The following is a 144,179-nucleotide window of genomic DNA, read 5'->3' on the forward strand; positions in this document are numbered from 1 at the left end:
CGTTTACATCCCTATAAATGACTAATGAATCAATCAAGAAGATTGGAACCCTTTAATATTATTCATTGATACGGACGGATGTAACTTTTTGACTTTTTTTTAACATTCCCGAGCATTGGATTTGTGACTTTTGATCGTCGGTTCAATGGTTTTAAGAATTGGGAATCGGATCAGTGAATCAGTCGATTTGGATCGAAATTGTTTGACACTCATCCCAATTTCAACTGTTCCTGATCGTTGTTTCCTGAATCAAAATTGGATTGAAATCCTCTCTGATTGATTCCATTCTCGATTTCAAATTTTAAAACTGTTGTCAGTCTGTATCAATGCACATCTACAAGTATTTGCCTTCTTTGTATAGCCATTGATGAAGCTAATCCACTTGCACAACACCGCCACAAGAAGCTTCTAATCATAGGCAGTGTTTTGCACCCCCATATCACCTTCCATACTTACATTTGGTACCATTTGCCATCTATGAGCAGATGCCGTAGATTGCTTTGCAAGCTCTCTTGCTAACCATTGGTTACACAAGATGTTGTGTTTGTTTGTGAAGACAATGAATTTGAAAAAAACAAATAAAAAACAAGATTTAGTTGCCTTTTTTTCATAAGCTGGCTCAAGACTTTAATCATGGGGTCATTTCACTGTTGAAGAAGGAATTTTTCCTTCAATGTAAAAGAAGAAAAACGATTGCAAAAAAACGAAAAATGAAAAAAAATATTATGGGAATTTGATTGTCAGAAATTGAAAAGATGGGGAAGATTGACGAGGGAGGGATGGAGGGTGAGATTTTAAAGATAAGAGAGAGATCGGAGACGAAGTCACCAACCTCCTTCTACGACAAGATGTTGGCAACACCATCTGCTCTCCTCCACCCACTTCCCCCTTCTACAACAAGATTTTGGCAACACCATCGGTTCTCCTCTGCTCACTGTCCCAAATCTCGATCATGTACATCTCTCTCTCTCTCTCTCTCTCTCTTTTTGGATTTATGTGTCCATCAAACCAGATTTATTTTAAATTGAACTGTTTATGTGTTTTGGTTCAATTTTATCACATGTGATATAAACTTTTGAATAGTATGTATCTTTAACTATATACATTAAACTGGAGTCACAACTAGGGTTTGGGTTGAACACCCTTATCATATAATCATCACATCGGATATGCCTAGACATGTTGATGTCAGAGTACGAATGCAAGTACACATATGGACTTGTATTCACAAAGAATCTATTTGTGTCGATTCCCTCATGTGTTATTGTCAGATGTAAGTTTGGGATAGACTTATGTCATTGAAACCTAATACTTGAGAGGATCTTATCACTATAAAATGCGAACATGTACTTTGATTCATCAATGACTAAGGTTCTAAAGAACCAAACCTAATGTGTTGGGAACATGTGAACATTCTATGAGTGCAAGAATCACTCAACAAGATCTCCATTGCCAGATTGGAAAACATCATGAAAGAGATTGTCTATGCATAATTGAATGAGAATCAGGATCCTGTGCCATTTTAAAAATTGTTTGCAAAACTTATTTTCATATAAAATAAAAGATTATATGTATGTTTTGATTAAAAATGTTTGATCGTGTTTAACGGATTCCAATCACATACACATACACAGACACTCTGATATGGACATGTATATAAAATGGGGTTTGACAGTATTTAAATACATGTCCTAGATTTCATAACAATGTTGATTAGTGGAGGGTTGTTACGTAATAAAGTGTTATTATGTAAAGGTATATTTAGGATTTGCTAATTAAATAATTTATTTATTTAATGTAATGGATTTAGTGTAATTATTTTATTGTCCATTAAAATTAAATTAAATAATTATTTATTTTTTCTTTTAGATTCTACTTCTTCCCTAATTAGAAACACACTAGGATTGGATGTTGAGATTCAAATCAAATTTCGAGAGAGAGAGAGAGAGAAGAGAAGGACTAAAGAGGCAGCCCCACTTGTGGCATTATATAAACACAAGGGGGGAGGGAGCCGCCTAAATTTCTTGGTGCGAATTTTGGCTCCCCTCCCTCTGGCCGAACTCTCTTGTCTCTCCTCTCTCTCTCTCTCTTGTCATTCTTCTTGTTCTCTTGGTTTCCATCCTAGAACCCTAAGAACTTAGAGTTTGGTGAAGCCCTTGTTTTAAATTGTTGAAGAGATTGTTGTTTTGACTTGAAGAATCTTGGCTGCACAAAGAAAGATTCATGAACATCTTTCTTTGTGTGCTAATTGGAGAAAGAACCACTATCTGGAAGAGGAGCTAACACTTGAGGCTCTTCAGGTTAACAAATCTAACTAACTCTTTTGTGGTTGGTTAATCTTATATGATTTGATAATTTTGGGATGCGAAAGAATTTCAATCGATTATTCCGTTGCACATTCAGGTATATGATGGTTTCCTATTTTTCAGGAGACGAAAGACAGAGATCGATTTGATAATTTTTATAGAACCAGAATTTTTTTATTATTGATCCCAATTCAACATCTCTGTTTCTCTCTCTCTCTCTCTCTCTCCATCTCTTAACCTTCACACGCTTGCCGCCTATGGCACTCTTGCGATCCTCCACATCACTATTCCCTATTCTCTGCCATCAAATTGCCTCATCCCATGGTCACACATCGTCCTCGAGCTAGGTGCTTCTTGCCAATGAGAGCATCACCTGTGTCTGGCTCGATAGCATTGAGATTTTCTGGACCAATAGAGATTTGTATTGAAGGCGACGGAAGAAATTTTTGTCATCCCAAGTTGAATTCAAATAGCCCAGCAAAATTGGGAGACAAAAACCGTTCATAATCTTCCCAATTTCCTTTTCTTTTCATCCTATTCCATGACAAACAAAAACACCCTTAGCATCTTTTTTTATGGTTTTCGTATTTTTCATGCTTCCATTGTAAATGGCACTTGTAAGGGGATCCAGCCAATCGCCCAATTATATATTATGGCAAGCTAAATGTGAAATCAGACAGGGCTCTGCACTTAGAATACACAAGCATCAAGGATTTACTATCTGATCCAACTTCAATCGTCTTGAGCTTCATCTTCAATTATCTCTTTCTTCCCCCGACTCATTGAAATGAACCCCCGCCCCTCCTATATGGTGTCTGGTCTTGTGTCCCCATTAGTACCTCCTGTTACTTTATCGCACACGGACGGTGTGTCTATCCCTCTTTCGAAAAAGGGAAAAAAAAAAACATACTCGTTAATCTTCATTATCTAAGATCAAGTAAATTTCGTAGAAGTATCATCACTATCTATCGCACTTTATAACCACGAACGGTACTAATGAAGACCAGGAGATGGCTAGTCTACCACCTACAAGAATTTTCGTTGGTTCCAATATTTCAGCCACTTTACCTTGAAACATAAATGGACAAAATTTTCCTCCTCCCAAGGAGGACAGTTCTCCCACCATCCTTGGGTTCACAAACCCCTCCTAGGCTTTTAGAATGTTGCAAAATACCCTCCCAATACCCCCATTCCCACCCTCCAACCCCCCTTCAGTGAATGGCACCACGGCTGGAGGGAAACTCAGTCTAACATAAATTGTAGAGATTGCATTCAAGTCATGGTGACAGGAGGAATTCCTTCACCAATGGCTTTTATTGCGGTGGGATAAGTGCCAAGGAATAGTAAGGGGTATTTTGGACCTCCAACAAATAAGGAGAGGAGTATTAATGATCCTAAATTCTTGGATGTTTCCTTAGTCGTGTGGATAAAAAAGACTCTTTTTTACATCAAATTAAAGGAGAATGTTCTCTGGGCCGCAACGCAGGCTGTGCCTAGACACATGGGCTTGCTACTCAGGGGGGCAGGGTGGTCATTGCACCCACCCCAATGTGTCTGGGCCCCTTAAATTACAGGGTTATTTTCAAATGCCCCCCTGAAAATGGCTAAACTTACAGTTGCCCCCCTAAACTTTCACTAATTCCACGTGCACCCTTACTTTCCAAACTAAGCACCACTATAGTCCCTACCGTTAGACAGAGACATTATGTTATAACGGATCCCAGTTTTTGAACTTTGATGGACCATTCTGCCCTTGAATAGGGTAAAATGACTAAAATGACCCAACCTAGAAAAAAAAAAAACAAAAAAACCTGCAACTCATCTTCCCCAAATCGTTTAGGGTTTGGGGAGGATGAGTTCTTGAAGTAACATGAAAGGAATGGAGGGACCAATTGGGTAAATGGGTATTGGAAGTATTCCCCTGAAGGCCATAGAAGGAAGAAAAGAGAATAAATTGTGCTTTGCTTTTTACCCAAGAGAAGGATTCGTTGACGCTGTCTACACCAAGATGGAAGCTCCATTTGATCACCTTCTTGATGGGCTTGAACCATCTGCAACTTGTATTATAGCTGACACTTTATTGTCATGGGTAGTAGCTATTGGGGACAGGAGGAATATTCCGGTGGCTGTGCTCTGGCCGATGGCACCGTCCTTGTTTTCATTGCGCTATCATTCTCACCTCCTTTATGCTCATGGCCATCTACCTCTTACACTGGAAAATTTCTCAGGTGTGTTACTAGACTTCTAATTATTAATTCTACAATGATTCAAGTAGGTCGAATCAGCCTCAACCAAATCACATCCCTAGCTAGCTAGGGTTTAATTAGTTACAATTGATCCAATAAACATTTACCATTGGAATGGTTGATAATTCAAACATATTTTGTTAAACTATGGGTTTTCTTTTGATTCACAGAAAGGAAAGATGAGATCATAACCTACATCCCAGGAATCCCTGCAATACGCCTACGAGATCTGCCACTCCTTCACATTGGCCAGAATCAACTTTCACAGAGAATAGAAGAAGCCTTCTCTTGGGTAAAAACCGAAGCACAATTTATTCTCTTTTCTTCCTTTTATGGCCTTCAAGAACTCATCTTCCCCAAACCCTAATTGATTTGAGGAAAATGAGTTGCAGTTTTTTTTTTTCCCAGGTAAGGCCACTTTGGTCATTTTACCCTATCTAGGGGAAAAATGGTTCATCGATGTTCAAAAACTGAGATCCATTATGTTATAACATCTCTGTCTAACGTCAGGGACTATAGTGGTACTTAGTTTGGAAAGCAGAGGTGCACGTGAAATTGGAAATAACCCTTTTTTAGTAGGAAAAGATCCTACAACATTTCCTACATCTTGTCACAAAGTAATTTTCTACGGGAAGGTATTTAAGAAACACCTTTAGACTCAAAAGAACCTTTTTCCGTCAAAGAATAAATGAAAACAAACTTTAGCAAACATAAATTTTGTTCATCCTTGCCACCCACAAAATATGGATTACACCCCACCTAATGCAAGAATGAAATCTTTGGTGATGGTATAATACAAGAATGAAATCTTTGGTGATGGAATTTAAAGACCAAACACCCATTTGACCAAGAGAATCAAATAGAAATCTCCCAAAAACATTTAAGTAAAACCAATCCTGCGGCAATAAAATGATTGGAAATCCATTCCAAATACACATTTAGATAATCAGAGTTATCTATATCTTATTCTATTTCTACATTCAGTTATTAATCCACCATAATAGTTGATTTGATTAATAAAGGTATGGTTAAACAATATGATCACCCACAGCATTGCCCTCACGGGCCTCACCCAAAAAACAAAATAACTTTCTCAAAAAATCTAACCATTTAAAATGTGTACTGTCCATTTTCATATCTGTATGCATACTAGTCATTTACCCAAGAGAGTTTATTTCTCAGAGCTGTCTCCAGCGATAGGGGAAAAGAACCATGATCAACTTAAGAAACTTTAACTACTCTCACTAATCATAGTAGGTTATCAGAACAAACTGATCAGACCCGTTTAAATACAGAAGTTCCAAAGTTACATGAGAACTGCCAAGTTTGTTGGTCGCAAGAATTTCAAATGGAAATTCCACATGACCAACATACCACAAGATGATTAACCAGTTCTCCAATGTAATAAATAAGATTTCAAGACAAACAAGTAAATAACTGGGTTTCCACCTTTTGCGGCATATGATCACAACATTTCTTGCGACCGTCTCACACAACGGCTTACTTTCCTCTTGAATTCGTCCCTCTTCTCCCTCCAATCTTTCTGCATATAAAAGCAAAGAAACAGACGTTTGAGCATCCTGCATATTCAGAAGGATATATAGATAACTGGGTTTTAAAACCATGAAAATGTGCTAAGCAAACAAAACAAGAACCTAGACTAAAAATAAGATCAAGAGGTGGCTGCGTACGCATCTCAGATCTAGTAAATGGCACTCCTAATGACAAAACTATGAATCTACCGGAAAGAGATGTCAAATCTGAAATCTGACTATAACAGAAAGGAATTACAACAATCTCCAAACCCCCAGTGTGATCATCTTCGATTGCAAACTTGCTGCGAGGGAAGTCTAGTTTGAGATCTGGATAAAGAGTATACAGGGAACCAGCAAGATGACGAACACTCTTGAGATGGCAGCTGTAGATACATAAAAATATTGGGCACATTTTCCTATGGCATGTCGGGAATCACTACAGCCTTTTGGTTCCATGAAGCCAAATTTACACATAAAAAATAATAATACCAATTCCCAAGGAAATTGCATTCAATGTCCCACAATGTTTGTCCATTGTGGTAACCAGGAAATAGACATGGAATACTATAGTACCACTGTTTAATCATTATGATAATCTAGGTATGGAGGGAAGTAGTTGAGGTTAATTCATTTAAAGAGACCCACCACCTTAACATGCATGTCTTTATTCAAACAAGGCAGTAAAATCACTTTTCCTCCAAAATGCGAGTGGAAGCCAATCCAACAACATTCTGACCTTATCACATGACTTAAGATCACCTCTTCTCCAGAACACAGGGAGAGTGGAAGGGTGCCTCCTGTAAACCACCATGAGAAGGCCGATGCAGAAAACAATGACAAGGATTAAAAAAATGCTTCCAGTGGAGTGCAGAACCTAAATAGAGAGTCTAACAACCCTGACCATCCGCAGAAATGTAAAACTACCTTCCATATGCCAAGTATAGACCATAAGAAGCTGAGGACCACACTAATGTGCTTATCTTTATTTTTTTGGGTGAATAGAATGGCTTCTCTTCTCTACTAGACAGTGAAGAAGAGAAACATATGCCCGCCAAAAACAAATTCCAGCACACAATCCCTACATCTGTGTTGGAAGGAGGGGAAAATTTTTCAGCTGGTAGCATTTAGAAGACATTAAAGCAAAACCAATGGAAATGCTATCGAATATATAGCTAATAGAGAAACCCAACCATTGTCCACAGAGCGGAAGGGCAGGAACCTTTGAATAGTTTCTCAGAGCAAAGCATATGCCTGATCAACATAAACCTTTAGTATATCTAGGCCAAAATTCTATTGAACATGAAACGCATCGCATCCAAGGACTTGTGCAGGAGTACATAAAAGGTGGCTCCTTATGTGCCTCCACGTGAGCAAGGACTAATCCAGTCATCAATAGTGACCCTTAAGACTTTACAGCAAAAGAAGCACAGATTGAAACATTTAATTACTGACTAGAATTTTCTAATGATTTTGTTAGTAGAATCTCGGGTGGGTTCAAGTGTCAGGTGTAAGTGGTCTTTCTTAAAGGCCTCTCAATTGTTTTCAGACAAAACATAGGGAGGTCTTACGAGAGCTAGTATTGAGCTAGCTATCAAAAGGTGGAAAAAACTGGTTTTGAGTCTTTTAAGTCATATGTTAAAACAGATTATTCAGTTTTGTTTAGTCTTTCACAACTCACTAATGCCAGGAGGATACAGGTCAGTGATGTAGTTGCATAGCTGGACCAACCTGAGCCAGACTGTAAACCCAGGCTGCTGAGAAGAATCAGGTACAAAGCTAGGTGGTGGTCCAGTATGGGTAGTTAGGAGTTATTTAATTTTTGGTGTTATTTTTGTACTTCCATTTCACTATTATTTTATTCCTATTGTTACCTATCGTTGGTAGAAGTTCAATTAGTTTCGAAGTCTGTACTATATTTTAGATTACGGTTAGGAATTCTTAAATTTAAATCAATATCAACATATGTAATGTAATCCATCGATATAAGGTATATTTGAATGAATAGAATTGTTTTTCTAGTTGCTGCTGTGGCTTAAGTATTGATTAACTGAGCTCCTTCCTCTCTTTCATTCTCAGTCGAATCGTTATCCTGTCCTGTTACAGCACAGTGCTGTACTGCATCGTGCGGCGCTGCAGAGGCCATGTGGTACAGCAGGCCCCACATGGTGCACATGGCCTCTTCAGCCGCCGCACGATGCATTACAGCACCGTGCTGTAACAGGAGAGGATAAAAATTCGTCAAATCAGAACCTCTTATCTCTTTCATTATCTTGCCGTGACCAACTGCAACAAACAGGACCAGATATCCCAACCAAAAATCCATCTCCGAGGTTAGTTATACTCGCCTGTGGATATCCTATTTTTGGTCTTATTCCCAGCCTGCAAATTATCCTCATAATTTCATAAACCATCCTCTGTTTGTCTTCACACTTCACTTATTATCATTTGATACTAGTCCCTACTGGCTACACGCATTAAACCCTATCTACAGTTCTGGTTTTATCCCCAACTTAACACCCTGCTCTGTTCTGACCACAGCCTACTGCAGGCTGGCCGTGCCCAGGGTTTTAAAAAAAGGAGTCAGGTCCGGTCTGATTCTGTTCAAGATCGTCCGGAATCGGCCGGGAATTGGACAGATTCTGCCTAAACCCTAAGACACCCAGTGTTGATAGGCCGCTCAGGAAATGCAGAAATCAGGATCCGGCTCGGCCAATTCCGATTCACCCAATCCGATTCTGATTTTTGAAACAGTGGTTGCACAAGCATATATTAGGTATCTTTCCATGAGATTTCATCCATAGTTAGTACCCACCAGCAAGATTTAAAATCCTGTTTCGTTTCAGTGTTTCGGTTTGACCGAAATTTCATTGAAATATGGTATTTTTTCTATGAGTTTTGCTTGGCCATTTGTGGGTGTAAAATGCCGAAATAACCGAAATTTCCGAAATGAGATGACCGAAATTTCCAAATTTTTTTGAAAGATTGCATTTTCTCAATTCAAACTTGCGTTTCATTTCAACTCGACCGAAATACTCAAAATAATCGAGATTTCAACAGAGACGAAACGAGTTTTTGAACTATGCCCACCAGGTACCCTACTCGATTGGAGTTTCAACTTCAGCCAAGCCTGGTTTAAGAATTACATATGTTCTCCTAACCAAGTCCTAAACTGTTCTTGTTCCTTTCTATTTTGAGTTATTTTTCATCATGGAGCCGAAGATTGTTCTAATTCTCAAACTAGGACAGATTCTTCTGATATTACCCAACAGGGCCTCCTTCCTAAATTCGGATATAATTTATTCCTGCTTTGGTTTAATATTTCAGAAATGCCCCATCTTAAAAAATTTGTTCCTAGCTTTATCCCATTTCGAGTTTTAAATCCCAGTTTAGTCCTATCTTTCAATTTTATTTTCCATTTGGTCCTTATCGCTGTTTTAAAAATCAGAATCGGATTGGGAGAATCAGCTGAGCCCAATCCTAATTCCTGCCGTTCCAGAGAGGCTGATCCACACTGGGTTTCTAGGGTTCAAGCGGATTCTGGCCGATTCCCAACCAATTCCAGGACTGAATCGGATCAGAATTGGCTGGACCGGATTCAGATACCATTTCCTTGTTTTAAAACACTGGTTCCTATTCCTATTCAAAATACCAAAAAGGGGTCAAACTATTCTGAATAATTATGAATTTGAAACTGATCCTTTGTATTTGGATTTTATCACTTTGGTGGGCCCATAATGACCTAAATCAGAGTTTGTAACCCTAGGTTGCATTAGTTAGCTACCAAACCAACACCTTACCGTGATTTCTCCACTCCACTTTACTGTTTGGATAAGGATCACATATTTAGCGTGATACCCAACAAGAACAGAAAAGAAAGAAGAAAAATCCAAGTTTTACTATTCAATTCAGTGTCCAGCCACTAGAGTCCTCTAAATTTTTCATCAATATTTCAGTTGTAGGGTGTAATGCAGATATTAAGGTTTTCAAATTGAATCGACCGTTGAGTCTGGGAGCTTCAGTTATCTTCTCTTGGCTTTGGCCTTAGCTTTTGCATCTTATCTCAATTGTTGTTAGTGTTACTACTCAAGCTGTGCATGTAATGCAACCTGCGGTTACAGAACCCTAAATTTGGATCACTACGGGTGGGCCTTTGTGCAACGGAATGGTTGCTCCATTGTGACAAAGTGCGGTCACGAGTTCGAGTCTGTAAACAGCATCTCTGCGAAAGCAGTTAGAAACTAAACTAAACTTCTAAATCCCCACACACAGAGACAAAATTGACCCTTCTAAAGAGTCTTCACATGATCTGGTCTTGGACCCCACAGGATCTTCTAATAATATTCCACCAAAGCAAAATAAGGGGATTTGGCACTGTTCACGTGAACAGTGTTTTGGCCTCTTTTTTCATGTTTTGTCCTACAACATAAGGCTGCATACATTATGACCCTCCCCAGACCCCATAGTGGGGAGAGCCTCGTGCACTGGGTATACCCTTTTTTAAAGGGCCCACAAGTGACAAATAACTCATATTGAATGGATAATGGCAGTTTCATAAATATTCAGAACAGTTCAAGACCCTTTTGGAAGAGACAAACTGAATATGGGATGCAAAGTACTTAATTTAAAGAGGGAGGACCTATCTGTAATTTTAAAGAGAATGGGGACAAAATAGAACAAAACTCAACAAACCAAGGGTTTTAGTAAATATGGGATGCAAAGTACTTAATTTAAAGAGGGAGGACCTATCTGTAATTTTAAAGAGAATAGGGACAAAATAGAACAAAACTCAACAAAGCAAGGGTTTTAGTAAATATCCCGAGACTTGTCCTTATTTGTAATCGCAAAGTTGGTCATCCACAAGCTCCCGACCAACGGTAATGGCAGTACACAAAATTCAGTTCAATTAAGAGAATTCTTTTCTCACACCTCCAAATCCCATGACCCATGAAACCCTACTGATTGCAAACCACGTCAATCCAAGGAATATTCCGTAAAAAAAATGGAATTGGACCTGGCACAAGTAGAAGAACCAGCCCTGGTTGCTGGTTTCGATCTCACAGTAGGAAATGATTTGGGAGGTGAAACCCTAGGGTTTGGGTCACCTGTGGGAGTACTGTCTTCAACCAAAATCTCAGGCCTAATGGATTGACTGCTAGAGAGTTCAACAAGATATCTCAGAGTCTAGTAGGGAAGACAGAACCAACGAAAAGAAAATAAAACAGAACAATAATAGGAACGAAAGAAGAATAAGAAACAAATATGAAGAGCAAGGAAAAGATTAAGGGGCCAAAGCTCAGAAGGAAGATTAACCGGAAGTAGAAGAGGGAAGAAAAGAAGATCTTGGCTGGTCTATTACCTGTCTCTCGAGCTAGCACCAATGTGGCTTGAAAAATCTCATTCTATTCAAGCAACTCTATGAAACGATGGGGATACATGGCTATTTAAAGACTTGTGAAACAAAAACTAAAAACCTATTCATACCCTATGACCAAGGGTGAGTTTGAATCAAACTCAACTCCATGACTCAAACTCAACAACCACTAAACAGAATTTAAAAAAAGAGTAAATTACACTTGGGGTACATAACGCTTAAAAAAATATGCATGGGGCAACCGCTAAACAGAATTTTAAAACAGAGTAAATTACACTTGGGGTACATAACGCTTAAAAAAATATGCATGGGGCACCTCACATTCAAAAACTATGATTGTGGTACCCTTTTTTAGTATTTTCCAACTTTTCCCATACCACCACCTCCAAAAGACCTCACTTGTAGCTGCCCTGCCTACCCTGCACCATTGCCAGCTGCAGCCCCTGCCACCTGCGCACCCACCACCATGTGCTGCTCCGCCTCCTGCCACTGGGTGCTGCTGGACTTCCATGATCTCTCTCTCACCACAACCTTTTGGCCACGAACCCTGCACCCCCATCCTCCGCTCCCTCCACCACCCTCACCTGCTGCTCCCTCCTGCACCCCCGACCTCTCCTCCCTCACACATACTCTTTACATCCCTCCCCCTCCCTCTATTAAGTCTTCAGTCTCTATTTTCCAAGAGTTTGAATAAGCACAGCCCCCGGTGGCCCGGCCTTATAGAGGCAATGTCAATTCATCAAAATCCCCCTTTTTAAATAATTGTTTTTTGGGATCGTGCAAACATGGTGCATTTGCAGTATTTTTCATAGGCTTCTTCGGGAGGAAAGGGTTATTGTACTTTATTCGAAGATGGGTAATTGAATACTTTGGAGATTAGGTAGCTAGCTCGAGGGTTGACTGGAAAGTTTGGATCGTGGCCTCAAGCAATTCATTCTTACAAGCTTGGCCTGGACCTTGGAAGCTTTCCACACTATGGCAATGATTTTTGCGGATTGTACAGATCTAGCAAGGTCAAGTTGTAATCCCTCAATGCAGCACATTTGTGGATTGGAGCCTGAGACGTAGGAATGGGTTGGTTTGTCTGGGAGCTACACTCTGCTTCTCCCCCTCCTCATGCCGCTGCACTCCACCAGCCATAGTTGTCAAGCCCTCACCTTGCGTCTAGCGCCCCCACCCCCCCTCCAACACCTTGGGTTGCCTAGATGACAACTATGCCACCAGCCCCCGTAGATGCATCACCCCCAAGCCCCCCCACTCTACTTTTCTCTGCATCTCTCCCTTGCTCTGTTTCTCTCTCCTTATGCTCTGTCTCCCTCGGCTCTCTCTGAATGGGAGATCCGATAGATCAGCCAAAGAAGAGAAGCAAGAATATGAAGAGTGAAAAAGACTGTTAACAAACATAACATCTATGGGCAAAGTTGGAAATAAGAAAAGAGAAGGTCACATCAAACACAACATTCATAAAGCGTGAGGTACCCCAAACTAAGGTAGCTGAAGCATAGTTTTTGAAATGTAAGGTATCTCAAGTGTAGTTTCTCTAATTCAGGTATCCCCAGATGGAATTTACCCTAAAAAATGATAAATATCAAAGGACTTGCAACAAATGAACAAACCCCTCTACACCCTTATGGTGCCAAAAGCCAAGTTTGGACATGGTTCTTCTCGGCCTAGCTTTCCAGACTAAGCCAAGTCGATACAGCCATGGAAGTGCAACGGCATCAGCATGGTATCCTTTATTCATTCGTAAGGTGATTGTGATACGTGCAAGATAATCTAGAAAAATAAAATAAGAAAAAAAAAGAGAAGTAATAGAGAGAGAAAGAGAGATAAAATAGGACAGGAGTTTGGGGGCTTTACGGACGAAGCCGCCAGACGTCTTAGCGCAATTGGGAGGCCGCCAATCCTCTTCTCAAGATAACTCTTAAGAGATAATTTAGGGATAATAATCTGGTAACCTTTTCATTTACAATCACTATTAAATAGGGCTGCCAAGGCTAGCCGTTACAAAACTGGACACAAGTAACCCACTACCGTGTGGTTATAACCCCACTCTTACACCAATTCTACTAGATAACTTACTCCACATCATCTCCACTCTACATAACTACTAATAACTGATAAACACTATCCCATCTTACATAACCCACCCAAACCCGATAACAAAAACCGATATTAATATTCTATACTTGACGCACGTAACAATTCGTCCCTCCTAAAATACGGCCATGTCCTCGAGGCCGAAATAAAGTACAAATAAAATTAAAATAATTCCTCCTGGATCCTAAATATTGGTGGAGTCTTCTCTACCTTTAAACCTCATTTGAAATTTTGCAAGGCTCGTCCTCACGACCACTTTACAGAAATTGATGAATTGGATTTTGCGCCACCAACTCGGAGGTTTGAGACACAACGTATCATAGACAAGTTTAAGCCATTAAGCAAAGGAGGACATACCCGTATAGACCTGGGCCGGTCGATTTCCTCCGTCGTGGCTGGCTCTGATGCCAATTGATATATGCACAATGAGATGAAGAGATAAAATATAGGAGATAGTCAAGAGATAAAAGTGAAATAAAATATTATAATAAATAGGATAATTCGGCTTTACTGAGGAAGCCTGACCTCTTGGCTTTACGAGGAAACCTGGCCTCGTTTCTCCAAAGAGAAAATGTAGGGAATCAAAGTCCTCTTTCTCTTCCCAATTATGCCTATTTTATAGGCTTACAAGTAGTTACCTTCCCACGTACAATATCTCCCCAAATAAAACTCCCCATTTACCATAGCTACAAATAACCAATAAATAAATAACTCCTCTAAATAACTACCTACACTAATAATTATTCCCCCTCATATATGCACGTAACATTCCCTTCCTCTTGAATTTTGGTCATGTCCTCAAGACCGGATGTTCGAAATTGATGCGGGATGGTTCAAGATTCTCTCAAGTTCCTTCTGCATGCGGATTTGTGGCTGATGTTTGTGAACCCGACAATCTACATCAACTTGAGGTTGCAAATACAATGTATCATATTCCAACAGAAGTCTTCAAACCTGCTCTGATGCCCTTCGACACTTGCAAGATAATCTAGAAAAATAAAATAAGGACAGGGGGTTGGGGGCTCTACGGACAAAGCCGCCAGACGTCCTGGCAGAATTGGGAGGCTGCCAATCCTCTTCTCAATATAACTCCTAAGAGATAATTTAGGGATAATAATCTGGTAACCTTTTCATTCACAATCCCTATAATGTAGTCCTAGGTAGGAGTAATCCCACTAGGAACCAGGGTAATAGGATCTCTTAACAAGGCTGGCCGATTGGGACAGCTTAGGCTAATTAGGGCAGAATTAGGGTTATGGTTAGGGTTTCGACTTAGGGTTTTATTTGGTAATGATGTGCAGAATTTTATGAGTCTAATGGTATAAGTTGGATCAAATTTGGTTGAGGTTGGAATTCTAGGGTTTTGGGTAGGATGCCTTATGAAAATGGACTGTTTGTAAGATCTAGGGTTTAGGGGCAGATTTTAGGAAAGAGGTTTATAGGGTATTAATGGGCAGGTCTAGGGGGTTATTTTGGTATAAAGAAGTTAGGGTTTGGATGAGTTACAAAATTCTGCAATTTAGGGCAGAATTGGATTTAGGGTTTTAGGGTTCTAATGGATCTATGGATTAATGGAAGGGGTGATAATAGGAGTAGATGGAGCTTAAGTTAGAGAATTAGAAGAAGAAGGTTAAATGCTGAATTAATAAACTACTTACTTGAAAGATTAAATCTTCAATGGTAGCAGCTTTGAAGAACTAGAAGAAGGACCTCCCGATCTACAAGATGCAAGGAGTCGATCAGAGTCCACCAATCCCTTCACCTTGATATTACCCACAAGGTAGCCTTGATATTACTCACAAGGTTCACTCAACAGAGCAGAGCAGCAGCTATGGCAGCAAACAAATGCTTTTTCATTAATCAAATTCGTGTTCAATGCTGGCCTCCCTTACAAACTTATATAGAAGACTCAAAAATAGACTTAGACACTAAAAAGGAATGGCCTAACCTTATCCCTAACCTATTAGGCAACTTAAACCGACTAGGAAACTCAAATAGACTCAAAATGGAGCCCTACTGACTTAAAACAACTTAAACTACTTAAAATAAAGAAGATTCCCTAGTAGCTAATAGGATATAAGAACCTCTTAGCCAATAGGATCACTTCACTTAAATTAGACCAATTGAACCAATTGGATGCAACCAATTTAAACCGGTTCAATTAAAAACACAAAATAAAACTAAGTATTGGGCTAATCCCGTATGCAACCTATATACCCCTATTTCAGGCCCACTAAAGTGGCCTAATACATAGAAAACCCTTGGGAACAAAGGCCCAACATGTATATAACCCAACCCAAGGCCTATTTCTAAAGAAATAAGCCCTATTTGGTGATGAATCTGCATCACCCTATTAAATAGGGCTGCCAAGGCTAGCAGTTACATAACTGGACACAAGTAACACACTACCGTGTGGTTATAACTCCTCTCTTACACCAATTCTACTAGATAACTACTCCACATCAGCTCCATTCTACATAACTACTAATAACTAATAAACACTATCCCATGTTACATAACCCACCCATACCCGATAACAAAAACCAATATTAATATCCAATACTTGACATAAAAGTGATCTTGAGAAAGGATGGCGGCCTCCCAATTGCAACAGGACGTCCGGTGGCTTCGTCTGTAAAGGCCCCAAACCCCTGTCCTATTTTCTCTCTCTCTCTCCCTATTATTTATCTTCTTTTTCTTATTTTATTTTTCTAAATTACCTTGCACGTATCATATGGCATCAGAGCAGGTTTGAAGACTTTCGCTGGAATATGAAAAATTGTATCTACAACCTCAAGTTGGTGTAGATCACCGGGTTCACAAGCATCGGCCACAAATCCGCATGCACAAGGAACTTAAGAGAATCTTGAAACCACGCCACATTAATTTCGAACATCCGGTCTGGAGGACAAGACCAGAATTCAAGGGGAAGGGAATGTTATGTGACTATATGAGGGAGAATAATTATTAGTGTAGGTAGTAATTTAGAGGAGTTGTTTATTTATTGGTTATTTGTAGCTATAGTAAATGTGGAGTTTTATTTGGAGAGACATTGTCCGTAGGAAGGTAACTACTTGTAAGCCTATAAAATAGACATAATTGGAAGAGAAAGAAGACTTTGATAAACTTTGGTTCCCTACATTTTCTCTTTGGAGAAACGAGGTCAAACTTCCTCCATAAAGCCAAGAGGTCAGGCTTCCTCAGTAAAACCGATTATCCTATTTATTATAATATTTTATTTCACTTTTATCTCTTGATTATCTCCTCTATTTCTTTCCCTATTTTATCTCTTCGTCCCACTGCACGGATCAAATTGCCTATTTCATTGCCTTCGGATCAACTTCTCATATCTAGTAAGGAAAACCAATACACCAATGAAAAGTATTGATTTTAAATTAGCCCCAGGTCCAAAAGATCCAGATTTATATTAGAATATAGATATGGTCTTTAGACCGTGTTGAAAGCCAGCATGAGCCCCAAAAAAAGGGAGAAATTATCTATAAAAGAATAAGTAAGTTCAAGATCCTCCTTATTGGTCAAAGAAGATAAGTGTAGAAGCATTTCTGGAATAAAGAGCCAGATGTGTGGTCCCATGGAATCCATTAATTAGCAGTCAGTTGAGTCTATGACTTGTCAATTAGGAGTACTTATAAGAGTCAACAAAGAGGGTGGGCCTCAGCGCAATGGTAAGATTGCTCCATTGTGACCTAGTGGTTACGGGTTCGAGTCAGGAAACAGCCTTTCTGCGAAGCGGGGGTAAGGTTGTGTACATGATGACCATCCCCAACCCCACAATAGCAGGAGCCTCGTAATGTAGCTCTAGATAGGCAAAGGACCTACTAGAAGCCAAATATCCAGGATCTAATGATAAAGGAGCCAAGGGGCTGCTGGTTCTGCAGTTGAAGTAGGGCAGAATTGAAGTTTAGGTCAATTTCTAGGGTTTAGGCTAGAATAATAGGTGAGTGTGATAGATGATAAAGCTAGGCAGGTCTAGGGGAAGCTAATGGTATAGGTTTGATGTTGTTTGAGTGAGAAAACAAAAATCAGAAAATTAGGGTTAGGGTTTCGGGTTTTGGGAATTAGGAAAAGAGTTGGATTTAGGGTTTGGAGTGGGGGTTTGGACTAAGGCTTCTAGCCGAGTTTTGGAGGCAACAAGAGGAGGGTTCGGCTGTGATATGGTGTAATTTTAATGGCTGGTTAGGTCTAGGAAGCTTTTGGGGTTTTTAGGGTTTTACTAGAAGAGAGGGGAATTAGGGTTTCAATGATAATTTGGGACAGCAACTAGGATCGAGTGGAGGGGATTCTAAGGGGAAGCTGTGATCCAAATACGAGGGAGTTCTGATGAATGGTTGATGCTGGATAGAGTTAAGGGTGTGTAAGTTATGGAATTCAAATAAAAATAAAGAGGAATCGATTGGAGAAGGGATTAGAGGATTAGAAACAGAAGTTGGATGTCAATTTGCAGCAAACTCCTCTGGCAGCAAGCTTGAGCAATGGAGAAGGATAGAAACACCTTCAATGGAGATCCTCCCGATCGTCTCGATGCAAGGAGTCGTAGGAGATCCACCTACCCTTTCCACCTTGATAGAACCACAAGGATGCAGCACTCTCAAGGAGCAGCAGCAGCAAAAATGGCGGTGGCACAAATTCTGTTTTTTTTTTTTGTTTAATTAATCAACTGTGGGGGAGCCTCCCACAAAATTTAACATTTATAATAAAAGGCCAATGACCAAAATCCTAGTCTAAGCAAAACACTCCCTCACTAAATCGTGGAGGGGTGGGGACTTAATAAAACAAGTTAAAACTTAAAATAAAAAGACCTAATTGTCCCTAACAACTTAAAATAAAAAACTTAATTAAATAACTTAAATTGAACCATGGTTTGAACTGGTCCAATTTAAGTTTACAAATAAGCTGAAATAAAAACTATGGAAAATACTAAAATGCAAACTTAAGCTACGGCTCCCAAACTAAGCCCTAATTTCAGCGCTGCTCCTCAAATAAATTGAATTCCCCGGATCAGATGGATTTTCAAAATGTATTAGGCGGATACATAATAAACACAGCTAAGGTAGATTCCGATCCAATAACTTATCTTCTTTTTTTGTTCTTTTCTACCACCCTAGTTGAGTTCCTTCATCGAACATAAGTCAAAACTTTATTTTATGTTCAGGTTCTCTAACTCAGTCATTCTGCACCATATTTCCAAAGTGTCCAGCAGAAAGGAGTAATTCAGCACGTCTGGCGTCTGGCAGAAAATAGTAATTAGTTTCTTTAATTGGTGTGGGATTTTAATTCTCCTCTTTAGTTTCTCCTTTCACAATGTTAATTCATCCTAATCTTGATGCAGTTAAGATTGTTTGATTGGGCCAAGAAAGACTTTATTTGGCCCATGGAAGGGTTCAATGGGCCTTGGGCTTCTTATTTTTGGGTTTATTGCTATAATGGACCTCTTTTAATTCTATATATGGGATTAAGTATATGGATAAGATTGTGGGATTCACTAGCTATTACTTAGGAAGTTATTTTATTTTAAAACGGCTTTAGATAGCTGTAATTAGGTGTGGGGCCCAATTCTAGCCACAAGTTGGGGAATATTTTAACAATTTTAAGAGTTGTTTTATTATTTCTACTTGTTTAAAAAATTTTACATTGGTTAGAATTCTACCTTATTTTTTTATTTGAAGGTTGTAAACTCCCTTCCCCATCAATTATTGAATGGATTAAGAATTGTTTGTCAGAAAATAGAGTTGGACTCTCTCTTGTCTCTCCTCCCTCTCCCCCACAGTACTATTCACGTACTGTTCATCTCCTTTTCTCTCTCCTGCAATCTCCTTTCTCTCTCACATCTTCCCTCCTGTTCTTCCACCCGGTGGCTCTAGGGGCTGATAGATCGTCTCCCTTATTTCTTTCTTCTCTCCTGCAGAACTCTGTTATCTTTTTCTGTTCAGGTTGGTGATGATCAAAGACACAACAGGAGATTCTCTGCTTCAGATCTGATTAACAAATCTGCAGGGCAGCACAAAAGCTCTTCCTCTCTGCACAGATCTGCATAACTATCATTCAGGAATCAGATTAGTTCCGGATCGGTCTTCTATCGGTCATTCTTTAATCTGTGATTTATTCTCAATATCGGTTTCTGTTATTAAGCTAGTATTTCATATCTTTCTTCTCTGTCAGTAAGTTCCGTAGACATTATTCTGGTTTACTGGTTTAGATCTGAAACTTGCTTATTCTGAATTCTGTTTTCCTTCTTCCTTCTTGTCTGAGTTCAACTTTGTATCTGTTGATTATCATCCTTTTCTGTTCTGTCATACCCAGCATATCAGACTGTTTATCTGTTTTTAAATAACATACTCTCCATTCCGTTCTATTGGGTGTGTTTCTGCTGAGCCCAAAACTTGCTTAGACAGCTCTTATTCCTTACTCATACATTTCAAAAGTTTTGAATTAGGATTTAAGGTTTAAGGACTACATTAAATCTACACTTTCAAATTCACCTTCTAGATTCAGGCTCCACTAAAACTATTTTCAGATATTACTTTTTCATATTGTGTTAGACCTCACAAAGTTCGTTTCATATGCAATTTGTATGACACTTTGGCTCTTCACATCCCATGGTGAAGTAGTGATGCAGATTCACGTTGATGCAGATTCATCAAGTAGTTTGCAAATTGTATCCATCTTACCAATTTACCCGAACTACCCAAATGGAGGGTAAGGGTAAAGATTTAGTACCCATTGTTTAAATGATAAAAAATAGTATAATGCATAATATGCAATATATATATAGTGCATATGAAAAATTGAATAAGGATACATATGTTAAGGTAAAAGGTTCTCTGAGCAAGTGGCAAAGGATATGCCAGCTCTATCTCTAACTCTCTCTCCTCCTGACACACTTTTTCCTCTCCGCCCCCTGTATACGAACTCTGTATCCTACCCCGCTTGCTCAGAAAACCCTCTCCCATATATTATATACATAAGATTGGAACTTTGGTTATTTTTTGGTTGCTTATTAGGTTTGTAATAATATAGTATTTTCTAAATACCAAGAAATACTTTATATTGCTAGATAGGAAAATAGGTGGACATTTCATAAAATATAAGTTTTTACCCATCTTACCAACTAGGTAATCGGAGGGTACAGGTATGGGCATTACCAGACCTACACTAGCCATTAACAGCCCTATGGTGAAGCCAGTAACTAAGTCCAAGGCTTAAAATCTTTTTTTATAATATATGTATAGATAAAAGTCCAAGGCTTCAAAACTTACACCAACCCTTCTCAATGTAGTGGTCACAACAGTGAGGAGGAAAAGAACCAACCCCCATGCCCAATTTCTTTCTATCATTAGAAAAGATTAGTCAAAGCAATTTTCAAATCAGTAAAAAAGGATCAGTCATCAATTCTATTAATCGTAAGATTTCAGGCGTAATCTAGAAAATTCCAACCTACATTGTATTATACATCTCAAGGGTAATTTAGCATACTTCACCCCAATTTTTCTAGCAGTCCCAACACCACCACACAATTACTGTCAATAGGACTTCCTAAAAAAATTCTGTAATTTACAGACGTTCCTTTTTTTCTCTTTTTTTTTTTTATAATTACAAATACTCCTTGTGTTGCATAAACAACATCAACTTCTGTCAAATCGCTTTGAGAACATTAATGATGCTCTTCAAGCTTGAATATGGACCAAGAACCTCATGAATAATGCGTAGTGTAGCATCCTAAACAATAGTAAGCATATAATTATTAGGTACTTAGGTTTATACTTCTATTTCCAAAATTTCTATAATTGTAGGTCAAGGAATTTTCATATCCATGAAGCCTTAGATTAGAAATCATAATATTGTCTTCCACTAATTATATTCATACAAGCTGCAGCAACCACATCAAAAGATACTCCTTTATTTCTTACTAAAGTTTGTTCTTTTCATTTACTCATAAGAAGTGTATTCCCCACCCCCCAAAACATCTTCCAAGTAGTTCAAAAAAATTGACAATACTCGTTGCCCCTTTAGTTTCCATAAAATAAGCATTTGAATATTTCATATTTCTCTAGGCTCTAGTGAGACACCGTCTCAACTCCCAAACTAAATATACTGTGCAACCCACTAAATATTCCATGTCCAAATTAGAGGATAATCATGGCAAGATCAAGAGACTGTAGCAATTGCACAAAGAAAACTATTAATGGACAGAATAGAGAGACTTTGAAGAGCGATAGATGTGAAGGAAAATAGATTTTGTTCACTTACTGCTGCTTCAATATTTGCTGGAGATTCATCATTAGGACTTGACAGCATGGAAATGATGCTCAACACAATGCTTTCAACCTGTGCAATCAAACCATAATTAGTTAACTTGGACATTACAATTCAAAAAAGACAACATAGAATGCTTTCATGGATATTATCATGGAAATTCAAAAAAAAAAAAATGCAAAATATGAATGTTGCTACAATTGATGGCAACATGATGCCCCCCCCCCCTTTGTAATAAGTATGAAAAGAGGAGTTTAAGGTAGAGAAAGAAACATCTTCAGCTACAAAGATACATTAATAAGACAGACTGAGCAAATTAGGAATTTGTTTGTTGACAGTATGAATCAAAGATCTTTTGTTAACGAAATAAATACGTTGGATATGGAGAGAGAGAGGGGTCCATCAAACTGATGGAAAGTTCAAATGGTCAAATTGGGAAGATAGAGAAGTAACGATGGTCCAAGTCTGCAGCAGATTTTATTATTTGAACCTTTTATATGAGGGCCAGCACAACACCATTAAATACGAGTCACTTTATTTTCAAGTCATATATGAATAGGGTTGTAATTTAAACTTGTAGTCAAGGCTTTCAAACATGTTGATCTCTCAAAGATGTATCCCTTATACATTAGGTGGATTCTTTAGTGTTCCTATTTTGCCCTTTTGCTTTCTGTTTACAGCAAGCACTCAACCCCCCCCCCCCCCCAAAACTGCCAGCCTATTTTTTTGCTATACTCCACTTCAGCCTACACTAAAAACTCTATCAAAACTAAAACCTGACCCAATAAACTCACCATTGTTTTTATGCTCCTCGAGTTTCTGTTCACAAAGGAAAGCTGATGGCCCATTTAAAGTCCCAGCTTTTCGCCTTTCTTATCCATTTCTCTTTTAACTATCAAACCCTAACATCAAACCAAAAATAGACCCAAAAATCTTGAAGATCCACCAATCCAAGTAGGATTATCCTTATCCTCAAAACAGCAGCCACGCAGGAAAATTCCATGCAGCGGATACTAAATTTTCTCCATGGTCCTCCATCTAAAAAACTATCTTGCCCATGGTCATAATAAATTAATAATTTGGGTCATATTTACATTTTGGAAAGTGGAAAAGGAAATTATAATTTGTTAATTATCGAAGTCAAGGAAATTAACGTAATGTTCACATTCACAGAGCCTATTTATTAAAATAAAATAAAAAATTTAAGGTGTTGTTTGGGTGATTTGTTACAAATTAGTTTCTGCTTTCTCAAAGTCTAGTCCTGGAACTACCAAATTTGAGAGAGTCACATATTAGATACTACATCATACACCATTCACATTACAGCCAGGTACTTTTGACCATCCAAGGCATTCAAAGCTTAAGTAATTCAACTTGTTTCACAACCTCTTCAGTACAATCAGCATCTGCGCTTCTATATCCTCCCTGAAAAGGGCACATCTATGCCTTGTTGCCTTTGTCATCCATGTCAGCTTCACAAATTCTGTTTTTCCATTCAACTTTATTTAAAGCCATGTTTTTGGTAAACTTATGCCATTCAATACTCTTCTCACTACTCCCAAGCGATTCTCAGTCTACCCTTGGTCCTTTGACTCCTCTAATGGTTATCACATAACACCTCCTTAACGGTGCAGCGTTAAAACAAAGAAAGTGGAAAAATCAAAGCCTACAGTTCCCTGATAGAGCTGCTATGGATGACTTCATCTCGTGTGTTAACAACTTGGAGTCAAGAATAAAAACCAAGTAAACTTGCCCGGACGAATTTGAGCCTAATTATTCGTTGACCATGAAAAAATTATAATATTTACATTTTCTTACAGTAGGAAAATCCTCACCAGAATTCATGTAATTGTTCTTAGTTTCCTAGTTAGAGAATTAGTCTCTATTTTTGGGAGTCTTTTATTTCTCTTTTTATATGATGTAATTCTCCATCGTTGAAAAGATGAATCGAGTTGTGAAGAGCCTGTGGTTGGTTTTGTGCGTTCCTTCCCCCCCCCCCTTCTTATGCATTTTCCTTCTTTCCCCTTCTTTTCCCTGCAACTCTGAAATCCTATCTCAGGATTCTCCCTTCTCCTAACGGCCCTCCACCAATTTGGTATCAGAGCCGAAGGATCCATCTCCTTCCCTTCCCATTAATTTTGTTTCTCCTCTCTCTGTAAAATCGCTTCCTTTCCCCTGTAACCCTCTTCCCATCGACTCCAACAGCAACCTAATCTTCTCCCCTGACTCTTGCAACAACACTCCACCTTTTTGTTTTCCCATTGTGAGAACAAACACATCATCCAAACAAAAAAAAGTGGAAAGGTTTTTCCAAACCCACTGCTACCGCTGAAACCCCAACCCACCCCCTTCAGCGCCCCCCCCTTCTGTTAAACCGCAACAACCCCACTGCCTCCTTTTCTTTTCCCCACAACTCCAACTGATTCCCCCCCTTCACCCTAGAATTCCATCAGCCCCTAGAGAGAGAGAGGAAGAAAACAAAATGTGCAAGAGAGAGAGAGAACTAGAAGCATAGAACCGCAGCAAAAATGAAGGAAACATACCTGAGTTCCATCGAAGTTGCCGTCCCTTGTTGAAGTCCAAGTGTGTGTCAAATTCCTTGTCGGACTCGAACACCACTGCGGGCTTCTTCGCATCGAAGCCACCTCATTCGCGTCAAGGCCTTCACTGTTTCTATTTTTTGAGTCGCAGACTCCAAGTAGGAGACACCCACGATTCCCTTTTATTTCTCTTATCTTATTTTTTTCCCCTATACGTTCCTAAACTGCCCCTTCTTTTCTTCTTATCCCCTTTTGTCCTTTTTTATCTTCAGTTTCCAAGTTTATCCTTTCCCATAAGTAATACTCCCTTGTTGGTTATCATTGAACTACCCATAATTACAATACTGGCACTTAATCTGATTTTCACTCTATTTACAATTCTGCCCTTGTTATCATAAACCCACTATATCTTGGAGGTTGATCAATACAATTTACTCCTTTAGATTAGTGATGGGTTCAACATTTTAATTTGAAGACGGGTTTTCGGGAGCTTGCCCATATTAACAACTTCTATGATAAGATTTCAAGCATGATTCAATCGTCAAAAGGCGGATCAGATGTGGAAGAAAATGTGGACAACGAAAGCAACGATCAAATTGAAGTACATGGTCCAATGAAGGTTGCGATTGAAGAATTGATCAACGGAACGATTTCAATTGTGAAACCCCACGATCAGATTCCCATCAAAGAGACGTTGTTTGCTAATGACCATCAAATGATCATGATGGTTTCATGAGATCCAGTGCCCCATCAAATTTGATATTTGTGGTTGCCGATCAAGTGGTGCTGATTCTCTCATTTTACAAAACTCGTGGGTGAGTTATTCTCAACACCGGAGGAATTGATGCAGATGCACTACCTTGGATCGACCCAAACCCAGTTGGGTATCCCGATGGAGATGAACCAGGTCCGTTTGAGTAGGATTTGAGGAATTTATGTTACGGGAAAAAGAACTTTGTCCGGAAGAGTGGCCTACGCCAGCACTCCCATGAGTCTATCTCTCTCCTTTCCATATGAAAAGACAACTTTGCCACTTTATTTTGAGCAACGTACAAAAACTCGTTATATCTCGGTCGAGATTTCGAGAATTTCGAGTATCTCGCCCTGACCGAGACAAAATGCATGTTCGAAAAGAAAAAATGCAATATCTCGACCGAAATTTCGGTCATTTCGTGAGATTTCGAGACTTTGTAACATCTCGCCGAAATATCGGCAAGATGTCACTAACCCACCTTATAAAAAGACCAAATCTCGTGACTCTTGGTAACAATTTCGACCGAGAGCTCACAAGGCTACTGTTTTGCGATTTTTTGGTCCTATTTCTTCCTCCTTCACTTCTCTTTGGTGATTTTTGAACAGGCCTTCGAATGTTCATCGCATCTACGCCGGAAGCACTTAGAGAACACAGGATTCAACCTTCTTAGCACATTTGTGAAGCCTTTCCACTATTTCAGGTAAAACCATTTTCTTCAAAAATGTTTTTTTGAAAAAAAATGATCAATACATATTTGTTTGTGATGAAATTAATATATGTCAGACACGTACCCGTACATGCACCCAGAGCCGCCATATCATAGTGGATCAATGGGTAGTTGTAGTTCTTCACACTTTGGTGACCCATATCCTAGGATACGTTACCTTTAGCATGTTGATGATGCAATTTTCATGGCAATTGTGGATGACTACACTCGTTTATTCTCTCAAACTATGACGTGGCATTCATATGTCCTATAGTCGGAGCACAATGCATGTTGGCTCCATTGGACTATGAGTGGGGTTGATCCTGGACGACGGAGTAATTATTATTAGTAGACATTTGAGTCACTTGATGACTACTTGACTTGTATTGGGAATTTGGGTTATTGATTTATTGTACTTAATATTAAGACTTATGAGTCACTGAATTTATGTTTCCAAGTGAATTTACATGTTTAAATTGCTTATTAGTTATTAAGTCCTCTAGTACTTAAAGTCTTAAACAATGTGTATGTGTAATTAACTAAGTTATACATTAGGATTCGACCATATACTACCAATCAATGGTGCAAATCCAAAACACCACTTTGGGTGACTATTTTTGCAATTTGAACATTTGCATGTGTTTATATAGCCTAAAATAGGGTTTCCATGAAGCTTCAGGCCTTAACTTGGCTTAAAACCCACCGAAATGACCTACCGAAACCTTGCAGAAAAAATACAATATTTCCACTGATTTTGAGGAGGAAAGAGATAGACCCATGGGAGTACTGGCATAGGCCACACTCCCAGACAGAAATCTACTTCCCTTATGTTATTTAAGGAAATAATGTCTTTTAGTTAATTTTATTCTGTTTATTTTAAAAGTTAGCTTCATAGGGTATTTGGTTTCCCAATTGTTCTTAGTTTCCTTATTTGAATAAGTTTCCTAGTTAGAGAGGAAGTCTTTATTTTTAGGAGTCTTTTATTTCTCTTTATATATAATGTAATTCCCCATCATTGGAGATAGATTGAAAAGATGAATTAAGTTTGTGTTTGTGAAGAGCCTGTGTGGCTGGTTTTGTGCGTTCCTTCCCCCATCCCCCTCTTCTTATGCAATTTCCTTCTTTCCCCTTCTTTACCTGCAACTCTGAAATCCTATCTCAGGATTCTCCCTTCTCCTAAGGGCCCTCCACCAGTAACAGAGAGTAATCAACAATGATAGCTACATGTACTCTATTCCGATATCATTAAAAGAAATCCAGCAGAAACATACTTTAACAATCAAATTATATACTATTCAATCCATAACAATGAGGCTTCTGAGGTATTATAAATACTACTAAATGAGACCATGATCATATATGATGATATAGTATTATAATATCAAATATAATAATAATAATAATAATATAAATATAAATATGGGAGAGGGTTCTCTGCCTAGCAGCATCACAGCGTGTCTAGGAGCATCAACAGGGGCAGGATTTTTGCATTCAAGGGGGACATGGCAGTAATTTCACCACCCTTTGTGTCTGGGCGCAAGGACCATGCTAGGCAGGGTTCTTTTCCCTATAAATATATAAGAATAGGAATCTAATTAAATTCTAGGACGGTATAATATCATTGATCAGTTTTTGGTTAATAAATATGAGCCCAAGGAGAAAAAAAAAGCAGTACATTGAAGTTTACAAGATACATCTTTGAACAATGTGCGCAAAGCAATCATATCCATTTAAAGTTTCAAAAACATACCGTATGTACTGGTGTCCAGCGCTCACTTGCGAGCTCATATCCATTGGGGTCTTCACCAGGAGCATGAAGAATTGATATGCATACTCGTCCATCTGGATAAACTGTTGTTTGAAAAAATGTAATCAAATTAGCAACCAAGCAACATAAAGCTTAAGCAAACGGGTGCTCCAATAAAAGACGCTCACCATTAGGATGCCACATCTCCGAGATAAACCTCACTGTGGGTGGGCTGTTAGGGTAATTGTGTGGAAAACTCATGATGGCATTGAAATAACCTCCATCACTGAAAGCAGACAAGAGGTGGATTAAAACTAAATCAGTAAATTTTCTAGTCATCAATAAAATAATGGTATCTCAGACAGTACAGAAAAAGCCCAACCCCTTCCTCTCCCCCCCCCCCCTTCTAAATTGCAAAGCATAAAAAATTATTTGATCAAGCCAAACCGGACAAATATTTCACAGGTCCAAAAGAAAATAGTAAATAAATGACAAATCCAGGAAGTAAAGACATGGAATGAGGAAAATAGAGATCAGAAAATTAGTATAGAATAAACTGCTACAAAGTAATACAAAAGAACCAATAATTTTAGAGAGACTGTGATGCAGATAAGTCACCTAAAGGGCTTATTTTATTGGAAATAAGCTTTGAATTGGGTTATTTTGGTGTTGGGCCTTTGATCCCATGGATTTTCTTCGTAATGGGCCTAAAATATGGGTAAAAAGTAGGAAAAAGGAATTTAATTCATTAGTTTAGTTAGAGTCATGCTTTGAGTCAATTTCTTTCATTATTTTAGTTTCCTAGTCAATTTATGTTACCTTAATAGTTAAGGATTGGGTTACGCCTTTCCTTTTTAGTGTTTGAGTGTTTTTCAGTCTTCTATATAAGTTTGTAAGGGTCTATAGCCATGTACACGAATTTGATTAATTACATAAGAAGAAGAAAAAAAACATAGCTTTGTGCTTTGCTCTATGAGAGTATGGTGAGATGCTATTGGTGAGAGACCAAAATATGGTGAAAGGTCGTGGGTGAGAGAACCAAGTCTGAGAGAGACTACCCTATCTTCTTCTTCCCTTCTTCAATTTATTGTTTTTTATTTTAGGGGATATTGCTCAGATCCATGAGATAAGAAAAGTAATTACCAGAGAAGTATGTTTAAAATTTGTTTTACTTTCATAAATATAGATTTTGAATAGATTTACTTAATCCCCAAATTAGTTATTGCTCGTCTCACCCAAGAAGGAAATAGAATTAAACTTCCTAAAATACCCCTTTGCATCACCTTTTTCCATAAATTAAGGCTAAAGTTAGGTAGAGAAGAAGAAGAAGAGAATGACTATCCAAAGTTAATAGAGAAATAGTCCAACGACAGCAACTCCAAAAATAAACCACTAACTTTAATGTAACAGACTCTCATGCCGAACACGCAATTACTACGTCCCCTCGTTCGGTCACTCAACTGGGAGATCGTCCCCTGTAACAGACTCCCATGCAGAACTCGCAATTACAACGTCCCCTCGTTGATCGTCCCCTCTAACGGACTCCCATGCAGAACTCGCAATTACTACATCCCCTCGTTCGGTCACTCAAGTGGGAAATTACTATGTCCCCTCGTTCCTCTCTCTCTCCACAAAGTTGGGCTCTGTCTTGATACAAGATAGAGGAATAGTCAACAGATGCAATAAACAAGATCTTTCAAAGTTTCAACCATTCGCAATGTTTTTGAAAGAAGTAATCATGGAAATTAACAAGTGAAAGGAGGATAAAGAGGGAGAGGGAGAGAGAGAGAGAGAGAGAAACAGCTGGCCAGCCCTCTGCTCTTCTGCTAGTCTCTGCAAATCTCCCATCAAAAAGAAAGAAGAGGGAACCCAACAAATTAGAAGAGACTCCAGCTAACAGCATTACGTCTTTTTTTGGTAAACAACTAATAGCATTACGACGGGAGTTGTGCAACTAGTATGAGTTTAACGGTTAATCTAATGAGCCTTAAATTCACCCTTAATTTAAGGAAAGAAGTGATGTAAAGGGGTATTTTAGGAAGTTTAATTCTAATTCCTTCTTGGGTGGGACGAGTAATAACTAATTTCGAATTAAGTAAATCTTTTCAAAATCTATATTTATGGATGTAAAACACATTTTAAACATACTTCTCTTGTAATTAATTTTCTTATCTCATGGATCTGAGCAATTTCCCTTTATTTTAATGTTATGAAACTTCCTAAAAATCTGAGAATCGATCGAAGTATTTACTATTGCTGGACCGGAAGTTTGCAATCTTCTTGTGGACTGGTTATCACTTGTGACTGGTCTACATTAGACAGTCGCCAAACAATAACCCTATCTTGAGCATCTCAATAGCTGAAGAGAACAGCTTAAAAATTTTATATCAATTACAAGCCCAAAATCAATGTTACCAGAGATAGGGTCAGAGTCCAAACGGCAAAACAAATCAGGCACACTGCAACCTCAAAAACGAGCAAATCCTGAATATACATCATCCTCCCATGCAATCAAACAGGAAGACAAAACATAAGAGAGAACAACAAAATTGCCAAAAAATTCAACAAGTAAACTTTGAAAACAGGATAAAAAAAATAAATAATTCTTCCATGCAGGAGAGAACTCTATATAAAACCAGCACCAGGCGGAAAACCAAAAAGTACTACCGATCACAACATCGCAATGTCTACAACCAATGAAAACAATACATGCTAGTCCAACCCCTCAACCAAGCAGAGGAAATAAATAAACCATCGAATATAATCAAACATGTGAGAAAAAAAAAAGATTAAGGAAAATCAAAACTTTGGGCAGATGAAGTGATGAACAAACAAGAGAGACAATACCATACGTATAAAACTTACTACAGAGTATCAGGGGGTCCAATAATAGTAACGCTCCATTCGAAAATGTTACTATCATCAACCAAGCCAGCCGAGAATCCATCGACAGGATTTTTGCAAAGATCTGCCAAAAGAAACAGCGACGGATCAATCACCGGAGTCGATTCGAATAATAAACCCTAGAAATGATTAAATTGAAGAGAATTAATAATAACAAATAATAAAACAAAAAGAAGACGAAGAATGCGATCAAAACCCCTAAGCTGTTTTTGAAGAAGGAGACTAGCTTGAGTTGCTTGTGCCATCAGAGAGAGAGAGAGACGCAGAGAGACAGCAAGCAAGCAAAGCAAGCGAGCGAGACACGGAGAGGGTGAGAGACTGTTCTGACTCGAGAAAACGTAATATGAGTCGAAAGCTACGCCAAGGAAATGAGAGACTTGTGACCGCCGTATTGCCTATTTGGCTATTTTGCTTTCTAAACTTTATAAGCCGACAATCTCTCTCACATTCTACTTTTATGAACAGACGTCAGAGAGATAGAGAGAGAGAGGAATTTAGATTTTAGACTTCCGTTTCGGTTTGATTTCCACTATGGTCTATGGACTATGGAGAGCAAATCCCTCTTTCTCTCTCTCTCTCTCTCTCTCTCTCTCTCTCTGTACTACAGCTTGTGTTATTCCCAATTTGCCCCCGTAGTTACCTAAGCTTTGAGATTCCCAAGCGCTTTTTATTGCGTGGGATTCTACGTGTCAATGCCTTTTAAGTACGGCACGGATCCGGATATTGGTTAAGAGTTCAAATATCCAATGTTCCAATCCAACGGTCGTGATTTAAAATGTTCTATAAAAACGCATAAACGTAGGACATATTTGATAGGTGGCCAAATGGTTGGTATGGCCAAGAAATTTGAGATGGGTAAATAATCCAATGGATGCTTTTGTCGTCCATCTCATTGTCAAAAATTAAAACAAGGGGTGTTGTTCTCTGTGCCGCAGCGCAACCTGCGCCAAAGCACATGGGGGTCTGTGCCTGGGCACAAGCTGTGTTGCGGCACAGAGAACATTCTCCGTTAAAACAATTACTTCAACCCTCGGGGCCCGATGTGTGTGGCTCAAGCTAATGGACTAACCATTTACTGTCATGTTAAACTTTTCTTTTTTGGGGTAAGGGGGGATTTTATTGAAGAGTAAAGTGTGGAAAAATTGAGGCATTTAAATTACATAATTTTTTGAGTTAAAGAGAGGAATTTGGCCAAAGTGTCTTACATGTTAAGGATATCGCCTTCCTTTCTAGAGAGTCAGGCATGTTGCTTACCTCTCTTGAAATATGAGAGAAATTACAATCAACAAAAAGAATACCATAAGTTGGATATCTGAGATGATAGGAGACCCGTAAAAGGGGGTCGGCTTAGAGGAGCTATTGATGAAGGAGATGAGCGGCTTATTGTCAAATTCCACCTGAATTTTTTCATAACAGTCTACCTATAATGCCAAACCTCACACAACTAAAGAATTATATGTACCATTATCAAAAAAAAAAGGAGTTATATGTACCAAATTTATTCACCCAAAAAAAAAAATATGTACCTTATTAGATGTATAGGTTGTCTTATACCATAATTCCCTTAATTTAGTATTCCCTTCTCTAATTGAAAGCTAATCCCCAGCGGGGAAAAATATTTACCACAAGCTAAAGCAGAGATTCGCAAAACAATAAAAATGTTATTATATGTAAAAAATAAAAGGGAAAAGCCCCCATAGAAGTGGGTCGAAATGTTGAGTTGGACCAACAAAAATTGATATGTAGCTATTCCAATGGTCATCCTATCTAAGCATGATAAAAGAGAAAATCAGAGATGTTATTGGTCCAAATCCGAAGTTGATTTTAGACTATATCAATCGTTGGATTGCCGATTTGAATTTATCCACATTCCAAAATGAGGGATTGATTACTTAACTAGACACAATGGTAATGATTCTATCCCTTGTGCACCCTTTGATTTTCCCTATCTAATGAAACCTATTGTAATCTGTGCAAGATATACTAACAAGTCTCTAAACAAGTTTGAATGGGCTTTCGGTATTTTGTATCAAAGTTCTTTTGTTTTAGTTGAATTGGATAGTATTTTAACAAACAATTTCATGGAAGTCGAAGCTCGTGGACTTCTCAAGGGTTTACAAGTTGTCGATAGTCTAAGTTGGACTAATATTAAAATGTGGAATGTATCTCAGGAATTGTAGAGCACTTTCAGATCATTAAGGTTGTGACACTCTATTTATATCTTCTCTCACTTGGATTAAGAACAGAGCATTTTTCTGCTCCATCTTTCACCTATTTTTGCACACCTTTCTTAGGCTCAAATGCCTCTGATAAACAATCTTTAATTTGGTTTTTATCTGTTTTTATTATAACTTGTTATTATATTTAGCATGTAAAGAACAATGTTAGTATGTGCGCTGCTAAGGCTGACCTCATGGTGGTCATCCGTAATATTTTAAGATGGACTTCAGATATGAATATTCATCCTCCAATAACAAATTCTTGTATGGACTTATCCTAAAGCACACACTTTCCATCACTTGATTTATTAGCTGCTAACATTGAAACGGAATTGCCTGGTTTAATAATCACAGGAATTTATGAACCTCGATCATAAAATAGCCAAGTGGACTTTTTACATTTTGTTAGATGGCCATCATTTCCTAACAGATGCAGGTAGCATGACAACTAAAGATGACAAGGAGGTAGAGCTTTTTGGGATCGTTCAAGGATGGATGAGAGCAAAGAAAGAATATATTAACCTAAAGGAAATATGGTTTTGAAACAAAGAACTTTGTGAAATACTTACTCCCTCTAACTCAAACCCCGTCCCTTGGAACCTTATAAACAACTACTTTAAGCTCGCTGAAGCATCTGATAACTTTACTAGTTTAATTTTTAAGTGGTGTGATATATCTTATATGTATAAAACTCTGTAATTTTTCTTTTGCAATATACTTTTTCTTTCCATAAAAAATATTATTTTTTGTGACAATGGGATTCTTGGATTTGTAATTGGTTTAAAATGCTCGCCCAAAGAGCAAGCGGGATCAGAAAGGGATTCTTTTCTTATGGTTATGTAAATAATATTATCTCTCTCCTTAGTTAATTTAATTTTCTTATTCATCCAAAAAAAAAAAGAAAAAAGGAAGAGAGACTAGTGATTTAGAATTGTCCAAATCATCATTTCACATGACAAAAATTAGATACCTATTAATTACTTGTAATATTTTTACCACAAAATATTTATCAAGATCAATAAATATAGAGGGTAACTCTAGAAGCAAATGTAAATTGTGCCATTTGGAATGGTGATGCATCAATTTTGATCATATAGATATCTAGAAAATTATCTAAAATGACAAATCATTCTTCCGACTTATAAGCAACCATGTAATATAATAGAGCAAGAGATCGATGTCTAGTTGTATAGCATTTGCACCAGCATGGGGCCCAATGAAAACGTGCATAGGGGCATCAATATATATGAGGTTTTTTTTTTTATTTTAAAAGATGCAGAACGGTAATTTTATGTATTCCTGAGTCAAGGTGCAAGGGTCACACGACCAAGTAGCATTCTTTATTGGGTAAATTACACATCACCCCCTGGTTTTCAAACAAAATTCAAATCACCCCTTGGTTTTTGAAAATACTCAAATCACCCCCTGTATTAGACCCCAATATGACAAATTAGTCCCTACCATTAGTTTTATGTTGTTAAATGATGATGTCAGCCAGTTAAATAAATTTAAATCCCTAAACTACCCTTGACATCCAAACATAGATTTTGAAGGGTAGTATTATAAATTTAATTTTAATGTTTTAGTACTAGGATAAAATTGTCCTTTCACACCAATAACTAACAGCAGACTAACACCATTACTACAGAGGGGGACGGATGAGTATTTTCAAAAACTAGGGGGTCATTTGAGTTTCGTTTGAAAAAACCAGGGGGTGACGTGTATGTACCTTCTACAAGTGTACTTGCGTATTCCCTCGTATTTTCAACTTGTTTCTTTTAAGGAAAGTTTCATTGTTTGTTCATTAGTTTTATTAAACAATAACGTCAAGGAAATCCCAAGATTGGCCATCTAGAGGACTCTCAAATTTGATTGGGCATAACAGGAATAAAATATTCCTTAAAAATAGGCTATATAATGTATGTGATGCATTGCAATTGGAAGGGGGAGTCAGTAGATTGTTGGTCATGTTGTCCTCTTAACAATACTTATTTTTAAGCTTTGTTTTGCTATTTGACTTTGACCAACTGTGAATTGAATTTTATTTTATTTTTGGGTAGAAACTGTGAATTGAAACTTGACATGTGAGATAAGATTGAATGATTTAACTTATCCACAAATTTTCAGTTCCGTCTAAATAGAAAAAGTTATCATATTTTTTCACTTGGAGAGTGTCATTTGAGTAATCACCGATCCTCAATCTTGTTCCATCTCCAATCTATTCTCCCGGGCCATGGGAGCTTTTGGACCAGCTTTAGATGATAAACGATCTTCGTCATGATGCAGTGTTTTCTTGTATTACGGATCCTTTTATTTTGGCTGTGGTTTCTAATTTGGCTATCCAGAGATATTCTACACCCCTTCATCAAAAAAAAAAAAAAAAAAAATTCTATTCATTTTTTCTCTCCCCATAAAAAAATAAGAGAAAAAATGTGTAAATAGGAATCGATTATGCCATTTGCTCAGGAATATTTCTCCCTTTTTATTTATGTTCTCATTTGAACTCTCATCCTTTGGTGAAAACACATTCCGGGTCATTCCAGGTCCCTAAAGTGGTGTGATAATCAAGCATCTGGTTCCAAGTCTTAATGGGATCTCTTTCAAGATCATGTACCTTTTAAATGCTGCCTTCTTCAATTCTTAATTGCATTTTTTAAATAAATTGAAAGTCGAGCATATTATTTGCAATATCAAATGCCAATCACAACTAAATGGACCCCACCACTTGAGGAGTGCCATACATCGATTGACTTCATCCAATTATTATAGCTATTGATTTAGTAAGAATATTCTCTCTTTAACTTTTCAAATGATAAATGATTTTATAGTACATTATCAATTCAATACTGACTTTTAATGCAAGAATATTTGATTGAAGTCAGTAAATAAGCTAATAATAAGGAAGTACTATCATAAATATATTGTTAGCATTCGAATCTAAGGGATATTATAGTTATGTTTATGTGGCTATCGTTTTGTGGATTACAATTTAACAGCTGTGTTTGATCATTAATTACCTAGTTTTATGTACAAATCATTTCGCTTATTTTAATCTTAAAAAAAAATTCCAATACATTTTAATTATGGCACACCATACTCATAATATAAATTAAGTGTGATGGGATGATGAGTTGCAAACATATATCAAGTATAAAATAAAAGGGCAAAGCTTATCAGAACGATTTATCTTAATAAGTTTATTAAGCGGTCTAAATTTTTGTCACATGGCGAATCAAATGAGGCCTAAATTTTGTGAACGGTTAGAGCTCAAGTTATTTTGTACAAATGTAAAATTTTAGTCTAATCAGACTTTTCTAAGTGGTAAAATAGATATTTGAAAATTAGGACTTTGGGAGAGTGCACAGTAATGGTCAGAGTATTTTAAACATGATAAACATACATGGAGATGCACAACAAATACATATGAGGGTATTTGATTGAAGGGAAAAAGGTGGGCACGGGGTACCAAGCTTGTGTCTATCTTTCTCTCCTCTGCCATGTGCAAGGACCAGCCAGCCCCTTCTAGCCCCACCCCACCCCACCCCATTGGGCAAAGCCGCCTACTTACTTGGAGTGGGCTGCGTGCTCAATCTTCTCCCTTGATTGAATTAGATTCTAAAATTTGACATATGACTAACTAAACGTTGAATGAATTGCTAGTTCATCATTCTACATGACACAATAAGATGTGTCACATTGATAAGTTTATCAAAACTGAACCATTAAAATGAGTTTTCCCTAAAATAAAATGATACGTACATAATCTAAAATCAATATCCAAATATTATTAGACAATTCTCCCTCTCTATGTTAATTCAAAATAATATAAGAAGTAGTATTGTTAAACAAAGGAAAGGTGAATAGAAAAGAACAGAAAGACTACAAGGTCATAAATTATGGTGTTAACCTGTTTCCATATATTTTTAGGTGAGAGGATTCTCTGAGCAAGTGGCATAGAGGAATGCACCAATGGGGTACTGTAGTACGGTTTTGTACATAGGATGACAACGAGATTATTTCAAGTGAAGAAGAGAGAGAGGTACTAGCATACCCTCCCTTATAAGTCACGAGTCGCGAGTCATGAGTCATGAATTGTGAGTCACGAGTAACGACCCACAGATGAGATGGCATATCACATCATCATGCCATGAGGCTAAAAATTGATAATCACCCTGGATTTTTGTTTTGGGAGGTGGGGGTGGGGAGGGAGGGTTTGAATCCACAGTTTTATGTATCAATATCGGATGGGAACGATAAATTTTTTTTGTCTTTCCAGTATGACGTGTATAAACGGCTAAAAAATTAAATAGTCAAACACTTCAAGAACAATTAAAAAAAATGAAAAATACAAAATACAAAATTTGAAAGTTTAGAATCTTTAAATACAGGGACAAAAGAAAGGGCAATGTACACACATAAATTAAGGAATTATTACCTAAATATCTGCATCCAAAGTTTTTTTTTTTTTTTTTTTGGTACGAATCTGCATCCAAAGTTTGAAACGACTATAACATCTAAAAAGTTGGTGTTTGATGAAGTGAGGACTAATCTTCGATTCGCTTTCATGATTTACTTTGCAAGTTGATATACATATACATTTCAATCTAGGCCCCAAATCAACCACTCGGCCCAGCCCACTCAAAACTAATGCAAGACGGGTCAATTTCCATGTTGTTGTACAATCTAGTGTGAATTGGACATATGGGCTTCTGGCCTATCGTAGATATGACCCAATATTTGGTATCTGTCCTGCCCCCAACGTTTCACATATTAAGGCATCTCTAGCCGAGCTGAGCGGATTCAGATCCTCTACTGCCAAGGTGCCAGGCAGAACACTACTGCCAAGACACAGCAAGGCGAGGAATGATCGCCTTACCCCTGCCCGAGCGCCTTGCCCAAATGGGGGTAAGGCGATCATTTACCACCTTGCTATGTCTTGGCAGTAGGGTCTTGTCGGGCAGCTCGACAGTAGATGATCCAAATTAGAGCTGAGTTACCTTATGCAGTTATAACCTATAAAAGGCTACTTTCTTTTTTTTTTTGTGTGGTTTGGGTACTGTTAAGTATGAATTTGAAAAGAGCTGATTGAAGGGCAAGAATTCTTGTACCCAACTCCATTTAGTTGGGATAAGGCTGAGTTATTGTTGTTGTTTGTATAACGAATTACTACGATTACTTCCTTCTACGAGAAGAGTGAAAAGAATTATTTTATTTGAAGCAATAATTGTTATTATAAACAAAAAAAGCAATAATCATTAGCCACACAAAGAAAGATTGTTGAATAGGTACTTATATTGAAGGGGGTGGGGAATTGTAGAGGAAGGATACGGGGTGGGGAGATGTGGACGGTGGGAATATGGAGCGGGGTCAGCGAGTTGTATGTATACTATAGGTTGCTTGAGGAATGGAAAGATGAATAGTATTCTAAGTAAAATATATCAAGATAAAGGGGTGTTATTCTCTGTGCCGCAGCGCAGGTTGTGCCCAGGCACATGGGGATGGGCACAATGACCACCCTGCCCCCTAAGTGGTAGGCCCATGTGCCTGGGCGTAGCTGGGCGTAGCCTTCGCTGCGGCACAAAAAACATTCTCTCAAAGATAAATTAATAAGGGAAAGAGATTGCAGCATGGGCCTCTAGAGCCTACACGCGCGTGTTTGCCAATGGGAGCATACACACAAGTATTGCCCCAGGTAGAATTTCTGTCTTTCCATGGGGGTAGCATGGTATTTTCGGGCGCTTCTATTTCTAGGCGCAAGAGCCATGTGGAACACGCGACCAAATAGCATTTTTTCCCCCAATTAAATAAAAAAAAAACTCTTCGTTATCTTGTTTAGGTACCTGAAACATAATATATGAAACATGAGGTATCTTTGCCATAATTTTTTGAAACATTAGGTACCCCATCTATAATATATATTCTTTTATTGAGCAAACCATGTAATATTCATTGATGGATACACCGGTGTCACCAAGGTGGTGAAGTGAGAAATTGTAACCATTTTTTAATAGACTCTTGTCTTATTCTCAACATAAGGGGGTAAAGTGTCTTTTCATATGGGGCCCGGAGAGAATTTGAAAAAGAGGATTTCAAAATAATTTGGAAGTTACTTACCAAGTTACCATTATGTCACATTCAAGATTTATCATTATCCATGTGAAATCACAAGATTTATTCTCATTGAAAAAAAATTGTGCTATATTAAAGAATAAGAAAAAAGAGAGGGTTGGATATGTCATCACCAGCTTTCGATAAACTAACGGCATACAACAATCATAGGACTAGACACAAGAGTGCAAGAGGAAAGAAGATGACACATGATAGACATCCTGGTAGCATGCCCAGCATTTTCTCATACAAAAAAAATAGTTTATAATTTCTTTTTCACCAATTTCAGATAGAACTACATTTTCCTTTTCTTGATCAACCAAAATTCAATAGAAACACCACAAAATGAACATAGTACCAAAAAAAAAAAATTTAATATGTGTGAAGCATGTCATATTAAATAAATGGAAAAAAAATTCTCCAAGGCACCCAAGCTGAATGCACTAACAACTCTTTGTCTATTTCTTTCCTCTCACATGAAATAATCTTGTTGCCCGTTTAGATATAATTAATGTTGTTTTGTATACAAACATCTCTGGGGCACTCCTTGCTCAGAGAACCATCTCCTTTTATAAATTATTAGCTTGGGGTCAATGGGAGCATACACGAAAACATCAATAGGGATGGGATTTCTACCTTTCATGGGGCAAGGCAATCATTTTCACCATCTTGTGTCTGGACAAGTCACACTCAAGCTCCTTTACCCATAAAATATAAGAAAAAAAGTCTGATTGAGTGGCTTTCGCACCCAACACACCCAACACAGAAGCACACAAAATTACCATGCTCCCTAGTGGCCATACTCGAATTGAAGCACTATTGGTGCAGGGGCTATCTAGCCAGACAGCTAACTCTTACCCATAAAATATCCAATGTTGTCTTTGTCCATAATAATACGCAATATTGCATATGGTCTACCAAATGGTTCATAATCTCGGATCGGATCAGTCAGTATCAGTTAAGGTCGATCCTAAGATTTGACCAATACAGAAAGGTTTAACTGGAACGTTCCTTGGATTGGTCGACCCAATCCCTAACTGATCCGACTTAATATTTTTTTCAAAGTTTTTAAGTTTTTTCTTTTTATTTTTTTATATTATTTAAACCAATATTGATCAATACCAATCGATATTGACCAATGCAATCCGAATAATATCGACCAATCCAATCTCGAGATCAAAACATCCACTAGCTTTTGCCAATACATGACCCGATCCATAAAAAAATGATTTTCAGGGTTTTTTGACCGATCCTGATCAATTTGTACCGATCCAAAAATATTTTGGTAATGACCGATACCGAGTCCAATACCTGGATTTTGAACCTTGTTAGTTGTTACCAATAGTTTCAGTACCCTTTCTTACACTTTCAAGTAACCCAACCTTATGTACCAAAAAAATAAAATAAAATAAAATAGCCCCACCTTCTTGTGAGGCTTTCCATTAGAAAACAAAAGCGAAATGATCTCTGCACCGAGGTCCCAGACAGATGGGAGTGGGTGTAATGACTACCCTGCCCTCCTAAATGGCAGTAATACTCACCCCATGTGTTTGGGCGAACTCACCACGCCCATATCACTTGATATTCCCGGTGACCTGACAGCTTTGTTCTGAAACTAGCAGGTACTCCATCAGTGGCTTGGCATTTTCCCTGGACTAGGGTTTAAAAAAATCGATTAGGCTTGGGCCCACCCTGTACAAGAAAACCCTAAATACCTGCAATATTCCGATTCCATTGTCTATCCGGATCAAAATCAACCGGTCATTCCGGGTTTTTTCATCCATGAAAAGGGGTAAAATCCTTTGTAATCACAGCAAAGACAAGAAAGAGCGAGAGAAAGAAACCGACGAAATATTCATATTTCCTCTGGTTTTGCATCAAAAGTTACTTGAAAAGGAAAAAACAGAAACCGTAGATTTTACTAATAGGTAAACATATTCATGTTCAGTAAAGATGATTTGGCTTGAAAGAGAAATACAAGAACACAAGGACAAAGATGATCCATATATACTAGCTGCTGCTGCTCAGTGACAAAAGATGACCTTGAGCTCACGGGGAGAAGAACATTCATGTGTAAGCGAAGGGCTATCATGGGCGTAGGTGAAGGTAGCAGGGCAAGCATGCTTGAAGAACTCCGAGTAGCTAGACGACTTGCAAGTTTGTGGGCTGTTGTAGTGGTTTCTGCAACATAGCTCATCCGTACGAAAAGCTTCACATCCGCTCTTGCAGGCAACGATAGGTCCATGGCCTTGAGGGCTTCTCAGCTCCAAGTTGGTAGGGCAGGTAGCAAGTAGATTAGCCTTGCAACCAACGACAGGGCAGAGACCTTTACCCTCATGAGGGGTAATGGTCATGGGGATATTGAAGCCATCAACAAGACTGACGGCGTAGGAGGAAAGATCGTTGTGACCGTGGTGGAGGCTGAACTGAGCAAGGGTAGCTGGGGTAATACCACCTGCGCCGTTACACTCTAAGTGACCACCGCAGTCACCGGTGGCGCAGGAGAAACGACCGTTGGAGTAGGTACAGTCGGTACGGCCCCAAAGACGGCCGGACCAGTGTTGGGTTGGAGCAGGGAAAGAGCGGTGGGTTAGGGTTTGGAGAGCGAAACCGCCGCGTTCGAGAACGGCGTGGCCGGCGTTGGGTTGGATGGCTGGCCATATGGTAAAGGGGCAGTTGTTCACCACCGTGAGAATCATCTCAGCTTCGGTAAGAGAAGGATGATGAACCAACATAGTCATCAGAAACACTAGGAGGAACGAACGAGGAACCATGGCTTCTTGTGTTGCTCTAAGACTACACACACACGGGTGGATTAGAATACAGATTTGGTGTGGTATTTATAAGCAAAAACGTGAAAAGTGTGTTTTGGAGGTTTTAAGAGTTAAGACTAATAAGGGTTTAAGTTGCAGGTGGTGGTGAAGTGTGATTAACGAGTAATTTATTTTGTATCGAAATGACAAAAGAGTCCTTTAGGCTTGAGTTTAACTCTTCTTAATAAGAAGGGTATTTATGAAAACATAAGGGACCGGTGTTGGTACCTACTCCGTAAGTGCTGCTGAATGTTTATGTTTTTTGGAAGAAGAAAAGGAATAAATTAATAAGGAAATTTACAATCTAAAATAATGTTAAACTAATGCATCTTTTTGCAAAGGGTCCAAAAGCCTGGCTGGCTGGCTGAATACAAATGAATTTCTTGAGTAGTATGGGTGAATACATTTTAAAAATTTACACAAAAATTTGTATATCGTGTTTGGTATCCAAGGCTTGCCACGACACTGACATGTGTTCGTTTATAATCTGGATAACCATGAGAGAATCTAAATAGCAAAGGATCAACACCAACCCAAGACTCTGAACTTTTAGAAGGCCGAACCTAATGGCCCACAACTCTATTTGAAGAATGTTATGATCCGATCCACAAATATTAGGGATATAAACGGATAGGAAAAACAATATAGATGATGGTTAGTACTGGAATTAGGTCCCATCCATCTAACACCTCTTACCCTTCCCAAATCCCACAAATTAAAATCACACACACATTGCGCATATAAAACGTACAGACAAAAAAGAGAAGGTAAGGTAAGGTAAGGTGGGGTGGGGTGGGGGTTGGAACTGGGGAAGAGTCATCCTCACCGATCCACCAATATTAGGGATGTAAATGGATAGTAAAAAAATTGAATTCAATTTGCATTCGTTGGATCTGAATTTGGATAATTTAGAACATAATTTATCTGATTCAAATAGATATCCAATTACTAATTAAATAGTAAATGATTGAAAGGTTAGGAAAAGAGCTAACACAACTAAGAGACATGGATTAAGAGCGAACCATATCCACCAAAGGGAGGAAGGTTTGGAGATATATGAATCCGATCACATCCAATCTATTTATATCTTTATCCACCATGGAGGGAAAAAGCCAAATCCAAATTCGAACTATGATTTAAATAATCGGTATTGGTAATGATATTAGTCTCGAATATCAACAGATACTGATATAATACCAATACAATCGGTATGTTTCAGTTTAGATTGAACAATTTTACTCACTCTTGATTTGGATAAATTTACCCCTAATCTATACCATTGCATTAATACAGAATCATGTACATATTGGTATCGTCCTTGACTCCTTGGCCGATCTATAAAATTGATGGCTTGAAAGGTAGATATCCAAGACTTGCCACAGCATTGAAATGTGTCCGTTTATAATCTGGATAACTATGAGAGAATCTGAATAGCAGAGGATCAGCTCCGACCCAAGACTGGGCTTTTAGAATCTGACCCTAATGGCTCATAACTCAATCTGAAGAATGTCAAGATCCATTGTGCCCCGACAACGGTGAATAGGGTTGGCCGTAGTGATTTTGCCCAATAGTCCTAAAGCAGCTAGTCAAGGGTCAAACGGATCCATCCATCACAAGTCACAACCATCCAGCCTGGAGGAGGAGCCAATACTGCTGAATGTTTGTGTGGAGGAATTGAACTCCACCCCTTGAGTAATTTTATTGGATCCGGCTTCTCTCCAGGGAGTTCAGCACCCAGAGAATGTCCAGGGGGCATCCAAGGGTTGGGATGTGCCGCACACATCTTGGCGCATGCCTAGGGATGTGTGCGACACAACCCAACGACTGGATGCTCCCTGGGCGTGCTCGGCTCCCTGGAGAGGAACTCAATCCCATTTTATTAGGATCGTTGCCCCACATGGGGACCTCCCCACTGGATCTCACACCATCCATGGGTGTGGATTCCACATTCCAAAGGTGGATCTGATACTCATGGACTGTGAGAGATCTATTGGGGAAAGGAACCAAACTTCAGGGACTTGGCCCGAAATGGTTTCATTGTTATCATGGATTTAATTTTGTCGAATCAAGGATTTATGTGGTCTAGCCATAAAAATAAATGTGGGCTTGATTCTTTGTCCCAAAAAAAACAAAAAAAAAAACACAATGTGGATGGTGTGGATGATGGTTATCAGTGGAATTAGGATTACCATGATAAGTGATAGGTCCTATCCATCTAAAACCTCTTACCCTTCCCAATTCCCACAAATTAAATCCACACACACATCACACATAAAAAGAAAAGGGGAAGGGGAAGGGACTGGGGAAGAGCCATCCCACCGATCCACCAATATTAGGGATGTAAACGGATGGTAAGAGAGGACCTATAAACGAATCCAGATCAGCTACCCACATAGGGGCGGGTGGAGACAGATTTGACCCCTCCATGGGTAGTGGGTCCTGCACCCTAGAGGTGGGTCTCACACCCCCATGGAGGGTTCAGATCTGTTCCCACCCGTCCCCATGTGGGTAGCAGATCCAAACTCCCTATAAACATATACAAACATGAAAAAGAGAGGGGAGGGGGGAACTGGGGAAGAGCCATCCTCACCGATCCACCAATGTTAGGGATGTAAACAGATGGTAAAAAAGTTGAATTCAAATTGCATTTGTTGGATCTGAATTTGGATAATTTAGAATATAATTTATTTGATTCGAATAGATATCCAATTAATAATTAAGTAGTTAATGATTTTGAGGGTTCTTGAAGATTCGATTTGTTTTATAGAACGAGAAAAATAGCTACCACAACTAAGAGACATGGATTAAGACTGGATTGTATCCGCCAAAGGGAGAAAGGTCTAGGTTACATAAATAAAGGATGAAAACGAATAGTCAAAAATTCAGATTCCATTTACATTTGTTTACGTTAATGGGTATTTATATCCGGTCTAGGGATATGTGGATCTGATTGGATCCGAAATGCTTATATCTCCATCCACCATGGAGGGAAAACAAAAAAGCTAAGCCCGAGTCCGAACCATGGTTTAAATAATCAAAATTAGTATTGGTAATGATAGTAGTCTCTACTATCAACGGATACTGATATAATACCAATACAATCGGTCTGTATAAGTTTGGATCAGACAAATTTACCTCACTCTTGGTGAATTTTTTTGGATAAATTTACCTCTAATCTATACCATTTTATCAATACAGAATCAAGTAAATATTGGTATCATCCTTAACCAATCTATAAAATTGATGCAAATTCACCAACAATACCAATATGTATCGAGAGATACACTACTGATTCCTTAAATCATTCTCCCAATTTCATCATGGTTTGAGGTATCATTATCGTATTTTCTATAATGGGTGAAATGTACCAGTTTTACAAGTGACTGATCTCAATACCATGCCAATACCGTTTCAATGACACGATACGGATAAGGGGGTGGAATAGTAAAAAAATTATTTTTAAAGGAGAATCAAAGATAAATTTGTCCAATATAAATGTATGACTGATCTGTGCTGATACCGATGATTTGATACTGTATTGATTTCTGAGCTAACCGATACCCGTTCCGATACGAGCACAGAAACCATGAGATGAGCTTCACCGACCCTTCATGTCTCATAAAGATTGCTCCTCGAATCTTTCTTGGGATGCCGTACGAGAGAAAGAAAAAGCAGATGGGTCAAAAGTTTTTCTAATCAAATCCTCTGCTGTGTGAGACCACTGTTTTTGTTTTTTATTTTTATTTTTTTGGATTATCTTCTTACCAATGTGATAATTAGCATCAGTACGACCAATTAAAAGCGACTCTCTCTCTCTCTATCCGTGGCTTCTGTTTTTTGGTTTTGAAGACGAAAACGCAAATCATCAAATATCAATCAAATGGCTGTAAATTTCTTAAAACACACATGGCGGAAAAATGTTGCCAAACTAACACGGTAATTGTATGTTTCTTCTTCTTAATGATATCTTTTATCACATAAATCGTCCCTAAAAACTATTTAAAAGGAGCCGCGTTCCAATTCCCTACAATGACGTTTCATATAACTTTATAAACAATTTATAAAAACTAATTTAGCAGACACTTGGTTGTGGTGAGGCGCGGTCACATTTCACTTTTGAGCTTTTGGATTCCCAATTTCCCATTTCCCATTTCCCATTTCCCATTTCCCAATCCCAATACACGAAGGATTTCAATAAAAGATCATCAAAGCAGTGGTTATCTATTTAAAGAAGACAAACAAAAACTTGTGATTTTTCTTCTGTTTCTTAAAGTTATTTTGAGATAGAATTACAGACAGAAATCTCACCTTATCTGGCCACGTAAGAAAGAAGTGTCCAGCTTTGTTGTTGTCAGAAAACCGAGGCTGAAGTTGAACGCCTTTACAGTCTAAGGATTAATAATTTAAACTTTTCAAACAGTAAAAATGGGTTTAATGGCACTAAAGTAAATATGAAAAAAAAGAAGGGTAAATTATAAGGGCATTCACGAGAATCAAGACAACCACGTTGGGAGAAGAGGATAAAAAAAACACAGGTGACCCCCCTAGACAGTCTGTGTTCGTATCAGTGTATGTACTCTGTAAAAAAGATAAAAAAAGATAAAAAAAGGTCACTTGCGGTTTTTATGAAGGATCGAGGTTGACGGTCAGACTGACCGGTCACAGGCTCACGCACATGGGGCCTTCCTTCCGGCTTGGCCGCCTAGGAGTTGGAGCAGATCAGGAATTGGGACCACAGAACCATGCATAAAAGTTATATATAAAAAAATTTGGGGGCATTCCGAGAATTGAACTCGGGACCTCTCGCACCCTAAGCGAGAATCATACCACTAGACCAAATGCCCTTTCTGCTTTCCAAACTTCCCCTTAGCAAATAAAATCTTTTAATTGATTTTTTGACCCATGGTGCACAGAGAATCTCCTCACCATGAATATCAGTTAGTAAAGACATGTTTGGCAAATAGAACAAAAAAAAAAAGAACAAATTTAAATTTGTGTTTTTGTTCAAGAACAAAAGTGGAGGTATCATCATCGGCATTCAACACTCACTCGATGAACCCCTCCTCTCCCACCTCGCTCTCTTTGATGTCTAAACACACAATCATATCCAACAATGATGACTCCGAGGACGAAGAGGAGCGTACCCTAATCGAACAAGTATGGAGAGATGTTGTCTCGATGGGACCTAGGCCAGGACGAAAACTAGGGGAGGGAAGTTCCGCCCTAGAACCGTCTAGGACAACTTGATGCATCATGCTCTAGCCCTAGCTGCCTTCCCTTGGCAATGGTCTCATGGGAAGACATCTTTACCAAGGTCCAAACACATGAGGCATATATTAGTATCTCCTCACTAAGCAAAGATCAAGAAACCCGTTACGACACCGACATTAGTGATATTAATCGTGAAAATGGTAGGAGCTTTGCAGGGAGAGCGATATGGGTCCTTCATTAGATGGAAGTTTTGGAGTTGGGATTAATGTTGATGGTGATGAAAATGGAGTTTTGGGCTTGGGTTTGAGTATGAAGGTGACAACGAAACGGGAGAGAGAAGTGGAAGATGAAGAACGAAACATGGTGGTGGTGGGTTATGTAAAAGAAGATGATGATTTGGGGAAGATGAGGGCATTTTGGGGTTTTTAGGAACAAATATTTAGGGGTAAAATAGTCTTTTCAAATTAAGTTAAGGTAATACATAAATGAGGGCAATTAGGTCTTTTCATTTATAAAAATAAAACAAAGGATAAAATGGTCATTTTCAATTAGTTTAGGGCAACAAATAAGTGAGGGTAATTAAGTCTTTTCAGATTTAAGAAAATGGAGCAACGGGTAAAATGGTCAAAATTTTGGCATCTAACGGTGGTAATTAACGGATTGGACCTATCTGGCATTTGGGGTGTCTGGCATTTGGGGTGTAAAGCGGGGTGGTACGTGGAATATTGAGCCGCTTAGGAGGGTACGAGGAATATTGGGTGCATTATAGGGGGTACGTGCACTTTACCCAAAAATAAATGTTTCTAAAGAAATAATACTTATATGGAACAAAGGCATTGCCAAACAGAGTGTAATTGGCTAGAATTGGTCATATTTTGCCCTAACTTTAGAATCTATTCATGAATTAGTCATTTTGAATCGGCAAGAATTGGTTTAAGAATTGGGATCGATGACCAATTTGGCCAATCCAATTCCGATTTTTCAATCCCTAAATGGAGGAATAATTATCATCTCCAATTCATGGGCACCTCCAATTCCTCTAATAAGGGGGAGTGGACCTCACCTTGAGCAATGTTTTCAGGCAGGGGGTAGTGTGGTCATTTCTGCCCCCATGTGAGGAATTGGAGGGGATAGCAAATTGGAGGGGATAATGATTCCTAAATGGAGTGTTATTAAATAGCATAACACTATGGTTGCAAGTTCGGCCTAGAAAACCCACATTTTTTGGGGCTTGGGCTTGGGATTGGAACAGAGTTAGGATTGAGAGATCCCAATTTGACATCTAACCAATACGTGCCAGGTTGGGATCAATGCCTGAACCCAATTACATGTATCGTATACATAATGTATTAAGTATGAGATTGTCTAAATGCCACATTTGTAGGTGTATTTAAAACTTATACCTTCTTTTAGTTGACTTTTGTTTTGTTCCGGTAAAAGTTTTCATGCATGGCCGTGCATGTGCACGACCTACATTACATGCAACAGACTGGCATAAATGCGAATTTGAAATGACATAAAAGCCCCTGCACCCCTTGTTTAATGGAGTTGATGGGAAAATCTCCCATGTATATGTACCTTCCCCATTTTCTCCTAAAAGTTCTATAAGTCAAGGGTCAAAAGGTTTTTCAAAAAATAATTTAAAAGTGACTTGTCATTATCAAAAGATGTCATTTGTCTTGAATGTTTTTTAAGTATACATGTGCGATGATAGGATTTACCCTTGAAAAAAAAAAGTGCGTTATACTAAAAGGGCAAACAAGTAAGGTTACAAAACATTTGACACCTTAAGGGGTGTCAATACTAAAATCTCATTAAATATAATAGTTACTGATCAAACTCGTATAGGTAATAAGTATGTTATATGTAGACACCATATACATGATGTATATAATATATGTAACGGATTGCTTGTGTTATCTACTTATCTCTAAAATACATCTAGAGAGAACCCAATATGTAAAATTTTGCATACTAACATTGCCTTATTTTTAACCATATACTATAAAAAAAAATAAGAGTATACAATAAGAGTGCATTGACTAAATTCATGTAAACTTTGGTTATACTACAAAGAGAGTATAAAATAATAGTGCATTGACTACATTCATATAAATTTGATTAAAAATCAGGCTGAGAAATCCTAGCCCAACATATGGGGCTTGAGTTTTGGAATACTGGCCTATCTTGATTTCTGCTGACTTTTACTTTCATAATGGACAAAACATTAAATTAAAAAAAAAATGGTTTTCATAGGTAAAAATATATTTGAATGGTTCGCTCTGTTTCCTTTGGGTTTTGTGTTTTCATTTTTTAAGTGTGTTTTCAAAAGATGTGTCTTTTGAGATTATTTAGAGAGCAAGTCTTAAGAAGGTGTCACTCGTCTATTCATAGAAATGGTTGTTTGGCGTTGGACCTTATTGGGTCTAGCCCCATGTGGAGTTTGATGGGTCATGTTGGATTCAACCCATGTGAAGGCAAGTGTCATATGAGTTGGCAAACACTTTCTGTAGTGGGTTATAGAAACCGAAGAGACACTTTGGAAGAAATGTGTATTGAAATTTTTCTAAGAAGAGAGAAAATGACAAGGTTAAAGACCCTGCATCTTTTTTATTTCTCCCGCAGTTTTTATTAAGTGTTCACATTTACAATAAAATTTATGAAAATTGAGCTACAATTTATTCTTTTGAACAGAAGCATTGTGTTAAGAAGAATGGTTTAGCTCAATTGAGAAGCTAAGAAGAAGGATTTCTTGGAGCACTTGAAGAAGAAGTACAAATTCTTTAGGGAGGTTTATTCTCACGGATTGGGTCATTCTTGAGGCCGTTTATGCTATATCTCACACTTTACAGTAGTTGGACAACCGAAATTACAGCTTGTGATTGTCGGTTGGGTACTTCAAGCTTTGAAAGAAATTATTGGTGGATTTTAGAGTTAATTTGGTAGAAACTTTTTGATGTGTGAGGTAACCTACAAAACTCTTGAAGTGCTTCTTGTTCTTTTTAAATCTTATTGTAATCTCAAGTTTCGGGCATAAATTTGACAGGTCAAAATTGTAATCCTTATTTGATTTTAGTGTATTAATGCTTTAAAGTTGTCCTGTTATTTTTTTTTCCTTTGACCTGGAAGGGTTTTTCACGTTCAATACGGTGTTTGCATAGCTTGTGTTTACATATTCTTGTTCTCTTTGCTTTTTTGAGTAACACAACTGGGAAGGCTTTTCTCCACCTCTTCCCAACAAGTGGTATTATTAGAGCTTGGATAGCTTTATTTTATGTGTGGCTAAAAAATGGATGCAAATAGTTCTTAAAAAATAACTAGTTTGAATAAAAAGCAATTGGTTGATTTGAAAAGCGAAGATGAAATAAATTATCTATTCAAGAAACCTCTATTCGCCAATTAAAGGGATAGAAAAGAATCTAGGAACCGTATTCGTCGATGACTGGAGTAAATTGTATAAAAAATTAAGGGAAATTTTCACGTACCTCCCCTGAGGTTTGCTTTAATTATACTTTCAGCTGTGAGGTGTGAAAAATAATGCATATCTCCCCTGCTTTCCAATATTAATTAACAAAAAAACCCAGTCGGTTAACTGGTGACTGAAAACGTTAAAATTATATTTTAATTGACCAAAATGACCTTCATGCTAAAATGAACACATTTCTTCATTATTTCCCTTATTTCTATACTCATCCTAAAAGCTTTGAGTTTTTTTCCACTTGCAGGGATAGGGGAGAAGAGTGAATAACATCACACATCACACACAAGTGATGTTGGATGATAAAGCTTGAGTTTTTACCAATGGCAGAACAAGGAAGAAATCTAAGCAAGGGGAAGAAAGAGAAACCAGGTTCAAAGTCTTCTTCTTCAATTCCTCCATATTATGATCTGAAAACCAGGGATTAGTATCGAATCTTCTTCTTCCTCTATATAATAATATTGTGAGATATTCGCCGATGAGTGGATTAATATCGCATCTTCTTCTTCCCCATACAAAACCAGGGATGGAGTGGCTCTTGCGATTGATCTAGCCCTTTTACGAAGAACCAAAATCACAAGAAAATTTAGGGAAATGCTTCGTAACACTTGGCCCTACCAAATCCGAACGAAAAAACATTCATGAAGCGAGGATTACAGAAAAAGAAAGTCTACAAATTAGGGCTGGCGGATCAATAGGAACCAACGATGGTTTCCGTTCCACAACTCACAGCAAAATAATAAGTATGGCTTCGAACAGAGTTGATTAGAGAAAATAATCAATGTAATTGATCCCATTTAATTGGGATAAGGTGGGGTTGAGTTGTACACAACAAACAAACAAACTGGGGTAATATGAGAACCCTGACAAGTGTAGCTTTATATGGAATTGATTGGAGAAAACGGATCCATATGTGGGCGATCAAATTTAATTGAGATAACATTGAGTTGAGTTGTTCCAACAAACAAATGCACTATGCTAATATGACAACCTACTCACAATGGAGAGAGAGAGAGAGATAGAGAGAGAGAGAGAGAGTAAAATTTAAGGCCGTGTTTGGTACGCATTTTTGGAATGCATTCTAGGTCAATTCTGCATTCTGGGAGGATAAAAAGAATAAGTATGTATGAAGATCAATTCTAGTAGCTTTTACGTTTTGGACTTGTCAGTTTTGCTATATGAGACTTGAGAAATTTTTTTTGGGGATTTGGGTGGGTTGGGGAGGAGGCGGATCGTGTCCTTGTAGAAGTACCGTCCAAGGTTCTCTAAAGCCACTCGCATAAAATCCACTCCTCCTGAGGGATCAGGACACGATCCGTGGGGGCCGTGGGGAAATAGTGGTTAATGCACAACCCACCAATAAGAGCCTCCCATGCTATCGAAATGTTGCCACATGGCAGTTTGGTTGAGCTTAAATTTTCTAGATAGGATACTATTCTCACATGTCAAATTTAAGTCCAAATAGATCTTAATTGCCACATAAAGATTTAAAAATCCAAGATGACAAGTGAATGCATATTAATGCATGGATTAATAAGACGATTTATGCATACTAATTATACACAAAGAATGTATTTTTGCCATTTCATTACATTGTAGATTGTAGAATGAGATGGACTACTGCTAAGGAAACTCTTCTAAGTGGGCTTCTCAAAGGAGATATTTGGGATCATTATCGTCTCCAGATCCCTGCCCGGTACAGTTGTCCGGTTCCTCTCATAGGAAATGACGATCTAACCCCCTGCCCGAACACACTGCCCGAGTGAGTTAAATCATCATTTCCGCCTCCCTACAAGAGGAACTAGACAACTGTACCTGATAGAAAACCGGACAAGATAAAAATTCGAGACATCTGATGAGTCAGACCGAAAACATAAACATATATAAGACCATTTGAATGGAACATCTTGAAAAATTATCGTCTCCATTTATCTGCCCCTCCATTTCCTCCATTACATCATAGGGGGGAGTGGACCCCACCCGAGCAGTGTGTTTGGACAGGGGGTAGGGTGGTCATTTCCACCCCCTATTAGATATAATGGAGGAAATGGAGGGACAGATAAATGGAGACGATAAGGATCTACGACGAAACAGCCCTGCAGAACCCTCTGCATCTCTACACGAGATCGAGTGAGGCCTTGCTTCACCTGCCACCATACCAATTACCACCCCACGAGGCAAGAGTCACGACTCTTAAGTACACCCACTTAAGTGGCACGTACGTGTCTCTTTCCAAATCAAAGTCGCGACTTCTCATGCATACAAAAAAAACCTTTTCAAAACCTATAAATCTTACAACCAAACTGTTCCAGTCGCTGCCACCCTGAAGTCGCTACTTATCAATCAAACACAAAAAAGTAAGTTTGAAAATGAGCAGCAGGCCAAGGCCAAGGCCAACCATTTTTTACAACTTCTTTGAACAACAGGATCCACCGCAAGTAGTGTACAGGAGAGTCGACCAAGAAGGTGTTGGTCTGGAAACCAGAGATTTCATACAAGAATGGCCAGTTAAAAAGATTCTGACTTCAAGAGACATCAACTATAGTCAACTTGTACTGCCTAGGGATCTTGTTGAAGATTCTATACTTCCAAAATTATATCCCGAAGAACAGAACATGATTAACCGTGGCCAACAGTTACCGATTACGGTGAGAGATCTCGAAACCTTAACAGAACATCAATTGAAGTTGTGGGAAAATGGTACATCTTATGTTCTTACTGCTGGCTGGACTCCTTCTTTTGTAAGACGTAGAGCACTGGAAATTGGTGAAGAAATTGGACTTTGTTGGGATGACAGACTCCGTTTGCTGCGTTTTTCTCTGATTACTCGTCCACTTGCTGCTCCACCTGTTCCTCCACCTCCTGTGGCTGCTGCTCCTCCTCCTCCTGCTCTTGAAAAAATGAATAAATGAGGCCGGAGATCGAATTGAAGGTCGTTAATAACAAGTGTTTATTCTAAGTTCGGACTTAATAATTGGGGTATGTGGTCATGCAATTACAATGGATATATTTTAATGAGTGGCCGGTGGGCCAGGTTTACTATTAATTTTATATTTTATGTCCATATTTGAAATATCCCCTAGCGTTCCATTGAAATCCTTGCTCTATGTGTGTTTGTGCAACACAGATCTTCTACAGCGCGCTACCCTGTCCTTGTAGGCCAAACTACGGTCCAGGGATCAAACCATGGTTCCCTAGGGAAACCAATATACAAAAAAATTAGGGTTTTGCACGCCCTGGGTTATCCCATGGTGTCCCATGGGTACCCCATTAAATTTTAGGGTTTCCCATGGTCGCCCATGGGAATCCTGATGCATCCCTATTAGGGTTTCTCCTTTCCTTTTGCGTCCCATAAAATTAATTATCACAATAGAGACGGAGAAATTCATCTCTAGTCCATCTCATGGCAAGAGGGATCCATCCCATACTCGAATGGACAGCGGAATTAAATCAATTCAAGTTTCTTTCGCATCCCATAAATATTAATAATCAATAAATTGAAGGAATTAATAAAGAATTGCTAACCTGGTGAGCCTCAAGTGTTCCTCCTCCAATAGACAGTGGTTCTTCATCCAGTGAGCGCTCCAAGCAAACAGATCTGAACCTGCAATGGTGCTACCAAGGTTCTTCAAGCCAATCCCAGATGCTCTCAAATTCTTCAGCACAGATCTAGGGTTTCACAAACCCTAACTCTCAAACACAGATGAGAGAAACTAGAAGAAGAAGAAGAAGAGATCTCAAAGAGGGAGAGAGAGACCAAAACGCAGAAGAGTGGGCCAGGCAAAAACGTGGAGCACTACCCCCCTCCTGCGTTTTCTGATCCTTTTATAGATCTAGGGTTTTAATTAGACCTTGGATGGATTACTTTAATCCCAGTGAGAGTCTCTCTCTCTCTCTCTCTCTCTCTCTCTCTCAGTTTGGCAGTTCTATTTAAACTCAAAGTGCTTCTAAAAGGAGAAGAAGCAGAATCTAATAGAGAAAGTATTAATTAGCTACTTTATTTAATTATTAATGGATAATTACAATTAACATCAATTCCATTAATTAAATAAAGAGCCAATTAAATTAGCAAATTCCAAATAACTCCATATATGATAACTATTATCATATATAACCCCCCACTAATCAACACTATCATTATGGAATCTAGGGCACGTACACATGTACTGCCAAACCCCAATCCATAGTACAAGTCCATATACGAGCGTCTGTGCATCTGATGGGGTCCCGCAAAACTCGAGAAAATACTTTGTTCAAATAATTATAAATAATGTATCATTTTATGTAAAACAGATTTTTGCAAAACCATTTCCAAAACGGCACTGGATCAAGATTCTGATCCGACCATGCACAGACAGTCTCTATCTTGGTGTTTCCCAATCGGGCAGTGGTGATCATGTTGGATAACTCCTTCACTCACAAAGTGTTCACGTATTCCCAGAACACCGGCTTTGACTTGCTTGAGTCTCAGTCATTGATGAACCAAAGAATGCGATCCCACTTTGCAGTGACAGGGTTCCCTCAGGTATAGGGTGTCGGTGACATATGTCTATCCCTTCCTACATCTGGCAGTAATACATGAGGGAATCGACAAAGTAGATTCTTCGCCAATGCACACATCAAACATGTGAGCACTCGCATTCGTACCCTGACATCACATGTCTAGGCATACCCAATGCGACGACCATATGATAAGGGTGCCCAGCCCAAACCCTAGTCGCGACTACCATTTTAAGTATAACTTACGGACACATAATGCTCAAAAAGTTTATATCGCATGTGACAATATTAAACAAGAATGTATAAATGTTTAATACAAAGGTGAACCGGGTTTGATGGACACACACTTGTCCAATAATCCTGTCTGTGCTGCGCAGACATAGGGCCACACGTAATGATCGCCTTATTTTTTTCCGAGCAAGGCACTCGGGCAGGGGTAAGGCGGTCAATGCGTGCCACCTTGTGTCTGTACAGCACAGCAAGATGGGCAGCCCACGCCGTAGAAGATCTGGATTCGTGTGTGTGTGTGTGGATTTGTTCAATAGATTACTCCTCGTAAAGGCCGATTTTATCATATGTTTCCATTAGTTTGATGGATTCCAAACAAAAAAAGCTACAATAACGCTAATGCATGCAAAAGGTAGAAGACGTACATTCGCTTTCATGTTAAAGAGGAGGAAGTCATGGTTAAGGACTTAAGGGTGTAACCGAAACCGAATACTGAATCCAAAACTGAGCCAAATTAATCGAACCAAATTAATTCGGTTCAGATTCGGATTGACCAAGCAAGATTTTAATTTTGTTCTATTCGGATATGGTTTCAATGTAAGAACCGTTAGTTCTAACCGAAACCGAACCGAATGACCGAACCTAAATCCCTATTTTTTTTTGGTTTTACAACTTTACGTTTGATAGTTGACCTTTAGGCTTTAATGCTTTATTTCTTCATTCCTATGTTGCAGGAGACTCTTTACCTTCCAAGTTCCAAGTTCCATTATTTTATAATTTTTGAATTAAATGGATTTTCAAAGTGTGCATTTAAGAATGCAAGGCCCAAAATACAAGATAGGCATTTGTAGGACTTTTAGTAGGAGATGTTGCTGGGAATTTAAAGCCAAATAGTAAAACCACTTAGCAAACCGGTTAGGAACTGAGCTGTATAACCGAATTAAAACCGCATCAAGACCCAAATTAGAACCGTATTTTATAACCGAATTGAAATCATAACCAAACCAAATCGAGCAGGTTCGGATTTGGATTTAATTCTAGAACCGAGGCGGTTCTCGGTTCGGATTTGAATCACACTATCACTTCATGGAACCGAACCGAATGATCAAAACCGAACCGAATGACCGAAACCGAACCGATTGACACCCTTAAGTCATGGTTACTTAGATGTGGATTCTCTACCATGCATGGGTGTTCCAATTAAGATTTCATTTGGCATTCTTACATACATTTGACAATTAGAATCTTGATTTGTGTGTTGGACTGAATTAATGCTAATGACAGGTTCAGTTTATTAAGTTATTATAACAATAATAATAATAGTAATAAAATGCATTAAATAGTCTTTAGTTGAAGAGAACTTTGGGTGGCTATTTGCAAGATTACAATGCTACATTGTGAAAAATAGAGGATCTATATTTATGTGTGTAACTTAATTGATTTTATTTATTTTTGAATTTGAATTTTCATGTGAATTTGGATTCTGCCTTGGTGGTGTTGTGCACTGCCATGAAAAAATGCAATATTTGGAAGGGGGTGGTATTGGTTCTAGAAATTATTCTCCTTATTGTTGAAGCTCTTCATCCAATGATATCTTTTACGTTCAGAGAAGGCAACAGGGCGGCGGATTGGTTGGCGAACCAAATTTGTGAATCGGCTTCTAATTTATTCTTCAATTCTCCTATTGATCTTCTTTGTGGTCAATCTTAGACAAATTACTAGGGAGGATGCGGTGGGTCTGCCAGTTGTGCGAAGATAGTTTTGTTTTGCTTATGGGGCTTTGTAGAGCGGTAAGGTGCTCTATTGAGAGTGAGAGATTGACTTTGTTTTTTTGAGATGGGGTAAGGCGGGTATGTCCACCCCTCTTATTTGTTTCTCTAAATGATTTGAGTACTAATAAAATCTTAGGGGTCAGCCCAGCCGAGGTCCCTGATAATATTTGGGTTAAAAAAAAAATAATTTTAACCTGTTTATACACACTATATGTGATCGACGATCGATAAGCATTCAACATGGGTGATCAAAGTCTAAATCTTGCATGTTGCACTTTGGTTGGTTGTGTCCTCTTTTCTCTTCAGTGATCATACATGCCAAGCAATACATCCAGCAAGCAAAGGGAAATATTGTAATCAACTTGATCATACTAAGGTTGTGCCTCAAGTTGTTCAAAGTCTTAGCAAATTAAATTGTACTTGAAAATTTATTTATTTATTTTATATAAAATGTATCTCTGCGTACAAATCATACCTATTAATGTTTCTATTATTGGATGTTCAAATTCATCTCAAGGAAGGTCATGGATGTAAATATGTGTTGTGGAACACATATGAAGGTCATTATGGGCCTGTTACCGTCTCTCATTGTATGGCCAAGAATGGTGTATTCGTTGAGAAGGGCTATTCTGGAAAAGGCTTGGTTAAGCCAAATGTTGATTAAAGTGATATTACATAATGCCTTAGATATGTCTATGAGAACTAGGGATGAGGCTCAACAAGCTCTGGTGCAGAGTTGCCTATACTTGAAAAGACCATCAGATTGGACAGAGGAATAGAGTATATCAAGATCAAGTTCATAGTGAAGATCATGAGATGATCAAGTCCATGCGGATAGGTTCGGGTTTAACAGAACATGTGGGTTGAAGAACTACTTTCAGCTCATATGAGCCTGTTACCGTCTCTCATTGAATGGGAGCTTTGACGTGAAAGAAATAACAGAAGACATGTGGAGAACCGTGGCACGGCGGGGACAATTATTGAGAAAATTAACCTTCAAATTTCAAGCATGACCCTCTTTTAAGAGGTTCTTATTTTACAATGCTTTGCTTTGAAGCCCCCACCTATAAAGCGAAAACCTCCCATTCCTATTTATTGGTGCCACCATTCTATTCAGTGAAACTTAATGTGGACGGTGCATGCAAAAGTAACCCAAGGTCTGGTGGTGGAGGAGGGATTATTAGAAATAGGGATGGTGTTGTACTGGCAGCTTCTCAAATTACTATGGGGAATGCACTAATTCGGATGTAGAATTAATAGCGTTGAAAGATGGCTTGAAGTTATGTGCAGATTTGGATTTATCGGATTTTTTTATCAATTCGATCGGACTCATTCACAACTGTGTACTCGGTTTCCCAAAAGGTTTGTAATGTGTGGAAAGGTTGTATTGGTTTTAGGAAATCCTTTTTTTTTTTGTTTATGTAATTCCCTCCGTCCTATCATTCTTTCTCCTACAGGGAAAGCAACAAAGCAGCTGATTGGTTAGCCAATCTAACCTGTGAATCTGCTTCTAACACGATATTTCACGTTGGAGATGATTTCCCGGCTGATTTTTGTCGCGCTATTTGGGAAGACAAAGCTGGTTTACCAGTTCTCAGACAGTAGTTGGTTTATGATTTTTGATATCGTATTTTCTTTCTGTCAGGGTCAGGGTGCTTGAATGAGTTTTTGAGAGACCTGTTCTCCTTTTGGGCCGGGGTAAGGTGGTAAAGTCCCCCCCCTTGTATTTTCTTAATTGATTTTTTTAATAAAATCTTAGGGGTCTCCCCGGGTCCCAGATAATATTCGGGGTAAAAAAAAACTATAGTGGTCAAAGTAAGATGATAGATGCTGAATTCTCAAATATCGGCCTGACATGAAGAGCCGACTCTTTTACATTAGCTTGCAAGAAAGATACTACTTCCAGGTTGTCACTCTTTATCATCAAGTTGTAAGCTCCATCAAATATTGACTCTAGCATACCTTCACGAATGACTATTGCTTCTCCCACTAATGAATACAATTGGATCAGAAACACCTACCCGAGAGTGTCCGAGGTGATCACGAATGAAAAATCATAGCCCACTACGACTCTTATCTAGATTAGAGGATGTATCACAATTGAGTTTAAAGAAACTTGCTGGTGGAGGAGACCAAATAGAACATCTTAAAGTGGTGGAATTAGGAATCACTTGGGGCGAAGAAAATGACACCTAAAGAAATTTTTGGCAAGCTTGTTGTGTGGCCATGATTATCTCTATTGGAGCCCAGCTCTTCTTTGCAAAGATTAGATCATTTCAAGCATAGTGGAGGTACCAACAAATGAAAGAGCATAATGAGGTGGTCTCATTGGTAACTGTTTTCCCTTGCGTGGAAAATGACCTCCATCCTTGGATCCATCTGTGGAGCTTAGTTCTTCATTGATTGGAACAATATACGTCAAGGTACAACCGAACCACATTGCACGAGCGAATGGACATTGAAGAAGAAGGGAAACTAGAAAACCAAGAGAGAAGGGAAACTAGAGAGGAAGAGATTCACTCGAGAGCAAGTTCAGGAGATTCGGGGACCACACACATGGCAAAGAGATTTTTTTTTTTACATAGGAAAGGATTAATTAAATAAGAGAAAAATTACAACCTAGTGTAGTTATGTCCCCTAGCATCTTTACATATAAGGGAATATAAGGGGGGAGAGAGATTCATGAGAACGATTCACAATGTCTGCGAGCTAATCAGTGTAATGGTTAGCTTCCCTATAGCAAAATATAAATCTGATCTTGGTGAAATGATGGGAGAGCTAGGAGATGTCCTAGAGGAGGTGCCAAGTATCCCAGTAAGCATGCTTCTCATTGTTGATGGCCTTAATGATGAAGAGAGAGTCGGACTGGATAATGATATGGTGATGCCATTTTTCGTAGCATGAAGGATGTATATACGAATGGTAAAGACTTTAGTCCATAGGATGCTCTGGGAAGGGGAGGCGCCAGCTACGGGAAATAAGGATCATTGTTAAGGGTTTTACTAATACATTTGTAGCCTCACAGGTTGTCATGAATGTAACCATCACAGCTCAAGGCCACCCAATTTGGAAGAGGGGCTTGCCAAAAGTGAAGAGTAAGTCTTTTGATGGAGAAATTAACCTCAACCCCCCAAACCATGAAGAAGTTCCTAGTTTTAGGATTGTCAATGACTTGATTCTTAGCATTTGAGAATCGAAGCACAGTATCGTAGATATTGGTGTGGACAATTTCTTTAGGCTGACGCTTATTTGAACTTCTCCATCTAGTTGGCATAATGAGTTCCCTATAAAATGAAGAGTGGACCTTGTCACCTCTCCAGCCTAAGAGTGGGTGAGCATGCAAGGCATATAGTTAGGGGAGAGGATGGACATCTGAACGGAATGGAAAATGGAACAGGTGAAGAAGAGATGGTCCAAGATTTTATGGGTTCTGAAGACAAAGGCAGCAACGAAGGTCAATCACAATCCCCCAAGAGGCTATCCTTTTCTTGGTGGAACGGTGGTCACACAAGGCGAGCCAAGTGTTGAAACTAAATTGGGGGGGTAGAGAAGGAAAGTAAATAAGCTTCGACCAAGGGACATGAGAGCGTCTAGCTCCGAGGGACTTCCAAGTAGAGGTGAGAGAGAATTTACCATTGGAGGTGCCAGTCCAAATAACATCGGAGATGAGGCTTTTATGAAAAATTAGTTTTTCATTTAGCCATGGACCATGCCAAAGGAAAGCTTGGCTACCGTTATAGATGAGGGTAATGGTACAATCCCTATGCTTCAGGATGGCTTTGAGGGTTGGAGAGGCAAAGAGGGGAATGATGATAGACCAAATGGATTTGTACGAGAGCCATTTACTCTTGATGTAATCAACCCAAATGGAGGGTTTGGAAGAGGCCAATGACCAAAGATTCTTGAGAATAGTGGCCTTATTGAGTTCACTTAGTCGATGAAGCCCCAACTCACCTTCCTTAAGGGGGCACAGACTGTGGACATGGCTATTTTATAAACTATTTTTGACCCATGATGTAGCCAAAGGATTTGCTAAGAGACTTTCAATTGCCTGGATAATCAAAATGGAGAGTTGGAATACGTGAATCGAGTAATTGATGATGCCTATGAGAACATATTTGATAAGTTGGAGCTAGCCAACATAAGAGAGAGAGCCCACCCTTTCCAATAAGAGATTTTAAGAGAGATGGTAAGCAAGAGGAGGCAAAGACATCATAGTTCAATTTCTTAGAGGAAGCGAGTCATTGAGGTATCAGATAGGGAGGGAGCCAATGTTGATTCCCATCGTTCCAAAAATATGGTGCTAGATATCAGAGGTGCAGTTGGAGAAGAAAAGAGCCGACTTACTACAGTTTATAGAGAGGCCAGAGAAGGAGAAAAAATAGTGGATGATGTCCATAAGGTGTTGTATGTTGAGGGACTGGCTCGACAGAAGAAGAAGAGAACATCAGCTAATCAAAGATTGATTAGCTTGATCTGATGGCAATCTTGGTGGAGCTGGATGAGGTTAGAGTTTGCAGCTTTACTAAGGAAATCACTATGGTATTGGAGAGCGATTAAGAACATGAATGGGGTTAGGAGACAGCCTTGGTAGAGACCCCCAAAATTGGCTAGATTGCTTCCCATTAATCGTAACAACATAGTTGTGGTTGATGATGCATCCAACCAGCCAAAAAATGAATGTAGGGAAGAAGTTAAGGTGATGGATAAATGTGAAGAGGAAACTCCACTGAAGAGAATTGAGGGCTTTCTAGATGTCGACCTTCACTGCAAGTCTAGGTATCCCTTGGGGAGGTGATAATGATGCATAAGTTGTTGGCAAAGGAGGATGTTGTCAGTGATATTTTTTCTGTGGATAAAGGTCGATTGGTTAATTGCAATAAGCTTGTCCATGACTGGTTTCATCTTGTTGGCCATAATCTTGGAGATAAACTGGTAGATAATGAGGCTAATGAAAATCAGCCTCAAGTCATTAAAGGAATCTATGTTACCTCCTTTAGGGATGAAAGTGATTCGAGAGAGCTTGAGCTCTTAAAGCATACATTTATTACAAAAGAAATCTTTAATTTCTTCATAGAGGTCATAACTAGTGATATCCTAAGTGGATTTGAAGAATATGGGACCAAAACCATTTGTCACAGGGGCTGTATTATCATCGTAATTAAAAACAACAAGGTGAATCTCTTTAGTGGTGACTGGTCTAGACATAGGATTAGCTCAACATCAGAGAGGCGTTTATTGACCAAGATGATAAGATGGGGGGAGGATCTGAGGGGAGTCACAGAATGCCACGCTAAAGTAATCAATAACTCCTTTCCTAATTACTAAGTCTTCGATTAAGAAGGTCTCATTAGAGTCTTTGATGGAGTGGATCATTAAAGATTCAACAAGATGAGAGGGACCGATGAAAGAATTCATTATTGTTGTCGCCAAGCTTGAGCCACCTAATTCTCGACTTTTAATGATGCTCGAATTCCCTAATCAAGATGAGTTCACGAAGCTTTGCCATGATGTGCCTTTCCTGGGAAGCAAGGGCAGTGTCATTGTAGCAGGGTTTTAGTTGAGACTGGAGGTCGATGATGGGGGCTTTAATCTTATGGATTGGGTTTCAAGATTGGGAAAAGTGGCTTTGTTCTAAGATTGTAAGGCTTCTTTGGTTTATCGGAGTTTAGAGAGGAGTTGGAACATAGGGGTCCCTGATTACGGAACCACCCAAGCACAACGAATAAGGGGAAGAAAATCGGGGTGATCAGACCAATGGTTATAGATATAAAAGGGTCGAAAAAAGTTCTAAGTGATAAGGCAAAGACTGCAATGGTCCAGACTTCAATGGTCATACAACCCAGTCCACCACAGGATTCTTCTCAACAGAACCCTTCTAGCGTGTTGCTAAAATTTTTGGCTTAGTTCCTAAATTCTTGTAACAAAATAGTTACGTGTACAGACTCCAAAACACATCTATAAATACAAATTCACCTCCTGATAAACACAGAGGAAACAATTCTGATTTTGAATACCTTACATGGCATCAGAGCCTTGCTTCTAAGCACATCAATCAATATTTTTTTTCTCTGCTTTCACAATGTCTACCTCACCCTCCTCCAACTCCTCCACTATCTCCTCTCTTTCTTCCTCTACTCCATTTGGCTTTGGCAAAAATATATCTCACATTCTCCTAATCAAATTGGACAAGAATAATTATCTCCTGTGGCATGCGCAGTTCCTTCCTCTTTTTTGCCTTCATGACTATCTCAAATTTATTGATGAAAGCCATCCTTGCCCTCCAGCAACTTTACCTACTGACTCACCCACTTCGGATGCAGCTGCTACTTCCATTGTCAGTCCAGCGTTATTTACTCTGGCAACAACAAGACCTTATGCTCCTATGCTGCCTTCTCTCAACACTTACTGAATCAGTCTTATCTCTCATTGTTGGACTGAACTCCTCCCATGTTGTGTGGACAACACTTGAGAAACATTTTGCCTCCCACTTTCAAGCACGCATTATGGATTTAGAATTTCAGCTTCGAATGTTGAAGAAAGGAACACTCTTGTTGGTTGAATATGTTCAAAAAGTAAAAACTTTGGGTGATCATCCTGCGATAGTAGCTCACCCAGTTCCAGATTATCAAATGGTGTGGTCTTGGTCCTGAATATGACGAGTTCGTCACCTCCATCACCTCGCATCTGGAACCCATTGCTTTGGACAACTTTCTTGGAATTTTTTATAATCATGAGGTTGTTTTGTAAAGCCTCACAATTGATTCTGTTCTTACAACTCCAAGTGCAAATCTGGCTGATAAAAGCCTAACCAACAACATTGACAACCACTATTTCCAACGTGGTCGTGGACGTGGGCACAGCCGTAGTTGAGGATGCGACATATATGGTTATGATAATGTGGACAATAAACTACGTATTGTGTGTCAAGTATGCAATCGAATCGGACACACTGCCATTTAGTGCTATCAACGTTTCAATCCCAGTTATACTCCACAGTAGTCTCCACCACATGCTATGTATGTTGCCTCAACCTCCAGTAATTCTAATGTTGTTTGGTATCCAAATTCTGGTGCAACTCATAACCTCACAACTAACCTTGCAAATCTCTCAATACCGTCCACTTATCAAGGTACCGACCAGGTTCGAGTAGCCAATGGAACAGGTTTGCAAATCTCTCATGTTGGGTCTTCAACTTTACAAACTCTTATTTCTTCATTTACCCTAAAAAAATATTCTCCATGTTCCTACAATTAAAAAAAATCTGCTATCTGTTTCTTAGTTTACAAAAGATAACAACTGTGTCTTTGAGTTTCACCCTGATTTTTGTTGGGAAGCTCCTCCTGCAAGGCCAGAATAGCAATGGTCTCTATCTTTGGTGCACCTGCTTCAAATAAAAAGGTGTCCTCTTTAGTATCTTCATCTCTCACTAGTTCATATATGAACGGTCTCTCTTTTGATGTGGCATGATCGACTTGGCCACCTATCTCATTGCGTCGTATCATCTATTATTTCCAAGAATAAATTACCTGTTTTAATTTCTTCATCTTTTAATTTTTGTGAACCATGTCACTTGTGAAAATCTCATTATTTACCATTTTCTAATTCAGTTTCTTGATGTAATGCACCATTGGAATTAATCTAATCTAATTTGTGGGGTCTTTCTCCCCTAACATCTGTGACTGATTTTCAATATTACATTTCCTTTGTTGATAACTTTAGTCGTTACACTTGGATGTTTCTAATCTCACAAAAATCGGAAGCTCTTTTGGTGTTTATCTCTTTCAAAAAACAGGTGGAGAATTATTTTGTCACTCGCATTAAATGTTTTCAATTTGATGGTGGTGGAGAATTTAAAAAGTTCAAGGACTTTTTGACAGCCAGTGGCATTTTCCATCGTTACTCATGTCCACATACTCAAGAACAGAATGGGCTAGTGGAACGAAAGCACAGGCATATAGTTGAAATTGGGCTTACCCTCCTCAATCATGCTAATGTTCCTCAAACACAACGGGACCATGCCTTTGGCACTGCTGCTTATGTAATCAACAATCTGCCCACTCCCATCCTACAGAATGTTAGTCCCTATGAGAAGCTCTTTAAAAAGCCACCAGACTATCACACACTCTGTGTCTTTGGTTGTGCGTGCTATTTTTGGTTTTGAATACCTTACACTAAGTACCACAATCCAAGGAGATAACCATGCTAAATAGTTTAAGATGCTAGGGGGAGGAATTAGTTGAGGGAGGAGGGAAAGGGCATTATCATGAATGGTTAATGAGAACATGATCGAGTTTACAGAAGATATGATTGTCACCAACACTTTGGTTGCTCCATGTGAATTTGAAACCCGTCCAGTTTATATCAAAATACCAACATTCCAAACACAACTAGAGAATCTTTTGGTGGATTTAATGTGAACAAGATTGCTACTGAAATTATCATTGACAGAGAGGACATAATTGAAATCACCAAGGAGAATCCAAGAGTCATTGATTACAACAACCAAGGTGTGAATAGCTTGCCAGAGGGTTTCATGCTCGGTAGCATGGTTACTAGTATAGATGAAAGAGATTGTGAAGTTGGTTTTCTCCTTCTTGAGAAAACTCAAGCAACTGATGACTTGGTTAGTAGCAGAGAGGATATTGATATCTTCATCTTTCCAAAGATTCCAAATCCTACCTAAAGGGGTGTGGGTGTAGTTAGTCATGCAGTGCTAAGAATGGCTAAACAACCGAAAGGTAACAATGAAGTTGGGTTCATGAACCCGGTTTCAAGAAGGCAAAACATGTTAAGATTTTTTTCGGAAGCCTAAGAGGAAATAAACATTTGCCTATCTTAGGCATTAAACCATGGATACTCCAACATTCAATTTTAATTATTAGGGTAAGGTGGGGGTTTGGGAGTGGTTTGTCGGCCTCCCTTGTTTGGCTTTCTATCATGATTTCACATAAAATTATGGGGGTTGACATATTCAGATTGAGTATCACTTAGCAAGTGAAATTGATTGGAATGAGGAGGAGGGTTGTCGTGCATATGGGGAGGTGAATTGTAGCTAGGATGGGACTAATGATGTTAGAAAGGGAGGAGGAGGGGTCAACGGGAAGGGATGGAGAGGAAGTCAGGGGCACCATGGTCATGGTAGCAGGCTTGCCCTTAAGAGGGGGAGATGGCTTAGCTTAGAGGGTCTGGGTCACAGGTTTTAGAACTGTTTGTTGGGTTAGACAGGATAGGGGAGGGTTGGGCTGATTAAGAATGAGTTAGTTAGGATCGATGGCTTAGGTTGGTTGGGCTCGGGTTGAGGGGGATGCGACCCGAGGGATTGGGATCTAGGCTTTAGAGAGGGTTTCCCTAGTTCCACTTCTCTCAATTGCTTCCCACAATAGATGGAGGCAGCCTCCATTGTGTGATCAGAAGGTGGAGAGACAATGTGATCAAAGGTTGGGAGATCAGCCATGTATAGGTCGTCGGTGTCAAGGGATATATTTACTAAAACCGACGGAGAAGGGGTGGGGGTATTTTTGGAAAAAGGTGTCTTACCTCTGTTACGATAATGACCAACATGCCATTTTTGGTTATTGGAGGAGTCTGGGGTGTTCTGTGTTGAGTGTTTGGGGTTCAACAGACGGACATTTTTTAGAGTCCCAAAGACATGGCATGTAGAGCAAATGGATGGGCGCTATTCGTAGATGATGTCTTAATTGATAATCTCGTCCTTCACTTGGATGAGAATTGTGTAGGGAAGGCCATCGGTTGTATAAATCGATACATATATCTAGGCGAAGGAGAGGCGTTCCCTAGACGTTGTCTTCTCGTTAGTGTAGAGGGGTTTATCGAGTATGACGGCGACACAACCAAGAGTTTCTTCTCCCAAGAGATGGAGGTTGAGTTCTTTTAAGGAATCTTACCCATAATGGAAGTTTGCTGACATCTCGAAGGACGAGGGAGACCTTGAGAGACCATGGGCACAAGATGAGTGGGCGATTGTCAATTTTCCATAGGCCTTCTTCAAGTCCTTGCTTTCAAAAATTAAGTCCCTGAAAATCGAAGATAAAGACAATGTTGTCTAGACCAAAGACTTCCACTCCACTGAGGTGAGCCCAATGGTTTTGAACAAAGTGAACCATGACAGAATAGGAGGGTTTTTGGCCGAGAATGTAGCCGACAATAGCGGAGCCTCATCTTTTACGTTCAGCTTATGTATCTTATGGGGTAGTGAGTTGTCTTCCTACCATTTACATCGATTGGAGTGAAGAATTGCAGTTGGATCCCTTTTCCACGAGACCAATTGGTGTTAAACAAAGAATTCCATGGAGCTGATGGGGGAACATCACCATTGGGAGGTGAGGTAAGGGCCACCGGCAAGTGGGACTTGCCAGCGACCATATGCTAGAGTTCGGTTATAGAGGGCAAGAATATGACCGTTGCATGAATAAAAAATAGAGCTTCGACCCCATGCACGATTACCTCAAAATACTGTGGAGTGACATGATTCCTCATAGCAAAGGCATTTTACTTTCTTACTCAAACTCGAAAAGGGTAAGCGTATGGCAGAGAATAGTTCAAGGCTTCCAGACCCACTTGATCCTATGAATAGGATATTGGAGTGGCTACAACAATTATGTGATTTGTTTATAGCAGTGGAGAACTGACTTCCTATACCCATACAAGGAAGTTATGCAACTCCTGAAGGTGAAGAAAGGTATCTGACATAGTCTATAGCTAATAATCAAACTCAGTGGTTCATGAATAGAGTTCAAAGAGGGAGTACATCTGAAGACAACACCTACTACAAAAGGACTGATATACTATAAAGAAGGTGAAGCTCGAAGTTCCCTACTTTGTTGGACAAACGGATCCAAACTTGTTCCTTGATTGGGTTAGATTCTCTAAAGGAATATTTTGACTGGTATGAAATGATTGGGGCAAGGAAGCTTCACTTTGTTTACTTGCAATTGACTGGTCGTGCTAGAGAATGGTGGAGATTCTATGAAGAAATGCTTAAAGTTAGAAGATGTGAACGTAAGACTTAGGAAGAGATGAAGCATGAGTTAAAGAAAAAGTACCTAGCCAGAGCTTATCCAAAGTGATCATAATGAACAGTTATGATAAAGAAGAAACAATGCTTGAAGCTTCAAAGACAAAAGGTCAACAGGTAGAAAAATCTCCTGAAGAGGTCTATGTGGAAGAGATCAAAATAGACAGAGCTGAAACACTAGAAAATGAGAACCGAAAAGATTGTGGAAAAGGGTAAGCATGACTACTCTCCTAGGTAAGATCATCTAGGAAGCATCTCACAATGCTTATACATGAGAGGATCCACACTCCACTTTAGTGACAACATAATCACAATTGGACCTTTCAATAAATTAACTAAATAAATAAAGGCAAATTTCACGGATATCCCCTATAACTATTCGAAATGGCAAGTACACCCTAAATTTTGCAAAAATGTCAAAGATTACCGCTATTTTATGAATATTTATCAACTTAGTCAAGTCTGATAGGATTTTCCAGTTAAGTTGCTGTTAGTTTTTCGATAATGACCAAATTACCCTTAAAAAGTGAGAAACTTACCAGAATACCCTTAAGGGTAAAACCCCCAACTTAGCCAAAAAGAAGAAACTACAGTCATCGTTTTCACCTCTTAAAGCTGTCTCAGGGCTGAACGGAGAAGGCGCCGGAACACTATGCGCTACCATGGGCTGAAGATGGAAGAAGGAGAAGGAGCGAGAGTGCGAGAGCAAGGCAACCCAAATGACGACGAGATTCAAGAAGAACAGGAAGAAGAGAGGCCATGTTTCTGCCAGCCATGGAAGAATAGGTAAGCACAGGAAGCATCCAGGTAGTCGAGGTAACGCTGGAGGTATGCATCATCACAGGATCTTGTTCNANANANANCNTNCNGNTNANTNTNGNANGNTNGNTNTNCNTNANTNCNANANGTTGCGCAACAAGTTTTACTGCCCCATCGTTAACATTGACAAGCTCTGGTCGTTAATACCGCAAGAGGCAAAAGACAAGGCATCTCCGGAGAACGCACCTATGATCGATGTTACCCAGTATGGTTTCTTCAAGGTCTTGGGCAAAGGGGTGTTGCCTGCCTCACAGTCCATTGTCGTCAAGGCGAAGCTGATCTCGAAGATTGCAGAGAGGAAAATCAAGGAGGCCGGAGGTGCCGTAGTTCTCACAGCTTAGAAGGTTATTTCTTCTGCTAGTTATTGTTGGTTAATTAGTTAGGGTTTTAAATTTTGGAGATCCCCCCCTGAAATCTGTAAGAGAAACAGAGTATGAATTTTGGTACCTTTACATTGGGTTTTGTTTTGAAATTTCAATCAGAATTCTACTGATGTCTGATCGCTTGAATGAATGATCGATGGATTCGTTCTCAAAAAAAAAAAAAAAAAACAAATTCTAATCTAGGGTTTTGAATATGTTGAAATCAGATGTTTGTGGAAGTTCACGATCGTTCAAACCTCAAACCTAGGAATATCTTGCTCACTCTGCTCCCTTCATCTTCTTCGTCTCCGATTAGTTGCAGCGGCGGAAATATTGTATCTAATTCCAAGGTGATCGCAGCGGTGGAGTGTGGACACACTTTGTTCTTCTTCTTCTCCTCCTTCATTCGGCCAGGGATTTCAACGGCTGATTTTTCTCTAGCATCAGTGCTCAGGTACATCTCAGATCCCCATTTTATGCGTCTCATTCGCTATTGCTCAGTGAACTAAGCTTCATAAAATTGTATTCTCACGAACCTTCGTAAGAATCTTCTTTTGGGTTAGTGTTCTGCTGATATCTTCATTGGTTTCTTAGGTGTTCCGATCTCTCCTGAGTAGCTGTTGGATAATTTTTTTTTGGTTTTCGCCTGTCAAGAGGTGAACTAATGGATATCTATCTATTATTGAGTTTTGCTAACATTAGTGATTAAACTATTGGAAGTATGGTGAAAAAAGATAAGGGGAATGAACTTTCTGCAAATGGTTAATGATGAGTCGCTGCAAGTAATCGTCGCCGGAGAAGAAATCGCCGGAGTTGGTTGTCGACAACTTGAGCTGGAGCTGAAGTAGCCCACGGTGGTTGTGCTCTCCTAAGGTGCCTCAACGCGCTCCAGTGGGAAGAGAAATGTGGAAGATGATAGATAATTTTTAGGAAAATTTACTCAAAGGGTAAATTCGACATTGTCACTTTGGATGGTAATTCTTATTAAGAGGGTAAAATTATCATTTTATCTTTTGGGTGTAACTTTGTTTAACGTCAGGGAGAAGGTTGACATTTTTGCAAAATTTAGGGTGTACTTGCCATTTCGAATAGTTATAGGGGGTGTCCGTGAAATTTGCCCAATAAATAATCACAACTGGATGGTTAGAGTTATTGGGAGCTAGGGTTGTTTTCCAAACGAGTAGCTAAAACAAGTGGAAACCTTAGAAATTGCATCCTACTACTACAACAACCAAATAACACCACGGCTGGCTGCATTCTTCCATCAACTGTGAACCAAACAAAATGGAAATGGTCGAATCAGGTTCACTAGTCCAAGTCAAACAAAGGCAATTGAGCCAAAAAATTACAAATCAGAAATTCAGAAGATATTGCTAATACCCAATGGTTACTTTTAGCCAATTATAATTTACACTCAGATATTTCTAAAAATTGACCCGGGGGATTCGAAGAGAACCCTAAAACTATCATAATATAATTTTTTTTGGTGAATGGTACAGTGAGAATAACATATTTCCATCCTTATATTCTCTCGAAGAGAATCTTTATCCTCCTCTTGATATAAAAAAAAATAGAATTGCCACCTAGATAAGAATCTAGAATCCACATAAAACATATATTACTCCAATGAAGATTGGTCAAACCAAAAGATTTGGATAAGAGTTAGGTTGTGGACCAAGAATGTGTTAAACACTTAAAGTACCTTGTTCTACCCAGCCGAATCGGTCTTTCTATTACTTGGTCAAAATTAAGTTAAATTCAAAATAAGGTAAAGAAAATAAATCAAGAATAGAGGTAGACACATACCTTATTCTAATTAAAGTAAATATACGCATGCTTAATAGAAATAAAATATTAAATATGCACTATTTATAGAAATACCATTAACACGCAAAACCTTAACTAGTTGAATAAAATAACAAAGAAATAATATGAACTAATCATGGATGTGTCTTAAAGTATAATATCAGTTCATAAACTACGAACTAAATGGTAACAAAAAATAATAAAATAATTCAATCAATACTTAAATCATCTTATATGCACGAAAATGCACTTTTTAACCATATTTACTTTATAGGGTCATTTTTTAGTCATTTTACCTGAATGATCTCCAACATCTTTGAGATTACAAGGAATTTCTTAAACCTTAAAATAGAATCTTCTTTTAGTCCTCGAACAATTGTTCATCATCGCAATGAGTACGCTTCTGGGTGACAAAAGGATGTGTCTATATGAGTGTAAATTATAGGGTAATAGTTGAGAACACACAAAAGTCAACCATATCTTGTAATAGGTCCCCTATCTAATCTTGAAGGATGGATTTGAATCACTCATGATAAACTTCATGGCATACAATTAATCCATAAAAGAAATGATTGAGTTTTCACAAGTTAAAAAGAAGTCCCTCACCAAAATCCTCTAATTGAAAAGGGTATTTGTGACCATGAATGATAATGAATGAAAATCAACGATAAATCCAAAGTCCAATTATAGGGTCACATCACCAATGGAAGACTTCTTCCTCCTGTAGGGTTGAAGAAAAACTTTTGCTGACATGAAATGAACTTTTAAAATGTTTCTTCCACTCATACTTGTTAATATATGTTGTATGAGAAAAAGATTGCCACAACACCAGTGTACAAATTTTTGTGCATGGTTTGTAATCTTAGGATTGGATCAGTCGATTTGTTCGGATCGGATTGGCATCAACCGAGGTCGACCCCCAATAGGGCCAATATTAACTGATCTGATACCGATCATCCATTGATATGACCGAATGATTAAAAAGTAATAACAATCAATTTTATTAAAAAAACAGGGGCAATTCCATCCAATCTGAACTGATTCAGGACGATCTGCATCGATATTGGTTGAGACCAATCCCAATTCGATTTCCGATATCTTAAATTATGCTCCTACGCATTCCCTCTCATATCCCATCCGTGTACTCCACATACTCTTCTTAGCAAAACCCTTTACTGGACGATTCGATTTCTGACCTTTTCCTAGTGGAAAACTACACTTTGGCATTGAAGGGATCCCTCTCCCATATTATGTCAAGATAATTTCATTTCATTATTTAACTATATATCAAATTTCAAAGCCAAATTCAAACAAATACCTTACCATGTATGTTCAAGCATTCTTGTATTTTTCAGCTATTCATGTATACTCTTGTATTTTCATCCAAAGTTTTATTTAACAGCTTAACAAACTCCATTTTAACCGAAAACTAAACAAAGAAACATGAGAGACATTGGGATAGAGAAACCTCAACCACCATGTATGTCAATATATACAAGCTAGGTTGTATTATGGTGTGAGATAGAGAAACCTCAACCACCAAAGCAGAAGAGAATGTGACGCCTGCGTGGCAGCCAACCAGCTCAAATCCCTAAATCACAATGCAATCAAATGCCTAATCTCCATCCTACACATCCAGACAGATAACCTTTAGCTAATAGCTTTCAATTCTAATTTAACAACTTTGTCTTATTTGATCAAAATGTCCCAGACATCATCATTACCATGACGACGATGACCTCTTCCCTCATGCATTCTGTGGTTCCCACTTCAACCTATTATTTTTCCCGATTCAAATCTCAATAGGGTGAAGTGAAACTCTAGAGAAAGCTCACTGCCATACGTTTCAATTGGTTCAAAGTGGAATGGTCTCTTCTCGTTCTTATACTTGATAGTCAGAACATCCACAGTCATACCCGCTTTATTACCATATTAAGTTTTCATCTTAAAATCAATTGATTCAAAATGGATTGACCCCTTGTGGCTCTTATACTTGATAGTCGAAACACCGACAGTCGATGTGGGATTACCTTAATAGATGGATATGTTAAAAGCTCTGAAGTTGCAGCCATCATCCTCAACGACTCTTACTTTGGCGATAGATAATCCTTTCCAAACGACTCTTATGACTCAAAGTCGCCCGTGACGTGATGACTGACTCTAATATTAAATATTAGATACTTGACCGATACACTAAAATCTCAAGAACTGATGAAATACATAAAATCAAACCCTTTAACATATCTCATACTAGATTTGTTTAATGTCTATAACCTCATGTACTAGATCGAACCCCATTAAGCACATAACACCAATCCAGTCATCCAGATCCTGATTTCTGTGTTTAATAATAGAGAAAGACAAAGGGGATTGGCAGCTACCTCTCAAAGAATGCTTGACAGAGAGACCAAATGTCATAAAATCAGGCTACCATCATGATGAAATCCATTTGCTTACTAATTAGCAATAGAAATTGGTCCACTTCAACTAGTCCACTGAGATATCCAAACAAAAGCACCAGACAACGTACATATCTCACTCCAGGCAGCGTTACACTTGAACCCATGATTGGCGGGTCCCGAGTCCCGACGCAGCAAATAGTGAAAGCTTTGGTTTTAGGCTCTCTCATCTCAAGGCAATAATGCATGCAAGCCCAGACGATCTTCTTCACTACTTCACACATGGCTAGCTACAATGATAACTGAGTAGAAGTCAACTCACGAGAGAGAGAGAGAGAGACCCAATTAACACTCCTAATCTTACCAATCTATCTCAACTCTTGTGGCTGTGGGCATGGCATTGGATTCCTTGACACCTTTTTGCTTGAAACATTCCCATATTTTTTTTCAAGCCAAGATATGATTTCCCAAACACGTGAATCAATTAGTTATATATGTTTCTTCTTGCTTGTAAAAGCCTCCACACCATCCCAAGTTTCTCCAACCATGGAGAAGCTCTTGGTTACGATGAAGGGAAGACAAATCTTAATCCATCTTCTCTTTGCATTCATCCTCCTTGCAGTTGCAGCATCACACTCCCATTTCTCCAACTCTATCATGGTTCAAGCTGTAGAATCAGGCAAGCTACCATTCTCTTCTCTCATTTACCTTGTTAGTTCAGTTCACTTTGTCAAAAACTATGGTTTCCAAGTATGTAAAATGAAATAGATAACATGTAACAAAAGGAAAACATTAATTCTTTCTGACTATCCAACATACCTGCAATTTTAATGAATCTTCTTACCTCTTATGCAATGGTGATCACAGCTGCATTCGGGCTTGGATGTCCACAACCCGGATCTCCCTCAGCCTCTGGATCCACCTTGTCTACTTGGGTGAGTGTCACAAATATGTATTCTGATTATCACAACTGCTACACTCTTTTTATCTATTTTAGCATAATACATATATAGCATGTAACTGAACTTCTGTGTACTGTGTATGAATAAGGAGAGAACCAGAAACACGATCCAAGGGAGGAAGACCCGTAAAGTCCCATCTGGACCAAGCCCAATTGGAAACCGGCACCCACCAACTAAGCCATGAATAGATGAACTATGCTGCTTCCACCTTGCAAGTAGAAGAGATTGTAGTTGATGTCCTTTTAGCTGAAGAAGGTGATATATTTTTACTTTTGAGTGTCTTTGATGTCATCTAAAGTATTCTGTTGTAGCAGGATGAAATTTATATTCTGATTCAGATTCAATAAACCTTCAGATGACAAATGCCTGACTACTATTCTTCCATCACACAATTTGATATTGAATCTATAACTCACTAGTCATCCAACCATAAGGTTATAATGCAAATTTTGTGTCTTTTAGCCTTGATATTTTTGAGGATCCGGATTCTGGAGTAAATATCAAGTTTAAATTAAGGAAAATCACAAATTGATTTTTAATGAGGTAGAGAACCGCAACAGAACTTGCTTTTCTTCCTTTACTGTTAAGTTTCACCCACAAAAATTTGAAAAACAGAGTTTCAGACTCACCGTGTATCTACGGAGAACAAATGGTCAAACTCACAAAGTAGAGTTAACTTCTAATAGCACGCCAGTGATCCGCAGTCTTGACAACACCAGATGTTGTAGAGTTATAAGAACATAGTTAATGATATCATTTTTCTAACAAATTTCACAAATGCAAAGATAAAATACCTCCCAAGAACTTCCCTCTGAAGAATCACTTCCAAGAATGGCATTCGTCATTATGCATGCCTGCGCTCACCTAAATGGAGGCTAATTTCATAGCATTCATCATTTGGTTTTAGAAGACTTCAATTTCTAGCAATGGTTGTAAGTAAGGACAGTTTGAAAAAACAAATTCTCTCTTGACACCATAAACTATAATTTTCATTTCCTTTAGACTGCCAGTTGATTTTCATGACATGCAGTAAAATGAATAAGCCAACATAAAAATGGCCATCATATATATTAACCTAAGATACATCTCTCACCATAAACCACGGGTGACGAATAAATATACATGATAGGTTTACACCAAGCGTTTCCGCTTTGATCGCTTGCTTCTCCTTGGCCCAGAATAGTCTGGAATCTGTTTGCTACCACTAGAAGCATATGCCCCTTCAAGGACTTCCTCATCCTGCCAAATATAATCAATAGATTTTGAATTGCAAATCCAGGAAAAATCTATTCCAAAATTAGAATATCCGTTGAGAGTTTAGAATGATAGATCACGCATACGCATTCCATCAAATTATATTGGAATTGGTCAGGCTGCCAACCATAAATAGTGATAGGGATGCAACACTACAAAGGGATTCAGTCCTTTTATATAATTTTTCTTTGGGAGGGGTTGTCAACTCATGCCTCCAGTTCAGATTCTGTATTGTTTAATGCTTATAAATAAGAATGCAACACCCAGTTGCACTAGTGGTGGTTCAATGACCATAACTCCAGAATGGGAAAAAAAAATCATTTTAGGTAGTGTAGCCAACTGTCCAATACCTACTGTTTCACAGTCAATCATTACCATTTTATGTATGTTACTTCATTATGCCATATTGTCGGATCCAGAACTTCAAAAGATGAACGCTGATCAAAGGAAGAAGGACAAAAGTTTGATTTGACCAAAGCAGACTAAACTAAGGTGAACATTCAAAGTCATGGCAAAAAGATTTTCAGGCTTGCAAGACAATGCTGGAAATTCAGAAATCAACATACTCATTGATTGTGTGCAGCTGAGAAGGGAATGTTGAAATGCTTTTGTAACAAAACCAAAGAGCATCTAAGAAAGCTAGGCATACCCCAAATAGGTGAAGAAACAAAGGAGAGTTTGACTAAGGTTTTGTCAAATGCGGACAGGATAAATAATGGTACACCTGAGGAGTGCTTTCAGGCAGTTAAAGGACTCAAGGCATAGGGTAATGTGAAAAAAGTATGTGGACTGGAAAAACCAAGAATTCTAGAATGTACTTGATGATAATCTTAAGAGTGTACGGCAGTTATGGAATTGGCTGCGACGATGATGATAAACATCAAAAGGAGCATGAAAAGACATAGGAGTAGTTGGGCCCTAGCACTTTAAATTTTAAACACGGACGTAAGATTAGAAACTTCCATTCAATGGCTCCCACTTTGGATACCGGCAATGCTAAAAGTTCTGATCAGCTGATCTAAACATGATAATTTTCAAGGATGGTCAGAAAAATCTTGGGCTATGTTTGGATGCCAAGAAAAAAAAAAACAAAATGAAACAAAAATCATGATGATGCAATGATTGATTTATGCGTCTATCTCTCTCCTCAAATTCAATTGGGGGGTTGGCAAATTACAAATCTTAAGGATTACAACCATATAATGGAGTCTCAAGTCTTTTTTAGGGGGTTGGCAAATTTCATTATTTGATTTCATGGTTCCCACTTAGGATACAGCCCCCTATATGTCATTTCCCCACATAGGGTGGTGATTGGCAGCTTCATCCAGTCCAGTTCTAATGCAAATTGTTCTCCACATGCAGTTTACAAAAACACCAAACTTTCTTGGATAAGACATAGCATTCAATAATGACATGTCAGAGTCATACAGGAATTTAAACGTACATAACAGAAAATAATGGCATGTCACAGTCATATTGGAGTTCAAACGTACCTTGTCCTTAATCTCTTCATCAGACTCGTCGTCAGAATCAGATGTAGAATCTTGAGTCTGAACCTCTTCTGCCGGGAGAACTTTGTTCAATTTTTTCTTCTTCTCTTCTTCTTTTAGTAGTCTAAATCTGTTGTCTGCCGTATTAGTGATTGAAGTAATAAACCAGCTAGGAACTAAGAATACAATTTTTGCAAAATGTAAGACCTACCTATCACCAGCCCGGACTGGCTGAGAAGTTTCTCGTTTTGCACGACCTGCAGTTATGATGTCACTTGCATTCTCACTCACAACTGGTTTTGCACCACCTAAATTCCGTAACCAAACTTGTTGTGCTGTACTGAGGACGTTGTTTGTAAACCTAACAACTCAAAAGAGATTAACATACTTTGAAATAACAGGACATTGTGTATGCAGTGCAAAAACTAGATAATGCCATGTGTTTACCTTTGGGTCTTATTCATCACAAATATAACATAATAGCAGGCTCTTTTTTCCATTTTTGGATGATTATTACACCATTGCAGATTACTTGACTAAATTACTGACCTCAGGAAAATTGTCAATCATCATAAGGAGTTTTTACAAAATGTCCCTGGTGGGAATTCTCGAGAGACAAATCGTTTTGTAGTCAACAGTCAGACAAATGGAAAATGGTAGATGGTATGGATACATCAGTAATATAGACATGTCAGTTCCTTGTATGTCAGTGGTTTCTGCCGTGGTGCATCGATGAGAGATGGTAACATAAAATGTTTCTATATCACTCCTCAGATTTCACCATTTTTTTGAATAAGCATAAATGAGATGATCAAGTTATTCCATAAGAAATTACATGGCTGAAGTGTGATATTGATGGAAACATATGAAGTTAGTAGAAGTTGTTACGGCAATGTTTTTGGTAGATAAGCTTCATAAGCATCAAATAAAAGAATTGATAATTAGATACCAACCAGTAGATTGACAATCCCGAAGGAACAGACAAGGAAAAATAACCAATCATGAGAGGAAGGAACTTGAAAACGAGAAGCGTGTTCTTTTGAGATGGATCATCAGTCTGCCAAAAAGATAACTTTAATAGGACTACAAAATGACTAACAAGGAAAAATCAAAACAGGAAAAACGAAGGGTTTAACGAATAAAGTTGATTCACCACCTGGGGTGGCTTCATGATTTCCATTGAAATATATTGAGAAGCAACGAGGAGGACAGGTAGAACGAGGTATGCTGCAGTATCATACCAGCCCAACGGTGGGTGTCCATCCTGCAAGGAGGATTATACACTATATGTTAATCTGTATTGAATGCAAAAACTTCTGAAACAAAAGCGGTAACTTACTGCATCTGTGCCCCATAGCACATCTTCATGCCTTACCAACAAAAGTTTTGGGAGAAAATTTCTCTGTGGGGAGAGTGTACCACCCACGCCCAGACACAGTGGGGGGGGCAAAATGACCGCCCCACCCCTGTGAAAGGCGGAAATCCTGCCCCCCAAGATGCCTCTGTGCCACCTCTCATTGGTCCCCGCACATGCGCAGCGGCCATGCTCCCCCCACAGAGAACGGTCTCCCAAAGTTTTGATATTGCTAAAACATTTCTCAAGATATGTTTAAATAGGCAAGCATGCACTTAAAAAGGGTGGACCTTGCAAGACTACACCCATACATAAGTTGCACTAGTAAGAGAAAGCCTGCATTCAACTGTTCACGTTCTTTCCATTAGTTGTCCATGTTTTTGTTCTTTATCTTTGATTGGATTACCATTCCAAGGACGGGATATAATCATCCAGTGCAAGTAGTCAAGGACTAATGACAAGGGTGACCTAACATTAAGCCATTGCATAGCAACAAGAAAATGTTCCAAGTTTAGGGAACACAACCAGGACCAAAAGTCAAACTATATTCCACCCACATACTATAGGTTCTCTCATCTCTAAGCATTACAGGCATGTGATATACAATTGAAAGTTTATGTTAACATGGTATGTCTGATGCTGAGCTGGCATAACTGCATAAGACATTCATGATGAAGGTAATGAAAGATGGTGACAGAAATAATTAAATCTGAGGCAATGATAGATTATAGCAGAAAAAATGATAGGTTCACAAATCTAGAGACAGAAAGTTTTATTACCACAAATGGAATAAGCCAGGAAATGCCTGAACCACTTTGTCGAGCAGCAATTGAGGTGGGGCCCCCCAAAGATGGAATCCAAAAGAAACCTTCCGTCAGCAGTCCCTTTAAAAAAGAGTAGCTAACATTAGTTACCACCAATTCACCAGTACATATACCTGATCATAAAAAATCTTAAGATTAATGCACATTAACCTTTCATTTACCTCATTTGCTACATTTGAAAGAGCTTGATATAAACCAATCCAAACTGGTATTGTCGCTAAAGTTGGGAGACATCCTGTTTAGGGACAACAGATAGTTAGAAGATATAAACTAGTATCAGCAGCATAACAGAACCAAGAGCTAGTACAATAGATGAGGTAAGATTGGGCAGACCATAGCCTCAAATATTTGACAATGAATTGAAAGATAAACCAGGATGAAAATTTTATATATATATATATATATATATATATATATATATAGAGAGAGAGAGAGAGAGAGAGGGAGAGAGACTGATGAGAAACATAATCTATGCCCAACCCAAGTCAAAATCCGATTTTGGGCAAGGATTTATCTGTATCCAGTCCAGTTTGGGTTAAATATGACCCGTCGTTGACCTGTTCTGGTAATTAATGTCACAAAAATCACTGTGGTTGAGTTCAATTCATGCCATAAATCACCTTTTTAAAGATTTGATCTCTATACTTCTACTTGTGACTTGCAGCTCAAGCCAACTAATCTAATTTAATTTATCACCCCAGGTTTTAGTTCAGCAATAACATAATTATCTGCACTCAGATTTTGGACAGAATTCCGGGCTCCCCTCTCCTCCCCCAAATAAAAAAGGAAAAAGAGAGAGAATTGAAGGTGCATCATATTAATGCAGAAAAGGCATGTCAAGGAAGCTGAATCATAAAAGCCCAACCGAGTTGAACAAAAATATGAAATATTTCATTTCTTCCCTTTCAGGTTTTGTGGTGGCTGCGACTTGTTCAAATTGGTAGTTGCAATATATCGCATCTACAAAGAATCGGTTGAGGCATCAATGACATGACAACATTTGTTTTCTCCTCAGCTTCTACATTTTCTTGCTTGATAGATTTCTGCCTCCACTGAGCTCATGCCTCCAGTTCACAAGGAGAAGAAGACTTTGAGGGCCTTAATGATTTTAACTCTAAAATCACCTTTAACACATGGATGTTGAACAATCTCCACCGGTTGCTCAGCTTTTGATGGCATAAGATCACCATCTATGGATGAAAAAATTCAAGCAGTTCTGTCATGCTAGAAGCTAGTAGTAACCCCAAGTGTATACCTTCATATTTAAATCTGGTTGCGTTGTCTCAGCCCCACTCTCATTCAATTAACAACTAAAAAGAAGAGAATTGCCTAGGACACTATTGAGGTAAAACTTTTATTTATGAATAATATGTGATGAAATTGTCGACACGTCTATATTCATTTAGCAAGCAAAAGGGAAAGTCACTAATTGATAACGAAGATTGCTCAAAATAACATTCCTCAAATTTAATATCAATAAGTTTCTAATGGATAAATAATTACCCAAAGGCTGGGAACCAATAGCCTACAAGACCTAGAACCGGAGTCCTTCAATAACCCCATAAAATGGAAACAACCTGCAACCTGGTTTAGGATGGTCAGATCTGGTCACAACTTTGGTTGAGTAGCCTTGAAGATAGAATGAGTGTTTCAGCCAAGTTTGATGACCATTCAATGGCCAGATTGGAATATATTAAAAGGTTATCAAATTAGTAACTTGCCGAAATTGGAATCCAAATTAGAAACAACAGGGATTAGTAGTTGAACTGAGAATAGTAGGTGGACTCTGTCTAACTAGAAACTAAGAATGGAATTAGAAACTAAAGGAAAACAAAATAGGAAGGAAGATGGAAATAGAAACTAGTAACAAAATTTAGAAACCATTTGGGGAAGGAGGAATCTCTTACAACCTAAGTTTTCCACAACATAGAAACTCTTCTAGAACTTAAACAAAATAAAAACTAACACTAATCCCCTATATGACTCAAAACCCTCATACATGGGCTTAGAGAATTGGCCCATTACAAAAGAAAACTTAAAAAAAAAATACTAAGCTCATGGCCCATATAATCCATTGGACACTCAAAATTAAACATATTGGTCCATTCTTGGTCAACTCCAATGACCTGGTTTGCTGTTGGTCCTCTTGCTCTTCGGAATAGAAACATCACTGCTTCAGATTCTATACAAAAATTAATCACAACCGCACGCCAACAAATGGTTCAAGCCAATTTTTTGTACTTATTGATGTTAAAAGTGCTAACTACAAACACATATACTACAGATTCATTACCAAAAAAAAAAGGCGTACCCAGTGCACGAGGCTCCCGCCACTGCAGGGTCTGGGGAGGGTCATAATGTACGCAGCCTTACCCCTGCTTTCACAAAGAGGCTGTTTCCAGACTCGAACCCATGACCACTTGGTCACAATAGAGCAACCTTACCATTGCACCAAGAATTTTTCCTCTCTTTTCAAGAAAAGAAACACAAATAAGGCTATGTAACTGCTAACTGAAAGACAAACCTGCCAACGGGTTAACCCCTGCTTGTCTATAGAGGCGCGATGTCTCCAGTTGAATTCTTTCCTGACAGTAACAAAACAGTGAAAACAAACTAATAAGCACCAAACTGCATGCCCAGGAACCAACAGATATTATAACACACTCTAATCTTCATTATTCGTTTTACATGCCATAGACATGGACAAAATAAGGATGCGATGGGAAATAGTAAACTAAAAGTCACAAGGTGTAAAGAGCAGGGGCCATATTTTATTGTCTAAACAGTTAAAATCAAATATTATGATGGCCGTGATGACAAACAGAAATATCATTTACTCATGCTTCCCAAATTCGCACAGAGATTAACCACCTTTCAATCTATTTGACATACTAAATTAAAGGTAACTGATAGAGATCAGCTGCAAAATGTCAGCCAAAATAGCTAAAAGGGGTAGTTCCATCAAGTCCAACTTATGGCTACAAAGAAGGTATTCAGGAGGCCACGAGACACCACATTTTGGTCCAATGGACCATACCAAACTAAAGAGGGTGCTTTTCTAATAACCTTTTTGATTTGAAGAGGTGGTTCAAGTAGGTAGATCTCCCTCCACCCAGCATATCAGCATTAAATAATTGAGTATTTTTTACATTCAATTATTACTTTTTTGTTCCAGTTTATGTTTAATGTTGCAAGAGCATTCAGCATTGACAATGTATATCTAACCTCACAAGTAGGGTTGAAGCTCTTCATCTTCTACAACCCTTTTATCTTATTTTTTGATAGCAACGGCAAAAGAAATTCAAGCATGGGAAAAAAAAGAAACAGAAAGAACAGCCAATGCAAAAGAGGAAACAAACTTCAAGCATAGGGAAGATGCCATCAAGCCCTTTTCTTTAAATTCTATCCAAGTCACTGTGCTGATTGTTGGAGATAGTTCTTGGTGGAGGGCTAGTAGAGAATTGGAAGAAATCTGAGAACGAACTCAGAGTTGCAAGGGGGAAGAGGGATCACACAAGTGCAATCATGCTTCACTCACACGTTGAGCACTATCCAATCAATTTTCTATTCAATTCTGTCCATCTCGTTGGGTACATGCAAGTATATAAAGAGAAAAGCAAAGACTCCTAATTAGACTCTAAAATTAAAAATAACTTGTAACCAAACTCTCGCTATCTATCTCCTACGTATCCTACCCAAAGTAAACATAAGAAAATAAAAGACATAAGATTAAACTAAACCACTTTCAACCCTTGTTGGACCAAAAAACCAGGTTGGACCGGTTCTGTCTAGGTTTGGGTTTCCAAACTCGGTCATGCTGGTCCAACCAGTCAAGTGCTACTACATCAATTTTCCTCCTCTGAAAAGAATTCGACTCCGTCGAGTTTGGATAAGGACCAAGGAGACCATCAGACTTGACATGCTAGAGGAGAAAAGATCATGTTGTTCATTCAAGCTTAATTGTTGGAAGATCCTTAGTTGGGAGGAACTTCATTTCGAGTCCACCGTGTTTGAAGGAGCATGTGTTCTCATAACCACAATGTTGAACCTTCTTGTCAAACAACCACGGAAGCCCCAAAAGGATGCGACACACCTTTAAGGGTAGGACATCATATTGCACTATGTCAACCAACCCACCAATAGAGTACATGAGCAAACATCAATGATCTTAAGATTAGTGTTGTTCACCCACACAATTTTGTAGGTGTTAGGATGTGGCTCTATCTTCAAACCGAGTTTGCGAATGTCTTTAGAGACGGCACTGATGCAACTACCACCGCTGATGATGCAGGAGTTGTTCCATGGGCCGGGCCGAACCCGTTTGAAAACCCAAACCAAGATGAGCTGGGTTCAATTGGGTCTTTGGATTCAGAGGATATTTAATTTATTAGGGATTTTAATTAGTTAGGATTTATCTTGTAATCTTCGAGGTTATTTAGTGATAGGATTGCTTTAGGATTTATTAAGTGATAGACTTGCATTAGGAATTTATTTCAGTTTTAAATTTAGATTAGGAGTGTTAGCAGAACTGTGGGTTAGAAAGAGAGAATTAGAGAATGGAATGGCTTATTCATTGATAGGTGTTGGGCTTAATTGGTGAATTTTGATTGTGACAATAGTTTGGTTTTGTGCATATGTCTCTTTGATTGCAAAACGAGAGAAAGAGGGAATTAAGTATCCTAGCATGCGAAATAATAAAAAATCCCTTTTCAAGGACGGTAATTGGTTTGTATCCGGTGAGAGGGATTGAATTGAAAAATATGAGCGTTATTTCATTTGATGGCTAGATTCCTCTATGTGTTTTATGGACCCTTTGATCTTTTGGCTAGTAGTTGAGACCAATTTGTTTGTGGCAAGACAAGGCATGAAAGTGGAAGTGAATGAAAAAACAAAAAAAAAAAAAAAAAAAAAAAAAAAAGGAAAAAGAAAAAAAACAAGGAACAGAAAAGAAAGTAGAATTCCTTGGGACTAGACAGGACACTGTGCCTCATGAAGCAGGGTGACTTGATCGAAATTCATTGGAAGGAAACTCAAAAAAAAAAAACTCTTGCATCAATGTCTCAATGTCTTATGGATATATGCAAAAAGCGAAGCTACCAAGTATTTGGGTGTCTGGTGTATGCTCCACCATGTCATTCAGAGAACGGTAGTGGAGTAGAAATCGAGTTTGTGGTTGAGAAAAAAAAAAACTTTTGCCTTAATGCCTGAAAAAAAAAAAAAAAAAAAAAAAAGGTATGGTCAACATTACTCAATGCCTAAGTCTTTGGTTCCATCGATGCTATGGGGGGTTTACTTGAAGGTGAGTAGTATTCAGAAAATATGAGGAGATCCCTTGAACTTGATGCATGCTTGTTACTTGAATTGATGTGGGGTAATAAAATTCAAGTGTGGGGGAACCTTGGGCTCCTTGATCTTTAGTTGAGCACTTTTTGGGATTATGTGCACTGTCCTACTTATGCCATGATTAAAATTTACATCATTCATTTACAATTGAATTTTGGGTGTATATTCACTACAAACACTCACGAGACACAACTCGTCCACTAGGGGTAACCTAGGGGTTTAAAGGCTTGTTGCACATGCTAAGTGCAACCGTGATTCCTACGAAAGTGAGTTAGGATTTTCTACATTCTATGTTAGTTTTTGTGTTTGCTTTACTTGAGGACAAGTAACGTTCAAGTGTGGGGGAATCTGATAAGCACATTTATGTGTGAAAACTTAGGGCATAAATCATACATTTTATCACATTGGACAGAGTTACTCGGTGCTTTCTTGTGCTTTTCAGGTTTTAGGTGAATTCTTGAGAAAATGGAAGAGATGATGCTAAAAAAATGTTTTTAAGCTGTTTAAAGGTGTTAATGGCTTGAATGTGTAGCCCATCGAGTCAGCTTTGTAACGGTTCAAACGGCACTTGATTCCGAGTTGAAACGAAGAAGTTACGGCCGTTTTCGTAACGAAGTGCGAAAATGGTCTATAGGGGTTTATTTGCAATTATTGATAGTCGGCCGGAGACAAAGTGAAGCAAAAGTTCAGATTCTAGGGGCCTTAACGCAATAACCAGAAGTTATATTTCCTGTACCCGAAAGATTCCATTTGGAGGGCTCTGGACAGTCCAACTTCAACTTGAGATATCTTGGGCTCCCGAACTCCAAATTGGACGAAATTTGGGTCTATTTTGGATGATTTTTCGTAAGGAACACAATGGTGAGGCCTATATAAGCACCCCATGCTCCACATTTTCTGAAGGACAGAATGGGTATTTTATTTATTCTTGAAGGAATCCTAGTCATCACTCTTACTCTCTCTCTCCTCCAACTTCTCAAGGGCACTTCTGGAATTTTATTTGGGATAGATTTATTTTGAAAGATATTCTCTCACCTATGGAAAGTTGAAAAATCAAAGATGCTTTGATTTTATTGCTTGGAGAAGATATCTACAAAGAAAAGGAAGCACTTGTTAGAATTGGAAGTTTACTTTTCTAGAAATAGAAGGTCTATATAAACAATCTTCTCTTCTTCTTCTTTCTATTTTTTTTCTTTTTTCTTAGGATTCAAGGCATTGTAAAAGAGGAAGGAGAAGAGAATATTCTCTTTTCTTAGGGAATATTTCTCCTACACTTCCCTCTTCTCTCTTCTCCTCTCTTCCTCTTATAAATACCCCTTACCCTCTGGGTTGTAAGGGGTGAGTAGTTTTTTAGTTCAGTTTTTAGTTAGTTTCTAGTTCAATTTTAATTCAGTTTTTTAGTGTAATTTTTATTTCATTCACTTAGTGAAATTTTCTCTTCTTTTCCTATTTTTGGCTTAAGTTCTTAGTTTTGATTTCATAAGTCTAGTTTAATGGTTGTAATAGTTTTAGTTTAAAGCTTCCTAGTCTAAGTTCCTATGTTGATGATAAGACATGGAGATTTAGAAGAGGAAGCCATGGTGAGTTTATTCAAGTATTCAAGCACATCAAGGTATCTCATTCTCTAAACCCTTAATCTCATTCTCCCTTTCCTCTATTTCTCTCTATCTTCTTCTTCTTCTCCCTCTATTTCTTTTATTTTTTTTATATGGTTGTGGTATGTGGATGCACTTTTATTCTCTTATTTCTTTTTATATGATTATGAAGTGTGACTACGTTTTTGTTATTCCTTTCAATTCGCTTTAGTTTGATAGGTTAGATGCTCATGTGTTAGGACGCCAATTTAATCCCTTAATTTTGTTAGATGCTTATGAGTTAGGATGCATTAATTTTCATTAGTTTAATTAGTTTAATTTAACACTTTAATTTGGTCCACTTTGCATTACTTTTAAGTTAATTAAATAGAGTGGCGTATATCTCCTCGTGTTCGACCCGTAGCTACGATTGACCCGTACGCTTGCGGTATTATTTTAACTCAAACAAGTTTTTGGCGCCGTTGCCGGGGAGATTATAGTCCATTTTATTTTTCTGATTTTTAAGTAGTTCGAAGTGTTTTAGTTTATTATTTTCTCTTCTTTTTCTGAGAAAATAATACTCCTCGTGTTTGAGTTAAAATAATACCGCAAGCGTACGGGTCAATTGTAGCTACGGGTCGAACACGAGGAGATATACGCCACTCTATTTAATTAACTTAAAAGTAATGCAAAGTGGACCAAATTAAAGTGTTAAATTAAACTAATTAAACTAATGAAAATTAATGCATCCTAACTCATAAGCATCTAACAAAATTAAGGGATTAAATTGGCGTTCTAACACATGAGCATCTAACCTATCAAACTAAAGCGAATTGAAAGGAATAACAAAAACGTAGTCACACTTCATAATCACATAAAAAGAAATAAGAGAATAAAAGTGCATCCACATACCACAACCATATAAAAAAAATAAAAGAAATAGAGGGAGAAGAAGAAGAAGATAGAGAGAAATAGAGGAAAGGGAGAATGAGATCTCACCTAAAACCTGAAAAGCACAAGAAAGCACCGAGTAACTCTGTCCAATGTGATAAAATGTATGATTTATGCCCTAAGATTTCACACATAAATGTGCTTATCAATAGGTAAGCCCCTCTATTTATAATAGAGGGGAAAGTTACAAAGGGACTGAAATAGACATAATTACCCCTAACTAACTTTCTATAAGAGCAGCAACTTAACCTAATGACATAAGAATTAAACTACCCCCAAAAGGACCAGAATACCCCCACGATATTCTAGATTACATATTCCAACACTCCCCCTCAAGCTGGATTATACATATAAGTAAAAAGAAGCTCCAGCTTGAACTAATAAGAAAAAAACTCCATAATAATATTAACACTCCCCCTCAAGTTGGCGCATACAAGGCACTAATACCCAACTTGAACAAAACGAGAAGAAACAATGTTGCAGCAGAGTCCAGCTTGACAGATGAATGCAGCTCCCAAATAAACCTTCAAGAACTTAAAAAATAGATCTTCAAAACTTAGACAAACATGATCAGCAAACCGGGACTGGAATTTCTTCCCAAAAAGGCAGCTTTCAACGATCTTCAATAGTTATCCAGTGATGAATCTCAGATTGTCATAGTGACATAAAATCTTGAAGTGAAAGACTAGGGCAACAAGCAGCGGAATAAACTGAATCAGGCAGCAAAAACAACTGAATCAACCCAACTATAAACCCTCATATAGGCTGACAACAAATCCTCAAATAGACACACAACAACCAAATATCTTCAATACTTTAATACTTCAATCTCCCCCTTATAGCAAACTCAACCCAATAACGAAGGATACCCTATAGCAATGGTGGAAACACTTATCTTTTATGTTTTGCACCAAGTGTTTCTGCAAGTTCTGCTTTCTACAATGGCTACAGGTGTATTGTACATAATCCCCCCTCACGTGTAGTAGTACACGTGGACAGATAACGGAGATGATGTAAGAAATAGTGCAAAAGTATAATATTCCAGAATTTTCCAAAAGGTGCTAAGGGTAATGGAAAAGAAAGAAATGGCAATTTAGAGAATACCATAAACTTCCAAAGTGGTAATGGATATATGCCAAAGGTATGGTATGGGAGGTGGTGAAGTGAAAAAAAAAAACAGTGGGAGAATGAATCACGGAGAAAAACAACACAACATATAAATTGCCAACCATCTTCAAACGATCAAACAAACTCCTTAGATGGAAACTCCTGCAGGGGAGAGACACCAAACTCCAATATTCAAATCTGATAAGTAAACAGATCTGATTTGAAGTAAAGAAAGACTCCAATCTTCAAGGCTTGATCAATCTTCAAACACGGAAGAACCAGTGTGCAAAACTCCAATTTGTAAACTCCCACATGCTTAATAGAACTGACGAAGATATCTGGGTAGAATTGATGTAATAAACTTCAAAAAAACTTGGATCAGATCTGAATTAGTGAACAGTGCTAGGATCAAGCTCTCAAAGTAAGCTGGATTTGAATCAGTAGAGAAAACTTCACACAACTGAATAGGTTCGTAGTTGCAACCAATAACTATGGAACACACTGTTGTAATCCCAAATAAACTGATCTTCAGGGTAGTAGATTCAAGTCTTCAACAATTAAAGAAATTCGATCTCCAATAGTAGGATACTCAGTTTCAAGAACAGGGCAGTAGTAGTCCTCATAAAGGTAGCAGTAACATGTCAACTAGTCATGTTTACAGAAGCCAATCAATAGAACCAGCAAGGTATGTAGTAAAGCTCAATAGAACCAGCAAGTATAAGATAATAACTCAGCAGATCCAATAGTAAGTGATGCAGCCAGCCACATAGGAACTAGTAAAAAAAATAGATCGATTGATGTATAAGGTGACCGTAAGGAAGAAACCTGAATTTTGTTAAAAAACTCCATGAATGATGCTGAAACTTGGGTCGAGTACTCCTCTGATGGTGATAAAACGCTCCTCAAAAAATCAGCAAGAGAGGACTGCCGTAACCCTTAGATCGATTACAGTCAGGGTTTTGTAAAAAACCTGAAACTTGAGATCGATTGGAGGGTAGGGGGCTTCAAAAAACTGATGATGACTTGTCAAAGTGTGATGATTTCAGGTAATAGATGCTGTCCTCAGCTGCTTGAATGGATCTCCAATACGAACAACCAATCTCTTGTAGTGTTTCAGACTTGATCTTCAAGGGGGAGAAACACCCAAAAGTGCAGGAAAAAAAAAAAAAAGGGCAGCAGCTATCTTAGGTAAAATACTTCTTCAAGCCATGAATAATTGAAGTAGTTTGCCTCTCTTAATGGTAGAAACACCTCCAAAAAATTACAGCAGCAGCAAATAACCCTAACCCAAAAATCGATGTGTCAGGGTTTTGTAAAACCCTGAAAGTAGAGATTGATTGGGGTAGGGGTCTTCTAGAAAACTTGGATAGGTGCAAGATTGAGGTTGAGTGGTCCTAGTAATGGAAGTAATCAGCCCTCCAAAAATCAGCAAAAGCTAAAACCTGTAACCCTAAATTCGATTGGAGTCAGGGTTTTGTCAGGGTTTTTAGCAGGTAACCAAATTAGAAGGTTAAGGAAGCTTTTGCTATAAAAACTAATCCAGCCATCAAAAAGGATCCAAGCTCAGGTCGAGTGGGGCTTATAGTAGTAGAGAATCACCCCCCAAAAATCAGCTGCATCTGAAAGGAGGAACCCAAAAAATCGATGGAGTTAGGGTTTTGAAAAAAACGTTTCAAAACCCTGATAAAGGAGATCGATTGGGGTAAATCAAGGCTAAGGAAGAAAAGAAAGGAGAGCACAAGGAAGAGGATATAAAGGTTCTGGAAAAGGTTGCGTAGGAGGCTCCAACAATGGAGGATCATCCTTCATAAGTGGAAAAATCTGATCTCCAAGGAATTCTGGAAAAAAAACTCCAAATCGCAGGTATGCTTCCAGCCGAATTTCAATGGAAAAAATAGATTGGATGGAGGAGGGCAGCAACTAAATCATTGGTTTAGGTTTTTACCTCATTAGTGCTGCCCCCTTACAAGGATGAGAAGAAGAAAAACAGAAGAAGGTGAAACCGAGAAAGAGAGAAAGGAGGGAGAAGTCGATTGAAGAAAAAAGGGTTTTTTTCCTTTCTAACCTAGATCAGACCTGCTCTGATACCATGTTAGCAGAACCGTGGGTTAGAAAGAGAGAATTAGAGAATGGAATAGCTTATTCGTTGATAGGTAAGCCCCTCTATTTATAATAGAGGGGAAAGTTACAAAGGGACTGAAATAGACATAATTACCCCTAACTAACTGACTCTATAAGAGCAGCAACTTAACTTAATGACATAAGAATTAAACTACCCCCAAAAGGACCAGAGTACCCCCACGGTATTCTGGATTACATATTCCAACAAGGAGTTTTATTTTCTTTAAATACTATCTTGTAAACAACAAAGGAACAGATTGGAATGAATGAAGCTTGAGTTGTTTGCTACTAGATTGGTACGATAATGGTTATGTGACCATCTCTTCCCCCCCCCCCCACCCATCCTGTTCTGTTGAGAGATACTTACCAGCACCCATAGCTGATATTGGGGTGAGGACAAGGAAGCCTTTAGGCGATACCTGGCTGAGAGCTATAGGGCCATCTACGGCCATTCTCGAAATCCTCAAGTTGAATTCTACTTCCTCGGTGACGCTGATTCGATTTCTGGAGGTTGAAGACAAACATTTTGGTGATATATTAAATCCTTTTATGGTTCTTTCCAATATTACCCTTCCTTCTTAGAACTATTACCCTCTATCCTTATTTTTATTTTATTTCCCAGTTTACCCTTTCCACTAGCACGTTACAAATCCATTGCTTTTGTTTGGGAGTTCTGTTTATATACAATTCTGCCAACCCTTTTATGAGCTTCAACTTATTTACAAAATTGCCATCCTCCTTTAGACATTGAATTTTTTACTATTCCACCACTAGAACTTGAATTTGAGTGCTTCCTTGCTTGGGTGGGCCCGTAAGCAACCCAATAAGGGTCATTCCAACCTGGGTTCACATCAGTCAATTACTATAGAGCACAACACAGACTGTTGCTGCATCTTACTCTAGTCTGGAAATTTCTATTTTGACACCAATCATGCTCGTCAGAAACCTTGTGTGTAGCCAAAAGTGGACGAAGAACATAACAATGTTGCAGCGCTCCACCACTAATGCTGTCCTTGGCTTCACTAGGTTCACAATCGCGCTCTGACTCCAGAAGTACTAGGTTATTTCTCTGTGCCTCTTCTAAATTAATAGCCTTAAATTCTTCCTTATAATTAGCGAAAGCAACCAGACGATTTGGACACTAAGCAGAAAAGTGTTCGTACCCCTTGCATGAGAAGCACTGTAGCTCAGCTCGTGGCTTCATAAGAGGTCTGTCGGAACAACACCGAGGCGGAGAATAAGGGTGGCTTGGCCTCAAACGTGCCATAGATGAACCGATAACTTGTGGTCTGTTGAATGACTTTCCCTATGGAGAAGATTGTTGCTGATTGAAACTATCACCCTTGGAGAAAGTATCTATAAAAGTCTTCTGAGGGTATAGCCGTTTCAGACTTTTTTCTACCTGATATGCCACTTGTACATCATCCTCCATTATAGGCAGTTGACTAGATGCTAGTGCAGCACTGAACTGAGGGTGCAAACCATTGCGGAACTATGCCACCAATACCTCTTCATCCCACTTGAAATCAGATCGAGTGGTGAAATAATAGGATCTGGTGACATACTCCTCAACTATCATGCTTTCCTGTCTCAACTGTCCAAACCTGAGGTGCATGCGCTGCTTGTAGTCAGTAGGAAAGAATCTCTGGCTCATGGCTTCACTCATCTCAGCCCAAGTTGTAACTAACCCAATGCCTCGAGTCTGATTTTGTCGTTGTTGCTTGATCCACCAAATTCGAGTCGTGCCCTTCAGTTTGGCCTTTGCAAATTATATCTTTCTAGCCTCAATCAACCCGTACCATCTAAATTATGTCTCCAAACTATGAACCCAGTCAAGGTACTGTTCTGGGTTGTTATCCCCATAAAAATCGAGGGCGTCCAGCTTTGCGCCTCTTTCAGCTCCATAAATAGGATCATCATATCGACCAACTCTATATGGTAGTGGTGGTAGTAGTGTATGATGTGGTGGTGTACCATGAGACAGACCCTGTGGGATGGAGTTGGAAGAATCCCTAGACTGGATGGGACTCTTTCCCATATGAGAAGCCACCAGTTGGTCAATAGAAACTTGCATGGATGTCATCATAGTATGGAGGGAACTGACAGCTATGGTGAAGCACGTTCAGTATGGGTGTCAATTTTTGGATCAGTCTCACCTTTATAAGAGTTTAGCTGTTGGAGAGTCTCACTATTGGCCACCATGGTTAAGATATGGGGTACTGGGTAAAATTGTAAATAAACTGAATTTCCTAATAGGATGGCAGTACCATAATATTGTAAGTTTAACTTAGAAAAAACAAGGGAATTGTAACCTGTAGGGGGAGGGACAAACTAGAAGAAAAATAGAGGTATAGGGCAATTCTGAAAAGAAAAAAATAAGACTTAAAAGTACCAGCAAACAATATGGAAAAAGAAAATAAAGAGGAGAATCCAACGGAGAAAGCAGGGTTTAAAGAGGCAATTCTGGAGGGAAAAAATAGGATCTTAAGGGGGGGTAATATGGGAAAAGAGGGTTTCAAGAGGACTTAAAGTGAGGAAGGGTGGAAGACGTGATTAACTCGTCTTCTACCAGTGGACAATCAGCGGACAAAATTGAGACCAGCGGCAGGAACTTCGACTTCGATAGGGAAGACAGCAACTTTGAAGGAGGGTGTCAATGTGGGGAGTCAACTCACGGCGAGAGCTTCTAAGCCAAGTATGAGTTTTTTTTTTTCTCATGCTCTCTTCTTCTTTTTTGTTGCAGCTGGCGGAACCCTACAGCAGGGGGGGGGAAGAAAGGGCAGTGGGGATTTTGCTTGTGGGATGGGGGGGATTGGGGGTTTCAGTGGAGCAGTAGGTTGTGGAAGAAAGAGACCGAATTCTCTCTCTCTCTCTCTCTCTCTCTCTCTCTCTCTCTTTTATTAGCGATAATCTATACTGCTGGGGTGAATCGCTCAGTGAAAAAGAAAACAGTAACTGGTACTGCTTAGCAGAGGGAAGAGAGAAATTCATGGAGAGGAAGATGGATCCTGCAGCTCTGATATCCAATTCGTGGAGGGCCATAAGAGAATTGGGAGAAATCTAACAAGGAAATCAGAGTTGCAAGGGAGAAGAGGGGTCACAAGCGCAATCATGCTTCACTGACACGTTGAGCACAATCCAATCAATTTTCTATTCAATTCTGTCCATCTCGTTGGATATATGCAAGTATATAAAGAGAAAAGCAAAGACTCCTAATTAGACTCTAAAACTGAAAATAACTTGTAACCAAACTCTATCTATCTATCTATCTCTAGGGTTGTAAATGGGTAACCAAAAATCAGCATTCGTTTAGAGATATCTAGACAAAAATCCGAATACTCCGATAAAAATCCGTATCCGAATATTTAATTATAAAAAATTAAGTAAATAACGATATTTGGGGTTTTTGAAGATTCAACAAGTTCTAGAATATGAGGAAAAGAGAATCATGATCTTAAACTATGGATTGAGAGTGAATTGTATCCACTAGGGGGAGGAAGGTTCGGGTTACACAAGGCAGAGGTGTACACGGATGGCCGAAAATCCGAATTCGATCCGCATCCGAATCCGTTTAGAGGTATCCGTATTCGACCAGAAAATATCCGAATCCGATTACATCAGATCCGTATTCGAGCCGAATCCGATCCGTTTACAGGCCTATCTATCTCCTACGCATTCTACCCAAAGCAAACATAAGAAACTAAAAGACATGAGATTAAACTAAACTAATTCCAACAAGTTGGACCGGTTCTGTCTAGGTTTGGGTATCCAAAAACGACTGCTGGTCCAACCAGTCAAGTGTTACTGCATCAGTTCTACTAACAGAAATGTTAAGAAACTTATTTTTTCTTTAATTCTATTAAGTGTCAAGTTGTCTATATAAGCAAGGTTCGAAAACTCGGGTCTCGGTGCCAACTCGGACCCTTGAAAAACCGAGTCGAGTCGACCGAGTTGGTGCACCTTTTTTTTTTCTCGACTCGAAGCCTCATCTCGGTGGGTTTTAGACCTAGTTTGGGTCTGAAATTTGGTATTCAGTCTATTTTAGGCCATTTAAACACAATGGCACTATCAGATTTTGCAAAAACTAAGTCCAAATAGGAGTTTCAGTTAGTGGGAAAGCAGGACAGTCACTTACTTATGTTAGAAACCAGGACAAACACACTTATGCTAGAAACCAGGACAAACACACTTATTTATGCCTAATATCATTTAAGTAAATGATATTGCATTTACTTAAGATATTATTCATAAATAAGCAAATACCACCTATTTGAATCCAATAAAAATAGTTAAAAAATCAAATTCCAAAAGGAAAAAAAGTCAACCCCCCAGTTCAAGAACAAAAACTGGATTTTCAGCAGTAGGTGCAATTTTCAAACTTTCTAACACAACTGGATTTTGACAGCATTCGTGTACACCAAAAACAAAGCTTTCCAACAAGTCCAAGATTACTAAAATCTGATTTATATTGAAAGAGTTATGTACCGGTCAAACTTAATTTGGTGTGCGCGAATGCTGTCAAAATTGCTCTGAATGGAAATAATTTTTTGGACATCAAAACAAATGAATATTTTACCGCACTTTTGGTTTTTAGCAATGTTTTACCATAATAAGATTTATGGAATTTTTAGATTTGAGAAAAACCCCAGCATTAGAAAGTTGAAAATTGCACCTACTACCGAAAATCCAGTTTTTGTTCTTGAACTGGGGGGTTGACTTTTTTTCCTTTTGGAATTTGATTTTTGAACTATTTTTATTGGATTCAAATGGGGAGGTATTTTCTTATTTATGAATAATATCTTAAGTAAATGAAATACTTTCATTTACTTAAATGAATTTTCTTATTTATGAATAATATCTTAAGTAAATGAAATACTTTCATTTACTTAAATGATATTAGGCATAAATAAGTGTCTATCTTGTCTATCTTGGTTCATGGCATAGATTCCTAGCATAGATAGGTGTTTGTATACCAAGAATTTCCAGCAAGATCTCGAGATCTAGCACTCATGTAAAGGACCTAGATGGGCATTTTCCTATGTCAAACCGAGATCTCACCGAGATCTCGATATCTCGCCGAGTAAATGCACTTTTAGAATGCGTATGTGATCTCGACTCGAGATTTTGAAAAACCGAGAAACTCGGCGAGATCTCGCGAGTTCTCGAACCTTTATATAAGTCATCGAAATTTTTTCTTGCTGACATGGTTTCCTTGAATAGATAGGAATATGATTAGAAGGAAGTGCCTAAAAGTGGGTAAAGACAAATTTTGGTTTGGATTCCATTACTGTTTCTAGAGCTGAGAAATTGGTTGAATATTGATGCAAGTTTTTGTCAGCCTGCTTGCCATTTCTTTGATTACTACATGCTAATGTACAGTTTGACTGATGATATATAACTGCTATATTTCTTTTGAATGATTCATGAGTTCATTCGATTTTCTTTCTTTTGGAACTGTTTTAGAAAGCTAGTTGATTGGTAGAGAAGAATTCAAGTTATTTATGGTTCAACATTATGGTTCACAATTAGTCAATCATTCTTTGGTGATTAGTAAGTGACTCTGCTCATTTGGTTCTTAAGATTAGTTTGTCCCTTGCAGTATGGTCTAATTCTGAGGTAAAAGAAATTTGGAATGCTATTGAGTTCAATTGGACAAACTGGTATCAGATGTTCTTTAAGCTTAGTGGGCCTGTATATAAACAGGCTTGATTGACAAGACCAAAAAAGTGGGTCCATTCTAGTCCAAATATGATTCTTGGCTTGCCGTATTCGTCTTCAGCTCTAACAAACACACTGAAATTTCAATTCAAATAGATGGTGTTTATCCATGTCAAATCGAAAGGTCAATGTTTTTTTTATTCTTCAAAATTTCAACCACTGACATATGATTTTTTAATTTCTCCACTTATTCACTAGATCATTAATTTTTTTTTATTGTTGGTGTCTAAGTTGTGCCTGACTTTTTAAAATTAGGGAGACCCTATAATTTCGAGATTCCAAGCAGAGGGAGGAATGGGATGCATATTTGGACTATTTTCATGCTCAAGGATCCAGATCTGCTGTAGCAAGTAAGAAATCGTCTCCTTTAAAATTTACAAACCCCAACCATGCCCCTCTAAATTCTATGTCCCAGACCCTAGCTGGCCTCATATTGAAATCCCTAATTCATATCAACTGCTCCATCTTCCATGGAAACCTAAATCACCAATGAAGATCACCTCCTAAACAGCTGACCAGAACCTTCTACGTAAAACCCCCTTACAACCCTATTTGTCCTTCACCTCAAATCCCTCTTCCTATTCATAACCAGCACCCTAGAAACTCCCCCCCCCCCTCAAATTCAGCCAGCATAGAAAATAATAATTTTCCATCAGAAATTAATAACCCTAGTTCCTTGAACGAATACCATCATAAACCCTAGACCTTGAATCCATAATCCCAATGCTTTGGGTTATATGGATGAAATCCTCAGAGAAAGGAAAAAGAAAATAAGGCTTTTTACCTGATTCCCTGCATATCTTTCTTGAATCGCTTTGATCTTTGGCTGCAGATTTTGCATTGCCAGAGTTGATTCAACCTACAAACAGAACAAAAGTAAATGATTATATAATCACTCATCAATAACAATAAATAATACGTACAGATCCAATATTATTGGCTCATAATTCATAAACTGCAAAAAAAAAAATTATGAGAAGAAAATTTATCCAAGAAGAATTTCATTATTGTTATCATCATTATCAAAGCCTTTTCAAGTAAATATTCAAGGCAAGGGTTTTCTCCCATATTCCAGTCAACCCAGAGCCATATACTCCATCATATCATGTGCTTTCAGAACTTTTTAACTTCCTCAGTCCAAGTTCTCTTCAATCTCCCTAATCTTTTAGAGCCTTCAATAAACACTTCTTGCCAATGCTGCTGTTAGTCTTCACCACACATGTCCAAACCATTCAATCAAACCTTATTTGTTTAAGTCACCATGTCCTCTACTCTATATTCACCCACTCACATGAATAAGCTTGTTTCTTTTATAGTATTTCAACTCATTCACCTGATGTTTCCACCATTCATTTGATGAAATAAATCTCAATGAACCCATTGCATCATTAAGCATGATGAATGCCAGTGCCATCTTAAAAAATCCTCCCTTTTAATTTCATCAGATAAATGTTGCCAAGCTCTAGTTTCGTTGACTCCATGTGCCGTACTCATCGATCCCATCTTAATCATAGATAACCAAAAACAAATTAGCTTTAAGAAAGAGATTTGACACATCTCAAGGTCATCATACATAGCTGACACCTAATCTATTTCTATCATAGTATCATTCCTAAAATTGAACTCCATATTTGAATGGTTATGGTTAGCTATCAATGTCTTAAGGGAGAGGATTTGCCACGCCGACAGTGTAGGAGGGGGATCCCCTATCCTAAACCAATCACCGCACTGAAAACAGTTTTGTCAGTAGGGGGCCCACATGATCAGGGAGGAGAGGGTGTGTCAGTGCAGGACCCACATGGTCAGGATGTGAGAGGGCGTGGGAGAGCATCCCCACACTGTCGCCATGGGGATTTTTTCCCATGTTTTACTTTAGATAAGCTATACAAACACCACAAAATACATTTTACTTGGTGGAAATACATGCTTTCTAATTAGCTTAAAGTCATGATGGCAGCATTGACATTCACCTGCTTCTTTGTCAAAGGCAATGTGGCCACTTTAACAAGAACGGTGAGCAAGATAATAGCAAACCCATACGCATAGGGAACATGCACAGCTGTAAGTCCATCCTTCAGCACCTGCAACCAATAAAACATGTAAATTATCAACATATCTTACTCTATCTTTCTTGAATAGATTTAAATATCAAACAGCATAAATATTACCAACCAACATACAGCTTTAAACTTGAATATCAGAACAAGATTGAGACATGCTATAAATTTGATGTATTACTCAACTTCCAAGTACCCCATACGTTTTTATTTGCTAATCCATTTACACTATCTCAAGTCAAAGATCTCAACAGTATCTATATCTATAAGCCCCAAAGAAGGGTGGAAAGGCAATAACTTACACAAGTAATCATATAAAGTATGACCAGGTAGCAAATTCTCTTTACGAGCTTAGCGAGATAAACAAACATGGCAAACCCTTAAACATGTAATAAACAACCGAAGGTAAAAATATGACAAGTACAAACTACAGATGTAAACTGGATACTCAATACCTGATTACCCAATGTAGCAAAACCCAAATGTTTGATTTCAGGACTGAATTCAATTCTTGTACCGAATAAATGAGCAGGATGGGTATCAATATCATAGCTTGCCATTATATTCTAAAGTTTTTTAACAGAATTAGTAATTGAATACTCAACGAGCCCGACCAGCTGTCCCATGTTTACACCCAATTAATTAGGCCAGTAATTTCTATTGATAAACAATTGGAGAAATAAATTTAATTGCATATGATGGTCTATGACATTAACAAATAACCAGAAGCCCTAAAGCAAATTCAGCTTACAGGTAAAAATTGGGCCCACAGCTGAAACGGGCGCGCAGCAGAGCCTGGCCTTGCTCACAAATATAGCCCATGGGCCACAATGTCAAGTTATCTAAAGGACCTTGCAAAGCCCACAGAAGCATGACTACACCCACTTCCTATGTTTATTGCTTAAGAAATTGCACTCCAAAGCCTATTGAAGGGGCTCCTAAAAGCTATTTGGTTCTGGTCAACTCATCAAGCATTCTCCCAACTACTTGAGGTCAACTACGTGAGATCACAGATCTTGTCCAAACATAAGCATTTCATGTTTTCTTTCACCACTTCAGACCAGATCATCTTTGGCCTTCCCCTTGCCCTTTGCACTCCTACAATCCTCTGATTGACTATTACTAAGGCATTAACCGATCTCTGCTGCCCATGGGTGAAAGGAGGAAGAGGGGCTCCCAAAGGGGTAAAAAATTTCTTTACTATTTAAATAAAACATCCTAATTACAAGAATATGTATGCTAAATTTGAATAGGCTGATCTACCACTAGTCACTTATCACATTTACATACATATTTATATTCTGTGTACATTTGAGTATGCACCTCCACCCCACCCCAACCCCCCCCCCCCCAAAATATATATATATATATATATATATATATATATATTTGTTGGATCCCTCTCGGGCTGAATCAGTTTCTGATAAATGAAACTGACACATGGACGCTCTAAAACTAGAGTATTTGGACTCGCTAATATTGAACAAGCCACTAAAAAGGTCTTCCTGAGCTGGAAAAAGATAAAATTCGTCACAGCTGATCAACCACAACCCAAGGTGCAGTGACAAGAAACAGATATAGGAAGAACAATAAATAAACTACTTCATCTTTCATCTACAAAGAGCTCAATAGTTAAATCAAAGGTTTACTCATTTCTACTAAGAAGGTAAAGCAAGAAAAAGAATTCATCTCATCAGATCAATCGTCTCTGTAATTTTTTATTGTTTTTGCATTATTATATAGCTTCAGCTTCTCAAATTTTCAATATTCCTTATCATTTCTCATCAAATGAATGGCATTTTTTCTGAAAATCCAAGCTATTCATAGCATGATATTGGGGAATCAAATTGCTATTACTCAAACAAGCATAAAATGTATGTTTGCATATTCATCCATGGGTCAAAACAAATATGTAATTATTGGAATAATTGTCAAAGATTCAATTGATAAATATGCAAGCATGATAACTTATATGTTGTTCTGTATCTCCATCAATCTAGGAACTTTTGCTCACATTGTATCATTTGGTCTACATACCAGAACTGATAACATTTGAGATTATGCAGGATTATACACGTGCAAACTCTGTAAGTACATCACCGGAGTCTATACAATGTCTCCTAATGCAGCTACGAAGGACAATGCTTTATGGAAACCGGGCACTGAAAGAGATATTTCAATGGATACTTCTAAAGCACTTACTAAGGAGGAAGCTCCCCAAGCATGGTCTGAATCATACCATTAGGCTCCCTTCCAGTAATTGCTTCGGTTCCTTCCTCCTGCAATGAGGTATGTCGCGGAAGAAGCTATTTCCTAACCAGAAAACAAGAAAGGGAACCTAATGTTCCAGCCATAAAACTCCCACAATCCTCACCGGCAAAAATAATCAAAAGGAAGTTTCTAAATGTTATTAAAAAAAAAATTATGACGCCCAATCCACATAACCCTCAAAAGGTTTTTAGACCCAGCCAAGACAAGCCATAAACTAAACGAACGAAACTAACACTTGGCTTCCAATTCCAACTAAATTTTGAAAGAATAAAAAAAGTGATTAACGTCAAATATATTTCCCCAATTCTTTAGATAAAAAGATACCTTCAAAACAACTTCCATCGCCTCTGAGATGAACCCAAACCAACCACCGCTTTTCTGAACCGCGGCATCGGTGGACCCAGTGGCAGCACCAGCCGAATCAGTTGCAACAGCGGCATCAGCAAGGGTGTATAACAAACTTTCAGCTCTGCTAAAAACTCCATGAAAATCGATCGACGAGTCGAATTGATGAATAGGAGGAACCTCATGGAAGCAGAATTTCACACTGGTATCGTTGAGCCTCCGATAAGGGAACCTGCGAAAACCATGGCCTAAAGGAGAAGAAAGGGGAGTACCAAGAAACAGAGGAGAGGAAATTAGAGCTTTCGCCATGGTTTAGGCTTTGAAAGCTCAAAAAAAAAGATTCAGTTCAGCTTCTCATGAGGAGAGAAAGGACGTGGTAGGAAGGGCTACTTTCAGTGTCGCAGTGAACTACGAGGAGAGAGATAGAGGTAGTTGGAGCCTGGATGGGTTTCTTTTCCTGCTACATTATCCGTATTTTTTATGGGATATCGAAGATTCGAAGTGAACCTTTTCATCAAAAAAAAAAAAAAAAAAAAATCGAACTGAACCACAAGTAAGGCTGTAATTGGATAACCGAAAATCTGAATTCGATCCGCATCCATATCCGTTTTGGAGCAATTGAATTCATTTAGAGATATCCAGAAAAAAATTCGCATACTCCGATAAAAATCCGAATCCGAATACTTAATTATAAAAAATTAAGTAAATAATGATCTTGAGGGTTTTTTAAGATTCAACAGGTTCTAGAATATGAGGAAAAGATAATCATGATCTAAAACTATGGATTGAGAGTGAATTGTATCCACTGGGGGGAGGAAGGTTCGGGTTATACAGGGCAGAGGTGTAAACGGATGGTCGAAAATCCAAATTCGATCTGCATCCGAATCCGTTTAGAGGTATCTGAATTCGATCAACAAATATCCGAATCCGATTACATCCGAGTCGAATCCGATTCGTTTACAGGCCTAACCACAAGTCCACAACAGTCCGTCTTCCGACCCATGGCAATTAGTCTCGGTATCGGTGTATCGGATCGATTTTAACAAAAGCAAGGGTAAACCTGACCGATCCTGATCGGTATCGAACAGATCGATACTGGTACTGATACCAATTATTAAAACCCTGAGCTAGGCACAAACTTATGCCTTTGTGCAGGAAAAGACTATTCAAACCCCACCCTAATGAATCGAAAATCGCATCCAAAGGAATGTCTCAGTGCGCATTTTCATTAGCTACCACACTAGTACAAGGGCTACACCACCAATTAGCATTTTCAAAGATTCGAAGTGAACCACAACGTCTCCCAGGCATGGTTCATAATCTCGATATCAGTTGTATTGGTGTATTTCATCCAAAGGAATGTCTCAGTGCGCATTTTCATTAGCTACCACACTAGTACAAGGGCTACACCACCAATTAACATTTTCAAAGATTCGAAGTGAACCACAACGTCTCCCAGGCATGGTTCATAATCTCGATATCGGTTGTATTGGTGTATTTCGGGATGGGTTCCGATATCAACCAGAATCTGATTGATTTGGATGTATTTAGTATTTACCCCTTTTTTATTCTTTAATAAAAAAATACTTTTATTGTCTTTTCACCCTTCAATGTACAAATGGATCGGGATCATTCACGGTCGATATCGATCCAATCCGACCAATATCAGCTACTCCAATCCAAGATTACGAAACCATGCTCCAGGGTCATGTTTTTTTCATTTGTGTTTTTTTGGCAGAACATGTTTTTTTCATACAATGCAAAATTTTGATGTCGCTGACTGGACTTCCCAATCCCATTACACAAAACCAGGTTTTAGTGAGTATGATCCTCTCCAACGTGTCAGTGATTGCAATGCACATCGGACAACTCGAGCTGTTTGGCACACACCCCAAGGGCAGCTCCAACAATCCGATGCGCGCTAAAGAGGTTTTTTTCACTATTTTAGTTCATGGTATCAGAATGGGTATTCGCCCATTCCTACTCATATGGTAAATTTCATTCGGGAAAACAACTACTAATTTTCTACTAGTTGGTTGATAACTTGTCGATAAAGTGCAAGCTTCCAAGAGGTCAAGGGCTCGACAGAGGGTGTCAACTCATACTGCATATTGTGTATCGACTCTGAAACTGTACCGGTTATATGGTACTATATTGTACCAGTTATATGCTATCGTATTATATCGAATAAATTTAGTATAATATTGATATGAGATACTTGTACTAAGTTGGTATTCAATTAGATATCGATATGGACAAAATAGTAAAAATGAACCACTATCGTATCGAACTAAACCGATTAGATATAGTATAGTATAGATATGAAATATTTGTAATGATCGATATTTGGTTCTGTACCGGTACCGTACCGTTTGACACCCTCCGATCGACTAAGGACCTAGAAAAGAGCATTGAATTAATTGATTCAAAATTCAATTAATACAAATAGTTTAGCGGTGGAGACGTGGAGTTCATCGCTTGATAGGAAAGTGCTCAAATAAGAGGGTGCCATGTATAGATAGAAAATCTTAATCGCTTACTTATTGGTGGACCATATTTAGTCGTGTCAGGGCTCCTCTCCATTCGCTTGAAAGTTCAAACAATTGAAACAAAAAGGAGGGAGAGTTGCAAGGTCCAGCTGATCCCACAGCGACAATCCCCTCTAGTTTCACAAGGACTTTCAAGTGAAAAGAGGATCCGTGGCCCAAACAATGTGATACAGTTACTCAGTTAGTCAATTTTCTTGCTCAGTTTATCTTTGTCTCCCTCTCCTTATTCAATCGAGTGTTCCAATTTACAAAATTGTACATTGTGTTTCAAAATTAATTGAACTATGCAAAAACATTCTATTATCAAACTATATAAAACAGGAAATTGACTCCATATCCATGGCTAACTATGCTCTCTTAACCAACATTCTACCCTTCAATATCTGCTTAAAACCTTACCCCCCCCAAAAAAAAAAAATCTGCTTAAAAGGTCTAATGGAAAAGAAGAGGGAGATAAAGATACACCGAGCAAGAGATTATATACCGTCTAGTGTCATTGGCAAGGATAGAGGTTTTATTTTTATTATTATTATTTTTTTTGGGGGGGGGGGGGGAGAGGGTAGGATCTTTATCTCCTGTAATTCTCTGTCCAGCCCAGTTCTCTTAGTGCCCTTAACAAGGGGGACGTAATGACCATTCCAACCTTGCCCGAACACTCTGCCCGAGTGGGGTCCACCCCCTCTTATTATAGCCACTAAGAAATTGGACTGGGCAGGAAATTGCAGGAGATAATTTTCCGAAGGGATGGGAAAGAGGGAGTGGGTAAAAAATGGATAGAGTTAAAGAAGACAAAAAAACTGGTGCTTTCATTGTTAGAATTTTTTTGGGGTAGTAATAACAATTTTATTTAATCAACGTATAGTACACATGGATGGAGAAGTAACAAACTCCACAATCCATGGAACAAAAATAGGTCATACTGTCATACACGTAACCAACAGTGTCATTCTTGCCAGGGAGTCAGCAAAGCTATTTTCCTCCATTGGAATATAAGTAAAAAATACATGAAGAAAGAAGGGATGACAAATAAAGGATATCATCCAAGATTGTCTTAACCTGCAGCGATATGATACCACCACCCTCTTGAAGATATTTGATAATGTCTTTATGATCAGACATAACCAATAAAACATCATAACCATTGGAAGTAGCCTCCACCAAAGTTGATTTAATAGCCAAGGCCTCCCCTACCAGTATATTGTTGAAAACAGCTAGTATGGACACAACAAGAAGGAGATCTCCTGTAGAAGACCTGAAGACATAACCAAAACCTCCTTTGTTATTGGCTTGAAGCAAACTGACATCACAATTTACCTATGCCTTAATTTTTAAAATCTTTTCATACCCAAAACCATCCATCCATGATGCTTGAATCTAGGGGTGTCAGTCAATCGGTCGGGTCCGATTTTTTTGTTTTCGATGTGACTTTTAGGGGAATCGAAATAGAACCAATAAGGACTTTTCGATTTCAGTGCGATTTGGTTTTGGCTCGGTTTAGGTTTATGATAACGGGTTAATAGCGGTTTGGATTCGGTTCGGTACCGGAATTTTTAAAAACAAGTTGGGTTCGGTTTGTGCCTATTTTCTTCTCTCTCTTTTCAACTACATAAAATATTTCATTTGTCCCACACTTAAAAAGGAGATCAATGGAAGAACCATTGTTACAAATCAATTTCTCTATTTTCATAACCTCATACTCATTGATTTGTAACAATTTCCTTTACAACCATAAATTTGCTCACTAATATTGAAATCAATTCAATTATTCATAACCTTACACTCATTATTTTTTTATCGGTTTCATTTTGTTCGATTTTTGGTTTTTTATTGATCGGTCCGGTGCGATCCGATTTTCAGCCGATCCCATCATACCCCAGTCCAAAACCAATCCAATAAGGATTAATTCGATCCGGTCTCGGGTTTTTTTTGTCGATTTCGATCAATCTTAACGGTTCGGGCTAGGTTTTGACACCCTACTTGAATCATAAATTATGAGATAGGATTTAAAGTCACATGGGAAATCCTTGTGGATGGAGGCTAGCTTCCTCCCACTACTGTTTATAAATTTTTTTCCCTCTTTGATTGTAATGAAGTAACGAACAGGAATTATAAAACTAAGTAGTGTGAATCCTTAGGTTTCCTTGTGTGAGAAAGAAGGAAAAAAAATCCTCCGCAGTGCCTAGCAGTTCTGGTTTGAGAGCTCAACACGTGAAAGATGTGATATCCAATGGTGCTGAGCTCGAGAAGAAAGGAAAAAAAAATAAATTTGGGTCAATCAAGCTTGCACTATTGGATGAAGCATCTTCCATGCATCGAGCTCTCAGATCCAAACTGCAAGCACCACAAGATGAAGGGATTGCAAGGATTTTAGTTTGATAAAGAATTACTAAAACATCCATAATTAAGCACCCTGATTTTACTATCTGGTGGGAAAATGAAGTCTGTTCGGGAGCGTGGCGCCTCAACCAATGAGAGTGCATGTCGGCATCAGCCAAGAAAGGTGTAGTGATCATTTTCCCACGCGTCTGGGCATAGGGGCACACTCTTGGACAAAGAACATGTTGAGACCACTCACGTTCACGTAAGTGAGCGTATGAGAACAGCTCCTAGCTGTTCAGATGGAATCCACTTTGTGGGACCCACATGGATGGATTCCATCTGAACAACTGGGAGTTATTCTCGTACACTCACGTGCATGAACATGAGCCCAACTCGAACATGTTCCCCTATTTAATTTATGGACTTTATAACTTTCACTAATTGCAATTAACTCCTAAGGTACAAATTCTATACTTTATGTTGTACAAACATCTGCCTTTTCATGGGACATGATAGTTATTTCCTGCAACCCTATACTGGGGCACAGGAGCCGCGCGTCGAGGTAGCGTTCTTTTTCCTAATAAATAAATGAATAAATCGTAGACCTATTCCAAGGTCCTAGTATCACTATCACTATCAGTCACTATCGATACCAATAGTGACACAAATCAGATGTTTTGCCCCTCAAAATACCGATACATTGGTTTCATAGACCATTTTACAATCTCCTCAGTCCTCATGGTTTTAATGCACGGTATCGGAATGGTTATCAGTCAACCCAGAACCGATATGGTATCAATTCGGTATTTGCACAAATTGACTATATCAATCAAATTTGCCCCTGATTCTCCTTAAAAATGGAATTTGTTTTTATCATTTTACCCCTTGTATGTATCGTATCACCGATACGATATCGGTATGGTATCAAGATCAATAACTTATAAAACCGGTACGAGCGATACGATACCGATACAGCGATACCTCAAACCATGCCTCTGCTGCAGTAATACAAGTATACAACCCTTTCGTATCAGTATCATATCGATATACCGGCGTCGGTGGATTAGATACCAATACCATGAACCGTGGCTTACTCCCAACCAAAAGCCAAGTCTTTGCGTAACTCACGCTCAAAGGCAACCAGCACATGCCGTCTGGAATTGTTAATGAGCTCTTTTGGAACCTATTTTTAGTACACATGGTCGCTGGCTATTCGTCCAGCAGGACAGGACAGGGCAGGGCAGATTTGGTATTACACAAAGGAAAAAAAAACCCTACTCCTAATCGGAAATCGGAATAACAAATTTCGTGGAAACAACGAAGAGCGTAACTGAGCCGTTTTACGCGGATGGGGAAAGTTTCTTATACCGACCATCTCTTTTAATCCGACGGATGGCAAGTATCCATTGGAACTTTCTGGAAACCATTAGAGTTCTTATATAAGGCACTCTCTTCGTAGCAATCAGAATCTCTAACTTTCGAGTTAAACCTAGTTTAGCTGTGCTAACTTCCGCCGGAGCTGCCGTCCATTATTTTGTTTCGAATTTCAAACCAAAACAATGGCGGGCAAAGGTGAAGGTCCGGCTATCGGAATAGATCTTGGTACGACTTACTCTTGTGTTGGTGTATGGCAACACGATCGTGTTGAGATCATAGCTAATGATCAAGGTAACAGAACCACTCCTTCGTATGTTGCATTCACCGATTCAGAGCGTTTAATCGGAGATGCGGCGAAGAATCAGGTGGCGATGAATCCTATCAACACCGTCTTCGGTAAGTTTCCTGCTATTTCTTTTTTTCTCAGCAAATCCAGATCTGTTTTTTTTATTTTTTATTTCTTTTCTTTCTCGAGGTTTGAATATCTGTAGGGTTATGGAATCTGTATTTGCATCAGATTTGGTGTATTGATGTTGATACATGTGTGCTGTGCTAAAAAAGAAGTTATTTCCTTGTTATTTGTTCTACTGGAGAGATTTCTTGTTTCAACATATACTTTTGTTCTTCAAGTGGATCTCCTCTTGACTTGTTTTCTGTGTAACATCGTTCCGATCCATTCTTCCTATTATATCTTGGAATCTATGCTTTTGTTTTGCCTTTAGCATGTCGTGGAACGAATCGATCTCTCTGAAAGCATTTATGATCCTTTTTCTTCCAGATTTAGTAATGTTGGCTTTCTTCAACTACTTTGGATGGTTTAGATATTGGTATTAGTAAAGTTATTTCCTTGTTATTCATAGGCTTTATTTTTTGTTTATGATTTATAATAATCCACAATGAGGTTTTTATGCGTATGTAGTATCTATCTATTAAGATTGTATTCATGTTCTATACGGCTTGGTTATATTGTTAATGCTGATCTCATCTGTTACTCAATCTGGTTGTGTTCCTTCGTTTACAGATGCGAAGCGTTTGATTGGTAGGAGATTTACCGATGCCTCGGTTCAAAGTGACATCAAACTATGGCCCTTCAAGGTTATTTCTGGCCCTGGTGATAAGCCAATGATCGGTGTGGAATACAAGGGAGAGGAAAAGCAGTTCGCTGCAGAGGAAATCTCTTCCATGGTTCTTATAAAGATGCGTGAAATTGCTGAGGCCTACCTTGGTGCTACGGTTAAGAACGCCGTTGTCACAGTACCTGCCTACTTCAATGACTCTCAGCGTCAGGCCACCAAGGATGCCGGAGTCATTGCAGGCCTCAATGTGATGCGTATTATTAATGAACCCACGGCAGCTGCCATTGCTTATGGTCTTGACAAGAAGGCAACCAGTGTCGGTGAGAAGAATGTTCTCATTTTTGATCTCGGTGGTGGAACTTTTGATGTTTCTCTTCTTACCATTGAAGAGGGTATCTTCGAGGTTAAGGCCACAGCTGGAGACACTCACCTTGGTGGAGAGGACTTCGATAACAGAATGGTGAACCACTTCGTCCTGGAGTTCAAACGTAAGCACAAGAAGGACATCACTGGAAACCCCAGGGCTCTCAGGAGGTTGAGAACCTCTTGTGAGAGGGCGAAGAGAACTCTCTCTTCCACTGCTCAGACCACTATTGAGATTGATTCCTTATACGAGGGTGTTGATTTCTATGCCCCCATCACTCGTGCCAGATTCGAGGAGCTCAACATGGATCTCTTCAGGAAGTGTATGGAGCCTGTGGAGAAGTGTTTGAGGGATGCAAAGATGGATAAGAGCACAGTCCATGAAGTTGTCCTTGTCGGTGGATCTACCAGAATTCCTAAGGTGCAGCAGCTGTTGCAGGACTTCTTCAACGGGAAGGAACTCTGCAAGAACATCAACCCTGATGAAGCCGTGGCGTATGGTGCTGCAGTTCAAGCTGCGATTCTCAGCGGCGAAGGCAACGAGAAGGTTCAGGACCTTTTGCTTCTGGACGTTACCCCTCTTTCCCAGGGTTTGGAGACAGCTGGAGGTGTCATGACCGTGTTGATTCCAAGGAATACCACCATTCCCACAAAGAAAGAGCAAGTTTTCTCCACTTACTCGGACAACCAACCCGGTGTCCTGATCCAGGTGTACGAGGGTGAGAGGACAAGGACCAGGGACAACAACCTTCTTGGCAAGTTTGAGCTCTCTGGAATCCCACCTGCTCCCAGGGGTGTTCCGCAGATCACTGTCTGCTTCGACATTGATGCCAATGGTATCCTGAATGTCTCCGCCGAGGACAAGACCACTGGACAGAAGAACAAGATCACCATTACCAACGACAAGGGTAGATTGTCCAAGGATGACATAGAGAAGATGGTTCACGATGCCGAGAAGTACAAGTCAGAGGATGAGGAGCACAAGAAGAAGGTGGAGTCGAAGAATGCTTTGGAGAACTATGCGTACAACATGAGGAACACAATTAAAGATGAGAAGATAGCATCTAAGCTAGCTGCAGCAGACAAGAAGAAGATAGAGGATGCTATTGAGCAAGCTATTCAGTGGCTCGACAGCAACCAGCTTGCGGAAGCTGATGAATTTGATGACAAGATGAAGGAGTTGGAGAGCATGTGTAACCCAATCATCGCTAAGATGTATCAGGGTGCAGGGGCTGATATGGGTGGAGAAGGCATGGAAGACGATGCACCTTCGGCTGGTGGAAGCGGTGCTGGCCCCAAGATTGAAGAAGTTGATTAAGTATGTCTTTCTTTTTTTCCAAAAACACAGGATTCCCGGGAACATTTTTGTCCTTTTTAACTAGTTTCGTTATTTGTTTTCCAAAAAAAAATCTAGTTTCGTTATTTTTGGGGAGATACTTTACATTTGTAATGCTCATACCCTCTCTTTTTTTCAGTTTTCGAATTATATTTTGAAGTTTAAATTTTCTGTTCCAAGTCATTGTTGTTTGTTGGGGGACTTTGGCCCAACTGTGTTCGTTTTTACTCTGTATTGGGTTGCTTATGTCGTCTCGTAATTCTTCCTAATTCAGAGAGTTTCTCTCCTTGCACCAATACGTCTCTGTGGTAGATTTGATAGAATTGAAATTTTGGATAGGCGAACCAAATTTGGACTTGGAATCGGATTCGGTGAGAATCGACATCACCACGGGGATGACCGATCAGGATTGGCCAATCCATCAATCCCTTGGAATCGTCAACTTGACGGTCGACTGTTTTTGTCTCTTCTGTCTCGATGCAATTAACCCCCTCGAGACAGAATTCTCGAAACTCTCTCTTTCTTTTTTTAGTTTTTGGTAGAAGAACTCTTGTGTCTTTGTGCAACTTGAGAACTTGACTGATGTCTTTCCATCTCCAGAGGAATGGCATCGTCACTTTCTACTATTTGCCCTTTGACCAACACACCACAGCCAGCACTCGAGGGGTCTGAGTTAAGCCCCCTCTTTGGAAGAGCTACATAGCTACGATTTTCCACAAGGAAAAACACTTTTTAATTTATCTGAGTTTTTAAAGTGAGTAATTTGGGTCGATGGATCTGAGTTTCTTGTTACATATAGTTGGTTTGGAGTTTAAGATGGGTGATTTCTATCAGGAGTATTTAGGTGGTTAATCGCTCGGTGAAGTTTGGATCAGACTTGGTAAATATTAAGGAAAATTACAAGTTGAACACCTATTTAACAGAATTGGACAAAGTTGAGGTAAGATTTGCAAAACTAGTCAGTACAGTGTTCCTCCATATTTTTGGACAAATTTACCCTTGAGAACAGTGCCGGGATCGGCGGTCTTTTCTTCCTGTCGAGGTCGTCTTCTTCCGCGGGCCCTTCCTCACGCGGCTGCTTATTCTTCCTCTTAACTCCACACGATTCTATAATAGAAAAGCCCAAGAAGATTTTGATCTGATATTGATCTCGTTGCTTATTGAAGATGTATTGCAAACAGCTCTTGTCGCCATTTATGCGTGCATCTATTGAACATGATTCAAGGTAATCAAATTTTGTACCTGGTGAAATAGAAAACTTTGTGGTTGAGATGCAAGTCACTATGATAGTTACTCCTCTGCTTCACTCACTCTCACATTACACGATGTATTTGGGGTTCTTTAGCGGAGCCCATTTATGTGATTCCAGGCCTAATCCTCTCTATAGATTGATTTGAAAGTTATTGTGGTTCGATGTGAATGTGGAGGGATGAAGGGAAACGTAAATACTAACGAAAGCCCTAACCTTATCGAGCCTAAAGAAGTGGGGTACCAAGCAAAAACGGCACTTGCAGTTGTGCCATAGTTGTTTCACACTGGCAGAACTAAAAGACTAGATAATCTTGAGTTTGAAAAGTGTTGTTTTGCATTGAAGTATTCGTGTTGTTTTATATAAGAGCATGGAGAATTGGAACTCTATTAGTTTAGCTAGGTGGTTCTTTGATCTTAGGAAACCAGTTTACAATAGATAAACACGAATGAGAGAGATTAGGGATAACATAGTGGATCGGTATTGACCAAGTCTTTGATAGTGATAATTCTGTTATTATCCCCCTCAAACTAATGGGATTTTTAGTCACAATTAGTTTGTCTCGTTAGACTTTGAATCTTGGAGCTGTGAGACTTTTGGTAAAGAGGTCTCCAACCTGATCCTTCATGGAGATATACTGAACTTGAATGTCCTTTCAAGTGACACAATCACAACGAAATAATAATCCACCTCTATGTGTTTCGTCCTTGCATGGAAAATGGGATTGGCAGCAAGACTTGTTGCGCCTATGTTGTCACACCAAATTATTGGAGTGGTGGTAATGTAGATACATAGATCTTTGAGTAGACTTCGGATCAATGAAAGTTCAACTGATGTAACGATTAAAGCTTGGTATTTAGATTCTGTGCTTGATCGAGACATCACTGGTTGTTTCTTGGCAGCCCTAGAGATTAGAGTCTGACCCAAATAAATACAGTAACCAGTTATTGAACGTCCATCATACACATCTCCGGCCCAATCGACATCTGAATACGCTGTAAGTGGCACAAGGGGTCCATTGCTGATTAGGAAACCATGGTTGATGGTTTCTTTTAGGTACCGTAGTGTTCTTTTCAAAACTTCCTAGTGTGTAGTGCGGGGGTTATGCATGTGCTGACACACTTGATTAATAGAGTAAGTGATATCCGGTCTTGTAAAGGCCAGATACTGAAGAGATCCTACAGTACTTCGATAGAGAATAGCATCAGCGATTGGATCACCATCATGAGCTGATAATTTTGCACCTGAAGCAACCAGTGAGGCCATTGGTTTTGCACAAGCCATGTTTGTCCAGTTTGAGATGGATACCCGTCTGATCACGGTGAGCATGATGAATACCAAGGAAATAGTGCAAATTACATAGATCCTTCATGGTGAACTGATTCCCAAGTTTGTGAAGAAGTGAATGGAGTGTCAAAGTCGAATTACTAGTTATTACAATTCATTTACTTAGTACTTTGGAGGGCTCAACTTACACGGCCCAAGACATTCAGGACCAAATTCTTCCACCTAACCAAGTTCCACTTCCACTTGACTTTTTCCTACACAGCAACCCAACAGACACCATTCTCCTGATTTCAGATGGAAGTTACAACCATACTACAAAAGCCGGAGGTTGGGGTTATGCTATTTTTTACAACCATGAACTATATGCTTCATCTATGAATTATGGTATTGCAGGATCACCACAGGAAACCGAGCTCCGGGGACTTAAAGAGGCAATCCAAAAGGCACTTTCACTGGGCTGTATGAAGCTAGATATCTGGACGGACTGTGAGGATATGAAGAATTGGATCACAAGTCAGGAAATCCATCCTTGGCCATGAGAACTATATCATATTTTGTTAGACATTAGTACTATGTTGGAATCTTTTGAGTCTGTAAATATTATTAAGCAATCTAGAACTTTGATACAGTCAACACACAACCTGGCAAACCATGCTAGGTTATCGCTACTTTTATCTGATGATAGGTATTGTAATCTTTCGGTTATGTTTTAATGCATTTTTTTTTATTTTATCAAAAACAAAAATATCGTCTACATAAAGTAGAAGATAGATCAGAGCATCATCTTGACTGTAAATAAAGAGGGAAGAGTCAGTTGTTGATGCAGTAAAACCAAAGCTGTGGAAAAGTGTTGTAAAACAATGGAACCAGGCCCGCGACGCTTGTTTAAGACCGTAGATAGCCTTGTGTAAGCGGCAGACATGATTGGGGTATTGGGAATCAACAAATCCCTGTGGTTGAGCCATATACACTTGTAAGTACCGCGGTCCTTGGGACAAGGGTTCCTCAACCTTATGGCGACAAGGATTGGTTTCGATGAATAACAGCATATCGTTCCGACATATCATCATGGGGATTGGGATCATGCTTCATAAAGAAATGGAGTCGCCACCTAGGATTAGGGCCTAGGACCCAATGAGTGTAGCCCCATCTGAGATTAGCGGAAAGGGCTACGTGATTCCATATGGTTTCGTTAGAGATTCAGGGTAAGTAGTCAGATTACGAGAGTGGGAAGGTATTAGGCACCCACCTCGCCCGGATAAACCGGTCTTTCTACTAAATGCTTGTTTTCGAATATTCTCCCTTAATAATACATCATATATCATCATGCAAGGCTAGATTATGATGTACTAAATATGACAAAAAAAGGAAAAAATCATTTACTATATACACTAAAGCAAGTTACTTTAATGGTCTACATTATGCCAAAAATAATAAGAAGGAAGGAGACAGATACCTGTCAAGAAATACAAGAAATAAATGAAAATGTATCAAATACGAAATATGCGATGCCCCACGGCTCAGGTGGAGACGGACAATCAGCTTGCCTCTCTTTTGTCGGACAGAGTAAGGACTATGAGATGGGTTTCGTTACTCAGACTTCGGGCAGAGCAACACCTGTATAAGAGGTTCTTATTATCTGTATACAGACAGAATAACGGCTATAAAAAAGAGATTATTGCTATCCGTATGCTGATGGAATAGCAGCTGGGTTGGGATGGGAGCATTCGTCACTCAAGTGGGTAATCGAAGGATCTACCCATGACTCGGACAGAACCGCTCACATTCACCTCAGAATGACTCAAAAGGGGGAAAGAGAGCTTCAGTGGGAGAAATTGGAGGCTCTCTCTACCTCTTTCTCCTTGAAAAATGGGGGAGGGGGACCCTCCTATTTATAAGGGGAGCCCCACATTTCACGACGTCGTGTGGGTCCACCATGGCACCGTGGAGGGTGCCCACGGTGCCGTGGAGGGGTCCTCCATGGCGTCGTGGGTGATGTCACCCTGATGATGTTTCAACCTCCCACGGCGATGTGAAAATTCACCACAGCGTCGTGGGAGCCTTCCACGGTGCCGTGGAGGGCTGTCCACGTCGTCGTGCCCTCAGGATGACATCATCCTCCACTTTTTGGCTCTTTTGGGTCTGTCTGGGCCTACTAGGCTTCTTTCTTTGGGCTTTTTTCTCCTTTTAGTGGGACCGCTGTGGTTGGGGAATGTGAGCAGTACCTCCTTCAGCATTTGGTAAAAGGGTTTTATAAGTCATTTTAGAATATTAGAGTGATTTGGCTTAAATGTAGGGACAAGAGTCCTTCTTAAGAGAGGTACCGATGTCTGCCCGTGTCCTGTTGTCATCATCGTCGGGGGTTGACAAAATTCATTGTCTACAACACTTCTTCATATAGATACCCATGTAGGAAGGCATTGTCAACATCTAATTGTCTAACTGGCCAATTCCTGCTAACCGCAATTGACAATACAGTATAGACTGTTGTAGGTTTGACAACAAGGCTAAAGGTGTCTTCATAATCAATACCGGCATGTTGATGATACCCTTTCGCCACCAACCGTACTTTGAAATGCTCAACATTGCCATCTGGTTTTTGTTTCACACGGTATACCCATTTACACCCTACAACGTTGTGTTGAGGTTGTCGAGGTACAAGGTGCCAGGTACCGTTTCGAAGAAGAGAATCAAATTCTTGAGACATTGTAAGGCACCACTGAATGGATTTATTTGCTTTTGTGAAGCAAGTTGGTTCATGTGGTATAACAACTTGAGTTCAGTGATCAACGGATATTTTGTGGCACAGAGTACTCTAGGGGTTCATGTTCCATCTCTTGAACGTGTGACCATTGGATGAGTGTTAGTCGTTGCTTGTTGACTTGCCAATGGCAGAGAATCCACTGAAGTGGTTGGTGCGTTCGTAGCAGGTAACATGGGCACAGATGGTGCTATTGGGACTGGAACTAGTACGGTACCTGCTTGAGTGGGAGCAAAATTGGGATGCTCTTGTGGTGCTAGTGAAGGAGCCATCAAGGGACATGGTTCTGTTGGAGCAGAACGGTGGCTCAATTCTACTTGTCCAACCGGTGATGTGGTTGTATTTGGCATGGCTCCTGGTAGATACTTAAGTTGGACTTTTGTTGAGGTATGAAATGTTGGTGGTGTTGGTGAAGGAGTGGTTGTATGGAATGGAAACAAATGTTCATCAAACACAACGTGTCGGCTTGTGTAGATCTTTTCATTGGATGGGTTGAGGCATCTATAGCCATGGTGAGTAAGGCTATACCTCAAGAAAATGCACTTTGCACTTCGATACTCTAACTTATGAGCTTGATATGGACGCAAATATGGGTAGCATGCACAGACAAAGACACGTTGGAAAGTGTAATATTGCTGCCTTTGAAATAAGATTTGATATAGGCTATGCATCTTGGTTGTGAGCGACGGTAGCCTATTGAACTAGTAGACGACCGTTTGAAAGGCATTGGCCCATAGTGCTTTTGGTGCATTAGCATGGGCCAGAAGAGAGAGACCTGTTTCAACAACGTGGTGGTGCTTGCGCTCTACCTGTCCAACCTACTAAGGAGTATGGGGACAAGCAATACGATGTGAAATACCCTTAGATTGAAGGAAACTAAGTAGTTTGGTATTTACAAATTCAATACCACCATTAGTTTGAATGGTCTAAATGAATACATTGAATTGATTCTCAACTTGCTGAGCAAAGATAATAAAAGTTGGAGTGACTTCATCCTTGGTAAATAAAGGAAATAACCAGGTGTATTTAGAGTAGTAATCAATAATTAATAAATAATAGCGAAATCCATAAGCTGAAAGAACGGGTGCTGGATGCCAAACATCCATAAACAACAACTCTAGAGGGCTAGAACTTATAAAATGAGAACTAAAAAAAGGGCAAGCTTTTGCTTTTGCTGCATTGACAAAAAGAACAAACTTTATTAAAGGAGGGAGATGTGCAAGGAAGATTATGTTGATGAAGGACTCTACGTAAAATTGGGAAGGCTAGATGCCCAAGTCGATGATGCCAGATGGTGGTGGAGACACGTTCGCCAAGGAATGCACGAGGTGATGATGGAGGAGCCGATGTTGTAGGAGAGCGTGAGGACGGAAGGCTCACAAAGTAGAGACCATTATTGATTGGTCCTTGAAGCAATATTTTTCCTGTTTTCAATTCCTTGAGACAAAAAAACCAAGTTGGATAGAACTCAAAAACACAGTTATTATCTTTACTGAATTGAGAAACATATAGCAAATTTTTGGCAATATGAGGTACGTGCAATATGTTATGCATCATTAAAGAGTTATTCAACTGATGGGAACCAACATGTAACATATCCAAACTTGTACCATCGCCGACCATGACTCAATCCGAACCAGAGTAATCTATTGAGAGATGGAGATTCGAGAGATCATTTGTAATATGATGGTTGGCACCTGAGTCTGGGTATTAGGTGGATGTTTCCGCATTGTAGGCAACAAGTTGCTTGGAAGGTGTTTGAGTTTAAAAATTATATCGCAAGCGTACGGGTCAATCGTAGCTACGGGTCGGACACAAGGAGATATACGCCACTCTATTTAACTAACTTAAAAGTAATGCAAAGTGAACCAAATTAAAGTGTTAAATTAAACTAATGAAACTAATGAAAATTAATGTATCCTAACTCATGAGCATCTAATAAAATTAAGGGATTAAATTGGCGTCCTAACACATGAGCATCTAACCTATCAAACTAACGTAAATTGGAAAAAATAACAAAAACGCAGCCACACTTCATAATCACATAAAAAGAAATAAGGGAATAAAAGTGCATCCACATACCACAACCATATAAAAAAAAATAAAAGAAATAGAGGGAGAAGAAGAAGAAGATAGAGAGAGATAGAGGAGAGGGAGAATGAGATTGAGAGTTTAGATAGTAAAACCTAGATGTGATTGCATGAATGTAACTGAAAAGCTTGAATACTTCATAAACTTACATTGGCCTCCTCTTCTAAATCTTCAAGTCTTGTCATCAACTTAAGAACTCAGACTAGAAGGCTTAAAATCTAAACTAGAATTAAGAAATTACAACCTAGTTAAAGACTTAAATTGAAATTAAAGCATAAACTAAACCTATTACAACCATTAAATGAAAATCAAAAAGCAAACTAGAACTTAGAAAAGCCAAAAATCACAACTTAGAAGGAGAAGAAGAAAAGAAATTTTACTAAGTAAATGAACTAAAAATTACACTAAAAACTGAATTAAAATTGAACTAGAAACTAACTAAAAACTGAACTAAAAAACTAACTTCTTATAACCTAAAGGGCAAGGGGTATTTATAAGGGGAAGAGAGAAGAGGGAAGTGTAGGAGAAATATTCCCTAAGAAAAGAGAATATTCTCTTCTCCTTCCTCTTTTACAATGCCTTGAATCCTAAGAAAAAAAGAAAAAAAATAGAAAGAAGAAGAAGAGAAGATTGTTTACATGGACCTTTTATTTCTAGAAAAGTAACTTCCAATTCTAACAAGTGCTTCCTTTTCTTTGTAGATATCTTCTTCAAACAATAAAATCAAAGTATCTTTGACTTTTCAACTTTCCATAGGTGAGAAAATATCTTTTAAAATAAATCTATCCCAAGTAGAATTTCAGAAGTGCCTTTGAGAAGTTGGAGGAGAGAGAGAGTAAAGGTGATGACTAGGATTCCTTCAAGAATAAATAAAATACCCATTCTGTCCTTCAGAAAACGTGGAGCATGGGATGTTATATAGGCCTCACCATTGTGTTCCTTGCGAAAAATACCCAAAATAGACCCAAATTTCGTCCAATTTGGAGTTCGGGAGCCCAAGATATCTCAAGTTGAAGTTGGACTGTCCAGAGCCCTCCAAATGGAATCTTTCGGGTACAGGAAATATAACTTCTGGTTATTGCGTTAAGGCCCCTAGAATCCGAACTTTCGCTTCACTTTGTCCCCGGCCGACTGTCAATAATTACAAATAAACTTCTATAGACCATTTTCGTACTTCATTACGGAAACGGCCGTAACTTCTTCGTTTCAACTCGGAATCATGTGCCGTTTGAACCGTTGCGAAGCTGACTCAATGGGTTACGCATCCAAGCCATTAACACCTCTAAACAGATTAAAAATATTTTCTTAGCATCATCTCCTCCACTTTCACAAGAATTCACCTAAAACCTGAAAAGCACAAGAAAACATCGAGTAACTCTATCCAATGTGGTAAAATGTATGCTTTATGTCCTAAGATTTCACACATAAATGTGCTCATCAGATTTCCCCACACTTGAACGTTACTTGTCCTCAAGTAAAGCAAAATAAAAAATTAACCTAGAATGCAAAAAATCCTAACTCACTTTCGTAGGAATCACGGTTGCACTTAGCATGTGCAACAAGCCTTTAAACCCCTAGGTTACCCCTAGTGGACGAGTTTTGTCTCGTGGGTGTTTGCAGTGAATGTACACCCAAAATTCAATTGTAAATAAATGCTGTAAATTTTAATCATGGTATAAGTAGGACAGTGCACATAATCCCAAAAAGTGTTCAACTAAAGACCAAGGAGCCAAAGGTTCCCCCACACTTGAATTTTATCACCCCACATCAATTCAAGTAATAAGCATATATCAAGATTAAGGGATCTCCTCATATTTTCTGAACACTACTCACATTCAAGTAAACCACTTATAATATCAATGGAACCAAAGACTTAGGCTTTGAGTATTTTTTACTATACTTTCTTTTTCAGGCATTAAGGCAAAAGTTTTTTTTTCTTTCTCAACAACAAGCTCTTTTTCTACTCCACTACTGTTCCCTGAATGACATGGTGGAGCATACACCAGACACCCAAATACTTGGTAGCTTCGCTTTTTGCATGTATCCATAAGACATTGAGAAATTGATGCAAGAGTTTTTTTTTTTTTTTGAGTTTCCTTCCAAGGAATTTCGATCAAGTCACCCTGCTTCATGAGACACAATGCCCTGTCTAGTCCCAAGGAATTCCACTTTCCTTTTTTTTTTTTTTTTTTTTTTTTTTTTTTTCTTTCATTCACTTTCATGCCTTGCCTTGCCACAAACAAATTGGTCTCAACTACTAGTCAAAAGATCAAAGGATCCATAAAATATATAGAAAAATCAACCATTAAATGAAATAATGCTCATATTTTTCAATTCAATCACTCTCACCGGATACAAATCAACCACCGTCGTTGAAAAGGGATTTTTTTATTATTTCGAATGCTAGGACACCTAATTCCCCCTCTCTCTCGTTTTGCAATCAAAGAGACATATGCACAAAACTAAACTATTGTCACAATCAAAATTCACCAATAAAGCCCAACATCCCCCCCACACTTAATTCATGCAGTGTCCTCAATACATGCATAAAAAAACAAAAAATAAGGACAAGGGAGGAGATGAATGGGTTTTCCAGATATAATCAACAAAGAGGATCATGAAGAGTCATGAGCTCTACAAAAAGTGCTAAGAGCAGTAATAGAAATCTCAATCCATGGCCAGTAAATGGAGAAATAGCTTCAGAACCAAAAAACATTCGACCATGAATTTTAGTAAAACGAGAAATAATATGGAAGTTAAACACAACTGAGAAATATCCAATAGAAAAATCTGTCATCATGAGACAGTGAAAAATGAAGGCAATAAAACTCAAGCCATAAATCCTTCCTTTCTCTCCCATTAGCAATATAGAACACCTATCATTCTTTGAAAAACCAACCAAAAAGGGATCACAATAAGCATAAAAAGGATTATGAATAACCTCATCTAAATAATCATAAAAAATTGGAGGTTTACTCAAATCAATCCTAGCAATACAACTATCCGCTCTTTACATAACTTGGTTTGCCAAATAAGGATCATGGAAATATGCTTGAAAGACATTATGACTAACATTGTCCTCCTCAATAAAATCGTCAAACCTAGAAGGTTTGGACAAATCAACATGTGAGACAATGAAATCCTCAAAATGATAATTATCTAAGTTTTCCAAAGAGAAAGGGGGAGATCGAATTTCCTGCGTTTCTATGTTATCATGAAAATCTGATTCTAAATCAATAAAAACACTAGGCTCACTAAAATCAAAAATTTCAGGAAAAAATTGGACTTCCCCAGGTAGCTCATCAAATCTCGCTTCACTAATATCCTAAGGAGACTCAATCTCAACAAATAAATCATCATGAAAAACAGCTTGTTGGGAATGACTCTCATTAACCTCAAACTGGGGTGGTGGACTTTCAATATCATTAAACTGGGGATGGGGCGGTTCAGGCTGACTAGGTAATGTACCCGTTTCCTCCTCTTGCACCATGGTTATCAGTTAAGAGAGTTGCTTCTCCATGGTATTTTGGCTTGTTGTGAGAAGGTCTATGTATTTCTCAAGCTCATTCAGTCTGGCCTCCACACCCATGTTTTGAAATTCAGGGGGTTGGTGATATGGTTCAAGGAGAGGTAGCCCATTGAGATTCGATGGAGGGTTGGGCATTAAAGGACCAAACTGACCATGATATTGGAAATTGGGTGGTCCAACTTGGTTATTCCATTGATCCCACAAGAAATCGGGATGATCACTCCACCCCTGATTGTAAGTGCCAAAAGAATTGTATTAAAATTGAGGACTCACATTCTCATCACCATAGCTATCCCCAGAAAGATTAAGGCATCCTTCCATAACATGGATTGTCTGGGGATGTGACCAATCAAAGTTTTTCGAAAGCCCATAGTTGGGTTGGGGAGCAAAATTATACTGGGATGGTGCAAAATTATTCTCTATCTCACTACTTTTTGGCTTCCCTAACCTGTTTAAACATTTCCTTCAAAATCATGGTTGCCTTAGCATAGGTCCATCTTTCCCCTAAAATCTTATATGGAAGCGTATCTCCCATTATTCTAAATTAACTACCTATCCCAAATTGAGGTCTCCCATAAAAAAAAGTTTAAAGAAAATAAAAGACTAGAAAAAAAATACTAATTATAAGAGGGAGCCCAAGGTTGATAGTACATCTATCCCTAAAAAATCGAAACAATGGTTCCAAAGCTGTGAGATTGCCATATAGGTTGACAGCAAAGGAACCCGTATAGTCTTCACGAGCCACCTACAGGTGACTCCAAATGGATTCTGATGTAGGGTGGAGGACTACTATACGTTTATGTTTCCAACGCTCTCACTATGTCGTTTTGCTGTTATCAAAAGTGGTCACCTCCAAAGATAAGTCACATGCCAATCCAAACCACCCAATGAATCAAGGGGCACCAAGATTGGCTGGGTTTGGGCATATGAAGGACTTTAGATTAGGCACACACTATTTGAAACAGAAGAGAAACAAGAAGAGATTTTCAAAAACTTTTTTTTTTAAAAAAAAAAAAAGAGGAGAAAGAGAAGAAACTAAAACACTTCGAATTACTTAAAAATAAAAAAAATAAAGTGGTCAATAATCTCCCTGGCAACGGCGCCAAAAACTTGTTTGAGTTTAAAAATTATACCGCAAGCGTACGGGTCAATCGTAGCTACGGGTCGAACACGAGGAGATATACGCCACTCTATTTAACTAACTTAAAAGTAATGCAAAGTGAACTAAATTAAAGTGTTAAATTAAACTAATGAAACTAATAAAAATTAATGCATCCTAACTCATAAGCATCTAATAAAATTAAGGGATTAAGTTGGCGTCCTAACACATGAGCATCTAACCTATCAAACTAACGTAAATTGGAAAGAATAACAAAAACGCAGCCACACTTCATAATCACATAAAAAGAAATAAGGGAATAAAAGTGCATCCACATACCACAACCATATAAAAAAAAATAAAAGAAATAGAGGGAGAAGAAGAAGAATATAGAGAGAGATAGAGGAGAGGGAGAATGAGATTGAGAGTTTAGATAGTAAAACCTAGATGTGCTTGCATGAATGTGATTGAAAAGCATGAATACTTCATAAACTTACCTTGGCCTCCTCTTCTAAATCTTCAAGTCTTGTCATCAACTTAAGAACTTAGACTAGAAGGCTTAAAACCTAAACTAAAATTAAGAAATTACAACCCAATTGAAGACTTAAATTGAAATTAAAGCATAAACTAAACCTATTACAATCATTAAATGAAAATCAAAAAGCAAACTAGAACTTAGAAAAGCCAAAAATCACAATTTAGAAGGAGAAGAAGAAAAAAAAATTTACTAAGTGAATGAACTAAAAATTACACTAAAAAATGAATTAAAATTGAACTAGAAACTAACTAAAAACTGAACTAAAAAACTAACTTCTTATAACCTAAAGGGCAAGGGGTATTTATAGGGGGAAGAGAGGAGAAGAGAGAAGAGGGAAGTGTAGGAGAAATATTTCCTAAGAAAATAGAATATTCTATTTTCCTTCCTCTTTCACAATGCCTTGAATCCTAAGAAAAAAAGAAAAAAAATAGAAAAAAGAAGAAGAGAAGATTGTTTACATAGACCTTTTATTTCTAGAAAAGTAACTTCCAATTCTAACAAGTGCTTTCTTTTCTTTGTAGATATCTTCTCCAAGCAATAAAATCAAAGTATCTTTGACTTTTCAATTTTCCATAGGTGAGAAAATATCTTTCAAAATAAATATATCCTAAGTAGAATTTCATAAATGCCTTTGAGAAGTTGGAGGAGAGAGAGACTAAGGGTGATGACTAGGATTCCTTCAAGAATAAATAAAATACTCATTCTGTCCTTCAGAAAACATGGAGCATGGGATGTTATATAGGCCTCACCAGTGTGTTCCTTGCGAAAAATCACCCAAAATAGACCCAAATTTCGTCCAATTTGGAGTTCGGGAGCCCAAGATATCTCAAGTTGAAGTTGGACTGTCCAGAGCCCTCCAAATGGAATCTTTCGGGTACAGGAAATATAACTTCTGGTTATTGTGTTAAGGCCCCTGGAATCTGAACTTTCGCTTCACTTTGTCCCCGGCCGACTGTCAATAATTATAAATAAACCCCTATAGACCATTTTCGTGCTTCATTACGGAAACGACCGCAACTTCTTCGTTTCAACTCGGAATCATGTGCCGTTTGAACCGTTGCGAAGTTGATTCGATGGGCTACGCATCTAAGCCATTAACACGTCTAAACAGATTAAAAACATTTTCTTAGCACCATCTCCTCCATTTTCACAAGAATTCACCTAAAACCTGAAAAGCACAAGAAAGCACCTAGTAACTCTGTCCAATGTGGTAAAATGTATGGTTTATGCCCTAAGATTTCACACATAAATGTGCTCATCAGAAGGTTGTCGACCTTGATAAGCCAGATTCAGTCTATTATAGTAATAAAGAGCAACATGACTTGGAATATTTGGCAAACAGGCTGGCCATCATTTTGGCCATAGATTCGGTGTCTTTGAGACTAGTTTCTCACTCTATCGCGACCACGTCCTTGATACTGCATACCAGAGGACTTCACATCATGATTACGGTTGGGTGGTGTGGGGGAGAGTTGACCTTTAAAAGGTGTTGGCGGGACTGTGTTGGTAGCTAGAAGAGCCATTGAAGATGGTTCAGTCACCGACTTGAATTGATCAAGATGGAGTTTATGGCTGAGTAGAAGAGTGTGTAATTCTTCTGAAGAGATTGGATCAGTCCTAGTCATTATGGCGGTGGCGAAAGGCTCATATCCAGGGCCAAGACCACCCATAATGTATAAGATAAGGTCACTATCAGCAACCGGGTGAGATGTGATAGCCAAAGAATCCGCTATTCCCTTCACACAGTTGAAGTAGTCTGCAACTGAGAGTGATCCTTTCGTTGTTGTTTGCAACTGATATCGGAGTTGCATTTTTTGAGCACGAGACTGAGATGAAAAGAGCCGTTCAAGGGCATGCCAGACAGCAGAAGATGTATTAAGGCCAATAACTTGAGCCATTACGGGTTCGGTTAATGTGGCGTTGATCCAGCTTAAAAGGAGCTAATCACAAAGATCCATTGATCATATGTTGGGTTGGGGGTAGCAATAGTTGAACCTTTAGGAGGAGGAATTGTCTGTGAGGGACAGGGAAGTGAACCATCCATATAGCCATACATCTAAGTACCACGGAGAATAGGGATAAATTGAGAGCTTCACAATAGGTAGTTCTTGCGATCAAGTTTGATAGAGACAAGATTTTTTTTGTTTGCAAGAAGATTGAGAGGGGAAGATACAATGGAGGCGGAGATAGGGTTATTGATGGAGTCGGATGTTGAGCAATTGGTCGACATGTTGAGGAGAGGAAAAAAAAATTGACGTTAGTCAATCTCTGGCTCCGATACCATAAAAGACTAGATAGTCTTGAGTTTGAAAAGTGTTGATTTGCATTGAAGTATCCGTGTTGTTTTATACAAGAGCATGGAGAGTTTGAACTCCATGAGTTTAGCTAGGTGGTTCCTTGATCTTAGGAACCCCGTTTACACTATATATACACGAATGAGAGAGATTAGGGATTATATAGTGGATCAGTATTGACCAAGTCTTTGATAGTGGTAATTTTGTTATTAAGAACCTAAAATTTTTAAATCGACTTGATGATCCATGTTGATTCCTTGGTTATTAGCACAACAACATATGAAAGAAAACCATAGGAGCTTCATTGAGCTTGTTGTCAGTCGTGATTCACTTAGGTTCGCCTAAAGGTTAACCCAAGAAAAAGGCTATGTGAGAATAAACCTCCTCAGATGGCTAAAGTTGCCCAACATCTCACTCAGAGTTCCAACCAAAGATGGATTGTCGACAAACATGAGTTCTTCTATGAGAATCCCCGGAAGAGAAATCTCGATTTCTGTGAAACAATGGCAAAAGAAGAGCTTGCAGAGGTAGGTGAAGGATGAGAAGCGAGGTACAAACGTCGAATTAAAACTGCACAGAGGTTCCACCAGTGGTGGTTCAAGTATATGTAATCCCATCTGTTCGCAACCCACGGATGATGAAGTCTACTACCTGTTGGAGGTTTTCTGGTGAGAGTTGAGCGAATAATGGTGGACGGGATAGCCTTGGATCAACTGGTTACCTTATCTCAGTGTTCAATTAGCGATTTGCATGCAACCGAACCTATCCCCACGATGCGAAAGATATGCAACCCATTTTTCCCAACCCTTTTACTGGATTTACAACGGTGCTCCAGCCCAACACTTCCACATCACCACTGATTTACCCACTAGATGCGTTGGTGGCTTAACATTTGGCCAAAACATTGAATCTTCTTTACCATCGCCTTAAAGTGAGGATCTTCAGCCTTTTGAGCTAGAACCATGGCACTATTGAATCATCTAGAGCTTACTCCGCCTATCTTTTTACTAAATTTATTTTGCTGAAAGCTTACTTCTATCCTCTATTGGCCTTCATCCCTTCATCCCTTCATCCCTCCCTCTATAGGCAGTAGGATCCATATCACAGATGTTTGGGCTCTTCTTCCTATTACCCTTGGCCTTGGCACTCTTTGCAAACCGGTCAAACATCCCCTAACACAAGATGCTCTACTAAGCCCAATAGACTCCTTACCCTTGCTCTTACCTATATGTAGACAACATTACCTATATGTGGACAACATGAGGAGCTAAAGCCATCTTCATCAGGGCCTTGACATTGTGGTCGAGTAGATTGAGTTCTTCTCAATTGTTAATTTCTCTAATCTTTTATTCTTGTTTTATTTCATGACTCACAAACTCCCCATGCCAACTCTAGATCCTCCTCTACTTTCATATTTAACCCTTCGTAACCCTCAATATCCTCCATTAAGTTTTGTAGGTACTGCAGCCTCCGGATGCGGGTTTCTCCGCCTTGCGGGCGAGATCCGTTAGTTCTCGTGACCCCTTGGTGACAAGGATTATGAATGGCATCATATTTTGATGTATCAACATAAGGGGTTGGAATCATGCTTCATAAATTAAAAAAATGGAGTCGCTAACTAGGTTTTGGGTTAAGGACCTAATGGGTGTATCCCCATCCGGTGTGAATAGAAAGGGCTATGTGATTCTATATGGTCTGGTAAAAAATTTTGGGTAAGTGGTCATGTTACAAGCGTGGGAAGGTATTAGCACCTCATCTCGTCTGGTTAAACTGGTCTTTCTATTATATGTTAGATTTAGAAGATTCTCTTATAATAACACGTCTTATACCAACATGCATGGCTAGATTATGATGTATCAAACAGAAGAAAGAAAGAATAAAAAAATCATTTACTATATACACTAAAGTAAATTACTTTAATGGTCTACATTGTGTTCGAAATAAAGGGAAAAGTAGATATGTATATCTGCGAACGATATTAATCAAAGTAAAGAAAATATAAAAGATACGAAATATGAGGTGTCCCCACGGCTCAGGTGGAGACAGACGATCGGCTTGCTTCTCTCTTGTTGGAAAAAGTAATGGCTACGTAAAAGAGATTTCGCTACTCAGACTTCAGACAGAGTAAGCTGGACCGCCGTGGTCAGGGGAGATGAGTAGTGACTCCTTCACCATTTGGTAAAAGGGTCTTTTAAATCATTTTTAGGGATGTGAGGGTGATATGACTTGAGTGCAAGGGCAAGAATCCTTGAAAGAGATACCGATGTTTGTCCATGTCCTGTCGTCGTCATCGCCAGGGGTTGACAAAATTCAGCGTCTACAAGCTTTTTATCAATCTCTCCTCATGCGTCTTCCATTGCCTAATTGAATCAATCTTTAGTATCCCTTAGATGTTTTTGCATTGCCCTGCTTAACTCTTCATGGCACTTTATAAACTTGGCAACATTAAATATCCTCATGTCATGTGTTGTTTCTGCCTAGTTACTTCACCTCCATAATAGGCAGTGTCACAAAAATTGCGTCTTGTATGTAGTCTATTGTTCCCTATTTTCTGGCAATAATTCCATCCAATATTTGACACATGTAGTAGTATATTCCTAAACACCAAACATAAGTACATAAAAATCATAAAAAGTAGATCAAATAAATCATATATTGCATTCTTTTTTTTTTTTTTTTTGGTAAAAAGCCCATATATATATGTATGTATATATTACATTCCATTCATTGGTGTTTCTTCATCTTAGGTATATTATATACCCTTTTGTTTTTTATTTCATTCTATTTGATTCAAGTATATTAGTCGTATTTTTTGTGAGAAGAGGAATATTTTGCTATTGCCTCTTTAGAAAATAGCGGCATACGAGGCAATGGTTTCAAATTCATTTTTAATGTTGTTTCATTAGACAAATTTTATTATTTTTCCTTCACATTGTGAGAGTCATCTCAGTACTTTTTCTTTTTTTTTTTCCTTCCTTATTCTAGCATTTTATGGCTTTATTATGTACATTGCATGTAGGTTCTCATTAGTTTCGTTTTGAGTTCTTACTTTATTTTCTCTCTCACTTAAGGATCGTAGTTTCTTTAAGTTGTTTCATCTTCATTCATATTTTAGGTTTTTCAATAGTTTCTTAAAGTCTCCTTATTTGTGTCGTTTTAAGATTATTTTGTTTTCGATGTTATATCATCATAGGAAATTTCTCTTCATTCTTGTGCACATTTTTATTCTTCCTTTTGATGTTTTACAATAGATTAACATTCATAATAATTTCTCTAATATTTAGGATAACTCTGCATTTATTTATGATTTTTAGGCCTCGTTTAACAATAGGGTTATTTTTGCCATTTTAATTTATTTTACAATACATGAATTATATTGGTTTTTCGAACATCATAAATGAAGGTGAATGTTATAAGAATTATTTCCAATTTAATCTATTTTTTTTATTTTATCATTTTTAGGTATTATTTTTTATTTTTATGTATTTTTAGGCATTTTCACGCATTGAGGGTATTTTAGATATTTATTTAAATCCAAATCATGTTATTTATTTGCTGTGATAAATTAGTTCTCTATTCATATAATATAATAATGGTTGGTCATAGGTGCATATTCGTTCATGTTATTTCTTTGTTATCCTATGCATCTAGTTAAGGTTTTGCATATTTCATTAGCTAATGACATTTTTGTAAATACTACCTATTTATTGTTTTCTAGTTTTTCATGAAATTATGTTTAGTTCAGTTTATGTTTTATGTATACTAATTGTACACAACTCATTTTGTCACCCTAGAGTAGACTTAGCGATGATGAAACCAATATGTCCCAAACTAGCGTGGGACCCATTATTTATCGCTCGGGAGGTTCCTCAGAGTAAACTAAGCATTCTGAATCCTCGCATAGTTTAGGATTTCTCTAAAATTGTTCAAATGTGTTTTAAAAATCATAGAAATGGCTTAGTCATGCATAGAAAATACCAAGCCCAAAACCATAAAGAACCAAGACCCCTTCTGGTTTAGGTTCATATTTGACCAGGCACAACCCCTATGTCAAACCTCAACTAGTCAAAACACTAAGGCTGGAGCTGGCATTATCGATGCCTATGGTCAGTACCCAAAGACCCATATCGGAGCCGGCCAAAACCTATTAGGTGCTAGATCTGGGTATTTCCAGATTTGTGGTCTTTTTTAGTCCTAGTTTGCAACGATCTTATCTTGTCTTTGTCGACCTTGAACCTCATTTAGATTCTTCTACAGACCCTAGAGAACATGATGAATATTTCCGTAGGTGTTGAACTTCATCCCAAACCCCTGCTAAATTGGTTTGTAAATAGAACACGGGCCGGGCCCGGTCCAAGCCGCCCTCAAGGGGTAGGTCGGACTCGACCCGACCCTGGTGCGCATGGGAAGAACCAGCCACTTAAGTGGTTGGGTCTCTTCCTCCCTCTTAGATAGATTCCCAGTGGGAGTCTAAAAGGGGCAGGGGTCTTAGGGTTTTGCCTTTTTATAGAAAGCCTGTAACCCTAAGACCAGTAGATCTGTGAAACCAAATTCTCCCTCTCTCCAGTGTTTGTGTTCTCTTTGGGATTCCATCTCTTCCTAAGGATTTGTGGTATGGAGTTCTCTGTGGAGAAGCCTGTCGTGATCGTGGAGATTCGATCACATGCTTGTAACCATCGGCTTGGCTTTTGATCTTTCTTCCGCTGCGCTTCCGTACACATTCAAGTATGATCCAAATCCTAGTTAATTTGGATCTTGGTGTATGTGACCTAACAATGGTTTCAGAGCTATTGGCTTTTGGTTCGCACATTTTTTTTTCTTTCTTCCCCAAGCCTCGCTACCCTTGGTGCACGTCTGCAGCAACAGGCTGCTGCCAGCCGATGTGTGCAGGGGCGTGCATGACCTAGCCGCGCACAGGAAAAGCAGCAGCGGGCCGTGGCTTGCGGTATCGCGACTGTGTGCAGATGGGTGTACACATGGCAGCAGCCGTTGGCTGGGCCAAGTAGCTACTGCCGAATAAAAAAAAAATAAGGGAAAACGAGAAGAAAGAAGAAGAATGAAAAAAAAAATAAAGAAAAATTTCTTTTTTTAACGGATGGTGTGACGGCTAATCATGATGTTTTTTTTTCAAAACTAAAAAAAAAAGGAAAATAATGATTAAATTGCATCATGATTAGTTTCAAAAAAAAAAAAGGGGAGAATCATGATTTGTATCATGATTTGGATCATGATTGAAAAGGAATTTTAATTTTTTTTTTTTGAAAAATCAATATGTTTTTTCTGGTTTTAAGATTTTGCCCGTGATGTGCCTGTCCGCACAACAGCGGCAGCAGCAGGCCATGGCCTGCGGCTTGCGGCTGCCTCGGCTGTGTGCCACAAGGCAGCTTGTATGGCGGCCAGCCCCACAAATTTTAAAAAAAAAAAGGACATATTCGAATTGTTTTTTAAGGATTTTTTTAAAGGGTTTTTTAAGGGAAGGAGATGGCTGAAGTGGGAATCCCTTCACCCACCCCCTTACCTTTTTCCATAATGGGCTTATATTTATAGGTATGGGCCATTTTTCTAGGGTCTTAATTGTTGCCTTTATATTTAATTTTGCTATTATGTGTTTGTAAATTTAAATTAGCAATTATACCCCTCATTGCAGTCCAGATCGGTTTGACGCTACCATTGGGGTAATGCTGTCAAACACCCCATCCCATGCATACCATGTGGTTTTATTATTTTTTTATTTTTCATGGGATGAATTTGGTGCTTGCATAGTGATACGTTTTTTGAGATGTATGTGCGTTAGAGTTGGTTCCTAGAAGTGATACAAAGTGCAGTACTTGCTGGTAGTTTGTAGTAGGAATCTTAAATGTAAAGAGCCGGTTGTAATTTTTAATATTTTTTGAGAAGCCATATAATGGGAGCTACTGTACTGCGTATCATAACCCCGTACCGACTCAGCATATCACTTCAAGTATCAATTTGGGTCTCTTATGTGAGTCCCTTGCGCACTCGATGTATGGCGCATTAAATTGTGGTTAGGAGATGCTTTTTCCTCCTATGTTTGTTCGAAATCAATTAAAGTGATACGTCCCTAGACCCAAACAATGGAAGATTTGATTACCAGCTTAGCGAAGTTTTTGGTCTTATCGAGTGAGAAAAAAAACCATTAATTTTAATTAGGATTTCTTGAACAAATTTGGTTTATGGATGTATACTAAATGTCATCTCTTGCACACTGTAGTGATGGCCTCTAAAAGTGTTGTTGCTGACCTTAACCAAGGCAACAAGTTGGATGGCACCAACTATGACATGTGGCACCGAAAGACCAAGTTCTTGCTTAATGAGCAAGATTACCTTGAACACCTGACCACTGAAATGGCCCCACCAGAAGTGGGTACTACCGCCCGTCACCATCAAGAAAAAGAAGCTTACAATAATTGGTTTAAGAGAAATCGTAGTGCACGTTTTCTTATGTTAAGCACGATACACGACGATCTCATCGGCCAATATAAGAAGTGCAACACTGCCAAGTCCATGTGGGACCAAGTAAAGCTCGATTGTGGTGGTACATCCACTACCAGGCTTAGGTCCATGACCTTAAAATTTGAGATGTACCGTAAGGACCCCAAGCACACTATGGTTGAACACCTCAAGGTCATGAAAGACATGATCCAAAAATTGGATGATGCTGGGGTATTCCTTACCCATGAGCAGTAAGTACAAGTCGTCATCAGGACGTTGCCTGATTCCTGGGGGCAAATGAAGATGGTTCTAACACATAACGACACTATCAAAATATTTACTGACATTGCCGCTCATGTGGAACTAGAGGTGACCCAATCACATGCCCTTGTCGCCCAAGCAGGGTAGTGCAAGAATGGGTCTAAGCGTAAGAGACAGAGGACCACTGAAAATCAGGATCAAGCTCAGAACGCTACACCAACTGGACGTAATACCACCAAGTGCCGACGTGGCAGGCGAGGTGGAAAGAAAGATATCACCAAGGTCAAGTGCTATAACTGCCAGAAGATGGGGCACTTCGCTCGTGACTGCACTGAAGCGAAGTAGGTACCATTTCTGCTCCTCTCTCCTTGTACTTTTGTATGTACACACATTTTGGTTGCCCAAACCCAATCTGACTGGATTATGGATACAGATGCAACAAGACACATAGCGCGAGATCGATGAGGGTACGTAGATTATAGAAAGATTTCGGATGGCGTCCAAAATATCTACATGGGGAATGGCACGAGTGAAGCAGTTCAAGGAGTAGTGTTTTTTAATATTGTAGACTTGAGAATGGTTTTGTTAAATTAGATTTAATAATTCCTGTTGTTTCCTCTTCATCTTTAGTAGTTGATTCTAATACTAGTCCTGATTCAATTACATGGCATGCTAGACTAGGACACATAGGTCGATATAGGATGGGACGGCTAGCTTGAGACTTCTTAGTTTGTCTCAAGAGACTTATATAAAGAAAGTCCTAGAGCAATTCCATATGAACAACTTAAAACCCATTGACCACCCAATGGACAAGGCATGCAATTTGAGCCTAAACCAATGCCCTAAGAGTGATGAAGAAAGAAACCAAATGTCCAAAATACCCTATGCAGCTGCAATAGGCAATCTGATGTATGCAATGATGTGCACGCATCCCGATATTTGCTTTGTCATTGGCATGGTGAGTCGTTACCAGAGTAACCCAGAGCCAATTCATTGGCAGGCAATAAATAGAATACTTCGATACCTACGTGGCACTATAGACCTCTCGCTCACCTTCAGTGGTTCAGACTTGAGACTGAGAGGCTATAGTGATGCTGATTGGGCTAGTGACAGAGACGAACGCAAGGCCACTTTGGGGTATGCGTTTGTCCTCGGAGGCAGGGCTGTCACTTGGAGTAGCAAGAAATAGACCTGCATTGCCCTATCCACGATGGAGTCAGAGTATGTCGCATGTTCGGCAGCTGTACAAGAGGCCATTTGGCTAAGGAGGTTCTTGCAGAGACTTAGTGTTTCTGCTCACTCAGACGACGTTGTGCTTATACACTGTGACAACACGACAACGCTTGCATTTGTGAAGGACCCCAAATTCCTTAGTAGAGCCAAGCACATTAACATACGGTATCACTACATTCGTGACATGGTAGCGCGAGGTGAAGTTGTTCAGCAGCATATCTCCACTGGCAATATGTTGGCTAATCCTTTGACGAAGCCCATTGCCAGAGATGTTTTCCTAGTTCACGTTAGGAACTTGGGACTCAAGCGGATTTGATATTTATTTTCTTTGGGAACACTTTGTATGTGATGGACATTTATCTGTATTTCTCTTACATTTATTAATGAGCATATATTTGTTTGAGTAATCTTGTGCGTATACATTCATTGTCTGTAAAGATATCACCAGGCATTGAATCGACCCACTCACATGGGTGATGCACCTCGGCGCTTGAGCGTAGCGAGCGAGATGAGCTCATGATCATTTGTGCTTGATGGCACCTTAGTTAGAGATAAGATGAGAGTGACCGAATGGATCCATGCTTTGTCACTGTGTGAGGCACATGGATTATATTAATCCCATAGTGTCCTTATTACCTGAGACAATGTCATGAAAAAGACACTCAATGACGCTACTTTGATGTTCTCCTTAGGATCATGGATGATGCGGTCCAGCAGGAAGCGATTGGAAAAGTTGTTGGGGATATTTGAATTGACATGAGGGGCTCAGGAAAAATCATCGGACGTTACACATTTGTTATGTGACTCATTGCCCGGGCGACATGTCGTACTTGTGATCGACACAGTCATGAGTACATTACATACCAAGGATTAACACTGCTCATCATGAGGGGTCGAGAGTGTTAGATCTGGTGTAAGTGGATCTTTTGGGGTATTTCGAGATTATTTGTGAGTGATGTACTATGTTGGTTAGATGGAAGCTTGATATAGTACTCCTACCCTGTTTTATCTCGATTGGTCGCACGCCTCATTTCCTGTATGAAGAGTTACACAATTGAGAGAAACTTGGATGCATAGTTAAACTATTGCGCCCCATGAGGGCGAGTGGGAGATGTAAATAGAACACGAACTAGGCCCGGTCCAAGCTGCCCTCAAGGGGCAAGTCAGACCCGGAAGAACCAGACACTTAAGTGGTTGGGTCTCTTCCTCCCTCTTAGATAGATTCCCAGTGGGAGTCTAAAAGGGGCAGGGGTCTTAGGGTTTTGGCCTTATATAGAAAGCATGTAACCCTAAGACCAGTAGATCTATGAAACCAAATTCTCCCTCTCTCCAGTGTTTGTGTTCTCTTTGGGATTCCATCTCTTCCTAGGGATTTGTGGTGTGGAGTTCTCTATGGAGAAGCCTGTCGTGATCGTGCAGATTCACTCGCGAGGTTGTAACCATCGGCTTGGCTTTTGATCCTTCTTCTGCTGCGCTTCCATACACATTCAGGTATGATCCAAACCCTAGTTAATTTGGATCTTGGTGTATGTGACCTAACATGGTTGATGGAGTTTGAATCCATCTATAGCTCTAAACCACCCAATCCCCTTGAAATCAAGGAGTTCCCTAAGAATTGGGATAAAGAATTCTAGCCTTGGATGTGGGTAACACTCTAGGCTATAAATAAGAGGTTCTACACACGTTTTATGGAAGCTTGGTTGAATTTTTGAGAGTTCTCATAACCTCTAAGAGCTGTAAAAGAGAGAGTTAGCGTTTCTACAAGTTTGCTGCAGCTGTCATGAGTTGAACCTCTCCAAACATGAGCTTAGTCTGCTCCAACCTTCTTTCCTCCTTCTTGAAAGTCGAAAACATGTGAATCTTCTTTCTTTTTATTTTGATTTCACTTAATTTCGTTGAGTGTACGATTAGATATCCTCTGTTTACTTAGGGTGCATCGTTGCTGCCCCAATAGAGCAGCAACAGTGTGCCATGTTCTCAGGGCATGTCCCTATAGTTCTTCCTATATGTTTTTATATAACTATCTAGATCTATATCTTATATTTCAATTATGGATTTTTTTTGGGATTTTTATAATGTCATTGGATATTTTTCCTTTAATTTCTTTGTTCAACCAACAAATTTCAGTATATGTGTTCTTTGTTTTCAAGCTTTGGTTTTGTAACAGTGTTTCATTATTTTTCATCTCTATTTTCTAATTCCAATATAAGGCTCCCCCCCCCCCCCCTCCTTTCATTTTCATGTTATTTTTCTCCCTAGGTCATGCCTATGCCTAGGGGTATTTTTATTTTTTTGCATGTGCATCTTCTTATGATTATTTCTTGTTTTTGAAATATTATTTCTCTGTTTATCATGTTTCTCATGTTCAACATGTTTTTAAGATTAATCCTTCATGTTATGGATGCTTGTTTGTTAGGTCCGTATATTGAGTGTCATTCTCATAATTTTCAACATGTTCTAACCTTAGTCTAGGTTTGATCCCTTGCAAGCTCTAGGGTTTTGTACATTATTTGTTTACTTTTAGTATATTTACCATGCAACGCAGCTGGATTGAGGTGAGTCTCCTCTTTCACTCCTTTTAATTTCCCTTGATACTTTGGATTAAGACTTATCTAGAGCATGCCTAAGGTTTGAAGCCCGATTTTACTGGAGACCGAACTTCCTAACACCTTTCTTAGATTCCAACCTAACATATATGAACCAGACCCTTGGTTAAATTAGTTTGGAGTGACGTCAAATAGTTTAGCTTGTGTGCTAAGATATTTGGGCTCTAGACTCTATTTTAGGTGGCAACTCTTTGTCAATTGAGACCTAGACTTCGTGAACCTTTTTCCCAAAGGTTTTGATTCTCACTCTAGCTTTTGCATGCCCATCTATTCTTTTGCATTATTTTTCCTTTAAAGTATTATATTTAGTTTTATTTTGACCAAGTAAATAGAATGATTGATTTAAATGAGTGGACCGAGCGCGGTTTAAACCAGTGGACCAAGGTGCTTAACACCTTTCTTGGTCCATAACCTTAAGCGAACCCTAGTTCTCATTACTAGATCAATCTCTATTAGAATAGTACCTGGAGACATTTTATTTGTGAGTTCTAGACTCTATTCTAAGTAGCGACTCTTTAGTTTCCTTCTCTCCCTAAAAGATAATAGAAAAAAATATATTTTTATAACAAAGGATGGTGAAAAAAATCCATTGTTCTCATAACCAGTACAATGAATAAAGGAGAAAAGTTCTTTGTAAGAAAATGTACCGTCCACACTTAAATACAATGAGGATGAAATGACCACCTCACCCCCTATGAAAGGCGAAAACCCCACCCCCTCATACTTTAACTCACACTCTCATTGGGCTCACAGGGGCCACGCTCCCCCACAGAGAATGCTCCCCCCATAACTAAATATGGAGATTTGACTACTAAGCAAACCTATAACCATGTGTACACTACAGAGTACAGACTGAGACATGTGATGTGTTCCCCTGGACCTTTATTTGGAAACTCTCTGTGGAAGTGCCTACATTAGGTGAGATTCCTCTAACTCAACTGCCCGTTGTACAATCTCCTAACGGAATCTTTTGGCACACTATATTCTCATGCTTTTTTCCAAGAGAATTTGGACAGCTTCACCACTAGAAATCCAAACTAAATTCTTAAAAAGGCCAGTATATCAAACAACTGATCAAGGCTATTTATCTTATCTCCCCCACCCCTACCCCTACCCCCACCTTATCAAGGTTTGAAAAGACTTGGATTCTTTGTAAAGGGACACTTTAGTACTTTTAACGTACTCCTTACGGCAAGCTAGGAATCACATCTGGTTATGAATAAAGGTTGGTGGAAATGGAATCCTGATCTTATACTTCATCAATATTTGGCATTTAGAGAAATGAACCGTTTTCCTTAAAACCTTTCTTCTTATGTTGCATCTGATCCCCTCTCAAATGATTCCATTAAATATAATTGGCCTTACTTTTAATCAGGAATTTTCTTTTTGGGTGATGCTGGTTGGTGTGCAATTTTGTTCTCTTCCAGGTTGTAAACAAATCCGTACTAGGAGTAAGGTGGAGTGGGAAATGCAATAATGCATTTGTAGCAGAACTGAAAGGTACCCCATTTGACTTGGTCGTCTAAACGATGATGTGATGGTCTAACTTAGATTCCTTCCAAGCAATCAACTACTTGCGTTCAAATGATTTTTCTGTGTGAAAGGGAATGATCACTAGTGGGCAATTTTGCTCCTACTAGTAGTGGATCCCACATGTGAAATGATCATCCTATTTTTGTTTTTGTTGTCGTTTAATGGGATTGGACGATTCAACTCCCGCCACGGCTAGACTGGAGCCATGTCCATGTATTCTTGTTCTCCAATCAATTCTGTTCAAAGTCATACAAGAAACGAGGCTTAAGCTATGGTTAATTTAAGCGATGCCCCAGGCTCGTTTAGATCTCTCAATTTGAATCAAGTCACTCTATAGCGATGATAAAAAGAAATTGGCTTAAAAGATCATAGTGTTTGATCCCTCTGCTAGGTACAATCTGTTCAAAAGCAGAGCCATTAATGTTATAATAAATCGATCCGAATAGGGACAAAATCTCAAAAGTCAGGATCTCCATAGGGCGTTCAAGAACACAATCAAATAAATAATAGAAAATAGGGATAGAACCACTGACCTTGTTTCGCATCCATAGTGATGATGATTGCAGCGGAAAATAAAGAACAAAGATCTAGGTGCTTCCCCTCTATTCCCAAAGTAACTGGCCTGATGAGAATACCGAATGTGCAGGGACGACGAACACTGAATATCTCCCTCTCTTTCAAGAATGCACTTCTCAATAGTAATTGAGAATAATAAGTTGTAATAGGTAGAGGGGGGACCTAGCTCTCCTTATATAGTAATCCCTATAGGGTCTGACTCATCACAGTCCCAATAGGAATCTATCTAGCCCACACTAAGCCAGTCCACATTAGACTTCTAATATAACTTAATGACCCCACTTTATTAGACCAAAACCCTAATTAGCCTGATTTAGGGATTTAATTATGTCCATATAGAATGTTATTAGAACTAAAATTCTAACATTCTTCCACTTGGACTTACATTAAATTTCTTATTTTTAAAAGGATTTAAAAACAGTTTTGACCAAAACAAATCACAGGCTACAACTCTTTAAGAAAACTTTATGTGCATAATTTTTAAAATAAATTGGTCTAGATGTCATATTAGAAAGTCAATCATATCCCATAGAGTTTTAGACACCGAATCATGGCGGTAACTGCATCTATGATCAAGCGACACAGAGCCTTCCATGGTCACGAGAGCCCTCAACTCTACTAACATGGATGCAATGTGGTAGTGTGGCAACGAGATAATACTCACGTAGTGATTCCTTATGTATTATCCGTTTATCAGTCCAAAGTTTCTCTTCTTTAAGTGGCACAGGCTCACTAGAGAAATAAACTTTGTGATTCTAACGAATCTGTATGTCTCATCAGAAATAACTCGAGTTATACTTTATGTGTTACAAGACATACCTTTAGGCTAACAACTTAATGCCCCAGCCTTGCTTAAGGTTAATACATTCCTTAAGACTTTAAAATCAGAAATATATACATCATGTCAATAAATAAAACACTCATGTGTTTAAAAGAAACTGCATGCAATGACACCTGATATATATATATATAAATCAAAGTTTACCATAAAGTAAAAATACAGATGAAAAGAAACTTTAAATTACAATGAAGCAAAATAAAATAAACTCCCACTAACTAACCACATCCCATGATGCAACTAAGCCCATGCTCATGACATGTCTCTCAAAAACACAAGGGCGAAGACCTTTGGTTAGGGGATCTGCAACCATATCATCTGTACTAATATGTTCCACTGTAATGTCACCTTCCTTTACTCTCTCCTTTATGGTCAAATACTTGACCTCCATGTGTTTAGACCCTCTAAGTCCTTTATTGTTGTTTATAACCAACACAGCAGAGCTGTTATCACAGTATATCTGGATGGGTCTATCCACAAAATCTACAATAGTCAACTCCTTTATGAGATTTCTGAGCCAAATAGCCTGAGTAGCAGCCCCATAGCATGCTACAAACTCTGCCTGCATACTCGAAGTGGTCACCAATGTCTGCTTTTTACTCTTCCATGATATTGCCCCTCCTGCCATCAAGAAAACATAACCTGATGTGGATTTCCTATCATCCTCACAGCCAGCAAAGTCAGAGTCTGTATACCCCACTAGCTTGAGTTCAGGAACGTGTCTATAAGTCAGCATATAATCTCTTGTCCCCTTCAAGTACCTCAATACTTTCTTGGCAACAACCCAGTGACTAAGACCAGGATCTGACTGATACCTGCCAAGAAGTCCCGTCACAAAAGTAATATCCGGTCTGGTACAGACCTGAGCATACATGATACTACCAAGTGCGCTAGTATAAGGCACCTTCTTCATTTCATCCCTCTCAATTTTATTTTTCGGGCACTGTGTCGAACTCAGTTTGTCACCCTTGAGAATAGGAACATTCCCAGGTTTACAATCCAGCATACTGAACCTCTCTAGAACACGATCAACATAAGCCCTTTGAGAAAGACTTAATAAACGGCGAGAACGATCCCTATGGATCTCAATCCCAAGAACAAAAGAGGCCTCACCAAGGTCCTTCATGTCAAATTCCGTAGATAAAAATTGCTTTGTATTATGCAACATCCCTAGGTCACTGCTTGCAAGCAGGATGTCATCCATATACAGAATGAGAAAACAGAATTTGTTCCCACTGACCTTGTGATATATACACTGATCCACTTTGTTTTCCATAAAACCAAACGAAGTCACAACACTGTCAAATTTCAGATACCACTGCCTAGAAGCTTGTTTGAGATCGTAGATAGACTTCTTGAGTCTACACACAAGATGATCTGAATCATCCACTGCAAAACCCTCAGGCTGAACCATATATACTTCCTCATCAAGATTGCCATTGAGAAAGGCAGTTTTAACATCCATCTGATGCAGCTCCATATCAAAATGAGCTACCAATGCCATGATCACCCTGAAGGAATCCTTCGAGGAGACTGGAGAAAAGGTCCCATTGTAGTCTACTCCCTCTCTCTGAGTGAATCCCTTGGCTACCAGTCTGGCTTTAAACCTCTCAACTTTTCCTTTGGAATCTCTTTTGGTTTTATACATCCATTTGCAACCAATGGGCTTACAACCTTTAGGTAAATCAACAAGCTCCCAAACATCATTATGTTTCATCAATTGCATTTCATCTCTCATCGCATCTATCTATAAATATGACTGAGGACTAGAAACAGCGCCTGAATAAGTAACTGGATCGACCACACAACCAATGTCATAGTCATGTTCTCCCAGATAGACCTCATAGATAGGTGATATAGCTGACCTTCTCTCCCTGGTGGATCTCCGTAATGGTGCCACTACGCCTCAACCTGAATCGAGGAATCTCATGGAACTCGCATCAATGATAGGATCCTCAACCGCATCCTGAATAAGAGGAATCTCATCAGGTGCTACATGAATGTCGAGGATGGTATCAATATCAGGCTCCTAAACTCCAGCAGGTGTAACCAATGGCACAGTATGCCCCACATCAGTCTGAATAGATAGAAGAATAGATACCGATGTACCAATCATGTGACTATCTTGAATAGTCTGAGAACAGTCATTCTTTTCGGCCACATCAAATTCCAGAAACTTCGCTGTCTGTGACTTCACAATCCTAGTGCCTCCGCAGGGATTATAAAATTTATATCCCTTCGAATGATCTGGGTAGCTGACAAAGTAGCAACGAGTAGTCTTGGGATCCAACTTGTTTAAAGTCAGATTATACAACTTCACTTCTGCAGGGCACCCCCAAACTCTAAGATGGTTTAAACTGGGTTTATGGCCGGTCCACAACTCAAAAGGTGTAAGAGGAGCGGCTTTAGTAGGTACACGGTTAAGGATATAAAGAGCAGTTTTCAAGGTTTCACCCCATAAGAACTTAGGTAAATTTATCTTACTAACCATACTCCTCACCATGTCCATAAGGGTACGGTTACGCCTTTCGGCGACCCCATTTTGTTCAGGACTTCCTGGCATAGTAAACTGACTAACTATTCCAGAGTCCTCAAGGTATTTGGCAAACAAGCACTTAAGCTGCCCAGCATCGCCATGTCTGTCATAATACTCACCCCCACGATCAGATCTAACAATTTTAATAACTTTTCCTAACTGTTTCTCAACTTCAGTCCTAAAAATCTTGAACTTGTCAAGAGATTCAGACTTTTCTTTAATTAAGTACAGGTATCCATATCGGGAATAGTCGTCTGTAAAAGTGATGAAATAAAATTTTTTACACAATGTGGCTGAATAGGGACCACTGATGTCAGTGTGAATGACCTCTAACAGGTCAGAACTACGGACTGCAGTTTTCTTCTTTATTTTGGTCATCTTTCCCTTACAACAGTCTACACAAGTTTCTAGATCACTTTCGAGAGTAGGCAGGATGTCAGACTTTATCAGCCTTTCCACTCTTGCCTTAGAAATATGGCCTAGCCTCTTATGCCACAATGTGAAAGACCGTTCTTTAGGTAAGGGTCTTTTAGAAACAACACTTTCAACATTACAGGAGACGTAGATATCAGTGGGAGACAAACACAATCTGTACAATCCGTTGGACATAAAGCAGGAACCAACTTTAGTTGAATTAAAAAATAAATTAACCATAGTATTCTTTATTTCAAAATAGAAACCACTAATGTCCAAAACTGAAACCGAAATTAAATTCCGCCTAAAGGACGATACATAAAAAGTGTTTTTTAAAGTCAATTTAAAACCAGAATCTAATAATAAAATGACATCTCCCACGAACTCTACGTCAGAATGTCTATCATTTCCTACGACCAGTCTTGATTCATCCTTGTTTGGCCTCCTCCGGTTTATGAACCCCTGTATGGTAAAAGCAACATGGTTAGTTGCACCGCTATCTAGCCACCAAGAACTGGATGGGGCTTCTGATAGATTGGATTCACAAACAAAAGCCAAAGAATCATTACCTGATGGCTGCTTGGGCTTGAGTAACCAAGCCTTGTATTTATCGCAGTCCTTCTTCATATGACCCTTCTTCTTGCAAAAGAAGTAGCGATCACTCTCTTTCTTCAAAGAGTCTTTCTTGGGTCCCAAATTGTTAGTCTGATCGGACTGTTTATTGGCAGACTTATGAGTATGATTTTTAGACTTTTTACTCTTACGGACTTTGGAAGTAAACAAGGCAGTAGGCTTTTTCTCTTTCTTCAGTTTCTCTTCCTCAGACACAACCCTAGAAATTAGGTCATTAATGCTCCAGACTCCATCTTGGAAAATGTAGTTGGTTTTTATGATGTCAAATTCAGAAGATAGGGTATTTAAGGCTTGATGGACAATTAGGGCATCTGGAAGAGGAATGTCTAAGGCTTTGAGTTTAGTTTGGTAATCAACCATCCTAATAATGTAATCCCTAACACCCCCAGAACCATCATACTCCATATTAAATAACCCTTGCAGAAGTGTCCCAATCTCAGCATTCGATGAAACTTTGTATCTCTTGGAAATTGCATCTAGCAATTCCCTGGTAGTACATTTCTCAGGCAGACCACTTTTTAGGTGTTCCGGTATCGACCTCTTTATGGATAGTATACTGAGTCGATTACTCTTTTACCATGCAGCATGCACAGACTTTTCATCCTCAGTACTATCAGCAGTTAGTTCCATTGGTGTATCCATAACAAGGGATGTGTGCACATCTGCCATTTCCATAGCAAACATAATGTCCTCTTTCCACTTCTTAAAGTTTGACCCAGTGAGGAACTCAATAGTAACCATGTTATTATTGACAGAGAATGTGACTGAAAATTTAAACAATGAACAGTATAATAATTAAAATGATGCAAGTACTGCTTGAAAACTTTATAAGCTAATGAAAATTTTACACACATCATTGTGAAAACACCTTTGGGCTGAATTCTCAATATGCAATTGTAAAAATCCCTACATACCAATGGCCATGGGAATGCAGCTCAACTTTCAAAATCCACCACCTTTGGGTGTGCAGAATTCTAGGGTCAACCTATTCACATGCATACTGTATATGTACCCCTTCAAGTACCAATACATGACCACCACCTTTGGGTGTATGACCACACATCAGAGTTGAAGGACATCCCACAACTGTATAAGAACGGTGTTTCACAAATCCAACAAGGAAGGTCGCTTTGGCGGCTGCATCCTGTCGAAAACATGAAACCCTCTTTCGGGATTTTTCAAAATTACTTACATCCTTAAACAATGTGTTATTTTATAATTTCTGACAAGGGGCTTTAAATGTCTTAAAATTAACACAAAATAATAATAATTCTGTTCATCAAGGTAGGTATTCCAGCAATTCAGAAATTGGTTCGATTCCCAATAGAACGAACCGATAAATTACATAAAGGGCATGCATCAAAAGAATACCAAAAATATTTAAAATATTCATATCTGATCAAAACAGAGGGCACCACTGTGTAGAGCACAGAAAAACAGAGTCAATGCAAAAAATGGGACCCCAAACGGAGTCTCGTAGCCCCTAGAAAGCCCGGTCAAAGTTCAGGTCCAAATCCGATTGACTGTACTGGTCAAACCGGTCCGAAAAGTCAAACCAAATCAATTTGGCTCAACCCCGGTTCGAGTGAACCGGTTCAGACCCGGTCCAATCGGGTTCGGGTCAATCCAAAATGGGTCACCGGGTCGAGTTTTTGGGTCAGAAACCGGGTCGACCCGACCCGAGCGGCGCACGTTAGCATCACCTAGAAATACTATTAGGCGCACGATAGCAAAACCCAGATCCCTTTTTTTTTTTTTTTTTTTTACTTCTGCCGGCAAGTGAAGATCACCCGCGACTGCCGCCGACGTGTGAGAGTGCGTCCGGCACCCGCCGGCGGTGATCCACCAACCAAGAATTCTGATTTTTCGAGCTCTACACCTCCATGTGATTAGATTCTGTTTTCGCCGGCTAAAAAAATCGGCAGAATGCCAGTGTCCGTACGGGTTTTTGGAAAACTGGAAAAAACCCTAAAAACCTTGATTCGAATCGAAAAATTTTCGATTCCCTTATTATGTTCTATTATTTTGAATCCATATAGGTTCAAGAACGGATCTATGGAGTCTCTGATACCACATGTTATAATAAATCGATCCGAATAGGGACAAAATCCCAAAAGCCAGGATCTCCATAGGGCGTTCAAGAACACAATCAAATAAATAATAGAAAATAGGGATAGAACCACTGATCTTGTTTCGCATCCATAGTGATGATGATTGCAGCTGAAAATAAAGAACAAAGATCTAGGTGCTTCCCCTCTATTCCCAAAGTAACTGGCTTGATGAGAATACCGAATGCGCAGGGACGACGAACACTGAATATCTCCCTCTCTTTCAAGAATACACTCCTCAATAGTAATTGAGAATAATAAGTTGTAATGGGTAGAAGGGGGACCTAGCTCTCCTTATATAGTAATCCCTATAGGGTCTGACTCATCACAGTCCCAATAGGAATCTATCTGGCCCACACTAAGCCAGTCCACATTAGACTTCTAATATAACTTAATGACCCCACTTTATTAGACCAAAACCCTAATTAGCCTGGTTTAGGGATTAATTATGTCCATATAGAATTTTATTATAACTAAAATTCTAACAATTAACCCTATCACGAAAAGAGATTG

At 38.8% G+C, this 144,179-nt stretch overlaps 6 protein-coding genes, 1 long non-coding RNA gene and 1 other non-coding gene across 8 annotated transcripts; 4 read left to right on the top strand and 4 right to left on the bottom strand.

Annotated features, from left to right (window-relative positions):
• Positions 1–5,712: 5,712 nt before the first annotated feature.
• On the bottom strand, positions 5,713–30,874 carry LOC122652905 (ubiquitin-conjugating enzyme E2 7-like). Its single transcript, XM_043846789.1, has 6 exons — positions 30,680–30,874; positions 30,445–30,547; positions 27,768–27,865; positions 27,583–27,683; positions 21,827–21,904; positions 5,713–6,095 (listed from the first exon to the last, which is right to left on the bottom strand). The coding sequence occupies exons 1-6, from the start codon at positions 30,726–30,728 to the stop codon at positions 6,018–6,020; spliced, it is 507 nt and encodes a 168-aa protein (XP_043702724.1). The 5' UTR covers positions 30,729–30,874; the 3' UTR covers positions 5,713–6,017.
• A 9,887-nt stretch (positions 30,875–40,761) lies between these two features.
• On the bottom strand, positions 40,762–41,568 carry LOC122653190 (osmotin-like protein). The gene has a single exon (XM_043847131.1). It carries the CDS (start codon positions 41,549–41,551, stop codon positions 40,835–40,837), a length of 717 nt encoding a protein of 238 aa, XP_043703066.1. The 5' UTR covers positions 41,552–41,568; the 3' UTR covers positions 40,762–40,834.
• Positions 41,569–46,395: 4,827 nt separating this feature from the next.
• On the bottom strand, positions 46,396–46,467 carry TRNAP-AGG. The gene has a single exon. It is a non-coding gene; the product is annotated as a tRNA-Pro (tRNA).
• Positions 46,468–52,681: 6,214 nt separating this feature from the next.
• On the top strand, positions 52,682–53,224 carry LOC122650517 (putative B3 domain-containing protein At1g78640). The gene has a single exon (XM_043843924.1). It carries the CDS (start codon positions 52,682–52,684, stop codon positions 53,222–53,224), a length of 543 nt encoding a protein of 180 aa, XP_043699859.1.
• Positions 53,225–56,084: 2,860 nt separating this feature from the next.
• Positions 56,085–69,050, top strand: LOC122652164 (60S ribosomal protein L27a-3-like). Its single transcript, XM_043845839.1, has 2 exons — positions 56,085–56,116; positions 68,533–69,050. Exon 2 carries the CDS (start codon positions 68,570–68,572, stop codon positions 69,008–69,010), a length of 441 nt encoding a protein of 146 aa, XP_043701774.1. The 5' UTR covers positions 56,085–56,116; positions 68,533–68,569; the 3' UTR covers positions 69,011–69,050.
• Positions 69,051–74,074: 5,024 nt separating this feature from the next.
• LOC122651415 lies at positions 74,075–74,568 on the top strand. Its single transcript, XR_006331450.1, has 2 exons — positions 74,075–74,171; positions 74,290–74,568. It is a non-coding gene; the product is annotated as an uncharacterized LOC122651415 (long non-coding RNA).
• A 593-nt stretch (positions 74,569–75,161) lies between these two features.
• On the bottom strand, positions 75,162–101,036 carry LOC122651416 (inner membrane protein PPF-1, chloroplastic). The gene is made up of 11 exons (XM_043844797.1): positions 100,587–101,036; positions 97,905–98,015; positions 96,719–96,793; positions 81,645–81,705; positions 79,282–79,355; positions 79,076–79,180; positions 78,099–78,206; positions 77,896–77,999; positions 77,154–77,303; positions 76,946–77,072; positions 75,162–75,437 (listed from the first exon to the last, which is right to left on the bottom strand). Exons 1-11 carry the CDS (start codon positions 100,914–100,916, stop codon positions 75,330–75,332), a joined length of 1,353 nt encoding a protein of 450 aa, XP_043700732.1. The 5' UTR covers positions 100,917–101,036; the 3' UTR covers positions 75,162–75,329.
• A 5,927-nt stretch (positions 101,037–106,963) lies between these two features.
• LOC122653176 (heat shock cognate 70 kDa protein 2-like) lies at positions 106,964–109,628 on the top strand. The gene is made up of 2 exons (XM_043847117.1): positions 106,964–107,248; positions 107,874–109,628. The coding sequence occupies exons 1-2, from the start codon at positions 107,035–107,037 to the stop codon at positions 109,607–109,609; spliced, it is 1,950 nt and encodes a 649-aa protein (XP_043703052.1). The 5' UTR covers positions 106,964–107,034; the 3' UTR covers positions 109,610–109,628.
• Positions 109,629–144,179: the final 34,551 nt, after the last annotated feature.

The sequence above is a fragment of the Telopea speciosissima genome, chromosome 2 (genome assembly GCF_018873765.1).
Source record: "Telopea speciosissima isolate NSW1024214 ecotype Mountain lineage chromosome 2, Tspe_v1, whole genome shotgun sequence".
Classification (NCBI taxonomy): Eukaryota; Viridiplantae; Streptophyta; class Magnoliopsida; order Proteales; family Proteaceae; genus Telopea; species Telopea speciosissima.

Bases quoted from the DNA above. Each gene is read 5' to 3' on its own strand.
- LOC122652905 (XM_043846789.1), bottom strand. From the start codon at position 30,728: ATGGCACAAGCAACTCAAGCTAGTCTCCTTCTTCAAAAACAGCTTAGG. The intron at 21,905-27,582 runs GTATGTTTTTGA...TTGATTGCACAG, and splicing joins GCTGGACACCAGTACATACG to GTTGAAAGCATTGTGTTGAG. The intron at 6,096-21,826 runs GTAAGTGAACAA...TTTTATATGCAG, and splicing joins CAGCAAATATTGAAGCAGCA to AAAGATTGGAGGGAGAAGAG.
- LOC122653190 (XM_043847131.1), bottom strand. From the start codon at position 41,551: ATGACTATGTTGGTTCATCATCCTTCTCTTACCGAAGCTGAGATGATT.
- LOC122650517 (XM_043843924.1), top strand. From the start codon at position 52,682: ATGAGCAGCAGGCCAAGGCCAAGGCCAACCATTTTTTACAACTTCTTT.
- LOC122651416 (XM_043844797.1), bottom strand. From the start codon at position 100,916: ATGGCGAAAGCTCTAATTTCCTCTCCTCTGTTTCTTGGTACTCCCCTT. The intron at 77,304-77,895 runs GTTGGTATCTAA...TTGAGTTGTTAG, and splicing joins TCGGGATTGTCAATCTACTG to GTTTACAAACAACGTCCTCA. The intron at 75,438-76,945 runs GTACGTTTGAAC...TATATTTGGCAG, and splicing joins ATGAAGAGATTAAGGACAAG to GATGAGGAAGTCCTTGAAGG.
- LOC122653176 (XM_043847117.1), top strand. From the start codon at position 107,035: ATGGCGGGCAAAGGTGAAGGTCCGGCTATCGGAATAGATCTTGGTACG. The intron at 107,249-107,873 runs GTAAGTTTCCTG...CTTCGTTTACAG, and splicing joins TCCTATCAACACCGTCTTCG to ATGCGAAGCGTTTGATTGGT.